The sequence below is a fragment of the Orcinus orca genome, chromosome 17 (genome assembly GCF_937001465.1).
Source record: "Orcinus orca chromosome 17, mOrcOrc1.1, whole genome shotgun sequence".
Classification (NCBI taxonomy): Eukaryota; Metazoa; Chordata; class Mammalia; order Artiodactyla; family Delphinidae; genus Orcinus; species Orcinus orca.
The window spans coordinates 28739982-28884160 of NC_064575.1; the positions used below are offsets into that span (position 1 = coordinate 28739982).

Sequence of the window (144179 nt, forward strand, 5' to 3'; positions counted from 1 at the left end):
TAAGGAAGAGCAAATACAACAGGGGGATACATCTGAGAGGCATTTTGGAGTTAGAGTTGACATGCTTCGGTGAATACTTAAACATAGGGGACAATGAAGAAAATATGCTGAGGATAGCTCTGAGGTTTCTAGCTTTAAAAACTGGGAGGACGGTGACGCCATTAAAAAAGCAGGAAGGGGCCTTCCCTGGTGGTGCAGTGGTTGAGAGTCCGCCTGCCAATGCAGGGGACACGGGTTCATGCCCCGGTCCGGGAAGATCCCACATGCTGCGGAGCGGCTAGGCACGTAAACCGTGGCCTCTGAGCCTGCGCGTCCGGAGCCTGTGCTCCGCAATGGGAGAGGCCACAACAGTGAGAGGCCCGCGTACCGAAAAAAATAAATAAATAAATACATAAATAAATAAATGTCCTTAGATGAAAGATATCTTCATTACAATGATTCCCTATTAGTAAATTCCCAAAGAATACAACTCTTTTTTTACTGAGGTATAATTAACATGCAAAAAAGCTGTCCATGTTTAATGTATACATCTTGATGAGTTTGAAGATAATATACACCTGTGAAACCATCACCATTAAACAATACCATAAAACATAACCATGACCTCTAAAAGTTTCCTCCCTCTCACTCACTTTTTCTTTCCCCCCAAAACAATTTCTGTCTTAGATTCATAACTTTTGGAGGTCAGGATGTGGGGAAGTGGGAAATGGGGACTGAGGCAGAGGAAAGGAGAGACTACTGAAAAGAGAGTGGGCGGCAGTAATGGAGAATGTGTTGGCACCATCTGGAGCACCTTCTGTATCAGCCTCTTACAAGCCTGGCAGCTGCAAGGGCCACATTCCAGGGCTCACAAAGTGGGTGTTGCCCAAACTGAGCAGTCATATCACCAGAGACGGGAGGCAGAATCATGGGAGGAGACTGCCTGAGAGAGGCACAAATCCTGCATTTTCTGCCAACATGAATCCACAGACAGGGTGAGAATTCCAGGGAGAGTTCCAGATTGCTTCACCTGGAAGAAAAGAAAAGAGCAAAGTAGCTGTCAGAGCCACCCCTCACAGCTGATAGCCTTCTGTTTGTGATGGGTCAGGCAGGGGAGGCCCTGGGAACCCAATTCACATCACCCGAGAACAACTATTACTTGCTTCCCCTCCTTCTAACTTATCTTTCTCAGGCAGGGTTCCTTTTCAAATGGTAAAAATGGACTTCCATTTCCTATGAGTAGGTATTACTATCATGCTTTATAAATGAGGAGACTGAGGTACAGAGAGGTTAAGTAACCTGCCTGAGATCACACAGCTCGGAACCAAAGATGTCAGAATGCAAAGCAGGCAGTCTGACTCCGGAACCTCCATCTTTATTTAACCTCTGCACTAAATTTCTTCCCCAATAAGCTCTCTACAGCAAGAGGTAATGAAAAAGAGCAAACAAATTTTTTAAAATAAGAAATATAATTACTGGAACAAAAGATTAAAGAGTAGATTGGACAGAATTGAAAGAACTAGAATTGGAAGTTAAATTGGGGAAAATTACCCAGAATATGATATGGAGTGATAAAGAGAAAAAATAAAATATTTGGAAGATAAATGAAGGAGTTCCAACGTTTATTCACTAGAAGTAGCAGAAATGGTGAATCTAGATGGTCAGGGAGATCAAAAGAAGAATTTTTCAGAATTAAATATTAAAATTCACATCAAAGTACACTTGGTCTTTGACAATCGGACACTATTTTGGCATTTATTTGGAGAGAACGTCATTGCTACTACACTCCTGCTTTTGTGGAGAATTTTTTTCTGCCTCAGAAGAGTTAGCAGTTGAGTGTTTAGCTCCTGACCTACCTGTAACTTATAGGCAACATTACTGCTATTTAAGTGATTATTTGCCTAACAAAGGGTGTTTTGGTTTTTTCTTTTCGGTAGATTATACAGTGCACAACTTTAGTGACTAGGTATGTGGATGATTTGGTGCAAGTGTACAAAACTTAGCGGAGTGGTATGGTATGTTTTATGGAAGAGAATTCATTGGAGGGAAAAGTAAAGTATATTGTGAAGTGGGATTAAAACAGCATGTACCCTCTGGTTTGCAATTTATATACGCTGTCTTACAAATTTTGTTCCTGTTACCTAAAGGAGAACTCCTAAATCTGTTAAGAAGGCCATGCCTGCCACAATGTTAAAACAGTGATTTTAACCCTGCCCCAAACCATCAGATTCCTCAGGATTTCAGAGAACCTGCCTAATGGTTAGAATTAGAAGCTGTGGTAGAGATGATTTGGGTTATACTGAGTTCCACATGCAAGTGGATGTGAAATCCTGATTAAAGCAAACCTACTACTTACCAGACAATAACCTCTAACCTCACCTCCAGCCCCCAAGTATGTGGCCTTGCTGGGTCACATGGTGACTAACATTTCCCAGATTTCCTCTAAATTCAAGGTAGTAGCCCAACTGAACTGGGGGAGGAGGGAGTCAAGGAGGAAAGGCTGTTGAAGATCTTTCTCCTACTCAAGAGAAATATATGCCCTAGAGCTGTGCCAGCACCCTTGATGTCTGATTTTTTTTAATTGAATATGGGTTAGAAGAATGAAATCAGATGACACTTGACTGCAAAAATGTTTATAAGCAAATAGCTTAGCCTTCTTACATTTTGGTATAAAGCTGAAAACTTCCTAACTTTGTAAAGCAAGATATAAAGTAAATATAAGGGGATAATAAAGTTCTTTCACAAAAAAAAAAAAAAAAAATGGCATACTGGCGTTTATTAACAACACTATCTATTACAAATTACTTAACATCTCTGAGACTTAGTTTTCCCTACCATAAAATGGAAGTCATGAAAACTATTTCAAAGTTTTTCTTTATTTATGTTTGGAAAACACTTAGCCCAGGTCCTAATACACAGGGGCACTCAATAATTATTTATTAAATCAAAATTTATTTAATCAAATATTTTTATACTGTAATTCTATTTTTCTGATCTATTTCCTTACCAGTGTTATCTCTTCTTTTGTCAAAGTTTTCTGAAAATGAAGAGATTCATGGAATGCATCTTCATTATTACAAGTACTATTAACTTGACTTTTATACTATCTTGATATAGAACACAGTGAGTGCTTTCAAAGACAAATACTGTATGAATTCACTCATGCGTGGAATCTAAAAAAACAAAACAAACAAAACAAAACAAAATGCATAGCACAGAGAACAGATTGGTGGTTTCCAGAGGAGAGGGGGGCAAAATGGGTGAAGGGGTCAAGAGGTAAAAGGTTCCAGATAAATAAATAAGCCATGGGGATGTAACATACAGCATAGTGACTATAGCCCATAATATTGTACTGAATATTTTAAAGTTGCTAAAAGAATAAATCTTAAAAATTCTCAGCACAAGAAAAATGCTTAATAAGCATTCCTAATTTAGCCTTGAGGAGAAAGTTTTAAAAATAGTGACAGATAGTAACTAGACATTATGATGATCATTTTGCTGTGTTTGTGTCTAATCATTGTGTTGTACACCTGAAACCAACATAATGTAGTATTTCAATTATACTTGAGTCTAAAATAAAAGACAGCAAGTGTTTAATAAAGGTTAGGACTGAAAATATGAAAAATGGAACATTTTGCCATTTGGTAATAATATCTACATATAATTTTTAAATGAAAAATCTATTTTGTAACCATATAAAATGTATGTCTATAATCCATTAGATTTTGAAGATTTTATAACGGTGAAAAAGTGTAGACTTTAGAAACTGTGCCTTTTCCTTAATAAATTTTTTCAACCTCAAACTTTAGTTTGAAGTAGTCTCACTCCAGACCGCCGAAATACCAACACATGAATGCCTTATGGGCGCCATCTAGTGTCAAAGAGTTATTAATACAATCTGCTCTTCTAGAACTAAAGAATCCCTACTATACAACGATTTCATGAGCCATTATTTGGAAGGGGCCAGTCCTTTGTCTCTGTTAGCATTATACTCTATACTTATTACCCGTTGAATCCATGTGTTTTTTGTGTTTTTTTTTTTTCCCCACACATGACCTTTTCCCGTGTCCTGGACAGGTAGGAACCCAGTCTCATTCCTCTCTGTGGCTACCATGCTGTTCGCAGTACCTGGAAAAATGGATGCGAATAGAAACATAAACAATGTGGTAGAATTACACTGTGTTTTAAAAGGAAAAAAATTATGGTCCAAATAATTTCCTTACAAAATAAAGGCGTATCTTTACAAAGAATAACAAAAATCTCTGGTGGTAATATTACATACAATCGTTTCTTCTGTAAGTTGCTTTTGTTGAGGCGTTTGGCATTTTGAGCTTTGATGGCCTGACTGTGTTGATAGCCCTACTCACAGAGCGCACCTCACATGTGTGTAGCAGTCTAGAGAGAGGCGCTGAGGCTAGGGGTTTGTGATGACAGCATCTGCCTGATCAGAAGCACAAGCAGCCTCAGCTCTCTCGATCTGTATCCTTGGGGATGGTACACAAAGCCTCAGTGAAGAATAGCCCATTCTGTTTGTTTGCTTGTGTTTTTGCTTGTGTGTTTTTCAAAAGTAGGAATTGGTTTCTTAATTGTAAATTGAATTGTCTCAGATATTTCAACAAAATAAAGTAAAAAATTGGTATTTTTATTGCTTGTGACAAGTTGTTAGCTATTGGTAAGAAGTGTTTCTACGTTTTGCCCTTATTGTATAAGGAAATAACTGTGCGACATGACTTCCCCAGTTTGAGCAAATCCACTTGACTGCAGCTTCCCTGAAAACATAGACAAAGAGCCGCAGAATTCAGCGAGAGCAGGCACTTAAAGTAACAATAAGGTCAGTGTCCTTTCTTTTATCAGTATTTCAGCTCACAGAAATGCAGGCGCAAATGAAGTCTATCCCTGCTCCTGCCTCAAACTGAAGGTCATGATCACACTACGATCATTCAGGTCGGGTTGACACAGGTCTCAACCCTGACGGGGAAGTCAGGCAGCCCTTTCTAGGCTCTGATGTTGGCAGCAAAAGGCAGGGCAATATGGTTACCAAGAATAGCTCATTAAAATAAGCTACTTTGTATAATGTGTCAATAAATTATAGAATAAGATATTTCTCCTCTGGATTTTGTTTGTTTTATTCCTGATAGGTAAAACAAAGGAGGGAGGAGGTGTTTGAATGTTAAAAGCTTGCCAAAATGACATAACACACTATCCTTGCATACGTATGTTTAGCTCTGTTCTCTATCCTCTAATTCATCTTTGGAATCATTTACAACTGAAAGGTAAAAAATCCAAGTTAATCAAGATATCATTTTTTTACTTATTTGAGTAGGCCAGATTCTTTTTAAACTACCAGTACCCAGTATATTGGCAAGGATGTAGGAGGTATAAACTTATATAAACTTTCTAGAGAATAAAAAGTGCATGCCCTTTGACACATCAATTCCATTCTGAAGATTTATCCCAAGAACAAATGTGGAAAGAAGGATATTACATGGATTTTCATTATACCTTTTACTTATAATAACAAAGTTTTAGAAACAACCTAAACACTCAAAAATAGGATAAAGGCTAAATAAGTTATGATCTATCTACATGATGAAGCACCGTGTAATCATTTTTAAAAGTGTATGAAAGAATAAAGAGAAACTATTCACAATATAAAAATAGAGAAAAAACATACTATGAAATAGTGTGTGCATACTTATAAAGTATGGCAATGTGAGCAGTAGCTATCTTTGGGTGTTGTTATTATGGGTAATTTGATTTTCTCTTTGCAGTTTATGGATTTGTACAATGAGCATGTATGCCCATTGTAATCTGAAAAATAAACAATAAAAGTTGTCTATAAAAAATTAAGAAGAAGAAGCATCATGTGTTGGATAGAGTCATGAGCCTGAATGAAGAAACAGAAACATCCCTTGTTCTTCCAAAATAATCATGACTCTGTAACTGCAACTCAGCAAATATAACAGGGGCCAGCCAAGTGTCACCTAGGTGATGGGATTACATGAAATTCCTCCAGCTTTTATTTTCATAATAACTTATCTTAATGTCCTGCAGCACGACTAGGCTAGGCAATGTGCCTGTGTAAGGTTCATGCTGAGTCAGATGGTGAGAATGGGGCTCACACAGTGCGCCAAGACACAGTCGTGGTTGGGAGGAGCTGCAGTGTGCACGGTGTTTCGGTAACCGGGAGACTACAGCGTGACCACAGCTCATGGTGCAATTAGGGAACAGGGAGAAAACTGGAAAGATGACTTTAAATGCCTTGGAAAGATGGTGTGAAAGAATTCTACTTGGAGTTTGGACATATTCAGTAGGTCGCTGGCAGGACATTTTTTCAAGCATTTTCAGCACACTTATGCCACAATTAACATCTGTGTTTTAGAAACGTGTGTGTGTATGTGTGTGTCATGTGGAAGATGAATTGAGAGAAAAGAAACCAGAGGCAGATTTGCCAGTCAGGAAGCTACTACAGTAGGGCAAATTTTAGGGCAAATAAATGGCCATTATCAAAAAGTCTACAAATGTTGGAGAGGGTATGGAGAAAAGGGAACCCTCCCACACTGCTGTAAATGTGATAATCCAAACTCGTAAATTGTAAATTGGTGCAGCCACTATGGAGAGCAGTATGGAGGGTCTCAAAAAATTAAAAATAGAGTTGCCAAGAGACTTCCCTGGTGGTGCAGTAGTTAAGAATCCGCCTGCCAATGCAGAGGACACATGTTCGTTCCCTGGTCTGGGAAGATCCCACATGCCGCAGAGCAACTAAGCCCATGCACCACAACTACTGAAGCCCACGTGCCTAGGGCCCATGCTCCGCAACAAGAGAAACCACCATAATGAGAAGCCTGCACACCACAACGAAGAGTAGCCACCGCTCGCCGCAACTAGAGAAAGCCTGCGTGCAGAAACGAAGACCCAACATAGCCAAAAAATTAATTAATTATTTTTTTTAAAAAAATAGAGTTGCCAAATGATCCAGCAATCCCTCTTCTGGGCATATATCTGGAGAAAACTCTAATTTGAAAAGATATATACACTCCAATGTTCATAGCAGCACTATTTACAATAGCCAAGACATGGAAACAACTAAATGTCCATCAACAGATGAATGGATAAAGCAGATGTGGTGTATATATATAATGGAATATTACTCAGTCATATAAAAAGAATAAATACCATTTGCAGCAACATGGATGGACCTAGAGAATATCATACTAAGTAAGTTAGACAGAGAAAGACAAATATCATATGATATCACTTATATGTGGAATCTTAAGAACTGATATAAAAGAACTTATTTACAAAACAGAAACAGACTCACAGACATAGAAAACAAACTTTATAGTTACCAAAGGGGAAAGGGGTGGGGAGGGATAAATTTGGAATTTGGTAGATACAGACTACAATATATAAAACAGATAAACAACAAGGACCTACTTATAGCACAGGGAACTATAAACAAAAAGTAAAAATAAGAGGCCTGAAATAGGACTAGAACAACAGAAATGGTGGTGAGAAGGAAACAGATTAAAGAGGCATCGTGGAGGTGGAGAGAACAGGGCGTGGTGATCCAGGGGAATCAGAAAGTGACTGAGAAAACATTTAGGTGACTGACTGCTCAACCGTGATGGTGGAACCAGCACACACTTTGGAAGTTTTGATTATCACAATTTATGTGAGTGGAAAACATCCTACAACTACAAATCTGGTCCCATTTAGCATGTGACAGTGTGCCACTCTACTCTTAGCTTCTTATAGCCACAAAGAGCCCCTACGAACCTTGGAGCAATAAATGGAATTTATTACTTATGTCCAGCTACCTCTGCATCAAGCACAAGGTCAGAAGAGCAATGATATGTATAACTTAAAACTGGATATTTTTTAAATATTAGTTTTAGAATATAGGTTTATTTTTTTTTTAACTTTTAATTTTATTTTGGAGTATAGTTGATTAACAGTGTTGTGATAGTTTCAGGTGTATGGCAAAGTGATTCAGTTATGCATATACATGTATCTATCCATTTTTAAATTCTTTTCCCATTTAAGTTGTTACATAATATTGAGCAGAGTTCCCTGTAGGTATATTTATTAAAGAAGCACATTTTGACCTAACCCTCCCACCAAAAAAAAAAAAGAATTCATTACAGGTATAGGGGTTTTTTTTGTTGTTGCTCCTACTGATACAATTTTACTATTAAGTGACGTGTGAAGCAACATCCTCAGCTTTTATCTGAGCCTCGTGTCACCTCTCAGGGTCGGGGCTCAAGTTGGGCCAGACAGAAGGGGGCTGGTGGGTGAGGGTGATGGTTTTCCTCATCCAACAGGGAAGCCACATTTGAGTCATATGTCTGTCTCACTGGCTCCCCGTGGAAACTGCAACAAATCCTTCAGGCAAAGCTTATGTGTATTTTCTGGTCATTGACCCCTATAGGCTGCATCTCACTTATCATATTCCTCTCATCTACTTACATTGGTAATGTTCATTGGCTGAACAAATTTCAAAATCGGCATTATACTTTTGAAAGTATATTTACCATTAACTTGGAAAGGCTACTACAGTCCATTGAAGACTTAAAATAGGACCTGGTAGATATATGGTTATATTATTCTTTTGTTGTTGTTGTTGTTGTTATTGTTGTTGTTGCGGTACGCGGGCCTCTCACTGTTGTGGCCTCTCCCGTTGCAGAGCACAGGCTCCGACGCGCAGGCTCTGCGGCCATGGCTCACGGGCCCAGCCGCTCCGCGGCATGTGGGATCCTCCCGGACCGGGGCACGAACCCGTGTCCCCTGCATCGGCAGGCGGACAACCTGTGCTCTGCAACGGGAGAAGCCACACAACAGTGAGAGGCCCACACACCGCAAAAAAAAAAAAAAGAAATACTCTTTTGATAGCTTAGATAAATGATCCCCAAACTTATCTAGTTTTTATCAGTAAATGTATTTATATATTTATATTTAAAATTATTTGCAAATACTATTATATTAATAGAGACTTTAGGGAAAATACACAAACTAGTGATTTCAAAATGGCAAACTAAAGGTAAAATAATATTTTTTTAATTTAAATTTTATTTATTAATGATAAAATGTCATTTGTTAATAAAATATATTCACTTTTATTAAAATATATATTTTATAAGATCATATAATTAATTATGCTTCATTATTGTTGGAAACCTTGTCTAAGCTTTGCAACATTGTAATTAGATGTTTGTTTCTAAATGAGCTGTATTTCTCTGCTTGTTTTGAATGGCTGTCACAGTTGTGAAATGTCCTCACATAGACGTGTACATTCCAATGGAAGCAATGTATCAAAAGTTGCATTTTCTAAGTTACAACACATATTTCAACCTATCTACCAGTTATATACAGGCTTTTGATAAAGTTGTGTTCATAGGTTTCCTTCCTTCTTGAAGGCTTGAATGGGTAGGAATTTTGAGGATCCAATTCTGGACTGATTTTTCCCTCCTTTTTTTTTCTCTCTTTTTCCATCCAGCAGCTACAAGGGTTTTGTTTGTTTGTTTTGGTGTTTTTTCTTTCAAGACTTTAAAGAAAGCCCTATTTTCAGAAACACCCATATCTGAACATGGAAAACAGTTGCTTCTGTAATACTGGTCTTTCATGGAGAATAATTTCCACTGGGAGAAATGCACTGTCCACTAAGAAGACTTTTGTTCACGGGGCACTTCACAGTGGCTTCTGTGTACAGTCACATTTCCAAAGTGCCACCTTCCTCCCTGGCTTTCCTTCCAGACAGCGGTGAGCATGCCCCCCTCAGCTGTTGGTGTCTCCTGCTTTGTCAGGGATGCCAGTGGAGACCAGCCATCACTTGGAAAGTTGCCTGTCCAGGTCCTCTGTCTTGGCAGGAACCTGGATTAGTGAAAACCTCAACCCAAGCTGGGATTCACGACTCCTTCTGGGTCGCCTTCTCCACTCCAGAGGGCAGCTTTGCTTCAGATTCGCTCTGGCTGGGGAAGAAGAGTCCCTTGGTTTCCTCAACAACATTGGAGTGTGTGATAAGAAGCAACCTTGTCCTCGACTCCCTTCCCTTTTGTTTTCTGTTTCTCTTTGAGCACAAATCTCTTCTAAAAGGCCGTGAAATGCTCTCTCCCACACCATCCACCCCCTTCTCACTATTCTGCTTGTCCCTAACCCACACTGAGTAGTTGGCAGTTATCGTGGCATAAATGTTCTTAGCACTGAAGTGCTGCTAATGCATGGCATCTAGCACTGGGCTGCACTAATCACTTTCAACCTGAAGCCAGCCCTGGCACAGAGTGAGCAGGGCTCTTCTGAAGTTGCTCTAAACTGTAGCCAGAGCCGCCGCATCAAGTTAGTACCAGAAGAACTGCCTGGGGCATGAATCTAACTTTAGATGGTTTGTAAGAACAAGCAGAACTCTGCCTCTGTATCCAGAAGAAAACTATCCAACTGCACCCCGCAAGTTAATCCCCTGGATAGCCCCACAGACACGCAGCAGCATCTGCGCCCTCCTGCTCCAGGCTCTCTGCCGCATTTTTTGAATGCTGGAGGTACTGGTGTTTAAGGGGACAGGAGGTATGTGTGGTCAAGGACCCAGCCTAAAAGTGACAATCCGTTCAACCATCCCAAGCCTCTGCAGTGATGGCAAGCAAGTCAAATTGCCTTTTCTCCAGTCCTTGCCACTGAGAGGAGATTATCTTCTATCCGTAGTTAGATCACCTATTTTATTAAGAAAATGTGTTAATTAGTTGTAAGGAATCCTGTATAAAATAAAATCATAGGCAGTCACTTTTTAAAATGCAGGATAAGAGGCTCTGTTGCCACGAACTAGGTATGCTTTCAGTAGATGAGTGAGTCTATCTGATATCTGTTGGAAAGAAGGGCTAGTGATCTTCTAGAATCAAAGCCATCATTTTTGTCAGATGATTCCCAACTTTTAACTAGCATAAAGCTATTAAGTCTACACAACATGTTAATTTACTGTTACCCTAGAAATCTTTTTTTATGTTAGTTTATTTCAGAAGTTACACCAAGAAAAAGCACTATTTAACAGTAAAATTTCTGTGAAACTTTATTGAAATGTTTTTACATATGAAGAAAATATTTTGCCATAGACATTTAAGATTTTTCAAATAAAAAATATCTACACCATTTGCTGTGGCGTTTTGGTGGCCCTGGTTGCCCTCTCCTCAGGGCACTGCAGGAGGCCCCAATTCCTGGAGAAAATCCTGGTGGCCCCCAAGGCTGTGCCCTCATCCTCCCTCCACATGGGGAGGGTGGGCAGCTTCTCTTCAGCATGTGTGCAGCATAGGTTGTCAGCCTACCCCTCTGGCTGCCAGCTGGAGCACATGACAGCTGACATTGCAAGGAACCACCCTCCAGGGTATTTTCACTAGAACAGCCTGATGTAACTGCTGTGCAATACAAGCCAAAATCGTATTGAGAAACAGTATATCTGGAATATCACTTGGAAGACATGTTAGCTATCCCTTCTTTTTGATTTTCTAAAAATCCCTCTCTCCAGCAATCCAGACAAACACTGAGCTCTGTACCTGGACCAAATGCTTTTGAGCTCCCTGTAACTATTTTCACCAAATCACCCAGAAGTTTATATTGAGGGACACTACAAACAAGAAACCTGTTGAAACTTCTCACTGTGTTTAAAGATGCTGCTAATTGCATTGCACTTGCTAATTACATAGCACATCCTCACCTGGAGATCCCACAAGAAATTTTCTAAGAGTCAGGAATGAATGTACTTTCTCCAAGCAACTAATTAAAATTAATTTGTTTTAATTTTATGGACACTTGAAGCACATACCTACTTTCTTCTTTGAATGGACTGCTAGAAAACTGAGAGTCAAATTTGAAGTTTACCTTTAGCAAATCATCTTCTACCATTTATGGGTTTTAATATTTTTATTTATAAATTTTATGTAATAATTTTACCTTCTAGTTTCTTCCTATCCCTTCTACTCTCATTTTCATTTTTCCTGCTTTCCTCTTCTATTTAATTCAAATTGATTTTTACCTCATTTTTATCTATTTATGTAAGATACCTTAAAACCTTTGGAACAGGGAAATGAATAAATAAATAAAGACTGGAATATCTGGTACTTTATTTATCAGAGGCAAATAAAAGTGTTCTCTTTTCCTGATATACTAGGAAATAGAATAGAATTATAGAATTGGAACGATTCTATGGAATATAGTTTTTTAAAAATCCACTAGTTAATACTCTGAGTACCATTTCATGAAAGATTGGAAGTGGAGCCCCAAGGCCAGGGCCACAGGCAACAGACAATGGTTTAGGAAGCCAGGTCTAAAGGAGGACGCCAAGTGTGACCTCAGAGCTGCAAATATAGGTGATAATTCCCATCTGTAATGGGTTGAATGATGACCCTAAAACACATGTCCAAGCAGAACCTTAGAATGCAATTTTATTTGGAGTAAGGGTCTTTTAAAGTATAAGTAAGTAAGGATCTAGAGATGAGATCATCCTGAATTAAGGTGGAAAATCCAATGACAAGTGTCCTTATAAGAGTCAGAGAAGGAGACACAGACACAAGGGAAAAAGCCATATGAAGACTGATGCAGACACTGGAGGGCAGCTGCAAGCCAAGGAGTGCCAAGCATTGTCAGCAACCACAGGAAGCCAGGAGAGAGGCATGGAGCAGATTCTCCCTCGAGCCTCCACAAGGAATCAAACCCACAGGTACCTCGATTTCAGACTCTGGTCTCCAGAGCACATTTCTGTTGTTTTAAGCCACTCAGTTTGCAATCATTTGTTCCAGCAGCCCTGGGAAACTAAGGCACCATCTTAGGTCTCCAGATTCAAATTCACACCAATCCATGTTTTAGGTTTCAGAACCTTTCTTTACGAATTTGACTCTTGATTAAAGTGACTTTTTGAAAGTGAAGCTTCTTCACTTTGAAAACATATTTCAAACACAAATCAATAATTATTAAGATATATTAAGCTGAAGATGTTTATACTGTGGCCTAAATGTTTTGACTTTCCAGAAGTTTGTACACTTAAATACTATTCTCCATCACATTTTTATATTATGCATTTTAATAAACAATGGTATGATTTTCAATAGAATGAAAAACTACAGCTCTATGTGCATGATTTCTATTTCTTTTTAAATTTTAACATTTTGAATTTTATTTTATTTACTTTTTTATACACCAGGTTCTTATTAGTTTTCCATTTTATACACATCAGTGTATACATGTCAATCCCAATCGCTCAATTCAGCACACCACCACCCCTCCCCCAATACCATTTCCCCCCCCTGGTGTCCATACGTTTGTTCTCTACATCTGTGTCTCAATTTCTGCCCTGCAAACCGGTTCCTCTGTACCATTTTTCTAGGTTCCACATATACGCATTAATATACGATATTTGTTTCTCTCTTTCTGACTTACTTAATTCTGTATGACAGTCTCTAATACATCCACGTCTCTACAAATGATCCAATTTCGTTCCTTTTTATGGCTGAGTAATATTCCATTGTATATATGTGCCACATCTTCTTTATCCAGTCGCCAGTCAATGGACATTTAGGATGCTTCCATGACCTCTCTATTGTAAATAGTGCTGCAAGGAACTTTGGGGTGTATGTGTCTTTTGGAATTATGGTTTTCTCTGGGTATCTTCCCAGTAGTGGGATTGCTGGGTTGTATGGTAGTTCTATTTCTAGTTATTTAAGGAACCTCCATACTGCTCTCCATAGTGGTTGTATCAATTTACATTCCCACCAACAGTGCAAGAGGGTTCCCTTTTTTCACCCTCTCCAGCATTTGTTGTTTGTAGATTTTCTGATGATGCCCATTCTAACTGAGGTGATACCTCATTGTAGCTTTGATTTGCATTTCTCTAATAATTAGTGATGTTGAGCAGCTTTTCATGTGCTTCTGGGCCATCTATATGTCTTCTTTGGAGGAATGCCTATTTAGGTCTTCTGCCCATTTTTGGATTGGGTTGTTTGTTTTTTGATGTTGAGCTGCATGAGCTGTTTATATATTTTGGAGATTAATCCTTTGTCCATTGATTCGTCGGCAAATATTTTCTCTCATTCTGAAGGTTGTCTTTTCGTCTGGTTTATGGTTTCCTTTGCTGTGCAAAGGCTTTAAAGTTTCATTTGGTCCCATTTGTTTATTTTTGCTTTTATTTCCATTACTCTAGGAGGTAGATCAAAAAAGATCTTGCTGTGATTTATGTCAAAGAGTGTTCTTCCTATGTTTTCCTCTAAGAGTTTGATATTGTCCAGACTTACATTTAGGTCTATAATCCATTTTTAGTTTATTTTTGTGTATGGTGTTAGGGAGAGTTCTAATTTCATTCCTTTACATGTAGCTGTCCCGTTTTCCCAGCAACACCTATTGAAGAGACTGTCTTTTTTCCATTGTATATCCTTGCCTCCTTTGTCATAGACTAGTTGACCATATGTGTGTGGGTTTATCTCTGGGCTTTCTATCTTGTTCCATTGATCTATATTTCTGTTTTTGTGCAAGTACCATACTGTCTTGATGACTGTAGCTTTGCAGTATAGCCTGACGTCAGGAAATCTGATTCCTCCAGCTCCGCTTTTTTCCCCTCAAGACTGCTTTGGCTATTCGGGGACTTTTGTGTCTCCATACAAATTTTAAGATTTTTTGTTCTAGTTCTGTAAAAAACTGCCATTGGTAATTTGATAGGGATTGCATTGAATCTGTAGATTGCTTTGGGTAGTAGAGTCATTTTCACAATTTTGATTCTTCCAATCAAAGAACATGGTATATCTCTCCATATGTTGGTATCATCTTTAATTTCTTTCATCAGTGTCTTATAGTTTTCTGCATACAGGTCTTTGTCTCCCTATGTAGGTTTATTCCTAGGTATTTTATTCTTTTTGTTGCAATGTAAATGGGAGTATTTCCTTAATTTTGCTTTCAGATTTTTCATCATTAGTATATAGGAATGCAAGACATTTCTGTGCATTAATTTTGTATCCTGTAACTTTACCAAATTCATTGATTAGGTCTAGTAGATTTCTGGTGGCATCTTTAGGATTCTCTATGTATAGTATCATGTCATCTGCAAACAGTGACAGTTTTACTTCTTCTTTTCCAAATTGTATTCATTTTCTTTCCTTTCCTTCTCTGACTGCCGTGGCTAGGACTTCCAAAACTATGTTGAATAATAGTGGTGAGAGTGGACATCCTTGTCTTGTTCCTGATCTTAGAGGAAATGCCTTCAGTTTTTTACCACTGAGAATGATGTTTGCTGTGGATTTGTCATATATGGCCTTTACTATGTTGATGTAGTTCCCTCTATGCCCACTTTCTGGAGAGTTTTTATCATAAATGGGTGTTGAATTTTGTCAAAAGCTTTTTCTGCATCAAGATGATCATATGTTTTTTCTTCTTCAGTTTGTTAATATGGTGTATCACATTGATTAATTTGCATATATTGAAGAATCCTTGCATCCCTGGGATAAATCCCACTTGATCAAGGTGTATGATCCTTTTAATATGTTGTTGGATTCTGTTTGCTACTATTTTGTTGAGGAATTTTGCATCTATATTCTTCAGTGATATTGGCCTGTAATTTTCTTTTTTTGTAGTATCTTTGTCTGGTTTTGGTATCAGGGTGATGGTGTCCTCATAGGATGAGTTTTGGAGTGTTCCTTCCTCTGCAATTCTTTGGAGGAGCTTGAGAAGGATGGGTGTTAGCTCTTCTCTAAACGTTTGATAGAATTCACCTGTGAAGCCATCTGGTCCAGCACTTTTGTTTGTTGGAAGATTTTTAATCACAGTTTCAATTTCATTACTTGTGATTGGTCTGTTCATATTTTCTATTTCTTCCTGGTTCAGTCTTGGAAGGTTATACCTTTCTAAGAATTTGTCCATTTCTTCCAGGTTGTCCATTTTATTGGCATAGAGTTGCTTGTAGTAGTCTCTTAGGTTGCTTTGTATTTCTGCGGTGTCTGTTGTAACTTCTCCTTTTTCATTTTTAATTTTATTGATTTGAGTCCTCTCCCTCTTTTTCTTGATGAGTATGGCTAATGGGTTATCAATTTTGTTTATCTTCTCAAAGAACCAGCTTTTAGTTTTACTGATCTTTGTTATTGTTTTATTCATTTCTATTTCATTTATTTCTGCTCTGATCTTTATGATTTCTTTCCTTCTGCTAACTGTGGGTTTTGTTTGTTCTTCTTTCTCTAGTTCCTTCAGGTGTAAGGTTAGATTGTTTATTTGAGATTTTCCGTGTTTCTTGAGGTAGGCTTGTATAGCTGTAAACTTCCCTCTTAGAACTGCTTTTGCTGCATCCCATAGGTTTTGGATGATCGTGTTTTCATTGTCATTTGTCTCTAGGAATTTTTTGATTTCCTCTTTGATTTCTTCAGTGATCTGTTGGTTATTTAGTAACGTATTGTTTAGCCCCCATGTGTTTGTGTTTCTTACATTTTTTTCCCTGTAATTCATTTCAAATCTCATAACATTGTGGTCAGAAAAGATGCTTGATATGATTTCAGTTTTCTTAAATTTACTGAGGCTTGTTTTGTGACCTAAGATGTGATCTATCCTGGAGAATGTTCTGTGCACACTTGAGAAGAAAGTGTGATCTGCTGTTTTTGGTTGGAATGTCCTATAAATATCAATTAAATCTATCTGATCTATTGTGTCATTTAAAGCTTGTGTTTCCTTATTAATTTTCTGTTTGGATGATCTGTCCATTGGTGTGAGGTGTTAAAGTCCCCCACTATTATTGTGTTACTTCGATTTCCTCTTTTATGGCTGTTAACAGTTGCCTTATGTATTAAGGTGCTCCTATGTTGGGTGCATATATATTTATATTTGTTATATCTTCTTCTTGGATTGATCCCTTAATCATTATGTAATGTCCTTCCTTGTCTCTTGTAACATTCTTTATTTTAAAGTCTATTTTATCTGATATAAGTATTGCTACTCCAGCTTTCTTTTGATGTCCATTTGCATGGAATATATTTTTCCATCCCCTCACTTTCAGTCTGTATGTGTCCCTAGGTCTGAAGTTGGTCTCTTATAGACAGCATATAGATGGGTCTTGTTTTTGTATCCATTCAGCAAGCCTGTGTCTTTTGGTTGGAGCATTTAATCCATTCACATTTAAGGTAATTTTCAATATGTATGTTCCTATGACCATTTTCTTAATTGTTTTGGGTTTGTTTTTGTAGGTCCTTTTCTTCTCTTGTGTTTCCCACTTAGAGAAGTTCCTTTAGCATTTGTTGTTGAGCTGGTCTGGTGGTGCTTAATTCTCTTAGCTTTTGTTTGTCTGTAATTTTTTTGATATCTCCATCTAATCTGATGAGATCCTTGCTGAGTAGAGTAATCTTGGTTGTAGTTTCTTCCCTTTCATCACTTTAAGTATATTGTGCCATTCCCTTCTGGCTTGTAGAGTTTCTGCTGAGAAATCTGCTGTTAACCTTATGGGAGTTCCCTTGTATGTTGTCATTTTTCCCTTGCTGCTTTCAATAATTTTTCTTTGTCTTTAATTTTTGCCAATTTGATTACTATGTATCTCTGGGTGTTTCTCCTTGGGTTTATCCTGTATGGGACTCTCTGCACTTCCTGGACTTGGGTGGCTCTTTCCTTTCCCATGTTAGGGAAGTTTTCGACTATAATCTCTTCAAATACTTTCTCGTGTCCTTTCTCTCCCTCTTCTCCTTCTGGGGACCCTATAATGCGAATGTTTTTGTGTTTAATGTTGTCCCAGAGGTCTCTTAGGCTGTCTTCAATTCTTATCATTCTTTTTTCTTTATTCTGTTCTGCATCAGTGAATTCCACCATTCTGTCTTCCAGGTCACTTATCTGTTCTTCTGCCTCAGTTATTCTGCTATTGATTCCTTCTAGTGTAGTTTTCATTTCAGTTATTGTATTGTTCATCTCTGTTTGTTTGTTCTTTAATTCTTCCAGGTCTTTGTTAAACATTTCTTGCATCTTCTCGATCTTTGCCTCCATTCTTTTTCTGATGTCCTGGATCATCTTCACTATCATTATTCTGAATACTTTTTCTGGAAGGTTGCCTATCTCCACTTCATTTAGTTGTTTTTCTGGGGTTTTATCTCGTTTCTTCAGCTGGTATATAGCCCTCTGCCTCTTCATCTTGTCTTTCTGTGAATGTGGTTTTTGTTCCACAGGCTGCAGGATGGTAGTTCTTCTTGCTTCTGCTGTCCGCCCTCTGGTGGATGAGGCTTTCTAAGAGGCTTGTGCAAGTTTCCTGATTGGAGGGACTGGTGGTGGGTAGAGCTGGCTGTTGCTCTGGTGGGCAGAGCTCAGTAAAACTTTAATATACTTGACTGCTAATGGGTGGGGCTGGGTTCCCTCCCAGTTGATTGTTTGCCCTGAGGAAACCCAACACTGGAGCCTACCTGGGCTCTTTGTTGGGGCCAATGGCAGACTCTGGGAGGGTCACCCTAAGGAGTACTTCCCAGAATTTCTGCTGCCAGTGTCCTTGTCCTCACGGTGAGACAGAGCCACCCCCTGCCTTTGCAGGAGAGCTTCCAACACTAGCAGGTAGGTCTGGTTCAGTCTCCTATGGCGTCACTGCTCCTTCCCCTGGGTCCTGATGTGCACACTACTTTGTGTGTGCCCTCCAAGAGTGGAGTGTCTGTTTCCCCCAGTCCTGTTGAAGTCCTGCAATCAAATCCCGCTAGCCTTCAAAGTCTGATTCTCTAGGAATTCCAACTCCCGTTACCAGACCCCCAGGTTGGGAAGCCTGACATGGGGCTCAGAACCTTCACTCCAGTGGGTGGACTTCTGTGGTATATCTGTTCTCCAGTTTGTGAGTCCCCCACCCAGAAGTCATGGGATTTGATTTTATTGTGATTGCGTCCCTCCTACCATCTCATTGTGGCTTCTCCTTTGTCTTTGGATATGGGGTATCTTTTTTGGTCAGTTCCAGTGTCTTCCTGTCAATGTTTGTTCAGCATTTAATTGTGATTCCTATGTTCTCACAGGAGGGAGTGAGAGCACGTCCTTCTACTCTGCCATCTTGAACCATAACCCGCATGATTTCTGTTATTCAGATTTTGTCAATCAAACATAGAACTCCTCAAAATATAGTTATCAACCTTATATCACAGAACATAGATCTTTTTGAGAAACATTTTTAAAATATGCAAGCAAAGATAATAGTAAACAATCACATAACCACCAGGAGACAGGGAGAAAGGGTAAGACAGAATATACTAAGATAAGAAAATTCAGAACAAAAAATAATTCAAGACAAAATCTAAATGGATATTAGACGGTGATGAAAGAGGAAGTTGGTATTATTATTCAGGATAAACCTGTTTTCTCTATTAGAGAAAGAGAGAAGTGATTTCATAAAAGTAAAAAAATGAAATGTAAAAGGAAATGTGAGATTTAATTATCTTTTATAAAATAATCTGTTTCTTTTCACTTAGTTCATATTAGCAATGTTCAAGTGAAGAATATCCAAATATTTTAAAATTGGTTTGCAATACCTAATTTCACCAGAGGATGGTAGAAGAGGGTCGACACATATGGAAAAATTGCGAATTTATATTTTTCTCTCAGGAGTTGACTACAAAATTCTGTGATTTGTAGAACTGTCAAAATCATTTTATTCAAAAATAAAATTTCGGAAGATGATACAGCCGGTAATGTGGTTGATTTGCTCCTTAGACTGTTTCTTTGTGGTGGAGAGAAGAGGGTGGGACGAACTCCATCCTGGGGTGTTAAATATGACCTACAAGTTCCTTGTCACATCAAATCAACATAACAAGAAAGTGAGCCTGTGAAAGAACTATGAATTTTTCAGAGAGAAAACTAAAAACAAAGTGAGTTGATTTGTAAGAACTTTTCAAAAGTTGGAGCGAAGGGGACGTTACCTAACCCACAGCCCTCCATTCAAAATCCTTTAAAGGGTTCTGGACTGTTAGTGATGGTCCACAAATAGCTAGCAGGAAAAAGAAGGGTGTTTTTTCTGCTCATGAAAATTCATAGTGTACATCCCGCTGGACATCTTGAGCCTTTCCCATCTCATCCACCCAACTTCTACAAATGATTAAGAGATTTAGATCAATGGGAACTTTGGCTGCTAAGCAGGGAACCCTTGGGGCAAGGGCAGGGGGAGAACTGTCCACATTTCAGTTTCAAACAGTGAGTACCTGCTAAGTGCACATTACCAGGCTCTGGGGTTTCAAAAATAAATAAGGTCTGGTCCCTGCCCTTGAGAAGTTAAAAATGTAGGCGTCATGAGCAACTGTCTGCCTCTCGGTCCTTCCCTCTTATGGGTTTTCTCACTAATGGTACCTAGTTGCCATGTAAACAAGCGCTCTGACCCTGAGGAACACTGGACTCAGTGTCAGGCTCCTCTCCTGGGGCACTGAGTTCTTATTGTCTCCCTCTGCCTGGGTTCCTGATGCTTCTTGTCTCGTCCCTGCTGCCCTAGACTGCCTCCCTGGATTCCAAGCTCCCTGCCGTTGTTCATCTCTGAGGCTCGACCCATCTTCCTAGTCAGCCCTACCTCTCCTAAACCTTTCTCCGTGCCCTGCATTCAACACCCTTTGTTGGCCCCACAATAACCCAGTGCTGACTCTGGACTAGAGCAGCGGTCCCCAATCTTTTTGGCACCAGGGACCAGTTTCGTGGAAGACAATTTTTCCACAGACTTGGCAGGGGAGATGGTTCAGGCGGTAATGCGAGCGATGGGAAGCGGCAGGTGAAGCTTCGCTCGCTAGCCCACCTCTCACCTCCTGCTGTGCGGCCCGGTTCATAACAGGTCTCTGACCAATACCGGTCCGCAGCCAGGGGTTGGGGACCCCTGGATTAGAGGATGCCTGCAGGTGGGCGCTTTAAATCTGGGTAACCTGCATAAGCAAAGGACATGAAAGTAAATTATCCATGGATATTACAAATATTTATGCCATAACTTCAGGTAATACTGTACTCCACTATTTCTTTGTGTCAATATGGACAAAATCTAAGACCTCAGAGCCTTCCTCTTGCATTCTAATCTCCTAGAAGTAATCCAACATAGAGATTGTGGGCGGAGTTCTGAGTTTCTAATTCCAGAGATATTTACCTGCTGTGTGATCATGAATAAGTTACTGCACATCTCTGAGCTATGTGTAAAATCAAATTAGGAATAATACATGCATCGTAAATTTGTTGTGAAGAGTAAACAAGATAATATATATTAAAGGTGTTGGGCATAGTTCTTAGCACAGAGTAATACTGTGTTCAATAAATGTTAGAATAACATGACTGAATGTTAAAGCTATTTCTAATCGTTTAAGAAGTCTGAAAGTATTAGCATTAGAATTTTGTATTGGAGTATAGCTGATTCACAAAGTTGTGTTAGTTTCAGGTATATAGCAAAGTGATTCAGATATATATATATATATAATCTTTTTCAGATTCTTTTCCATCATAGGTTATTACAAGACATTGAATATAGTTCCCTGTGCTATATATGTGTATATATATATATATATATATATATATATATATATTTGTGTGTGTGTGTGTATGTTAATCCCAAACTCTTAATTTTTCCCTCCCCCACTTTCCCCTTTGGTAACCATAAGTTTGTTTTCTACATCTAGCATTAGAGTTTTTATTGCTTGTACTTTTATTGCTTGTACTTTTTCAACTGAAAAATTTCAATTGGAAAAGATATAAAACTTCCAATTTTATAAAGAACTAGTTTTCACAGCTTAGTCAGTCAGTCCCCAATTTTTTTAGGACTGCTTATTCAAGCTTCTCTCTTTTTGATTTTTTTCACTTCTGCCACTTGCATTTTCAACTGGATTTTCTTTCACTATAGACAAAGTAAATACATCGGTTTAAATTTAAGGTAGAAATAGGTATAAAATGAAAATAAACCTTTCCCTTCCACCCCAGACCTCCTACTTTTTTCCCCCCAGATATAATCACTATCTTCATCAAATTCTTACAACTTTCAAGCTTCTAAATGTATTTTTCACACAAATGAGACCATACTGTAATAGTTGTCTGCACCTTGCCTTTTCATTTTACACAATAACATATCACATAACATAACATACAGATCTACCACGTCATTTTTAATGTGGGGTTGCCCTATGCTTAGATGTACCATGCTTTATTTAAAGAGTTCCTGTACTGACGGGCATTCTCTTGGGATTCTTGTTTATATAAATAACAATGCTTTATACACTTTTGCACATATTATCTTTTCACACTTTGGCAAGAATATGGATAGGGCAAATTTCTAGAAATGCCACTATTAGGTCAATGGGCCATTGCATTTTTAATTTGAATAGATATTGCTGCCAAACTTTCCCCCAGTGAAGTGGAAACAGCTTGCACTCCTCTGTCTCAAGGGTGCGTGACAACGTCTGCTTTCCTGCAACCTCCACTAGACATATTATTCAAGTGTCAAACTGCATTCATCTGATAGGTGAAAAATTCCTATCTCTTTGTTGTTTTAATTTTCATTTTTAAATTATGAGTGGAATTGAGCATTTTCACATGCTTATTAGCCATTTGTATTTTTATGAACTACCTGTCAAGATATTTGCCCATTTTTTTCTATTTTTTAATGAATTTGTATTTTTTCTATAGTAAAGGAATTAACCACTGTTTTCCGTATATGATACAGCAGTACAATTTATACTGGAAATATTTCTATCACTAATTAACATTCATATTTATATATCACATACAATTGTTCCATATATATAACCTAAAAGAGAAAATAAAATAGAAAATTAAGACTGATTTTATGGTTATACTAAATGTCACTCTAGTATTTTATTATTGTACTTAACAAAATAAAGTGATGTCAGGGGCTTCCCTGGTGGCGCGGTGGTTGGGAGTCTGCCTGCCGATGCAGGGGACACGGGTTCGTGCCCCGGTCCGGGAAGATCCCACATGCCGCGGAGCGGCTAGGCCCGTGAGCCATGGCCGCTGAGCCTGCGCGTCCGGAGCCTGTGCTCCGCAGCGGGAGAGGCCACAGCAGTGAGAGGCCCCAGCAGTGAGAGGCCCGCGTACCGCAAAAAAAAAAAATAAATAAAAATAAAAATAAAAATAAAATAAAATAAAATAAAGTGATGTCAGCTGATGAATCACTATTTACTATATTTATCCATTCGAAGAGTGATATTAAGTGATATACTTAATAATATTTCAGTCTTTGTATCACTTTGCAAAAATTTACTGTACAAGGGATCAAACCATATGTGCCTTGCCTGGAGAACTGAGTTTTAGAGTTTACTTCTTTTAATACACCACTTAAAATTATTCCATGCTGGGTATTTAGAGCCATCAAGGTATTTGATTAAATGATTCTGGAAGAAACCCGGGCTAACCAAAAAAGAGTTGACAGTAGAGGAATGAAGCAAGATGATCACATACATATTCCTTTGTAAACTCTGGTGGGTGATGGATGCTAACAGTAGAAAAATATCACTATTGTCTGATTCTGTAAAATCCCATTTTCCAGTGAATAATGGTCCAATTAGATTGTAAGCTTCTGATGGATAGCTACAGAATCTTAAAATTCATTTTTGGTTTTTAATTTTATTGTGGTAAGATGAGATCTATCCTCTTAACAAATGTTAAGTGTACAGTATATTAGGTATTGCTGACTATAGATAAAAGGTTGTACAGCTGATCTCTAGAAACTTGCTTGACTAAAACTTTACACTGGTTAATTATTGACTCCCCATTTCCTCCTCCCCTCAGGCGCTGACAACTAACCATTCCACTCTTCGATTCTATGAATTAGAATATTTTAGATACCTCATATAAGTGGAATCATGCGGTATCTATTTTTCTGTGACAGGATTATTCAGTTAAGCATAATGCCCTCAAGGTTCATCCATGTTGTCACATACTGCAGAATTTCCTTCTTTTCTAAGGCTGAATAGTATTCCATTGTATGTATACACCACATTTTCTTATGCATTTATCTGCAGATGGGCATTTAGGTTGTTTCCACATCTTGGCTTTTGTAAACAATGCACAATGAACATAGGAGTGTTTATCTCTCTTTCAGATCCTGATTTCAGTTCTTTTGGATAAATACCTAGAAGTTAGATTGCTGGATCATACAGTAGTTCTATTTTTAATTTTTTGAGAAGCCGCCATACTGTTTTCCATAGTGGTTGTACCAATTTACATTCTCATCAACAGTGTACAAGGATTCCCTTTTCTCCACATCCTTGACAACACTTGTTGTCTTTTGTTTTGTTAATGACAGGTGTGAAGTGATATCTCACTGTGGTTTTGATTTGCATTTCCCTGATGATGTACCTGATGGCTATCTATATGTCTTCTTCAGAGAAATGTCTATTCAAGCCTTTAGTCCATTTTAAAAATTGGGTTTATTAGTTTGTTTTTTTGTTTGTTTGTTTGTTTTTTACTATTGAGCTATACACGTTCCTTATATATTGGAGATTAACCTCTTATCAGATATATGGTTTGCAAATATTCTTTCCCATTCTGTAGGTTGCCTTTCGGTTTTGTTGTTTCCTTTGCTATACAGAAACTTTTTAGTTTGAGGTAGTCCCACTGGTTTATTTTTATCTTGTTACCTGCTAAGCTTTTTTATATGCCCCATAATTAACAATTTCTATGAATACTTGCAGACTAAATATGAAATTAACAGACACCTGTAACTATCCTGAGTGTTATCCAGTGGTTATTAACACCATATACTGGTCTTAACTGCAAATCAGTAATTTCAGGATAAGTACATTTATTCCCCATATCTAACAATGCCTGCTATGTCTCTGATTCATCATTCCCTCACATATTCATCCCTTATTCCTATAATCTCATATTTTATTTAATCCATCAATTATTAAGAGATTTTCTTTATCTACTCTTTCCTATTACATAAATGCACTAAGTATTTACTATATTAGTCATCGTTTACAGCAGTAATTTTGGAGAATTTATTTCCTATATAAATATGGGACAAATTATAGATCAAAAAATGTTAAAAGTGAAAGTCACCATTATCCAACAATAACCACATACTCCCAGATCCCTGGAGCTTTAGGGTGCCTTAATCATGATGAAATGGTCCCTACTGACATAATGCTATTAATGAAGTTAACGTATCTGGCTTGAAATCGGATAACGTGATTTTAAAGTTCATCTGCTCACTAAAGTGCAGATAGTGGTGATTCTTCTACCTTTAAGTTTCTCTTGCTCCACATATGCCTTGATTTATGATAAGAACATCACTTAGAAGATTGTGCAGATCTGGGACTCTGTGGTTGGGGAGATGCCCTCCACATGAAGTTTTGGGAAATGACCCTCTAAATATTCTTCATGGAAGATCCTGCAGTCATGAGGACCCAGGGATGGTCCAGGGCCTGCCCAGCTGACACTTGATGTTTAGCCTCCAAAATCAGTAGTTTGTTAAGTCCTTCACCCAGTGGGAAATAGTTGGCCAAGGCTAAGAAGAAAAGTAAATAAATAAAATAGAATAAAATAAATAAAATAAAAACACACACAAACACACATACAGAATCATGTTCTTAATTACAAAGGTCAATGCTTATTAAATCCAAATGACTTCTTCAAATAAGCCATTGGGAGATTATGTCATTAAACATGTAGTGAACCTAAAATTCCACTTTTGAAAAGACAAAAAAAAAAAATCTCTCTTTAGCAAAAGAAAAAAACCAACACAGAAATTCTCTTCCAAACTCTCTGTCCAACGAATGAGAATTCTTTTCCAGAAATCTGTCCAGTGTGCTGCCAGCAGCGATGCAAGTTTCCACATCCTGTTCACGTAAGCAGGATAAGGCGAAGCAGCTCTTGTTGGTGAACTCCACCAGTATCAGGTGAGTATTTACCCCATTGTGGTCAAGTCAGAGAGCCCCTATGACTCCAGGAATGAGTTAGAATGGAAAATGGAATGGACTGGGAAATCATCAACTTTTCTCTCCCTTTGAAAACTTACTCTGGACTTACGATGCCTACCACTCCACAGCCTGGAGAAAAAAGAGGACTTTGGGGAAGAATCCCTCACAGCGCCTTTCCTTTGAGCACACAGGGCCCTCATGACTCCCAGTCAGTTGCCTACAAGCGGGATTCAGCCCGTAGCAGAGATATGGCATGTTCAACCAGCTATTTGATGTTTCGAGGACGTGTTCTGGCAAAATCTACAGCTTTTGCACATAATTTAAGTACGATGACAGAAATTCATAGTGACTTTTGTGAGGATGGGGACAAGAGGGCTGTTGTTTTTCCTCAGACTTGTTTTCTGTGTTACCTATCAACATGTAGCACGTATCTGGAAAATGCTATGGTTTTGTATCCCTCCTTATTTAGAAAGGAGAGAGATTGAGAAAACTGACCATATATTTGCTATATTGCAAACAGCAATTTCTGGTTGATATGTGTATCTCAAGAAAAATAAGGGAATCCTTACAAGCTATTGCTTTGTCCTTGTGGAAGGAAAAATCAAACTCCATACATAAACATCACAGCCTCCAATCTCTTAGCACTCTGAGAATCTGGATCAAAGAAATCAGTAAAGGAATTACTCTTCTTTTTTTCCTTCAGTTTATTTAGATAAATGAGATACGAGAAATGTTTATCCCAAAAATAAAATTCCTGAAATAAATGAACACACTTGCCAAACACAGGGAAAATAAAACATAAACCTTGCAAGTCTAGACAAAACATGTCAGTAGCTGAAACTCGTGATGGCATGTCCTCTGATTCTGGCTAGACATTTATTTGGCCCTGGATCCAGACATATTTATCTGGGCTCATGTCTAGTTAAATGAAGGTTAAATTAGATGTCTTCAGTGGAGCATTATAAGACAAGCAACTGAATCTTTCTGGAAAGAATATAAAATATGTCCAATGAGATTTATGGAGAGCTCATTAAGATGACCAAATGAATATACATTGAAAATGCAGTTGCAGAAAATAAGGTAACTAGTGTCCTGGAAAAGAACTCTTCAGGCAAAGCTCATTATTCAAACACAGGTTATAAATGACAGAATCCCTGAGCCACAAAGAACAACTAGAGAGTATGTAGAAGACAGTTTCATGTTACATATTAGAAGACAACAGGTACAAGGAAGAAAATGTTAAGACTTCTACTGTATTTTTATCTTCTTAATCCAAACTTTATTTTTGTCTATGTTTTACAAAGTATAAAACAGATTAATATGCATACATGTACATATTCTAGAAATGCATAAAAACTGAGTGTGCATGCTCAAAATTTTTGAGCTAATAGTGTTATATGACACAAAACAATCAGGTTGTGGCACCACAGGTTGAATCAAATCCCTACTCTGGACCAACTGTCACCTGATGACATCATTAAGTTCTGTCAGCAGCTTTCACATCCACGTTATGTCCAATGAGGCTTTCCTCACCATTTCTCTTCTTAGACATGGCCACTCCCACTCTTTGACTTTAAAATTCCCATTTGGCTTTTCTCCACAGTCTCAGGGAGACACTGCTGTCAGCCAGCCAGTTAACCCGTCTTAATGTGGAAAGAGCTGCAGATTGAGGTAAGGGGATCTGGACCAGATAGGTTGACTGGCCACACTCAGCTCAAGATCTTGGTTTCCTCATCAGAAAAATGGGGATCATCATATCTCCTATTAGGAACAAATTAATAAAGTATGTGAAAAATGGTTTTCAAAGTATAAAATATTAGGAAGATTGTTGTTGCTTTTGCCGTGGTTACTATTAAATCACAATGTAACTTCCTCCTCAGTACTTCTATAGACACCTCACTAACAATATTTAGAGGACAAGAAGATGCAAATTATCCAAAACTTCTCAAACTAATTCCACTTATTATTACCATGATAAATGTAGGTCCTTAAAAAAAATTATTCTGTGTGAAGTGGTAATGAACCATGTAAAAAGAAAGACAGCACTTTCTTTTATCCCAAGCTCATCCAATTAGTTACAAGTACATTGTAATATTTGTGGACAATATGGGGCTTTCTCCACTTTCTTCTCCCTTCCTTTGTTCATTTCTTCCTATTTCCCTGTCCTCTCTAATAGAAACTAGCTAAACTGTACAAAACAACAACAAAAAAGGGTATAAAAGTAAAATTCAATACTAGCAATTGCACTATTAGCTTTGGAGGAATTAAAAAATTTTAGAAGGATGGTATCATGTTCTATTGATGTCTTGACTCCTTTGCCTCTAAACAGAGAAGTAGGGGATGATAGTAGTTTATTGCTTTCCAATTTGTTGATGAATACTTTTCTCTTAATGTGACCCAAGTGCAGGGCCTTTGAAAGAGTCTGGCTCTCTGGATCCTGTCCCAGTGAGGCTCTTGCTGGCTTATTGTTCAGCATGGTCTTCCAGCTTCCCCTTCACCTGGTGCTCCCTGGACTTCTCTGCAGTATTCCATTCACTGGCTCTGTCCTCCACCCCATCCTTTCCTGCCCTTCTTCCTCATTCTGACAACCAGGCCTTACTTTCACCTCTAATTTTATGCATCATCTCCCAAATTAAATTATTTGTCCAGGATTCTCTTACCTATGGGTTGCCCACAACTTAGTCTCCTTCACTTTCCTCCCCAGGAGCCCCAGGAGTCCCCATAGAGATTCCCAGCTCCCCCTGCAAGAGACTACAGAGTCCTACATTCCAGATTCCCATGTTAATTCTTTCCTTTTAATGAACACTAATTAATAAAGGTAATGTAATAGCTTGTCAGAAGGTTACCAAATATACAAAAACTGACTATGTAACTAGTTTAAAAATGAATAATATTCATATGACTAGTCAAAGCTTTCATATTTCTTGGTTCCTTTGAGGCATTCCCACAGAGAATCATTATTAAAAATCATTATTAAAAGCTAGACACCACAAGCACAAGCACATGCAATATAGATGTAGTCCCTAAAATTTTGGATGCAATGTCTTAAATTTTAAACATTGTAATGGTGATCATTTTTTAATGTACAGAAATATTGGATCACTATGTTGTGCACTAGGAATTAACACAGTGCTGTAGGACAATTGTACTTCAAAAACAAACAAACCTCATAGAAAAAGAGATCAGATTTTTTGGCTACCAGAGGCAGGTGGGAAGGGGGAAGAGGAATTGAATGAAGGTGGTTAAAAGGTAGAAACTTCCAGTTACAAGATAAATAAGTATTGGGGTTGCAATATACAAGATTTAATAATTAGCACTGCTGTATGTTATACATGAAAGTTGTTAAGAGAGTAAATACTAAGAGTTCTCATCACAAGGAAAAATATTTTTTCTTTTTCTTTTATTTTGTATCTCTATTAGATGATGGATGTTCACTAAATTTATTGTGAAAATCATTTCATGATATCTATAAGTCAAATCATCATGCTGTATACCTTAAACTTATACAGTGTGGTATGTCAATGATACCTCAATAAAACTGGAAGAAAAAAATTTAAGGATTATAATTAATGTTGAAACTTGATAAATATAGAGCTTATAGAAGTAAAGTGCAATTACTGGTGGATTTAATCATAAGTTTTCATAAAACTACAAACATCTATTTTTCTCAAGGTAATATTAATCCCCTCAAAAATTGTAGTTTTTATTAAAATTTCTCCTGGTGATAAACCTCCGACAAGCATTTCCCTTCCTTCTTTGAACTTTAGCCTTATGGCCTTGGTAGGATTTCACTTAAGCTTTACAATTAAATTTTATGTAAATGTGTCCCAAAGTACTGACAACTCTCCATAACTTTGTTAACAGTAGACTGGGAAAAATCATTATTCCTCATTTCAAAAAGTAAGAGATTCTGTACATCATCTTTATGTCATAGATATTTAAGGTTTTTTTTTTTCTTCCCAATATTCAGACTCCCTAGACTTCAAATTAGGTCTTATATTTGCCAAAGCTGAAACTGCTCAAAGTCAAGATTTGACTAATTATGTCACAATGCTCTATCTGATTTGACTAATTATGTCACAATGCTCTATCTGTTGGGACGTTTGTAAACCCTGGAAAAAGTGAATAGACATTCACAAGTTATTATAGGTGACATCTAATAAAAAATGGAGAAAGCCAATTAATCCTACATGAGGCTCATAAAGAAGATATTTTTGTAAGTTAAGAGGATAATTTTGAGGCTCTTAACATGGGGGGAGGGATGGTTTAAGTTCTTCACTGATAAAGAAACTGCTGAAGCTTTAAAAGGATTCGGCAGAGATTATCCTCAAAGAAAGATGATAAGAAAAATAACAAAAAATTGAATTGGCCTTTGAATGCTAAATCATCGGCTGCCCCATTCTTCCATACATAAAATACATTTAGAACTAGTTCCTATATTATAAGCCTCATAAACCATAATATAAATAATATAAATATAATATTAAATCCAGATATTCCTAAGTTTATGAAAACTTTATGCAAATAATTCTTTTCCCCTCAACTCCGTGAATTCCATTGATAAGATCAACGTCAAGAAGTGCAACATAATCAAGGAAGCCAATAGCTATTTTCCACTCTAATCACTATCCCTTATGCCAAGGCTAACATCCACACAGTCAAAGTGAGATGAACCACTGTTCCAATTCTTTTTTTTTTTAACATATTTATTGGAGTATAATTGCTTTACAATGGTATGTTAGTTTCTGCTTTATAACAAAGTGAATCAGTTATACATATACATATGTCCCCATGTCTCTTCCCTCTTGCATCTCCCTCCCACCCTCCCTATCCCACCCCTCAAGGTGGTCACAAAGCACCGAGCTGATCTCCCAGTGCTATGCGGCTGCTTCCCACTAGCTATCTATTTTATGTTTGGCAGTGTATATATGCCCATGTCACTCTCTCACTTTGGCCCAGCTTACCCTTCCCCCTCCCCATATCCTCAAGTCCATTCTCTAGTAGGTCTGAATCTTTATTCCCGTCTTTCCCCTATGTTCTTCTGACCATTTTCCTTTCTTTCTTTCTTTTTTAATATTCCATATATACGTGTTAGCATACAGTGTTTGCTTTTCTCTTTCTGACTTACTGCACTCTGTATGAAAATCTCTAGGTCCATCCACTTCACTACAAATAACTCAGTTTCATTACTTTTTATGGCTGAGTAATATTCCATTGTATGTATGTGCCACATCTTCTTCATCCATTCATCTGTTGATGGAAACTTCGGTTGCTTCCATGTCCTGGCTATTGTAAATAGAGCTGCGGTGAACATTGTGGTACATGACTCTTTTTGAATTATGGTTTTCTCAGGGTATATGCCCAGTAGTGGGATTGCTGAGTCGTATGGTAGTTCTACTTTTAGTTCTTTAAGCAACCTCCATACAGTTCTCCATAGTGGCTGTATCAATTTACATTCCCACTAACAGTGCAAGAGGGTGCCGTTTTCTCCACACCCTCTTCAGCATTTATTGTTTGTACATTTTTTTATGATGGCCATTCTGACTGGTGTGAAATGATATCTCATTGTAGTTTTGAGTTGCATTTTCTAATGATTAATGATGTTGAGCATTCTTTCATGTGTTTGTTGGCAGTCTGTATATCTTCTTTGGAGAAATGTCTATTTAGGTCTTAACCCAATCCATTATTGGATTAGGTTGTTTGGTTTTTTGTTATTGAACTGCTTGTAAATTTTGGAGACTAATCCTTTGTCAGTTGCTTCATTTGCAAATATTTTCTCCCATTCTGAGGGTTGTCTTTTCGTCTTGTTTATGGTTTCCTTTGCTGTGCAAAAGCTTTGAAGTTTCATTAAGTCCCATTTGTTTATTTTTCTTTTTATTTCCATTTCTCTAAGAGGTGGGTCAAAAAGGATCTTGCTGTGATTTATGTCATAGAGTGTTCTGCCTATGTTTCCCTCTAAGAGTTTGATGGTGTCTGGCTTTACATTTAGGTCTTTAATCCATTTTGAGTTTATTTTTGTGTATGGTGTTAGGGAGTTTATTTTTGTGTAGGTTAGGGAGGTGTTTATTTTGTGTATGGTGTTTTGTGTATGTGTTCTAATTTCATTCTTCTACATGTGGCTGTCCAGTTTTCCCAGCACCACTTCTTGAAGTGGCTGTCATTTCTCCACTGTGTATTCTTGCCTCCTTTATCAAAGATAAGGTGACCATATGTGTGTGGGTTTATCTCTGGGCTTTCTATCCTGTTCCATTGATCTATATTTCTGTTATTGTGCCAGTACTATACTGTCTTGATTACTGTAGTTGTAGTATAATCTGAAGTCAAGGAGCCTGATTCCTCCAATTCCGTTTTTATTTCTCAAGAATGCTTTGGTTATTTAGGGTCTTTTGTGTTTCCATACAGATTGTGAAATATTTTGTTCTAGTTGTGTGAAAAATGCCAATGGTAGTTTGATAGGGATTCACTGAATCTGTAGGTTGCTTTGGGTAGTAGAGTCATTTTCACAATGTTGATTCTTCTAATCCAAGAATATGGTATGTCTCTCCATCTATTTGTATCATTTTTAATTTATTTCATTAGTGTCATAATTTTCTGCATACAGGTCTTTTGTCTCCTTAGGTAGGTTTATTCCTAGATATTTTATTCTTTTTGTTGCAATGGTAAATGGGAGTGTTTCCTTAATTTCACTTTCAGATATTTCATCATTACTGTATAGGAATGTAAGAGATTTCTGTGCATTAATTTTGTATCCTGCTACTTTACCAAATTCATTGATTAGCTCTAGTAGCTTTCTGGTAGCATCTTTAGGATTCTCTATGTATATTATCATGTCATCTGCAAGTAGTGACAGCTTTACTTCTTCTTTTCCGATTTGAATTCCTTTTCTTTCTTTTTCTTCTCTGATTGCTGTAGCTAAAACTTCCAAAACTATGTTGAACAATAGTGGTGAGAGTGGGCAAACATGTCTTGTTCCTGATCCTAGTGGAAATGCTTTCAGTTTTTCACCATTGAGGACGTGTTGGCTGTGGGTTTGTCGTGTATGGCCTTTATTATGTTGAGGAAAGTTCCCTCTATGCCTACTTTCTGGAGGGTTTTTATCAAATGGCTGTTGAATTTTGTCAAAAGCTTTCTCTGCATCTACTGAGATGATCATATGTTTTTTCTCCTTCAATTGGTTAATATGGTGTATTACATTGATTGATTTGTGTATATTAAAGAATCCTTGCATTCCTGTAATAAACCCCACTTGATCATGGTGTATGATGCTTTTAATGTGCTGTTGCATTCTGTTTGCTAGTATTTTGTTGAGGATTTTTGCATCTATGTTCATCAGTGATGTTGGCCTGTAGTTTTCTTTCTTTGTGACATCTTTGTCTGGTTTTGGTTTCAGGGTGATGGTGGCCTCATAGAATGAGTTTAGGAATGTTCCTCCCTCTGCTATATTTTGGAAGAGTTTGAGAAGGATAGGTGTTAGCTCTTCTCTAAATGTTTGATGGAATTCGCCTGTGAAGCCATCTGGTCCTGGGCTTTTGTTTGTTGGTAGATTTTTAATCACAGTTTCAATTTCAGTGCTTGTGATTGGTCTGTTCATATTTTCTATTTCTTCCTGGTTCAGGTCTCAGAAGGTTGTGCATTTCTAAGAATTTGTCCATTTCTTCCATTTTATTGGCATACAATTGCTTGTAGTAATCTCTCATGATCCTTTGTACTTCTGCAGTGTCAGATGTTACTTCTCCTTTTTCATTTCTAATTCTATTGATTTGAGTCTTTTCCCTTTTTTTTTCTTGGTAAGTCTGTCTAATGGTTTATCAATTTTATTTATCTTCTCAAAGAACCAGCTTTTAGTTTTATTGATCTTTGCTATCATTTCCTTCATTTCTTTTTCATTTACTTCTGATATGATCTTTATGATTTCTTTCCTTCTGCTAACTTTGGTATTTTTGTTCTTCTTTCTCTAATTGATTTAGTGTAAGGTTAGGTTGTTTATTTGAGATGTTTCTTGTTTCTTAAGGTAGGCTTGTATAGCTATAAACTTCCCTCTTAGTACTGCTTTTGCTGCATCCCATAGGTTTTGGGTCATCGTGTTTTCATTGTCATTTGTTTCTAGGTATTTTTTGATTTCCTCTTTGATTTCATCAGTGATCTCTTGGGTATTAAATAGTGTGCTGTTTAACCTCCATATGTTTGTATTTCTTACGGATTTTTTCCTGTAATTGATACCTAATCTCATAGTGTTGTGGTCGGAAAAGATAGTTGATACAATTTCAATTTTCTTAAATTTACCAAGGCTTGATTTGTGACCCAAGATATGATCTATCCTGGAGAATGTTCCATGAGCACTTGAGAAGAATGTGTATTCTGGTTTTTTTGGATGGAATGTCCTATAAATATCAATTAAGTCCACCTTGTTTAATGTATCATTTAAAGCTTGTGTTTCCCAAAATTGAGCTATTTGTAATGAAGTGGATATACCTAGAGTCTGTCATACAGAGTGAAGTAAGTCTGAAAGAGAAAGACAAGTACCATATGCTGACACATATATATGGAATTTAAGGGAAAAAAAATGTCATGAAGAACCTAGGGGTAAGACAAGAATAAAGACACAGACCTACTAGAGAATGGACTTGAGGATATGGGGAGGGGGAAGGGTAAGTTGTGACAAAGCGAGAGAGAGGCATGGACATATATACACTACCAAACTTAAGGTAGATAGCTAGTGGGAAGCAGCCTCATAGCACAGGGAGATCAGCTCAGTGCTTTGTGACCGCCTGGAGGGGTGGGATAGGGAGGATGGGAGGGAGGGAGATGCAAGAGGGAAGAGATATGGCAACATATGTATAACTGATTCACTTTGTTATAAAGCAGAAACTAACATACCATTTTAAAGCAATTATACTCCAATAAAGATGTAAAAAAAAAAAAATGCTTGTGTTTCCTTATTTCCATTTTGGATGATCTGTCCATTGGTGAAAGTGGGGTGTTAAAGTCTCCTACTATGATTGTGTTACTGTTGATTTCCCCTTTTATGGCTGTTAGTATTTGCCTTATGTATTGAGGTACTCCTATGTTGCATGCATAAATATTTACAATTGTTATATCTTCTTCTTGGATTGATCCCTTGATCATTATGTAGTGTCCTTCTTTGTCTCTTGTATTAGTCTTTGTTTTAAAGTCTATTTTGTCTGATATGAGAATTGCTACTCCAGCTTTCTTTGGGTTTCCATTTACATGGAATATCTTTTTCCATCCCCTCACTTTCAGTCTGTATGTGTCTCTAGGTCTGAAGTGGGTCTCTTGTAGACAGCATATACACGGGTCTTGTTTTTGTATCCATTCAGCCAGTCTATGTCTTTTGGTTGGAGCATTTAATCCATTTACTTTTAAGGTAATTATCGGTATGTATGTTCCTATTGCCATTTTCTTAGTTGTTTTGGGTTTATTATTGTAGGTCTTTTCCTTCTCTTGTGTTTCCTGCCTAGAGAAGTTTGTTTAGCATTTGTTGTAAAGCTGGTTTGGTGGTGCTGAATTCTCTTAGTTTTTGCTTGTTTGTAAATCTTCTAATTTCTCCATCAAATGTGAATGAGATCCTTGCTGGGTAGAGTAATTTTGGTTGTAGGTTTTTCTCTTTCATCACTTTAAATATATCCTGCCATGCCCTTCTGGCTTGCAGAGTTTCTGCTGAAAGATCAGCTGTTAACCTTATGGGGATTCCCTTGTGTGTTATTTGTTGTTTTTCCCTTGCTGCTTTTAATATGTTTTCTTTGTATTTAATTTTTGATAGTTTGATTATTATGTGTCTTGGCATGTTTCTCCCTGGATTTATTCTGTATGGGACTCTCTGTGCTTCCTGTACTTGATTAACTATTTCCTTTCCTATATTAGGGAGGTTTTCAACTATAATCTCTTCAAATATTTTCTCAGTCCCTTTCTTTTTCTCTTATTCTTCTGGGACCCTTATAATTTGAATGTTGGCACATTTAATGTTGTCCCAGAAGTCTCTGACACTGTACTCAATTCTTTTCATTCTTTTTGCTTTATTCTGCTCTACAGTAGTTATTTCCACTTTTTTATCTTCCATGTCACTTATCTGTTCTTCTGCCTCAGTCATTCTGCTATTGTTCCCTTGTAGAGAATTTTTAATTTCATTTATTGTGTTGTTCATCATTGTTTGTTTGCTCTTTAGTTCTTCTAGGTCCTTGTTAAACATTTCTTATATTATCTCCATTCTATTTCCAAGATTTTAGATCATCTTTACTATCATTATTCTGAATTCTTTATCAGGTAGACTGCCTATTTCCTCTTCATTTGTTAGGTCTGTTGGGTCTTTGCCTTGCTCCTTCATCTGCTGTGTGTTTCTCTGTCTTCTCATTTTTCTTAACTTACTGTGTTTGGCATCTCCATTTCGCAGGCTGCAGGTTTGTAGTTTCCGTTATTTTTGGTGTCTGTCCCCAGTGGCTAAGTTTGGGTCAGTGGGTTGTGCAGGCTTCCTGGTGGAGGGGACTAGTGCCTGTGTTCTGGTGGATGAAGCTCGATATTGTCTTTCTGGTAGGCTGGTCTACGTCTGGTGGTGTGTTTTGGGTTGTCTGGGGCTTATTATGATTTTAGGCAACCTCTGTGCTAATGGATGGGGTTGTGTTCCTGTCTTGCTAGTTGTTTGGCATAGGGTGTCCTGCACTGTAGCTTGGTGGTCTTTGAGTGGACCTTGGTCTTGGTATTGAGATAGAGAACTCTGCAAGATTTTCACCGTTTGATATTACATGGAACTGGGAGGTCTCTTGTGGACCAGTGTCCTGAACTTGCCTCTCCCACCTCAGTGGCACAGCCCTGATGCCTGGGTGGAGCACCAAGAGCCTGTCCTCCACATGGCTCAGAATAAAAGTGAGAAAAAAGAGAAAGAAAGAAAGAAGGTAAAATAAAATAAAATAAAGTAAAATAAAGTTATTAAAATAAAAAATAATTATTAAGGAAAAAAAGATTTTTTTAAAGAATTAAAAAAAATGGACAGATAGAACCCTAGGACAAATGGTAAAAGCAAAGCTATTATGACAAAATCACACACAGAAGCATACGCATACACACTCACAAAAAGAGAAAAAGGGAAAAATATATATATATATCGTTGCTCCCAAAGTCCACCTCCTAAATTTGGGATGATTCGTTGTCTATTCAGGTGTTCCACAGATGCAGGGTACAAGTTGATTGTGGAGATTTCATCCGCTGCTCCTGAGGCTGCTGGGAGAAATTTCCCTTTCTCCTGTTTGTTCACATAGCTCCCGGGTTTCAGCTTTGGATTTAGCCCCGCCTCTGCGTGTAGGTCGCCTGAGGGTGTCTGTTCTTCTCTTAGACAGGACGGGGTTAAAGGAGCAGCTTATTTGGGGGCTCTGGCTCACTCAGGCCGGGGGAGGGAGGGGTACGGATGCAGGGCGAGCCTGTGGCAGCAGAGGCCGGCGTGACGTTGCACCAGCCTGAGGCGCGCCGTGTGTTCTCCCGGGGAAGTTGTCCCTGGATCCTGGGACCCTGGCAGTGGCAGGCTGCACAGGCTCCCAGGAGTGGTGGTGTGGATAGTGACCTGTGCTCGCACACAGGCTTCTTGGTGGCGGCAGCAGCAGCCTTAGCGTTCCATGCCCGTCTCTGGGGTCCGCGCTGGTAGCCGCGGCTCGCGCCCGTCGCTGGAGCTCCTTTAAGCGGTGCTCTTAATCCCCTCTCCTCGCGCACCCAGAAACAAAAGAGGGAAGAAAAAGTCTCTTGCCTCTTCGACTGGTCCAGACTTTTCCCCGAACTCCCTCCGGGCTAGCTGTGGCTTACTAGCCCCCTCAGGCTGTGTTCACGCCGCCAACCCCAGTCCTCTGCCTGGGATCTGACCGAAGCCAGAGCCTCAGCTCGCAGTCCCGCCTGCCCCGGCGGGTGAGCAGACAAGCCTCTCGGGCTGGTGAGTGCTGGTTGTCACAGCTCCTCTGTGTGGGAATCTCTCCGCTTTGCCCTCCGCACCCCTGTTGCTGCACTTTCCTCCATGGCTCTGGAGCTTCCCCCCTCCGCCACCAGCAGTGTCCGCCCGTGAAGGGGCTTCCTAGTGTGTGGAAACCTTTCCTCCTTCACGGCTCCCTCCCACTGGTGCAGGTCCTGTCCCTGTTCTTTTGTCTCTGGTTTTTCTTTTTTACTTTTGCCCTACCCAGGTACGTGGGGAGCTTCTTGCCTTTTGGGAGGTCTAAGTCTTCTGCCAGCGTTCAGTAGGTGTTCTGTAGGAGTTGTTCCACATGTAGATGTATTTCTGATATATTTGTGGGGAGGAAGGTGATCTCCGCGTCTTACTCTTCCGCCATCTTGAAGCTTCTCTATGTTTTAATTCTTACAAACACTATTGGTGATTGAGTTTAAAAGAAGATATACATACATTCAATTTAAGGTGAGTCAAAGAAGAGATGAAGAAAGTGACAAGCAGAAAATGAAATCCAATTTGAAAGATTTATAATCTTTAAATTATTTTCTGTAAAATAACTTTTAAAGTAAAAATATCATTAAAGAAATATTAAGCACCACTTTTTTGTGAGCAGAAGTACTTAGGAGCTAAAACACAGGAATAGGAACCAAATTACAAGAATTATGGCCTGAGATACAGTGTAATGTTCATTATTGGCATTCTAGTCAGGATGGAAAGAGAATGAATCGGAGTTAAAGGACCAAATCTTCTGCTCTCCTCTCCTTTTTTTCCTACTTAATAACCTGAGTAGAGGAGAAATATAGTAAAGAAAAAAATGTGAGAAACTAGTGGAGATAAGGAAATAGAAAGAAACTGGGGTCATGGCTGGTGAGCATAATCCATCAGATCTTTTCCTTCCAAGGGAACATATCAGTAAATTTCTTCCTGACAGTACATCAATCATAGGTGAATCTAAGCAGATGGGCACCACTTTCTATTAATGTCCATGTGGGTTATTTTTAAAATATCTTTTTAGGGCTTCCCTGGTGGTGCAGTGGTTAAGAATCTGCCTGCCAATTCACAGAACACAGCTTTGAGCCCTGGTCCGGGAAGATCCCACATGCCGCGGAGTAGCTAAGCCCATGCACCACAACTACTGAGCCTGTGCTCTAGAGCCTGCGAGCCACAACTACTGAAGCCCATGTGCCTGGAGCCCGTACTCCACAACAAGAGAAGCCACGGCAATGAGAAACCCACACACCACAATGAAGAGTAGCCCCCACTCGCCACAACTAGAGAAAGCCCGCGCACAGCAACGAAGATCCAACGCAGCCAAAAACAAATAAATAAATAAAATAATTTTATTAAAAATATATATATATATTTTTAATACCAGTGTTTATCCTTGTCAACTAGCTAATGTGGTTATGACTCACTTTATTATCAATTTACTTCACACCAAAAAAAGATTACTGCGATATAGTGGAGATAATTAGGCAAAATATGTGTTTCTCAACTAATTGGCAAGAATGTGTAATTGATTTATCATTAATATTAAAAATCTAACACCACACGTTTCTCACTATTCCATTTAAAAAGTGAGACAGGTACACTTGATAACTATATATTCTCTCTCTCTCTCTCTCTCTCTCTCTCTCTATATATATATATATATATATATATATATTTATATATATAGTTAAGCAAAATTCAAACTTTCATTCCCAATATTTCCCTTATTAATACTAATAATAACAGAAACAGCCAATACATATATAGCACTGACTACATATGTACTAACATATAAATCTATTCTAAGCACTTTACATCTATTAGCTCATTTGATCTTCACAACAACCCTGTTAGGCAGATACTGTCATTATTTCTGTTTTACAAATGAAGAAACTGAGATACAGAGAAATTAAGAAGCAAGCCCAGAGTTACACAGTTAGTAAATGGCACAGCTGGGAGTGAAGGGCAGCCAGTATCGCTCCAGACTGTGCTCTTAACATTTACACTACACTACTTTACAAAAGACTCATATAAATATGCATTCACATGCACACAAATGCTCTAAAAGTCTTAATTTTTACTAGTCAACTTATTCTGTTTCCTGTGCTTTTGCATATGTTGTTCTGTCTACTTAGAATGTGCTCATCTCCCTTTCAGAAACTCCTACTCTTCCACCAAGTCACAGCACAAATGTCCCCTTCTCCAGGAAATCTGACCCAGCTTTCCTACACAGTGAGAGGCTCTCGTCCCTTGCTCCCTGAACTTTGAGCCATTTTTCCTATGTGTATCACAGCCTTCATATTTGAAGAGATACATAGTAATACGTGGACTGTCAGACAAGAGCACTAGATCCCTAAAAGCAGGGACACCGAGCATTTTTCATGTGGGTATTCCCCAAGCTGAGCTTGATTCCTGACATGAAGAAAGCCTAACCAGGAAGAGGGAAGGGGTGGAGACACATAAGCATGTGTCAAATGGTCTCCAGGAGAATTATGGATGAGACTCCAGCACGAGCCCTGCCACCACGCTGAAAGCCATTGTGATGGCATTGGTGACTAAGTAGATAAGCAAAGGTCTCCCTCACACAGTGGGGAGGAACTCCGTGCTCTCTTCCACCTCTTTTCCACCATGTGCTGTGTCTTGTTACCCTGGTTGCTCCTCAGGCATTGCCGGGAGCACTTGGAATGGGGAACTGCCACCTCTATCTTGCAAAACCCAGTAAAATAAATGCAGCCTTTAAACCACCCGAATATTCCAGAATGTACCTAATCAATTCAGCAACTAAAAATATGAGTTATCTAATAGTCTACCATACCATAAATTAAAATTTGTATTCTATGCTCAATGCAGTGATGGTTGAGATCCATTTACTCGTGTAGGTATAAATCAGAATCTCAATTTTTATAAGCAATTCAGTTTTAAGAAATGCGATGTCTATGCTTACCTCTTTGTGATATCATATTGGAGATGGGTAGAAAAATATGACAGAATCCCAGCCTTCAAGGAGCCTACAATATCTTAGAAAGATGACACATAGATTAAGTGCCAAAACAAAAGAAATTTATGGTAATCCTAAACAGTATTCAGAAAAGGAAAGAACAACAGTGGAATGGTCATAAAAGCTTCATGAAAAGGAATGTACTTCACACCAAAATCAAGAAAAATTAAACATTAACATTATAGCTAATTTTTTGCCTAGACATGGGTGAGACTAGAGTACAGATCTGCCAGGTGTCTAGTAAAGTATCAGCTATTTATATTAAACATGTCTCTCTTCTTCACCATAAGAGATCTCTGGATGTTCTGATGCTATTTATTTCACTCTTCCATCTGACTTCCAGAGAAAAGAAGTGATTCACACAATGTGTCACACCTGGAATTTCAGTTATAGACAACAGGACTTTTTAAAAAGACAGTGCAAATCTATCATCTTACAGTTTTGCAGGTCAAAATTCTGAAATGGATCTTAGGGACTAAAATCAAGGTGTCAGCAGAGCCGTGTTCCTCTTAGAGATGGACTAAAAGCAAGGTGTTAGCAAAGCTGTGTTCCTTTCAGAGGTTCTAGGGGAGAATCTGTTCCCTGCCTTTTCCTGCTTCTAGAAACCACCCACATTTCTTGGCTCATTGTGACCCCTTCCTCCATCCTCAAAACACATTAATCCAACCTATCTTTCTGTCTTCACATGTCCTCTAACTTTGACCCTTCTTCCTCCGTTACATATAAAGACACTTGTGATCACATTGGGCCCATCCAGATAATCCAAGATAATCTCCTCATCTCAAAACCCTTAATTTAATCATGTCTGCAAATTTCCTTTTGTAAACTAGTATAAAGACCTGTAAACTAATATAGCCACAGATTCTGAGTATTAAGATGTGGACATCTTTGCCGGGTGTGTGGGAGGGGGGTGGCGGCATTATTCTGTCTATCACACCTATGCTTCCAGACTTGATGGTCACCCTGCTTTTTAAATAAAATTGGTGCATTTAGAAATGACTAGACTTCTTGATAGGTATAGACAACAATATTATGACAGAGAAAACATGATGATACCCTTATCTGAGTCTATCGACATATGTTTCCTTGGTGTCATGGAATGAATGTTTGTGTCCCTCCAAAATTCATATATAGAAGCCCTAACCCCTAGTGTGGCTGTATTTGGAGATGAAATTTCTAAGGAAGTAATTATGGTTAAATGAGGTCATTATGGTGGGGCCCTGATCTGATAGGATTAGTGTCCTCATAAGAAAAAAACACCAGAGAGTTCATTCTCTCTTTCTCTGTATGCACACAAAGAAGAGGTCAAATGAGCACACAGTGAGATGGCAGCTGTCTGTGAGCCAAGAGAAGAGGCCTCAGAATGAAACCTACCTTGCTGGCATCTTGATCTTGGACTTCCTAGACTCTAGACCTGTGAGAAACAAATTTCTGTTGTTTAAGCCACCCAGTCTGTAGCAATTTTGTTATGGCAGCTCAAGATGACTAAGACACTTGGTAATATTAAAAGAAAATGTTAATATGTAGACATATGTGGCTGACAAGCATGGGGAAGAAGGCCAAGGGAATATAAATCCAATAAGTTATTAAAAGCAGTTGCACTTCTGCTCTGTGGTATGTGCTTTCAGTACTCTGGGGCTACAGACAGGCATTTCCTCAAGAGACAGAGCATGACACCATGGAGATATCAGTGCTCCATCCTGCCGCTGAGCCCCTCTTTTCAGTATGTGCGTATACTCTTCTCTTTTGGAGTGTTTTGCTTCTGAAACGCAGCACCTCGATCTTTTTCATCATCACCCTTGGGCTTCAGGGGTCATTCTGTCTTGATCCCAGAGAGCAGTGAGTATTTGCCACAGCATTCTTATCACCACCACCCCACGGGTCAGCAGAGAGGGGTGGGAGTGAAGACCCAGCTCACCTGTCTCAGGCTGGAACAACGCTGTGGGATGGGGCTCACCTCCATGGCCTTGGCCTCCTCCCCTATCCATCCTGGTTCCCTCACTCCCTTACCTGTGTCCATGGGAGTCTATCCTTAATAAATTACTTGTACATGAGCCCTCTTCTCAGGGCTGCCTTCTGAGGAACCTGATGTTAGAAACCCTCTGAATTAAACCTGACAAAAGGACCTCTTAATAGAATAATTGTTTATTATTTTTGCACATTAAAAAAGGCATTGTGATATCTAGTCCAAATGTGGCCCCAATGGACCAGGCCTCCTGGAGCCACACTTTATGTGGTCTCCTTGCACGTGGAATCTGGGTTGATCTAGCACTCACAGTAGCCAATAGAATGAGGCAAAAGTGATGTTGTGCCATTTCCAAGCCCAGCCTCGAAGAGGACTGGCGACTTCTTGTCTCCCTCTTGGAATACTGCCTTTTGGAAAGCTTAAACCGCCATGTAAAACATCTGACTGCCCTGCTGAAGAGACCACGTGGAGAAACCCCATGAAGAGAAAAGGGCCCTGAGATGTACAGAGAGAGGAGAGAGAAAAAGGCAGAGTGGTCCCAGTGATCTAGTTAATCCAGCTTTCCCACCAAGAGGTCAGAAATTTGAGGGGTCATCATGGCTATTCCATCCCAGGCAAGAACCAGATGACTGCAACATCATGTGAAGCAGAAGTGTCACCAAGCTGAGCCCTGTCAACCCACAGAATCATGAGTCATGATAAAATGGTTGTTATTTTAAGGCGTTAGGTTCAGGGAAGGTTTGTTATTCAGCAATAGATAACCAAAACAGAAATATATGTTCTTTGTAAACAAAACCAAAACAGAAATACAGATATACTCAAACTATAAAGAGGAAAACCAAAATGGTACATAATCCGTAAACCGGAAGATAAGCTCTGTTAACATTATACTGCATTGCACTGTATTTCCTCAAAGACTATTTCCTATGCATACATTTTCCCACATGATTTGTGTTAATACCGTATACACAATTTGTATTCTGGTTTTTTTGTTTAACTTGGCAGTATATCGGAAATATTTTCCAATACCCTTATAATGTTTAAGCATGAATAATTTAGGGACTACCGTATGAATGTTCAATAATTTATTCAAACATTCTCTTAGCGTTCTTTTCAATTGTCCACTTTTGTAGTATAGCCCAGATGAGCCTCTTGACACTGAAATCTTTGCTGCATCTGAGATTATTTCCTTAGATTCTTAAAAGTGGAATTAGTAGATCAAAATACATAAATTTTTAAAAGTTCTAGATGTATCTTTTCAAACTACTTTCCAAGAAATCTACAACAATTCATCCTCTACCAGTAGTGAATAACAGGGCTAATCTCTTAGTACTATTAGCAGCAATGAGTAGAATTAAGTTGAGTGTTGTTGTTTTTTTTTTATCTTTATCAGTTTGAAAGACAAAGAAAAGATATTGTTGTCTTCATTTGCATTTCTTTGGTCATTAGTGAAGCTGGACATTTTTTTCAAGCTTTTAATAATCAGTGGTTTACATTGTTTGTGAATTCTTCCCATCATTTCCTATCTCCCTATGTAAGTCTCAGTTCTCAATTGTCAATTTGTATCAGTTTTTTAAAAAAACATATACATGTACTATAAGATATTAAATCTTGGGGCTTCCCTGGTGGCGCAGTGGTTGAGAGTCCGCCTGCCAATGTGGGGGACGTGGGTTCCTGCCCCGGTCCGGGAGGATCCCATATGCCGCGGAGCGGCTGGGTCCGTGAGCCATGGCCGCTGAGACTGCGCGTCCGGAGCCTGTGCTCTGCAACGGGAGAGGCCACAGCAGTGAGAGGCCCGCATACCGAAAACAAAAGAAAAAGATATTAAATCTGTCAGAGTATAGACAATATTATTTTTCAATTTGTTATTTAGCTTTCAATTTTGCTTAAGTGTTATACATATAGATGTTACACTTTAAGTAGGTAAAATCAAACTATCCATACTTTTCTTTATGCGGGAAAAATAAAGCCCTTTTATAGTTAAACACAAAATAAATTTGCTCAACAGGAAGTGAATTTCCTATTTTGTCCGGCTTCCCACAGAGAAGTATTGGTAACTTTCCTTCCTTAAACAAAACAAAAAAGTTAACACTTCCATAAACACTGGGAGTTCCAAGTTTAAACAATGGATAAATATTTTACACAAACTGTGAAGTTAAACATTTCACTGAGGAAACACTACATCTCAAAAAGGGTGTGGATCATCTAGAATCAAGGCAGAAAATCTCTCATCAAACACCCAAGCAGCATGCTGAGCCTCTGAGTACACATTAATCTACTCAGCTGGCTCAGGCTCTGCATGATGATTGGAGAAACAACAGCAAACTCACTCATCTACTTGATGGTCAATGTCATTTGCTAACCACAGACAACTCAGTAATCGAGGCTCTTGCTACCTTGAGACCAGGGGCTCTCAGCCAGGGGTGATTTTGCCCCCTTGGGGACATTTAACAATGTCTGGAGACGGGGCTTCCCTGGTGGCACAGTGGTGAAGAATCCTCCTGTCAACACAGTTCGAGCCCTGGTCCAGGATGATCCCAGCAAATAAGCCTGTGCACCACAACTACTGACCCTGCGCTCTAGAGCCCACAACTACTGAAGCCCGCGTGCCTAGAGCCCATGCTCGGCAACAAGAGAAGCTACTGCGATGAGAAACCCGTGCACCACAACGAAGAGTAGCCACCGCTCGCTGCAACCAGAGAAAACTCCACGCGCAGCAACAAACACCCAATGCAGCCAAAAAAAAAAAATTAAAATAAAAATAGTTATTTAAAAAAAAACAGTGTCTGGAGACAATTTTGATTGTCACAGCTGGGGGAAGGTGTGTATCTAGTGTAGCTACTAGAAATCAGTTTCTACCAGTATCTGCTAGTAGTGTACCTACTGGTACCTAGCTGGTAGAGGCCAGGGATGCTGCTAAACATCCTACAATGCACAGGACAGTCCCACCCCATCACCTTTTCCCACCCCACACCCAATAAAGAATCATCTCGCCCTAAACAGCAATAGCGCTAAGGTTGAGAAGGTTGAGACCAAGTCAATAGAAAGAAAGTGAGAGCTTACATCTCCTCTGTAATTATATTTGCCTTTCAGAATCGTCCTGTAAATTCTCATATGGCTTTCACCATCAAAAGGCAGGAATCTACAAAGTAAAACATAAGTGATTAGGCCTTAAAAGCCCACATGTCAACTGCACTGGTGTAAGGTTTCCTTAGCAAAATCTGAGAGGCTATTTACTCTGGGGTCCCACAGAGCATCTTCACTGTCCAGTCACCACTTTTGTTCCCAGAGTTGCCAACCCAAAATCTGTGATAAAAAATTTTGACTCTGCACCTGGGTGATAACATAAGAGATTTTCGGGCTTTAGGTCCCTGTGAGTTATTTTCAATGCGTTGCAAATACCTCATGCCATCACCAACCATGTGGAGGATTCTGACAGCATCCTGCTCTGTAAAGTATCCCTGAGAGATGAGTCCATCAAAGAATTCCCCTCCTGTAGCCAACTCCATCACCATGTAAACTTGATCTTGGGTCTCAAAGATCTCCAGGAGCTGGACGATGTAATGATAGCTAACCCACCACAGGATAGAGAACTCAGATTCACACGCCTCTCTGCCTTCTCTCATTCTGGTTTCCATCACTTTTATTGCAAAAGGTTTCTCGGTGGTCTTCTGCTCCATTCTGACAAACTTGCTGAAACTGCCTGTCCTGATAAGAGCCTTGATATCATATCTGTTGGAAGAAAAACCAAATAAATCTGTTACCCTCTGAAGTGATTTTCAAAATTATTTAATTAGATGCCTTTATATCATCCTTTCGAGCTTTATATTCCCCCCATCCAATTTCCTTGCATAACTGTGTTCATTATTTTTGAAAGTTACCCCAAATCCTCTTTTGAAATGGAGGCAAGTGATATAAAAGTAATTAGTTGGTAGAAAGACAAATAATCTTAATAACAATAGCTACCATTTATTACACATTTATTATGTGCCAGGAATTTTATTTTTTTAAAATCCTACCCTATAAAATTCCTGCTGGGTGATATTAAAAAGTTAAGTGATTTCCCAAGGCCACACAGATTGTATTAATAGTTGGAATAGATGGGATTTAAATCCAATTCCTTCAAATGCATTTCTCCAAAATTTTCTTGAAGAATTTTGGGACCTCCATCTACCATTTTCTTTCCTCCCTCCAACTCTTGTTTTTATCATTCTGCAACAGCAACCACCAAACCAGGTGAAGAGAATAAAAAAGAAGCTTAGTCCTATTTATAACTTCTCCAAAGATGGAGGAAACCATAACAGGAGACAGGGTACAAAGAGTAGGCTTCCTCATGTTGCTAGACTGTGAGCTCTCAGTCCCAGGCATAACTCATATCTCACCCAAGGTATCGCCCCAAATCGCTCCTCAGTAGGTGTACCATTGCGAAAGTCAGCATGGTTGCGCTATTATAAGTGCAGCTTTCAGAAGACGGGTAGCGGTGGTGTCAGGACCCCCTTGCAGCCAGCAGCTCTCATAGTTCCCCCTACCTGATGCCACTGCACTTGCAATTTTACACAGCCAACAAAATTTTAACCTGGGATGTATGTCAGTAATGTGTAAAGTAATCATCTCTCAGAAACGCCAGGAAGTCAGCTAGGATTTCAAAGGCTAGGGATCTTAAACTTTAGTTACCTGTGTTAATGTCTATGTAAATTTAAGAATCCTATCAAAATTTAACCTTCTATCTTTATTTAAGAAATGTTGAGAAAGTGCTTGACTTAGAATCACGATTTTAAGCTGGAAAGAATATTAGAGAATGATTTAATCCAACCCCTCATTTTACAAATGAAGACATTTGAAGATCAGGTTAGCTGATTGGTTGTTTAATTTGTGGAGTGAGGATTAGAACCCAGGTCTCCTTACTTGCATCATAATTTGGTGCTTTTCCCACTTTACTAAAACTTCTCCCAGGTAAGAATGCCAACGAATGGCATGCAGTCAAGGAGGACACAGGGAGAAGGTAATTCTTTAAGTCACATACTGAATACCAAAGATTCAAATGCAAATATCAATCTGTACTTTAAACAGCCTTACTTCTTTTTGCTGAGTTTATTCTTCCTGTAGTTTTTATCATTTGTCTACTTACTTATTCCTTATATTCCTGTGTTTACTGAATAAAAATGGCATTTGGCTGTACCAGCTTACAGAAAATAGCTTTGTTCTATACGGTGCATTTAATTTTCTGGCCAATTACCTTATCAAAACAGATAACAATTTAGTAATCTTAAATGGATTCTGTCCCCTCTTCTCTTTCCAACTCTGCTTTTTTTATTCACATGCACTCCCAGTGTGATTTTGAAGATAATCACAGGCATTTCAAATTCTGTTGCTTTGCAGACCAACACATTACCTCTAATGTGGATGAGAGCACTTTGCAAATACTAATTTATGACTATGCCCTCAAAGCTGCAGGAAAATTCATTTGCTCATGGGATTAATCATCAGCTATCAGACGAATTACCATTTCTGAGGAACTACACTCTCACTCAAATAAAAGGAGTGTTATTCAACACTGTTACAAGCCTTCATAAACCAAATGTTTAAAAAAATGTCAGTAATTTGGCATTGGAAGAAACAGTAAGCTTTAAGCCAAAATTTATAGTGCAAATAAATGCTTTCAGACAACAAACGTCCCACAACAAAAGCCTGAAGCTGTGGCCTGGCTTGTGAACCCTTGATGGCCATGGATGGTGACTATTTTTATGAGCATGGTGACAATTTTTATGACAATGGTGACTATTTTTATGACTTGGGTGACTATATCTTGTGTAGCGCCTGGCACAGAGGGGACAGCAATAAATGTTGAATGAGAGAATCATTCACTGAATGAATATCATTTCCAAATTATCGCCTTATTTTGAAAACATTAAGAATGGAATCAGGCATGGGAAGATGCATCTACAAGGCCAACCCACCTCCTCCATTTCCACCCTCCACTCCCACCCTCTCACAAAGCAGCCTCAAAGTCAGGTTTGTAGGTCATGCAATTTTACAACATCCCAGAGATTATAAGAAACAAAATTATTACTTTGACCTCAGCTGCCACAAACTGAATATGATAAAAAAAAATGAAACATGGAAACAATAATAATATTGTAACCGGTTTGACAGAAGCAATTGTAATGAACTCCCAAGAAGAAAGTGAATATAGTCAGACTTAAATTCTATCATCTATCATTTGGACTCACAATGGAGAGGAAAGACAACTGTGTTCTAGACCCATTTCTGTCACCAACTTGGATAAGTCACTTAATCTTTTGGGGCTCAATTCCTCATTGGTTAAGGAAGAGCCTTTAGTTAGTCTCTAAAGCTTTCCAATATTGAGATCCTCTACTTCTATGACTTTGTCATAATCTAAGGGCCTGGGACTAACCCGGAGGTGGAAGTTATGAGGGTGGATAAAGACTAGACCAGACTCCCTGGCCACAGATGACCAGAGATGCCACCCAATCAATTCAGTCTTGACAAGACCCCATATCCCCTCTGATTCAAGTTCAGTTGCATCAGCCAACTTTGTTCTTCTCTAAGCTTAGCAGATTCTAGACTAATCCTCGAGTCATCCTTGTACCAGAATTTCCCAAGGATGCCAGGAAATGGCTCTGCATAGACTCTGGTCAGAACACGGTGATGAGGTGAGCGTATAATCCTAGGACTAGAAGTGTCCCTGAGAATCCAGTCAAGCCACGTACCACTGTGTCCAACCAAACGCTGCAGAGTGGAGGGGATTCCATTGTGTCCTTCCTCCACCTGGCCAACGTGGGGCACCCTGAGGAAATTCTTTCTCAGGCCAACCAACCGGCCAGACTTTCTTGTTCATTTCCTACATGGTCATCTTATGAAGACAATAACAGTATCTACATGAGGACCTGCACCATGCAGCATCATTTACATATATTACTTAATCATCCTCACAGCATTCTTACGAGGCAGCTATTATTATTATTCCCATTTTACAGAGGTGAAAATTAAGGAAGGAAAAAGGCTAAGGAACATTCCCAATGACACACAATAGAAAAGACAGGAGTGGATCTCAAGTCTGGTTGATTCAAAGCCCTGTTTCTATTCCACTAATTATGATCTCCTTTTCTAGAACGTAACAGAAGATCCTTCACACACCCCAGCTCCAGTGTATGTATTGCAAGTCCCCCCAGGGCTCTGAGGTCAGGGATTCTCTCCCTCTCCTCCCTGCGGCTCCTTCTACTTCTTCAGTCTTTATTTATTTATTTATTTTTTGGCTGCATTTTTATCTTTGGCTGCATTGGGTCTTCATTGCTGTGTGCGGGCTTTCTCTAGTTTCAGCAAGTGGGGGCTACTCTTTGTTGTGGTGCGCGGGCTTCTCATTGCGGTGGCTTCTCTTGTTGCAGAGCATGGGCTCTGGGTGCGCGGGCTTCAGTAGCTGTGGCTCGCGAGCTCTAGAACGCAGGCTCAGTAGTTGTGGTGAACGGGCTTAGTCGCTCCGTGGCATGTGGGATCTTCCCGGACGAGGGCTCGAACCGGTGTCCCCTGCATTGGCAGGCGGATTCTTAACCGCTGCGTCACCAGGGAAGTCCCTACTTCTTCAGTCTTGAACTTTCCCTATCTTCTGCCCTTCCCCCCTCTTTCAAAGAGAAATTGCACTGGACACTTGCTAAAAACATCAAGGAAGACTTTATTCCAGACTATTGCAAGAGAGGTCAAAATTACTGTGATGGGAGAGACTGAACTCAACTGTTGAAACACAAGGCAAGAGAGTTGTAAGGCTGGAGTGAGCTTGTAGGAAATTACTCAAGGGCATTAGGGGAGGAAGGGGTGTCATGGAAGTGAGATTCCTACCCTCCCACAGACACTGGTAGATAGAGCCTCGATCTTTCTTTGATTACATTTCAAAAGGTTGGCGCCCAGGTCCTTGAGAAAGACATTCCTGGGTTGTAAAAGATTTACATCTCAAAGGGCAGAGACGATTTAGGGAGGTCTGAGGCCTTTGATCAGAAAGAAGCGTTAAGGTCGGGTCAAGTCGAGGGGAACTCTAAGGGCGCCTCGGTCAGCGGTTCACCTTGCTCAGCCCAGCCCCTCCGCCTGCGGTTCACGTCCCGCTTTACCTGGAGAGGACTCGGGGGTCGAACTTGGCGCGGAGGCGGGCCACCTGCATCCTTTGAGACTCCGGGAAGGCCTTGGCCTTGACTCTCCCGCTCGACCCGGGCCGGCGCGGGCGGCTGGCGCCACAACCCATGGCCACGGCGGGGAGCGGGGCCCGAGGCTCCCGGTGCGCGCGCCCATTTATCCCCGGCTAGCAGAGCGGGCAGAACTGAGCCCCCCGCCCAAGGGCCCTTGTTAGGAAGAAGGCCCGGCCTACAGTCCGGCCGCCTTGATCCGCACTGACCACTGATCCATAGTAGAGCTTGACGTGGTAAAAACAAAGTGGGCGAGAAGTCAGGAGCCTGGGCTTAATTCTCAAGGGCTCAGTTTTCTCATCTGTGAAATGAGGACGTGAACATATAAAGTTAAATAGTTTATAAAGGAGATCTTCCTTCTAAAGGACTTTTATGTCTCCAAGGCAGAGCGCACTCATATCCAGATGATATGAACATTAAATATAATATTTTTAAGCTCTAAGAGCTTATAATATTTAAAGTATAAAATATCACTGTCCTCTACTGCATTAATTGAGCACACTAGTCTGTGTCTGGCACTCCGCTAACTCCTACATCTGTAAGAGACATGAGCCTCACCCTCTGAGTGTTGCATCTGAGACAGAAAAACTCTGTCTAGAACCCATCCCAATACACTTTGCAAATACAAGGGTAAAATCTGTGGGGGGGAAAAATAGTATTAATTATGTATAATATTAATTATTAATTGAAATTATTATATGATATATCATCTATTTTATCTATTTCATCCTTGTGTTCATAATTATTTATACATGAGTATATGTTATACATATCGTTTTAGTAAATGATATTTTATGTATTGGTCAGATATCAATATATTGATTATGTATAATTTACATTAATAAATTTTATATAATTGATGTGTGGGGAGTGAAATTCAGTCAAAACCAGCCAGACACGTCAAGATCAGGTACCCCTCAGAGGTTGAAGAGCCAGAAGTGAGGGCCAAGTCTCCCAGTCTAGTGCTCTTTCAATGGTCGTATCCTTTCTAATTTTGTTTAATGTTTAGTTTGGCTTAACAGAGACCATCTGTGGTGAGTCAATTAGTCATGGATTTGCCCAGAAGAAGTGTATTTTGAAGGAAAATGTAAAACACGACTTGGATTTAGCTTAGAGAAAATGAGCCCATCCTGCAAAGGGAGCTTAAGTGCCAAATAGTAGACTTTTCATGAAAAAGAACCCTCAAGATTCGCCAGGTACTGGGAAACAAAGAGAGAAAGTTGGTTGTAAGCAGGTGAAGAATTCATGCTTTTGTGTCGCAAGTTTTTAACTAATTTTCAGAATAGGCAAAATAAGCAGAATGGAAAAGAGAAGAAAAGGGAGGAGATGGAGAGAAGTAAAACGTTCAGGTGCTGCTGAAAGAGCAAGCTCTCCTGTTCAGGGAGCACAGGGCTGTGAGGATGCATGCGGCCCAGCAGATAGGAAGCGTCTACCGTGAATCCTGGCCCTGGGCAGCGGTGACGGCCTGCCTCAGTCCCGCAAGGCAGTCCCTCTAGGCAGCTGGCCACCCAGCAGGGAGAGCTTTGTCAAGAGCCTCCTGCTAAGCCTGAATTTTCCTTGAAAATTGTCTAAAACAAACACTGGTTTTTAAGCTCTTTAGAAATGAAAACAGTAAATAGAAACCACTGATTAGTTCTCTTTTGGAAAGCACCAACAATTAAATGGAAGTGTTGTTGACAATATAAATTCCGTTCCAGGAGACAAAAGTTACTTACGCATTCGAAACTTTTAAGGGTTTTCACCAAGCTTTAAAATGTTAAAATGTTAACCACACATCTTCAGTGTGTTCTTTTAGCCCAACAAACCCCTCCAAAAGGATCAGTAACGTGTAGAATAGCATCCTACTGCAGGGTCTCCTGTGTGTATTTCTCTTTATTGTGCGTAATTGCCTCATTGTTTTGGAGACCACGCAAACACTGTTTGGGACCACATGCTATTTACACATTAATTATTTATAGTTATTTAAATTATATATTTTATCCTAATTGAAGTAATAAATTTGTTCAAGTAAGTTTTAGACTTAAGGCCCATTTTAAATGAACTTTTATTTTTATGTCCTTGTGTTTAGTGCCTATAAATGGCTTCCTGTAACACTCACACCAGTTGAAGAAATGAAAATGGTGTTAAACATCTGATTCTGCGCTAAACTTTACTCTAGTGGTGTTTTCTGAAGAGTATTAAATAAATTGAACCTCCAGTTTCTAAAGAAAAAAAACTTACCTCATCCTCAGCTCCCACTTATTACCCCAAAGTCATAAATTCTCATTAGTCAGCCATAATGTTCAAAACAATACGTAACGCATAGCTCCAATCACTCAGTGCTGGGTTCCCTCCTATACCCAGTTTTTAAATAGCAGAGTTAGAAGGGCACATTGAGTCCTAGGCAATAGAGATTCTGAACCCATAGGAACTTCCTAGAATAACACTCTGGCTTATATGTCATAAATTGAGTCAACTAAGTAACTTGGTGTGTGAAAGGTATACTCAACAAATTATAATCCAGTCCCTAAAGAATATTGCACTGAAAGGATTTACAGAATTATGCCAAATCTAAAACTCATTAAAGACTTAGACTATCATTTAGGGAAAACTCATTTCTCTCGTACATGAATAATATTGGTGGAAAATAGAAAAATATTATGAATTTTTGTATTCTATTCTATTGTAAGTAGTTAGTACATTTCAGTGAAAGAAAGAGCAACGCAAGAAATTAGGGAGGTCTCAAGGAGTGATACACTGGGAAGCCCTACAATTCTATACTCTCTTCTTTAGATTAAGAAGAAAAAAATATAACCAAATGGCATATTTAACAGATAAAAATGAAGAATTTGCTTCATTTGGAATGAGTTTTTCTTGGAATAGCTGCAATTTTGTTGTTGTTTTTCAAGTTTTCCTTTTCTTTAGATTCCACCTACTGGGATTAATTTTCTCTAGAGTGATCTCATGCCTGAAACATCAGTTTGAAGGTGTAGGTGTTCATCTTATTGACTTCCTTTTCCCCAAGGTGTAGGGTTTGTGTTTGTAAAGACAATTAGTATGGGGCTCTTTTAAGCCAATTTCACATACAAAGTGAAATGTGGAACCAACAGTGCAAAGCTCCTCTCTGAGCTTTCTTCTCATAAACCAATAATAAAGAACCTCTAAGTAGGATGCCTTCGTGTGAAACTCAGAGATGAGAGAAATGTTCCTGCTACCCTTGGCAGACTATTTTTCATTATCATAACACCAAAAAAACCATAATAATTCAGACAAGTCAGTAAGAAATTTTCAATTACTGAAAATACTTTGTCTCCACTATAGTAGTGAATCACTCCTGTTAATTTGCATAGCTCTACATTTAGCACTGAAAAATAGAATATTTAGCTCTTGTAGAATTTCAAGTTTTATAAGTTATCTTATAATTGCAAAAAAAGAAGATAAATGTTAGTATATAATAATAAATTGCAGGTAAGATCTCTGCTGTCAAGTAAAAAACACAAATTTTGCTTTTTTTAATAGTAATGACTCAAAGACGTCGACAGCCAACTGACGAGTGAAGTTTCCCTGATATTGTGCGTAAATCAAAGAAGATACAGCGAGAGTATTTCCATGATATTTTAGCCGATTTGCCTGAAAGCATCTGCCTTTTCAAGTTGACAATTTGCATCCGAACCTTAAAAAAAAATGATGATTAGAAATAGATTTAGTTACATGGAAAAATATTTACAATATATTTCGGGGTGGGGTAAAAAAACCAAACTCTATATAGTATGATCTCATTTGTAATCTCACTAATGAGATAAGTTCCCATGGTGCGGAAGGAAGCCTCCTGCCAAAAATCAAACAGCAAGAACAGAGACTTGCTGACAACTATGTGACTGAACTTGGGAACAGATTCTCTACCACTAGCTGAGCCTCGAGATGACTACAGCCCCAGGTGACAGCTTGACTGTCACCTCAGGAGAGCTTGGCTCTGAAAGTAGACTTCCAAGTTCAAGTCCCGTTAACACCACTTACCAGTGCTGTGACCTTAGGAAAGTTACCTAGCCTCTCCATCACTCCAGCTTTCTTATCTATGAATTTGAAATAATAATAACACAAATGTCATAGGGTTGCTGTGAATAACTCCATTCATGTAAAGCAATTAGAACAGTACTTGGAACATTATAAATGCCCAATAAATATCATTATTGTAATATATTATATATAATAACTACATAGTACACTAAAAACTAACATAAGTAAATGGCTTTAAGGGGTTGTATTAGTTATCTCCTGTTTTATAACAAATCTCCCCTGAATTTAATAGCTTTCAAACTTTAACAAAGTGAGCTGAGAAGCATCCCCTGTCTCTCAATAATAGGTCTGAGTATGCCCACCACACTTGGGCATCAGAGAGGTTACCTCTGCGAAAATGCACAGTTGGCTGTCCCTCAGTAAGTCAGCTTCCTCTAGTAGGAGGTTCTCAAGGTGCAATTCTCATGACTGCCACAGATAATCAAGTATCAAGACAATTGTTATGGAAAGAAAACCATATTTGAATACTTAGATGAACTCTTTTTAAATGAGCATTTTAACAAACAAAAATCAAAACTTTTATTCCCAAAATATTTGCACAGTTTTCATAAACATTTCAAAACCAGTTGCTTAGAGACTGATTTCTAACCTAAATAAATCAACATTTTTTACAATTTACTGAAACATGCCCTGGATTTCCATGGTGCCATGTTTAATTCAAGCAAGACTCTATAAAAAAAGTTAACAGAGAAAAGAACCTTGGTTTTTGATTGACTTGTAGTTTCGGGGCATTTCCACAACCTGATACTTCTCTTATATCTGTTGTTCCCATACAAGCCTTTCTCTCCAGGGAAATAGCTTTCTCTTCCTAGGACACCATCAACTGCACCCTTGCAATGCTTTTCTCTCTGACTGTTAGTCTGTGACCAATTTTCTCTCTCCAACATTTTGGAGAAACCCGCTATGGATTGAAATTGGAGGTCACAGTTTCCTTCCACATGTTAGTCTCAGAATGTGGGACACAGCCCTGTGCCCAAGAGGAGCCCATGGTCAAGCTGAAAAGCCAGCTGTGAAAGCTTTCAAGACTTAATCTCTTCACCCTGTCATCAACTCCTCTGGTGTCCAAATTTGTCAGGTGCCATTTGGCGTCAGGAATAGCAGAGAATGTTTAAATCCAGATTTATTCCTCCATTATGTGAAGCTTTATTTCTGAAATGCTGTTTTGTTTCATTTTATTTTTTAAGACATTGCTTCTTGGTTTATTCAATTCAATTGCCACATACATACTGGGTGCTTTCATGAAGTAGTAAATTTTTGGTGGGTGGTGGGGGAGTGCTTAGATTATTAAAATTATTATTATTAGTTTGTCCCTATATGTTTGTGCCTTTAAAAATATTGAATATATAAGCATCTGCTGGAAAAATAGCTCAGATGAGGAGTTTGATAAATATTCAGACTTTATTTTTTTTTTATATTCAGACTTTAAGTGCGTTCACTAGTTTGATATTTTTATCTCATTTTTCTCATGCTTGATCTCAGCCATTACCAAAGGTTCTCAAACTATAATGTGCATAAAAATAACTCACGGGACTTCCCTGGTGGTGCAGTGGTTAAGAACCCGCCTGCCAATGCAGGGGACACGGGTTCGAGCCCTCATCCGGGAAGATCCCGCATGCCATGCCGCGGAGCAACTGGGCCCGCGTGCCATAACTACTGAGCCTGAGATCTAGAGCCCGCGAGCCACAACTACTGAAGCCCGTGTGCCTAGAGCCCATGCTCCGCAGTTAAAGAAGCCACCGCAATGAGAAGCCCGCGCACCGCAATGAGGGGTAGACGCTGCTCGCCGCAACTAGAGAAAGCCCGCGCGCAGCAACAAAGACCCAACTCAGCCAAAATTAAATAAATAAATAAACGTTAATTAAAAACACAAAAAGGCAAACTCAGGGAGCTAGTTAAAAATGTAAATTCCAGAACACTATTCCCAAAATTTTAGATTCATTGAGCCTGGGAAAAAGACCAAGAAGTGCATTTTTAACAAACCAGTGTAAAGTGGTCTGTAAACCACAATTTGAAAATACTGTTTTAGACATTCAAATGTAAAAGTCATTAAAATTTAAATCAAAGAATCATAACCATATTCAGTGCTATTGCTCATAAATGGCAAAACTGGGCACCTAAACAGTAAATTCATAGACCCACCCAAGTGTCATCATCTCCAGGGAAAACAGATATGAGGTAGCCAGCACCAGGAGAAGGGGAGAGAGAGAGAGAGAGAGGGAGCGAGAGCGCTGGGCAAGCTCTGAATGGCTTGGACAGTGGACAGCAGGGGAGCATCAGGTACTGATTATGGCAAAGGAGGTGCTTTACCAACCCTTCTGTTAATGTTTAGTTTTGTTGTTTTCCAATTTCAGAGGTAATACGTGATTAGCACAACCTTTTTGAAAACACAAAAAGAAAGTTGACTGTTAATAATAACTTTAATTTATGGACGTATATAAAATACCTTTATTTTCATATTTGTATATTGTTATTTCCTAAAAATATCATGGTATATATAATTCAATGTAATTTTTTTCCACCAATCAGTATCCTTATTTCCCGTGTCAAAAAAAAAATCTAAAAGATGATTTTAAGTGGCTAACCAGCATTCCATCGTGTAGATATTCCACAATTTAATTAAATATTCTTTTGTTATTGAATATTCAGTCCCACTGTGTGGTGGACATGGGATGAGCCACCACCATCCCCTTCAACACAGATATTTTAAATATTTGAGAGAAGTCTTTTAATTTTTCCCTTTATTGTTTCTGCCTTTTGCATCGAACTCACACAGGACTCCTACTTTGGATACACTGTGATGTTGAAATGCACTGTGTAATCAGCCTCTGTTTTTTTTTTGTTTTTTTTGTTTTTTTTGTTTTTTTGTGGTACGCGGGCCTCTCACTGTTGTGGCCTCTCCCGTTGCGGAGCACAGGCTCCGGATGCTCAGGCTCAGCGGCCATGGCTCATGGCTCCACGGCATGTGGGATCTTCCCGGAAGGGGGCACGAACCCTATACCCTGCATCGGCAGGCGGACTCTCAACCACTGCACCACCAGGGAAGCCCAGCCTTTGTATTTTTGATTGAACAGTTTCTCATTTTCTACCCATTTGAGATCATCAAAGCAAATTATATCTCAGGGTTCAAGAGTCATTAGACCTGGCTCTCACTGCGTTAGAAGTAGGGGAAAGTTTCGGCCTCATTCTCCTCAAGTAAATACCAACTCATCCAAATCTTTATAACTTCCTGTCTTTTGTGACTTTGCAATTTCCCATTCTTCTCATTGACCCTATTTACCACTCTAGACCTATGAAATCCCATATTGTGTTTTATTCAGTAGCCTGCTATCTAGTGGTTGAAATGGAGAAGTACAGGTATTTCCCCCCTAAAGAATAATCCCATTTCAGAATACAGCTCTAAGGTCACTCCAGTAATAACCTCATATTTGTATAAAACTATGAATAGTTTATAAATCACTTTTTAAATAGTAGAATTAATCATAAACCTAGAGTCAGAATATCTTTGTTTTATCTCCAGATCTGCAATTACTGATTTGTAACTTCTGTTTTTAAAAAAAATTACTTAACTTTTTGAAGTTGGGTCTCCCTTTCTTTGAGGTAAGAAGGCTGTTTTTGATGTTCCTAAGTTCTTTATAATTTTCAGTATGTTTTACAATTCTATTATATGTAGCATTTGGAGAACTCTTAAATCAAGAAATTTCTTTTTCAGATTCTTTAATGATTAGACACAAAAAGCCATGAATTCCTCCTTATTTCTTCAGTTGGTATGACATTCTATCAAATTATCTCTGATAATATCCCTTCCTATTCTAAGACTATAAGGTTTGTTTGTATAAAACTCTCTCTGATTACAAATCTTTCTTCTGTGACATCTTTAATAATGTAAATATAATGTATAATAATGACCTCTATAATAATGTAAAATCACCTTTCTACCTAACAATTCATTTTTCTTAGTTCATATTTTCTAATAGAAACAGTATTCTCAGCATAACAATGCCATTTATTATTCCCACTGGTGAATTTTCCATCATTAGTTCATGTAATTACCATACAAGCTTACTGCTGTAGCAAGACAGGTCCTGGGATCTCTGCCATCAAGATAGAAAAAAATAGGGCTTCCCTGGTGGTGCAGTGGTTAAGAATCCGCCTGCCAATGTAGGGGACACGGGTTCGAGCCCAGGTCCAGGAAGACCCCACATGCCGCCGAGGAACTAAGCCCGTGCACTACAACTACTGAGCCTGTTCTCTAGAGCCCATGAGCCACAACTACTGAGCCCGGGTGCCACAGCTACTGAAGCCTGCACGCTTAAAGCCCGTGCTCCAAGAGAAACCACCGCAGTGAGAAGCCCACGCACTGCAATGAAGAGTAGCCCCCACTTGCCACAACTAGAGAAAGCCTGGTGAAGCAACGAAGACCCAATGCAGCCGAAAATGAATAAATAAATAGACAGAAAAAAATAAAAATGAGAAACATTTGGAGGGCAGAAGAAAACATTGTAAGGTTATTACATTATAAAATACATGTGAATTCAAAAATATATAATTTCTTCAAGTGAAACGTGAATATTTATACAATAGTATGATATACGAGTTTTATAGCTTTTTAAAATTAATGTTATAAATCAGAATTTCTCAAATACTATTCCAAAGAATACTACTTCTTCAGGTTGTTAAAGACATTAATTGCCCAAACGAAGGGAGTCTTTGTCCAATCAATTGTTTGGAAAATGCTGTTTTAAAGTTAAGTGGCTCTGATCACCAAAGGACTGCCCAGCGACTTCAGTATGTTAACATGCACTTTGTCCAGGATGGGATGTACTATCTAACCTGTTTTTTCACAGAGCTTTTCTTTACCCCCACAGAACATCTCTTATGAAACTGTCGACTGAAAAGAAAACACACACACACACACACACACACACACACACACACACACACAGCTTAAGAGCACTAAGTTTCAGGTTTATTTTATTTTATTTTTTAGTTTTTCATGTTTGAGAGACAAAGCTCTCTTCGTTTATTTGCCATGAGGATGGGGAAGAGAACTGACAGGTCACAGGCATGTCTGCACATGGGGGTGCCAGAAGCTGGTATCCACCAGGCCCTCACTCTGCCAGGAGGCCTCTCTGGAAGGGGCTGCCAGCTCACAGATGCCTTGGACACCCTCCATGCCAATCACAAAAAAGTCACAACTGTCCCATTCTTGCCAATCTGCCTGGGATCCAGGGGAAGAAAGCAGATAATGATCCTTCAGGGGACAGAGAAAAAGATGTCATCAGCTCCTGGGTTAATGCCTCACATTCCAAGACCCGGAGACATGCACACCCACCATGGGCTCCCAGGCCAGCCTGCCTTAGCCCCCAGGCATTTTGCAAGCCTGCCTCACCCCATTAATGCTCTCCCAACAACCCCCAACAGGGCAGTGGGCATGTCAGGGATGGGATGGTGACTGCACATCATCATCGCCCTCCCAGGACAGACTCTCAACACGGCAGCCTCCATGGTCACTGTATGCCGTCTGTGGGCTCACAGGGGAACCCTCTCTCTTCCAAACCGCAGGCCCCCTGGGGACATGTGCAGTGCTCCAGCCACCTGTTTTCGCAAAGCCTGGCTTAAGAAGGCCAAGCACAGGGTGACTCCCACCCCCTCCCCCACCCCCATAATATCTGTGGAGTGAGTGTGCCTCTCTCACAGAAGTGACAGGAAGTTCTTTGTGAAGAAACAGGATACTTGGGATAGCCTGGGGCCAAGGAGGTATATGTGACAACCTCAGTTTTCCCATCTGTAAATAGGCATAATGGAGATATCTACTTCATGGGGATGGCATGTCCGCATGAGGGGTGTGGACACGGGGACAAAACTTCTAAGGATCAAATGGAATCATGCATGTGAGTTACCTATCGAGTATCTGGCACGTGGTAAATTACGCATTACTTATCATTGTTAGAATTATTATCGCTCCCCAGCTTGAGGACCAGGTCTGAGCCCCCTCCCGCCCCGGAAGTGACCATTCTTCACCAGCCTTTCTGGGCCAATGAAGGCTCCATTCTGGAAGGTTCTTTCAAGCTTCTCATGCACTTAGTACTTCGTAGGCATGGACTTGGCTCAGGAATATTTTTCACCCGGGAAGAAATGTTAACCTTGCCACAGAATCCCAGGTTTGGGAGCCGTAGGGGCTTCTTGGGAATCATTTAATCCATGCCTCTCTATTCACAGAAGAGAAGGGTACAAACCAGAGATGGTTCATTTCCGGGTTTGTCTGGATCCCCCAGCTGCTCGGGACCCAGAACCCAGGTCTCCAGACATTCAGTCCAATGCTCTTTCCACTACTCCGTGGCCCTCCTGGGAACCTTACATGGGACCCAAAAGTCCCAGCCTCAGAACATACCCAAAATTCCTCCTGACCTGCTTGGAGAAGTTCTAGAAAATTACTCCTGTTTTCCTAAGATGTGGAGAAGTCTGAAGGCAGATGATAACTGGCTTTGGTTTTGTCAGGGTAACAACATCCCACCCTGCCAGGTGCCAGGGCAAGTACGGTATAGTGCCATCCCATGCAGTGCCCCCAGGGAGTGGTTAAAGACAGCCTTCCCACTTCACAGATGGAAACACTGAGGTCCAAGAGGCCACACCTTACCCAGGTGTCACAGGAACCACTGCAGAGCCAGGAATTCATTCAATTCCACCACCACTCTGAAAGTGGCTGCACCACGGAGGGTGGGGGGGCAAGGGGTCAATGGGCCCTGGGGCACCAGATCCTTCTTGCACAGGGTGAGAAATTTATTTTTTCCCCAAACTTAGGAGGGGCCTGAGGTGGGATCCCTGCTCCCGGCCGCGCAGCAGTCCCAAGAGGGTCCTCTCCCTGCCCCTAAGCATCAGTCCTGGGCCAGCTCCAGCTCCTTGGTAAGGAACTCGAAGAGGCGGTGTGCCCATCACACCGATGGAGGAGACCAGCAGCTGCGCGCCGGGATCCGCCAAGTCGTTCACCGCTGTGGCCAAGCCAGACCGCACCGTCAAGTTCACGCGCTGCAGGGACACGAAAGCTTAACCTGAAGCCGGCGTAGGCCGGGATCGAGCTGAGGACCGGGGCGCGTGGAGTGCGGGAGCGCGGGGTGGAGATGCGCGGGCCCCAAGGGATTAAAGCTGGGGGCACCGGCCGGGGTTACTGGAGGTCACGTCGGGGTCCTGACTGGGCAAGGCGACACGGAACGGATGCGGGGCCGCGGGGTCACAGAGAGCTGGAGGTCAGACTCGGCGGGCGGCGGGGCGGGCGGGCGCGGAAGGGTCGGGCTCACGGTTGGGGAGCCGGGGCGGGGACAGATTCCGACCCAGGTCAGTCAACCTCCTCCCACCCCGTGCTCCCCGGCCCATGCTCACGTCCTCAGGCTTGCCCAGGGTGGCAGCAGTGGCCGCGCACAGCCGCTTCTCCGGGCCCGCGGGCACGCGGCCGGCGGGCAAGTTCGTGTGCAGTTCAACGAACTGCCGAGTCCAGCGCTGTGCGAAGGGCAGCAGCGGAGAAAGCTCAGTTTTATTTTATTTGGGAACCTTATTGAGGACTATAGCCTGGAGACAGCCTCTCAGATAGCTCTGAGGTACTGCTCTGAAGAGGTAGGGGAAGAGCCAGTATAAATATGAATTTGGGGCTGGGGAATACATGTAGTCATGCGTACATGTTGGTAAGAAATTATTGCTAATCACAGAAGCAGACATCTCACGTCAATGAGTTTAGCGCTTTTCTATGTATGGGAAGGTGCAAGAATCTGGAGTCACTGAAATTCTTCCTTAGATATGCATCTTAACCGTCTAGGGACGGTAATCCTAAACACAGAATGCTTCATCCTGTTTTTGCCATCCTGAATTCCCTGAATTCAGGGCGTACAGTCAGTGGGTGACTGCAAATTCAGGGCGTAGAGTCGGTGGGTAACTGCAGTGCAACTTATCCCTTTGTGTAACTGGATGATAAACAACAGACACTCTGTTCTTTTTGTTTACAGACCCTTAAAACAAGAAAAGTTGCAGTGAACATGTAGGGTAAACGGAACCAGACTGTGAAATAACAGATGAAAACATTTTTAAAAAATTGCTCTTTAGGAGGAAGAAAAGAAGGGCTTGCATTATGGTGAAGACCAGTGATGGTTTGGTGAGCCTTCAAGAGAGAGGAAGTAGGAGAATACCTTGGCACTTAATGAGATGTCCAAAAACATCTAACATATACAACAGGAAGTCACTTGTGGAAGCTGCAGTGCGACTTTTTTAAATGAAAAATTTATAGGTAATGTATGTTAAAGAGAAAAACCACAGGCCCCAAACAGCACCACTTTTGCTAAAGCCCATGATACCACCTAGATTTCATAGCTAACCTAACTGCAGTTTCAACCTGCCTCAGAAATGTAATCTTAATCACGCAGTTGGAATTTTCTAGTCAGCATGTTGGCCTTCTCCCCACCCCACCCCCACCCCCCATCCCAAAGGAAGAAGACGCATGCTGCATGATAAAACCCTCTGGGTCTCTTCCCTCCAAAAATAAGTTGTCCTGGCCCAAAATAATCCTTTCTTTTCTTTTACTAATGACTTCCTCTCCCCACCCTTCTTTCTATAAAAACCTTCTGCCTGTACCACTCCTGGGAGTGCTCTTGTAGTTACCAGATGGGATGCTTCCTGGTTCATGAATTGTTGAATAAAGCCTTCAGATTTACTCTGTTGAATTGTTCTTTGACGGGTAAATTAAGTGAAAAGGTGCTTGCTGTAATGTTATGATGACCCCTTGTGGTTCAAAACCAAAATGACCCTTTGAAAAATTAATCCTGGCACCAGGAGCAGCAAATATCTTGGAGTTTAAATAACATTCTTTCAATGTTCCCCAAACTATTGTTAGTGGTTATCTCTTCAGAGTGGTTTTAGAGGGACTTTCATATCATGCATTGCTGTAATAGTTAAAATTTTTGCAAAAAGTATGCATTGCCCTGGTAAGCAGAGCAGAAAACGATAAAGACTAAACAAAATATGAGGGAAAATAATCATCTTTCTCAGGTAGATATTCGTTTCTCTGCAAGCCAGAATATAGAATTTGGATTAAAGTAAATTACTGCCCCTAATCTTTTTAAATAAACAGGATTTTGACCTTTTTTTTTTTTTTTTTTTTGATGTTGTGGGTAGAAGGGGTTTTTTGGTCTTTTTTTAATTGCGGCACGCGGGCCTCTCACTGTTGTGGCCTCTCCCGTTGCGGAGCACAGGCTCTGGACGCGCAGGCTCAGCGGCCATGGCTCACGGGCCCAGCCGCTCCGCGGCATGTGGGATCTTCCCGGACCGGGGCACGAACCCGTGTCCCCTGCATTGGCAGGCAGACTCTCAACCACTGCACCACCAGGGAAGCCCCAGGAGTTTATTAATTAATTTATTTTTTTGCTGTGTTGTGTCTTCGTTTCTGTGTGAGGACTTTCTCTAGTTGTGGCAAGCAGGGGCCACTCTTCATCGCGGTGCGCGGGCCTCTCACTATCGCGGCCTCTCTTGTTGCAGAGCACAGGCTCCAGATCCGTAGGCTCAGTAGTTGTGGCTCACGGGCCTAGTTGCTCGGCGGCCTGTGGGATCCTCCCAGACCAGGGCTCGAACCCGTGTCCCCTGCATTAGCAGGCAGATTCTCAACCACTGCACCACCAGGGAAGCCCAGGGTTTTGAACTTTTTACCTTTGCTTTAGAGTTATACTTACATAAATATTTTATCTAAGTATTATGAGTGATGATTGTTTTTTGTACTTTTCTAATCAGATTAAAATTTTTGCCCTAGAACAGATTTTGTGGTAAGAAATTAAATAGGGTCACTGAAGAACAATAAGCTATTATGAAGGAAGACACATACTGTATCAGGTCCAGCCTTAATTAACATATAAAAGCAAAAATATAATTTTGATAAAGTATAAAAACTGAATCATTAAGGCAAACAGCACATTACAAATCCCTGACAAAACAGATTTCATCACCAGCCAACATGTGAAGTACTTTTAGTATTCTCTTTAGCAAGAAGAAAATATTAAAACACCCTTAAAACTTTAAATTATCCAAAACCAACAAAGCATAAATGGTCCCACTTTTAACCTCAGACGAGAGATCCTTCATGCTGAAGTGGCCCAGAAAGTCAGTGATGCTGATGACAGTTGGCAAACACTCTGGCTTATAAGAAAGGAGTTAACCGGGAGTACACACACTCTGGCTGAGCAATGTGATAGCTGTTTCGAATCAATGTCAAGGGAGCAGTCTTGCTTTGCCTGCAGTGTTCTTGTCCTGAATTCAGTCACATGCTTTCTGGGTTTTCTCACTGTAGCCCACTTTAATCACTTGAAGAACGTACACGGAATTTAAGTTCATGTGGCTTTAAAACTCAATTTTTCAGCATGATGTGTTTTTTTGGACTGATATGGGAGGTTTGTTCTGTTTTGATATGTTCTAACCAGAAAACTTAAGTACTGGAGAAAACAGTTAAGGAGAGGCAACCACAAACCCATCTACAAAGGCACTGTTTCTACTGGGCACATGTGCTCTTAGAAATCAGCCACCTTCATGTACTGACCTTAGCTTCCAGTGAGCAGCGCGGGGCTATCAGACCACTAATTGAACTGCCCACTCCAGTGCGGAGACTTTGCCTTTCTGCGAAATCTCATTAAGAACTACAATGTTAAACCAGAGCTCCTTGGAGAAATAGCCAATTCCAGGTCAGGGTAAAAATTGAACAAAATGAGTAGGGAACAGCCTGTCTACAGAAAGCAAGGAATTTGTCAGACTACTGGGGTTATATCAGAAAACAGGATGACTATGCTTAAATCCATATGCTAATAATAATATTTTTTATTTTGAAAAACAACCCTTATTTGTCACTTTTGGAGGATGCTAAGAGCCAACTTGTTATTTGGAAAACTAGTAAGTAAATGGAACGAGTTGAGCCTTTATCCTGCTTTCTTATATGAAATGTAAACTAGGGTAACCAACAGTTGTTGAAAAGTCTCTTTTTATATAGTTCTCCAGCTAATAAATGAAGAAGGAATGATAAACTAAAATATAATCATTTTGTGACTGAATGAAACAGTGGACCTAAGTGGTAATCATAAATGGCATCTGACATAAAAAAAAAAAAAGAGATACGTTACATGCATCCTGATGGAAGCATTCAAGACTGCTGTTAAGTGTTCTTGCAAAAAATCTAACATGAAAGGGATCTAGTGGCCAGATTTAACTACCAACTTATAGGAATAACAGGAGATAGACCAACAAGTTCAGTGACACCTCAGAATGTAATCAGCAAATTCCAAACTGTGAAAAACTCTCCAGAACCTGAGACCAAGTGTCTTAAACAAAAAGCAGGGCTAGAGGGAGGGAAGGCGTACCTAAAAGAAAGTTAAGAGGCATGTAACCCAATTATAATGTCTCCTCATTCCAACAAGCCAAGTGTAAAAAAAATTATGCTGAGAAAATTTGAACATTAACTGGATATTTAATATTAAGGAATAGGGCTTCCCTGGTGGTGCAGTGATTGAGAGTCAGCCTGCTGATGCAGGGGACACGGGTTTGTGCCCCGGTCTGGGAAGATCCCACATGCCGCGGAGCGGCTGGGCCCATGAGCCATGGCCGCTGAGCCTGCGCCTCCAGAGCCTGTGCTCCGCAACGGGAGAGGCCACAACAGTGAGAGGCCCACGTACCGCAAAAAAAAAAATAATAATAAATAAAAATAAAAAAATAATATTAAGGAATAACTTCAAGTACAATGGAGTCATGATTATATTATAATGTATAATACAGTATATGTAACAATATTATATTATTGTTAAAGGATTTTTATCTTTTAGAGATAACTGAAATATTTATAGATAAAAAATGATATCTTGGATTTACTTGTAAATAATTAAGGATAGGGAGGAAGTAGGCAATGTTATAGAGCAGGGCCAAAAAAGATGGCCCAGACCAAATCTGGCCCACCACCTGTTTTGTTTGTTTGTTTAAATATTTATTTATTTATTTGGCTGATCGGGTCTTAGTTGCGGCACGTGGGCTTCTCTCTAGTTTTGGCGGGAGGGCTCCAGAGTGCGTGGTCTTAGTTGCCCCACAGCATGTGGGACCTTAGTTTCCCAACCAGGGATCGAACCCATGTCCCCTACATTGGAAGGCGGATTCTTAACCACTGGACTACCAGGGAAATCCAATGTTTTTGGTAAATAAAATTTTATTGGAATACAGTCAGGCTCATTTGTTTATGTGATCTATGACTGCTTTCTTGCTACAAAGGCAGAGTTGAGTAGTCGCAACAGAGACTGTATGGCCCACAAAGGCGAAAATATTTACTATTTGGCCCTATGGGGAAAAACCTTCGTGATCCCTGGTAAAGCTGAACTAAGACTGGCCGTGAGTGAATAATTATTGAAGCAGGGTGATGGATACATGGGGGTTAATTATAAAGTATTGTTTCCATTTATATATGCTTGAAATGTCCCATAATAAAAGGGTTTAAAGTTTATTTGTTTGAAGTGCTGATAGCTTTAGAAAAGGACTTTGACTTGGCCTTTGACTTTGTCACTGAGTATGGCATCCTGGGCCCACTCCAGGGGGCCTACACAACACTGTGTAGAGGGCCTACACAGCACTGTATCCTACACAACACTGCCTCTAAAGACACTCCGAGGGACTGTTTGGCTGGGAATGGCTACGAAGCTAATGACTCTTGGGAGCTCTTAAAATTGACAGAAATTTGTAATAAGTCCTATATATTCTACATAGATAAGCATACATACACATATACATATATTTGTATAGCATGCTACAAAACCACAATACCTTCATTCTTTGGATACAATTACCAAATATAGTGTTTCCTAGAGAAACGTGGAACTAAAGACTCTGTAAGAGCAATTTTATCCAGCAAACAGCTATTTGAGTCTCTGCCCGCCCTCAAGGCATGCTACTAGGCACTTGAGAGACAGAAAGATGATAAGATACTCTTCCTGGCTTTCAGGAACTCCGTGTAGTTAAAGAATTAGGATTACAGTTTGTAGTAACAGGAGGAAGAAGGGAAGCCATTGCAGTAGCTTCTTAGCACACAAGCCCACACCTGCTAAGCATATTAAGGATTGTATCTCATTTAATATTTACAACAAACTGAGGTGAGTGTTATTATCTTCATTTTACACATGAAAACACTGGCACTCAGAGAGAGGAAGTCATTTAAACTCATACTCTGTCGCACTCCAAAGCCCACTCTTCTAAACATCATTGGTAGTTTAAACACTGAAATGAACATTTTTATTACATTTTCACAAGAAGGACCCATTTACAAAGAAGCTCCAGATTATTGTCACTGTGCTGCGTTTCCTCTCATATCCCATGAGTTTGATCTCATTTTTGATAGGTACCTGCAGCAGGAATGAGACATTTTTGCTTTTGCTAGGTTAGAAGAGTAATGTGAAGAAAAGGAAATACTTTGCCTGCTTCATCCACTAATTTCATAATAGTGGAGAAAGTAGATGTCTATCATTTTAAAGAAACATTGGAACTTGTCTGCTTATAAATATAAAACATGGCAAACTGAAGTTTTTCGCACACACTCACACAAAATCCATTCTTTTTTGAGCATGTGGACATTCAGGGCTAGTTCTCAGCAAAACTATGAAGACTGTGTTGTGCTCTAAATATTTAACAACTGGCTCTCTCCCCAAAATATGTATATATGTTTATCATAAATTTTATGATATAAAGGATGCATATTACCCAATTTACAAATAACAATAAAATAATACTCTTTCTTACAAATCCCATATATTTCATTGATTTTCACAGTATGCTTTCATTTATCTTTGTTCAACTCTAGAATCTGTAGCCAACCTATGGTTGCAATTGACAAACAAGTATAGTTCCAGTGACTGTTGGTTGATATTTTTATTTACATTAATGAGTAGGACAAAAATGAAACAATGAAGTCATATGTAATGTGTGTGGCTTCTTTGCTGAATAAAACAGTTTTTTGAATACTGAAAGACTATTTCTTCAAATTTTTTGCAATTCACAATGTAACTGTAACAGGAAGGGGGACGGGCCCCTTCCAGGGCCAGAAAGTGAGCTCTTGTCTAATACTCGGAAATGGATTGTCCGAGGAGACACACGTACTGACAAAGCAAAAGATTTTATTGGGAAGAGGCACCTGGGCGGAGAGTAGCAGGGTAAGGGAACCCGGGAGAAGTGCTCTGCCACATGGCTCACAGTCTTGGAAATACTGAGAAGAGACTGGAGAATTTCTGGCACCTTAACTTCAATTAAGAATTTGACACAATATGTATGAAAGTGAAATACTACATATGTAAAATAGTGTTCAGGATATTTGATATAATTTTAGAGCTAAGTGTAAGGGAGAACAAGCATTCCTTTTGGGAGCATAAAACCACAATTACGTCCTGGCTTAATTAAGCTGTGCATTTTGAGCTGCCTCCCGACTTCTGAGAGCTGGTTCCTTATTTGTGATTTGAGTAATAATACTATCAGTCCAGATACTCGTCTGAGTATCCTGAGATCCAAATGGGAAAAAGAAAATGACGAGCGCCTTGTAAAGGGTCAGATTTTGCAAAGGTAGTGGCTTATTATTAAGAATCACAACACTGTGTATCAGCTCCCAGGATTGTTTTCTGGTCTCTGCCTCTAACGACTGGAGGCAGGGAGGGAAGCAGCTACGAACCTTTGACCAGGTTAAGGCATTACTAGTCACTGGTTTTACAAACACGGTGCTGATGAATTAGCTTCTCAGGGTTCTCCAAACTACCTGCTCACGTTTGCTCTATTTACATATAAGTTAATTTAAAAAAAAGAAGTCCTCTCTTTCTTCTTATTGATAGTCCTCAGGACACTTAGGACAAATGTAATTTACAATTGAAAGCTCAGAAGCTCATATGGGGAAGGAATGTTTACACAACATTCTGCTGTAGCAAGGGTTCCAATAGCAAAGCGGGGAAGGGGCCATTTGCTCTCGCAGGGAAAGAGCCCTGCCCCCCGCCTTCTCACGACCCTCCTCTCCCAGCAAGGGTTTGCTCCCGGGTGCACTCGGGTTATCTAGCTGATTCACTGTTGATGTAAAAACAGGGCTGGGCAGGCGATGTTGAAAGCCACTGAAAGCGGAGGAAACTAGTCACGAAACCCCGACTATCAGCTGAGAGATCGCTTCCCGGTAACTCCGGAGAACTGCTAGCACTCTTTCCAGACTGGTGCACGTCCTCGGGGTCTGCCAGGGACGCAGAGCTGTTTTCAGCCTCTCCCGGCCGCGACCGCTTCCCCCATGCTTGAGGGCGCCGAGCTGTACTTCAACGCGGACCATGGCTACCTGGAGGGCCTTGTGCGAGGATGCAAAGCCGGCCTCCTGACCCAGCGGGACTACATCAACCTGGTCCAGTGTGAGACCCTGGAAGGTAAGCGCCGCTCTTCTCGCCGTTTAAAAAGGAAAAAAGGGATTGATGCTGCCCACTGGAAGCATGGACCAGGGGCCTGGGAGTCCAGGGCGGGTTCTTAGGCCCAGGGTCCAGACTTCAGGGGTCAATGAACTTGGACGAGGAAAAAATATTACACCTCTATTTTCAGTATTCTCTAAGTAAAATGTAGCATTTCCTTTCATTATGAATGTAGGCAACAAATCACGGCGGTTAGTACTTTGTCACAAACAGAAATTCAGTGTTTTCATATCCTCATACAGTTCTTACAGATACATTGAGATATCATTTATGTTTTCACTATTTCAAAATTATACTAGATATTGCACTCATCCTTGATATTTAATGTCTTAATAAAGAATCATGTTATTGCACATTTTAAAATATCTTAATAGCTATATTTTAAAATATTTGGTTTCCTTTGTAATACTATGTATTTTCGTTCTACATATTTATTTATTTATTTATTTTTGGCTGCCTTGGGTCTTCGTTGTTGCATGTAGGCTTTCTCTAGCTGCGGCGAGCGGGGGTTACTCTTCGTTGCTGTGAGTGGGCTTCTTATTGCGGTGGCTTCTCTTGTTGCGGAGCCCTGGCTCTAGGCACGTGGGCTTCAGTAGTTGTGGCATGTGGGCTCAGTAGTTGTGGCTCACGGGCTTAGTTGCTCCACGGCATGTGGGATCTTCCCGGACCAGGGCTCAAACCCGTGTCACCTACATTGGCAGGCAGATTCCCAGCCACTGCGTCACCAGGGAAGTCCCTCGTTCTACATATTTATAAATATTATCTGGAGAAGGATATCACCAAACTGTCCAGGGATCCATGGCCAAAAAAAATAATAATAATACCCTAAACCTTGGTCTAGAGAATTTTATTCTATTCTACTTACCAGTATCTATTAACACGAGAGTATGCATATTTGAGGTTTGTCTTTAATGCAGCTTAAGAAAAAAATCAAGAGGCATGGTATGTGGTGAGGCCATCCTAGATTCAAAAGTCCTGACTTTGACCTCTGCCAAGAATAGGTAGGTGACTTGGGGCTGAAAGCCTCTGAGCCTGATTCCTTATTTGTAAAACTTGATGGTAACGCCTGCTTTGCTGAGTTGTTTGGAGAAATAAATAAGGCAGGACATGAGAGAATGTGTTAAGAACTGTGAAGCACTCTACAAATGGAAATGATCTCTTTCTTTTAACCACTTTATGAGGTATGATTGACATGCAAAAAGCTGTATATATTTAACGTATACAACCTGATGAGTTTAGAGATAGGAATACACCTGGGAAATCACCACAATCTATGCCATAAACCCATCCATCACCTCCAGAGGTTTCCTCCTGCCCTCTGTTATTACTGTGTGTGTGTGTGTGTGTGTGTGTGTGTGTGTGTGTGTGTGTGTGTGTGTGTATGTAAACTACAGGCTCTATGCTGTACAGTAGAGCGCTACAGTAGATTTCTAGGACTTATTCATCTTGTATAATCAACACTTCGTATCCGTCTCCTCATTCCCCCCCCCCAATTCTGGAAATTATCTTTTTCTTAAAAAAAATTATTTATTTTAAATATTTATTTATTTATTATTTTTTTGGCTGCGTGGGGTCTTAGTTGTGGTATGTGTGCTTCTCTCTAGTTGTGGCGCACAGACTCCAGAGCACATGGGCTCAGTAGTTGCGGCACAAAGGCTTAGTTGCCCCGCTGCGTGTGGGACCTTAGTTCCCCAACCAGGGATTGAACAAGTATCCCCTGCATTGCAAGATGGATTCTCAACCACTGGAATACCAGGGAAGTCCCTGGAAATTATCTTTAAGCTACAGTATTTTCAAAGGCTTACCAAAGATTTCACATTTAAATATATAGTATTTTTATTATTAAAAACACTACATTTGTTTACTTTGAAACATGCTTATAAAATTAATATAATAATGTCAATAATAGGGTGCTTTAAAACTTCTAGATTATTCTAGAAAAAACAAGAAAGCACTAAGGATCAAGACTGCCAGGAAGAGTATTAGAAGGCAAAATAAAACAAAAACTCAGAGGTGACTTTGCAAGCTTCTCAAGTAGGGCCGATGTTCCTGAGGTCACCTTATGGTTCTGACCAGTTAGAGCCAGAGTTAAGGCAGGACTGCCCAAGTTGAGGGAGACCCTCTCCTTTCATTAGCAATGGAAACAGCTAGACAAATCTTGTAGATGATAACTAATTCTGTTGGCTACAAATAATTGCAATATAATCTCAAATCCTAAATCACTTCAGCATATTTAATTAGGAGTTTGGTGTCCGGGGAATGTTAATCATATATATAAAATCAGCATAAATTAAGGTAGAAAAAATTAGTGAACACAGAGCATAATGAATGCTTCTGAGAGAAGCCATTTGAATGAATTCTCAATAGTTTTCAGTCAAGCTTTTAAATGGGCTGAGGAATGCAAATTTAAACATAAACAATATGTGAAATGTCTTCATGATACAAAGCAAGGTTTAGCCAGCTCACTAAAGAATTCAGAGAAAAACCACCCTCAGCTTCAGTTTGGGGGAGAAGGAAAGGTTTCAGACCCTTTTGAAGACCCGAAGAATGAACTTCTTAGAAAAATACACACAGGTGCATACATTTAGAATTTTCCATATAACATCAGGCGGTCATGGACCACCTGAAGTCATCCTGCACCCCGAGTAAGAAACTCTCTTATATACACCATTGCTTTATTGTCATTGTATCTCATGGTTTCTACCTTTCTTTCCTCCCATTAATATATATATTTTTTTCAACCATTCGTTTTACAACTGTGTTTGAATCTGTTGCCAATCTGTTCGGAGACTCTTAGGAATATTGAATAGGAGCCATCAAACTATAGGTTATAATGATGCATGAGAAAATCAATCTAAATAAAGTAAGGGTTTCATCTCCTCAGTTAACTGTTGAGGACTCTGAGGCTTAGAGTGGCTGTGACTAATCTAACCACCTTGTCAGGGGAGGGGTATGCAGACATCTGCATCTGCTTTTCCACTAAAATGTCTGCCTCCTGAGCATGAATGGAAGATACATGAATAGGTCCATGTTGCTCTCAGCTCCATTTTTTTTTTTTTTTTTGTGGTACGCGGACCTCTCACTGTTGTGGCCTCTCCCATTGCAGACCACAGGCTCTGGACACACAGGCTCAGTGGCCATGGCTCACGGGCCCAGCCGCTCCACGGCATGTGGGATCTTCCCAGACCAGGGCACGAACCCGTGTCCCCTGCATCGGCAGGCGAACTCTCAACCACTGCGCCACCAGGGAAGCCCTCAGCTCCATTTTGATATAGAAAATAATGTCTGTCCTGCCTGTTTATTTTATAAGATGTTGCGAAATAAATCACTTGTGAAAAGCAGTGCAACTGTTGCATGTGTGAATGTACCGAGAGAAACCCAGCCACCTTCCGAGCTGGCTTAAGACATGAAGAGAAGAACTCAACGACACTCATTGAGACAGAAGTTAAGGATTTTAGGATTTGTTTACTTTCTTACATAATATGCACCATACAAATTATGGGTAAAGAAGAGTAGGTAAAACAGTGTCAGGATAGTATTATGTGTTGAAGCATTTTCTGTAAAGGAAAGCTAACTTGGCAAAGCTTATATTTGCCTTTAGTCTTTTGAAGTCCTCTAGTCTTTAAAAGAAAAGTGTCCTGATACCAACAAGTTGTTTTAGAACCACTTACCAGGAACATATAAGGTTTCAGGTAAATTTGGAAGAGAGAAACATGAAAATTGTCCAGAAAAGCTTTGAAAAATCCTAGTATTTATGATTGTGTGAGTGTGGTCAGAAATACTCATCCACTCCAAGGCCTGACCCTGACTAACAATGACCTGAACCAGTCACTAGGACCTTCTGTGACTCAGTCCTTCCAGGGGACAGGAGAGGAAGCCAGTTCACAAGGCCTGTGTCGATGGTACTGCTTGGAGGCTATATTCACATAGAAAATTCTTAAAAGTAACTTTTAAAACAAGTTCTTTAAAATTAACTTGAACCAAAATAATAATGTTAAAGGGACATGAAATAGTCTTTAGAAGAATTAACACTGCTAATTTTTTTAATTAAAACTTTTTTTAGAGCTGTTGTAGGTTCACAACAAAATTAAGGAGGAAAGACAGAGATTTCCTATATAACCCCTACTCCAGCCTCCCCCTTATCAACATCCCGTACCAGAGTGGTGCATTTGTTATAATCAGTGAACCTACACTGATACATGGTAATCACCCAGAGTCCAGAGTTGACGATTCAGTCACTCTTGGTGTTGTACATTCTATGGGTTTGGACAAATGGATAACGTGTATCCACCACTATTGTATTATATGTAGTATTTTCACTGCCCTAAAATTCCTCTATACTCTGACTATTCTCCCCCTCCCTGACCCCCAGCCCGGCAACCACTGATCACTTTACTGCTTCCTTAGTTTGGCCTTTTCCAGAATGTCGCATAATTGGAATCATACAGTATGTATGTAGCCTTTCCACACTGGCTTCTTTCACTTAGTGACATACCTTTGAAGACCCTCCATGTCTTTTCATGGCAACATTGCTATTTTCATCAGATTTTTTTTTTTAATTACAAACAAGACTTTGTAAGTATTCTTTCTTCTTCAGAAAAAGGACAAAGTGGTAAAATGAATACTTCAGAGCTTTAGAATTTAGTAAGAAATAGCCTTTTCTAAAATTTATGGTGAAAGTGATCTCTGGCTCTCAGGGTGTGGTAAGAGCGCTCTGGACCCAGCATTTACCTCGTCCTCTTTGCCATCATTTTTGGGAAGGGGATGAGAGGAGGTGATTATAGCTCACGAACAATTATTTCCTTTTCAAGGGACATGACCTTCATTACTTTCCAACTGTGTCTTCATATGGGAATTAATTCATATATTAAGCACTTTCCCTTTAGAGCCAAGGAAGTAAAGATGGAAAAGAAATAGTCCCTGCCCTAAAAGGGCTCCAACTCTAGAGAATAAAAATATTGAAAAAATAAGAATCCCTTAATGATAGCAGTTGGGCCTCAAAGTTCCAAATGCATGTACATTTGACCTGGTACTTCATGTAGCATTGTTGGGAATAGCAGAAAATGAAAAACAAATAAAATGTCCATTGGCAGGGAACTGGTTAGATAAATTATGGAACAGTCACGTAATGGGATATTCTGCAGCTACAAAAAGAAAGAAAGAAAAGAAAAACAGAAAGAAAGAAAGAAAAGAAAAAAGCATGAGGACACACACACACACTCTAAGAGGACTGATATGGAAAGATAGGTGAGATGTATTAAGTGAGGAAAGCAAGGGGAAGAACTGTGTAGCATACGGATACTCTTTACTGAAAAAGGCAGATACATTTAAAATATATTTTCTATATGATTGTCTCGATACAAAGAAACTGTGAAAGGATTCAAATGAAACTAAAACTAGTAATTTACTGGGGCTAGTAATGAGTGGTGGGGGTGGTGGATAGGTAGGTGGCAAGTAGGAGACCTTTCATTGTTTACCTGTATTTATACCTGCTACCTATTTTTTTTTTAATTTTATTTATTTATGGCTGCGTTGGGTCTTCATTGCTGCGTGCAGGCTTTCTCTAGTTGTGGCGAGCAGGGGCTACTCTTCGTTGTGGTATGCAGGCTTCTCATTGCGGTGGCTTCTCTTGTTGCGGAGCACAGGCTCTAGGCACACAGGCTTCAGTAGTTGTGGCATGCAGGCTCAGTAGCTGTGGCGCACGGGCTTAGTTGCTCCGTGGCATGTGGGATCTTCCCCGACCAGGGCTCGGACCCGTGTCCCCTGCATTGGCAGGCGGATTCTTAACCACTGTGCCACCAGGGAAGTCCCCTTACTACCTATTTTTAAATTAAAAAATTCATATAGAAGGAAGACTCTTATTTCAAAGGACTTTCACCAAGCTCCTTTAGACATTATTTGTACCTCTAATTATAGTACTTATTTTCTCTGCCTTGTATTAAAAATGCATATACAATACCATCACTTTTCTGTTCAAAAATACTTTCGTCAGGCAGAATAAACTTCACTCAGTTTAAAGGCTGGAGCACTCTGTCCTATCTCTACCTGGTAAGCATTTCCTCAGAACCCTTCTGCCCTTCTACAGTTATTCCTTCAGCCACAAATTCCATTCACCATCCTGCTTTCCTGGAGAACACCCATTCCTCTTTAAAGTCTCCACTTCCGAGTCAATTTCTCTATAAACCCTTTTCTACTGTATCCCTATTGGGACAGAATTGACTACTCTCAATTTTGTGCTCTATTGTGCCTTGTAATGGACCTAATTCTGTGTAGCATCTGTGATATTTGCGTAAGTATGTCACCCTGGGGCAGGACATTTGTCTCGTTTATCTATCTAGTCCCCTGAATTATCAGTTAAGGGCTTACCTCCTGAATGAATAAATGAATCTATCCCCTCCTAAATTTAAGCCTTAAGGGCAGAAACTATAAATATGTCTGGTGACAGAGGTGTTAATTAACTAGGTGGGAGAATCCTTTCACAATGTAAATGTATATCAGATCACCACAATGTACACTTTAAATGTCTTACCATTTTATTTGTTGGTTATACTTCAATAAAACTGAATTTTTTTTAAAAAAAGACTTTTTTTTAAGGATTGAAACCACACTGTATACTTTTTTGTCTCCTAGCTTCTCTAGCCCAAGGCTATGTTTTGCACATAGTAAGAATCTGAAAATACACGTTAGAAATGTCTGCACGTTTGAGTTTAAGTCCTGGCTCTTCTACTTTCTGGCTCTGGGGTGTTAAGCCAGCTGCTTAACTTTTAGTCATGGTGCTTTCTTATCTGATGCTTAGATGGTATCTCCCTGGCCTAACTCCCAGTTACCAGGGGAGTTAGAAATTTCTGAAAATGTTTTGTAAACTGTAAACCATAAGAATTCCTGGGAAGTCATAAGAACACCCCCTGAACCGCAGTGTATATACAACAAGAATTAATTTACCCTCTTCTGCTGGACTTTGGAATTCCTAAAATAATCCTTCCATTTCTTGGTTATGGTTAATGGTGTTTGGTATATGATTCTAAGTAGCTGATTCTATTTGCCTTCAAAAGCACTGGTTTGTTTTGGAAATATTCATTCTATAAATAAAACAATTAAAAATATAAGAAGAGTTTAAACCTATAGATAGAAAATATATTTGAAAGTGAACCAAATCTTGAAAGACAGTAGGTTGGGAAAATGCCAGTGAGATAAGGCATAGGAGGTGGGTGGAGGGGAGTTGATATGGCAAGACATTCTAGGTTCTTGGGAAGAATTAATGAACTATAGATAGAAAACAATAAAAGCATATGGGTGAGGAGTAAAGCAGTTTGGCTGCAATACTAGCATACTTGGAGAATAAGGCAAGAATTTAGGTTGGGAAATTTTTTGAAGGCTCTTGAAAGTCTAATTATGGAGCTTCAAAATATTGGATGAGGAGGTACGTTTGAATCTTCAGTCAAATACTTGTAAGCATAGAAAACATGAACAAGTTATTTCTCTGAGCATCGGTTTCTTCATCCATGCTTTTGTCTTGTTTTGTTTTGTTTTGTTTTTTTCGCGGTACGCGGGCCTCTCACTGTTGTGGCCTCTCCCGTTGCGGAGCACAGGCTCCGGACGCGCAGGCCAGCCACTTCACGGCATGTGGGATCCTCCCAGCCCGGGGCACGAACCCGTGTCCCTTGTATCGGCAGGCAGATTCTCAACCACTGCGCCGTCAGGGAAGCCCGGTTTCTTCATCTATGAGATGGGGATTATTGTTAAGGTTGAGAGATAATATATATTAAAATCATTGTCAGTGGTAAAATACTCTGCAAATATTATGCAAGTTGCTTTTAATCTGATTAAAACTCAGTAGTTCCAAGCTACTTATAGGATCATTATAAGATCAAAATATTTCTTAGGAAATATTCTTTGAGACATGGAATACATGGAGAGAAACAAGTCTGGGAGAATCTATTAAGAGATTGCCACGGTGAGCTAGGTTTATGATATGGTCATTCTAAATGGGGGATATAAGGAGAGGAAATACAGGAAGACATTAAGGAACAATGCAGGGGATTTGGAGTTAATAAAGCATCAAAGAGGACTTGAAGTTTTATCACCATGAGAATGGCAGTACATGAGCAAAAATTGAGGAAGAAGCGTCTGGTTTTATAGATCCTGATATATTTATTAAAATCTGAGTAATTATATGATGGTAGATTCCAATATATTATTTAAGAAAATTCTGGTTTAGAGAATAAAAATCAAAGTCTTAGCCAACTGAATCGAATTACTTTGGAAGTAGATGGGTACAAGTGAGGAAAAAAAAGTCTCTTCACCTACATCATCTTTTAAAATCCCCACAACAACTCAAAAGCATAGTTTCTATACCTATTTTGTAGATGAGGAAACTGAGTTCAGAAAGGTCAAATAACTTTCATAAGTTCAGTGCCAGCAGAGTGTGGTGAAGAGGCAGGGGGCTGCTCAAAGACAGCACCCTTCACAGGTACCTCTGAAGGTGCTTCCTTGGCATAACCTACCTGGAGTGTGAAAGATCTGGACATTCATTTTTATAGAGTATCAACAGGAAGCTGCACAGAAAAAAAAAAAAAAAAAAAGACCTATCCAACAAATTAATAAAGAAGAGGTAACAACCAGATTGTTGTCCTGCCTCACTGGCCAAGAGATCTCAGATAATTCCCTGAACCCAGTGGACTGCAACCCACAGAAGATGCATTTTTACTTTATGACCCTGTGTACACACATGCGGGCACATTTCATATACACTACTTTGGATGATATACTCAGATATTTGTTATAATAGCTCAATCTGTTCTCTTTATGTTATTACATCTGGGACCTATAAAATTGATTTAGTTGGTAGTGATCTCACAGTTCTTCATTTGAATAAAAAAAGCCACTTGACACACTACTCTGGATAAGAAAAGGGTGTAATTTTCCAAAGTGTGCTCTGTGGGTGTCTCCGTTGATTTCTGGTGGCTTGGGAGGTTCTGTACCATACTCTTTCCAAAGAAATCATTCAAATTAATGTATTAAAGGCTTTCAGTTCCTGCAGTTAAGAAGTCTTTTTATTCCAAATGTATTTGACCACAAAGCTCTATTCATCACATACCTATTTAGATAAGCATTTAGGGAAATGTGAGGAAAAATATGTGATCCTATTTTAAAAACTATAAAACTATAAGCATTATTGTCATTACTGACAGATAATGATATTGTCTGAGCAAATATTTCAGGTCGTAAGCTTTTCTTAGGATCTGATTGCAAGTGTCCCTTGGATCATCTTGGGGCTGGTCAGACAGGGCTCCTTCTATCTCAACTGTCTCTCCACCAAGCACAGTATTACAAGATTGCTTACAGGGTCTGAAACACTTGAGACATTTTTTTTATATAAATTTATTTATTTTTCATATTTATTTCTGGCTGCATTGGGTCTTCATTGCTGCACTCGGGCTTTCTCTAGTTGCTGGGAGTGGGGGCTACTCTGTTGTGGAACACGGGCTCTAGGCACGCGGGCTTCAGTAGTTGTGGCACGCGGGCTTAGTAGTTGTGGCTCTTGGGCTCTAGAGCGCAGGCTCAGTAGTTGTGACACACGGGCTTAGCTGCTCCACCTCACGTGGGATCTTCCTGGACGAGGGATTGAACCTGTGTCCCCTGCATTGGCAGACGGATTCTTAACCACTGCACCACCAGAGAAGCCCTGAAACACTTGAGGCATTTAATTTCAGAATCTCACTGGCAGCTGAAAGGTTTGGAAGTTATTTTGCTTAAAAGAACCATATGTCACATGAGCAATATACCATGGTTTTGGAAGAAATACCATTTGTGTCACTTCTGTTGGCAAATATTCCTCAGTGCTGAGAAGGCAAACTGTCAAACTGTATAAAAGTCTGACTGTCAAAATAAAAGCCAAAGAAGACATAGCAAAAGAGTATGATTTTTTTAAATTAATTAAATAGGTAATTGAGCAATTAAATTCTGCAGTCAATCAGATGAAGAGCATTTCTGTTGCATGACCTACTCCAGACACTGAGGAAGAATGCCTGTCTGCTGAATCTCAGAGACTCAAGAACCACTTGAGTGCCTAACTGCAAATCCACCCTCCCATCAGCTTACAGAGCAATTAGTTCATAGCCCACAGGGGCTCCCTGTTATCCTCAGGATCAAGGAAGTCACACCAAGCCTTCCTGGGGACAGCCCCTGCTTATTTCTCTGTCTTCACTTCTTACCCCTCCTTCTCTCCTACTAAGTGCTTCAAACCACCAAACTGAACTGTTTTGAGTTTCTTGCACCCACCATACCCATACTAATTCATGGAATGCCTTCCTTGCGCTCTTACATAGCACCTTAAGGCTCACCTCTGGCTTAACCTTCTTCTGGAAACTCTCCTAGGTTTTTTTGCTCTCATCCCTATGCATCTTGCTCTTATTTTCTATGTTCCCATATATCAAGGTTCTTATCTTTATCACTGAATTTAGTTGTTTGCAACATCTGTTTGTCATGCCTCTACCTCCACCAGATTGTGAGTTTCCTTGAAGATGAGGAATATGTCTTGTCCATTTTGGGCCTCCTGTGGTAACAGCACATAACAGATGCTTAATAAATGTTTGAATGAAAAATACAGTAAGATCCAGGATGCTATATTGTCTCCAGTTGTGTGCTAGATGGTGCCAAAGACATTTTTTTTTTTTTTTTTTTGCGATACACAGGCCTCTCACTGTTGTGGCCTCTCCCGTTGCGGAGCGCAGGCTCCGGACGCGCAGGCTCAGTGGCCACGGCTCACAGGCCCAGCCGCTCCGCGGCATGTGGGATCTTCCCAGACAGGGGCACGAACCCGTGCCCCCTGAATCGGCAGGCGGACTCTCAACCACTGCGCCACCAGGGAAGCCCCTAAAGACATTTTTGATATTCAGATATTTAAGAACACTTATACGTTGGGTACTGCACAAGGAACCAAAAGATAAAAGATATAACTAAAAGATATAACGAAGAAAGCAGAACTGCATTTTTGGAGTTAACATATTAAGACTTTATAATATTCTGGGACAGGAGCTGTGCTAGAAATATTATCCAAGTACTTTGAAATTCAGCGTGAGATTGAATAATTCTGCCAGACAGAATTAAGGCTTTACAGAACAACTGATAATCTGATTTAACTGATTGGCAATAAATTACAGACTTTTAAGATATGAGGCTGGCTTTGAGTCCATTTATCAATGTGATTTTGAGCAAGCTATTAAGCTCTCTGAGCTTCAGGGTTCTTATCTGTAAAAGGGGCTAAAAATCATTCCTAACTCATAGGGTTGCCATGAATAGTAAATGAGATAATACACACTTGATACAATGCCTGATATGCAATAAGCGCTCAATCACTGGTAACTATTATTTTAATGCTGAAGGATACATTATAATGAGCAATCTGAAAAGGGGAGGGGGCCAACTCTATAGAGTTAGATGGGATCAGTATTAACAGAAGTGTAGGACTGGAAAACAAATGGTTTGTTCAGGATGAAGTGACAATAAATGAAATCAATTAAATTATCTGGCAACCAAAAACATTGCCATTTAAAGGACATCTAACATGGTCCCATGGAAATGATGTTGGAATTCAAGAGTAAGGAGACCCATCTCCTAGTTTAAGCTCCACTACTATATAACTCCCATTTAGACCTGCTGAAACTCAGCTTCTTCATCTGTAGTCAAAGGATATTGGTGGCTGCCCTCCCATACCCATGGTAAATATTAGTAATAAACTTTTCTTTTCCATCAAGCTGAGATGGAGGCCTAGTATCCTCAAACAGTTTTCCTAGCACTATTTTCAAATAACTAAGTTGGCTCAGGTAAAACCAATTTGCAATCTCTGGACTAGGTGGTCTTTTATGTTCTTTTGAGCTGTGCTAAATAATTCTAGAATTTTTCAGGTAATTAAAAATTGTTATATCGTACTAGACTGTGTTAACATGAATTTTTTATTGCTTTAGAGATTGATCCTCAAATCTAAATCATATGTAGACCTTATGTTAAGGTCTAATAAGATAATAATTAAATATGCATTTGTCATAAAGTTACCGTACTTTCAATTAATGTTGTAAAGGTTATTCATGCATGTTCAAAATTTAACCTGATTTGGGGTTTCATTTAATTTCAGATCTGAAAATTCATCTCCAGACCACTGATTATGGCAACTTCTTGGCTAACCAAACAAATCCTCTTACTGTTTCCATTATTGACACAGAGATGAGAAAAAAGCTATGCAGAGAATTTGAGTATTTCCGGAATCATTCCCTGGAGCCACTGAGCACCTTTTTCACATACATGACGTAAGTGATAACAGGAGGCCCTACTCCTCCCCAGTGTGATTGTGCAAAGAACCCCGAACAGTTAACAGGTGGGGTGTTAGGCTGACATGAGGCTTAAGACCTCTTCTACTGTTTGAAAGTTTGAATACATTCAAATTTGAGCAACTGATAAGTTCACAGAGCTGCATTTTCACTGTTAGAATATAGATTTCATTTATTTATAAACATGATTAGATAGGTGGCAATGGCCTCCGTGTAAAGCAGTGTTTTCAGTTTTCATTCTAAAAAATAAGTACTGCTGATGCGTGAAGGTAGATATGCGACATTTTCAGATCACTTGTCAGGGTGGGGTTGAAATATCACAAATCGTTCTTAAAGCCACACCTACTCTTTCCTGATTCCTCTTCAACAACATAAGGAGTTCCCATCACAGTTATATGTGTTTTATTTTTAATCCCTCTCCATCACCAGTGGTTCCAATCTTTCAGTGTGAAGGCCCTTCTTTTTAAAAAATGTTTGAACTTCTACACAATAGCAAATTGTATTTCTTAATCCAGTTAGTAGATTATATCCAGCGCTCAAAACTTTGGGCCTCTCTAGTTGTCTTAGCTGACAAACTGGGAACAAACGCCCGCAATGGATGAGCTGTTTATCATGTATATACAATTTAGATGTAATATACAAAGTTATGATTACTAGATCCAGGGCCTCGACTGGTTGAGAAAGGCATAAAATAAAAATATCCCTTTATTCCACATGTCCCCTCCTTCCCCACTCAGTTCCATTCCCTAAATGTAGGTACTTCTCAGTTTCTTATTATTTTTCTAAAAAAAATGTACATTGTGTATGTATATTGGTGCACACTCAACCCACCCTACCCCCACATTTTCAATTTATACAAACGGAATCAGTTTTTTCCCACTTAATATTTGTTAGAAATATCCTCATCAATGTCATACTTTATTAAATAACTGCGTAGAAGTCCGTGTTTGGTACATATCATGACTCCATTTATCAGGCATTTATTAACAACTAACTAACTTTTTTTAAATTACAAAATGTTTTGCAGCTAGCTTATTACTGTGTAGGTCTTGAATTTATTTCTAAGCTAAATTTCTAGCAGTGTGAGTAATGAATCAAAGGAATGCCCCGTTCTTTTTTGTTTTGTTTTGTTTTTTTAACAGGAATGACCCATTTTTATCTTAACAAAATTTGCTAAGTTGAACCATCCCAACAGCACATGAGAAGGCCTGCAGCCCTAACCATTACCAACATCACATACTACCTTCTTAAGTTTTGCCCTTCCAATAGGTTAAAAACTGTATCTCTGCCTTAATTTATATATTTTTATTAGCAAAAGGGAACATCTTTTCATACTTAACTAGTCATGTGTATTTGCTACCCGATCAAATACTTTTATTTGCTACGTGACCAAATACTTTGTCTATTTTTTTTTATTGAGGTATTCAGCATTTTTTGTTTATATATAAAAGCGCTTTTTAAATTAAGAAAGTTAACCTTTCATCATATGGGTTGAAAATTTATTTTCTCAGTTTGATATAATATATTTTTATTTTTATATTGTTTGTTTGCTGTAGGAACATTGAAAAATTTTAATTAGCTATTCGGCAGTCTTTTCATTGTACAATCTTTTGATTATTGTGTCCTGCTTAGAAAGGCCTTCTCTACTCCAATTCATCAATAAACTCACCTGTCTTTTCTTCCATTATTTTGCTGTTGTTGTTGATGTTTCATTTTTTACATTTAAAACTTTGATTCATCTAAAATTTATTTTGGTGTAAGGAATGAGACTAGAGATCCAGCTCAAATTGTTCTTCACACATAGTGATCCAGTTGTTCTGTACCATTTCCGTAAATAAGCAAGTAGAAGAAATGATCATAATTCCAAGCAGGAAGTAACCACTGATGTCCCTGAGACATGTTGTTAGTGCCTGTGTTCCTTGTTTGTGCAGTCAATCCTCCTATCACTAAATAATATAGAATTTTATTTATAGGCAAGACACAGATGCTGACATTTTTAAAGACTCCAACAGGATACAACTAGTCAGGGATGAAGATTAGATATGAACTCGGGTCTGACTCAGTCTAAAGCCCAAGCACTTTTTTTGAGAATTCTGGAAGGGCCGACATTGTTGCCAAGCCTGGAAATGGAGTAGAATTTGGAGATTCGGGAGAAGGCTGAACATCTGGGGTTGACTCATGAAGAGGGAAGGATTCTGCCTGCATGAGGAATAACCGGTCAGTTTGGGCTGGAGTAGGCTGTGCAAAAAAGGAAGGAGAGAAATGGGGAAGGGAGGCTAGAGAAGTAAATTCCAACCAGATAATGGAGTCTTCAGTGGCCAGGCTAATGAAGCTGGCCTTTATCACATCAGAGTATTTTTCGTGTGTGTGTGTGTCCCAAGATTTATTCCTCTCCATAACAGTTGGGGTGAAGTAGAATGCACTTGAGCTTTGGACTGAGTCAGGTCCGAGTTTATATCTAATCTTGAATGGCTGCCTGTGAGAGAGGATTTGCAAGCAGGGAAACCTCTTGCAAAAATGTCTGGCATGGGTAATTATGAAGACATTAAAGATTCCTGAGCTTTAAGACAACATGGCCATAGTTATGTAACAGTAAAAATGATAATCCAAATGCTAGACACCATTTATGAACTATTTCTATATGCCAAGGCTCTGCTAAGTACTTTACAAATATTGTCTCATTAAACCCTCATGACAAGTCTTATTCAGTTCTGATCATCACCATTTTAAGGACGAGGAAACGAAAACTTAAGTGCAATAACTTGCCTAAGTCACAGATCTAAAAAGTGGAGGAGTCATGATTTGAAATAAATGTTAGCAGTAGGCTTTGTAAAATTATTTTGCTCAGATTTTAGATGAGTTCGGAAAATCTGACCTGTGATGACAGGGGACAGTCCAATTTTAACTGAATGAGAAAGCTGCCAGGCTTTGTACTTTTTAGGTTGCAAGACGATCTCACATGATGAAAATTTTCCCCAGATCTGTGAAGAGATGCTCCAGCTCTAAGAATAACTCTGAGTCATTTGGTCAGTGGTTCCTCTTACGTGATGATTCCACGATTTATTGCTTCCTAATTATAGACTCTTAAACCTGGAAGGAGCCTTAGCATTAATCAGCCTTCTTATTTCACAACAAACTACCATGTCAATCTAGTTAAAATATACTCTGTTTCTAAAAACAATTACTTAAAATTCCAAATATTTCTAGTCATTAGTGATATTTAAAAACTGTATATAAGAATTCAGACAGTCACAAATACCTGGGTAGAATGTTAATAAAAAATAAGACGTGGAAATGTAGTTTTGGTAGAATCAGTATTGTTAGTAATGGGCATGTTTTAATTTATCTTCTGCCTCTCTCTGTCGCTCTGTCTCTCTCTCAGCTGTAAACTCTTTGAATTAGTTCTTTTAGTATCTCTATCTGGACTTACAAGTATATAATGGGCACTGAATATTTGCTGAATCAATATATAATCCTGTATTTAGCAGTATCTTACACATACATGTAGAAACATACTTTCAGACAGTTCAGGATTTTATATTTTATATAGTACTTGAGAATTGGTTATTTACTGGCCAGTATGTTAGGGGTAAAAACCAAATGTCATGCCTGCAGGTACATTTTGTGTGACCAGGTCAGTCTTTACAGTAATTTTTAAAAATATATTTAATTAAGGCTTTATCCAATTAGCCACAGTTGCCAGCACTCCCTTTTGTCTTATGATCTTCAGGTATTTAGTTTACTTATCAGACATCTGACCTAGATGTTTTACCTACATCTCTACACAAAGAAGTGTTTATATCTCCAGTTTTCAAACTAGAGAAACTGAGGCTCAACATATTAATGTATATTTCAAGATCACAACATTATTAAGAGATTTGGAAGAGATTTGATTTCAGGTCCATCATTCTAGAAAACTAATGATCTTGTACTGGCCCAATAGTTTATTAAAAGGCAAGTAAATCAGAAATATCTGTGGGCCTTTAAACAATAAGTATATTTCTGATCCCTATCCCAGGAGATTCTGATCCAGTTGGCCTTGGAGTGGGGCCCACCTGTATTTTGGAAGGCATGCAGGTTAATCTGATGTGCACCCCTAATTAAAAATGTCCCATTATGGTGCCTCAACTTTATGACTTGGAAGTCACTTTCACAATTATTCTTATGAGTTTTTCCACCACAGTTAATTACATGGATAGGATTATCTCCTTGTCAGAGACCAGAGAGCTCAACTGCACTGAAACCTAGGGCTTCTGAATCTCAATCCGTGGTTTGTTCCACCATGTCGTGTGACTTGCCAACACTGGCAGCATCCAGCTGTGCTCTGTAGAACCTAAAGATGTGTCACCATAACAAAAGGTAACAAAGGTATGTGTGCAGGACAGTTGTCCAATAGTTCTGAAACTATTTTTCTTATTTTTCTTTTAGAACATGTTGCAAAGTCAAGTGTCTGTCTAGCGCCTGTGAACTCCCATCAAATAGGATTACTTCCTGCCCTATTAGGAAATGCCCAGGGCATCATTATGAAAATGATTAAGTCAACCCTAATAGAGATGGTCTAAATTTAAGGTGGTATGATAAATATAATCTAAGCATTGCACATGCGTGTGATATAATTACTGTATATGTAAAACTTGTTTTGAAAATCTGGAATGGATATTTTTAAATGCCTAATAGCAGGAAGATCTGGAGGTTTTATGTACTATAATTATACACAGTGGTATGAAACAAAGGAATGAATCCAATAACATTTTAATGAAGAGACTATGTAATGTAGGCTTGGATTGTTTTATTTTTCTTCCCTCCTACTCAACACTTTCCAGCAGCATTTCAATTTCTCCTATCTTTTGAGATTAGCCATCTGACTAGAATAACATTTTAATATTCAAAATACTAATTTTATTTTAAGATTGTTTTAATCTCTTGAAATAATCAAATTTTCTCAATATAGGATGACCAAGGAAATATAATATTCAATACTTCACAGTAACATCGACCAAGAATCGTAGGTTAAGGACCACACAGTGAAGAAATCTTTAGAGATTCATTTATGAAAGCTAACCAAAGTTCTTGACTATTCCAGTGACACTTTATAACCCTGCTGTAGGCGTTGAACTGTGCTGTACATTAGGAGGCTGTATACCTTGGTTTGCCCTAAAGGGTTTCTCAGGATGAGGTCTTTTGATGCTCAAACCAGGAAAAACCTCAGCAAACTGGATGAGTTGGTTACCCCATCACTTGTTAGTCAAAACATAAATAACCTAATTCTGAGTCACTAAGAACTTCCATTCTGATGGAGCAAGCATATGTGTTCCCAAAGGGTGAAAAGATGACAGAATTAAGCAACAGCTATAATAGAGACTTGAACATTCAATTAGAGGAGTCTGGAGGATGAAATAACTAAATCTGGTTTTAAAAGATTTTGCAGAGAAAGTAGAATTTGAACCAGTATTTCAGTGGGCATCTGATTAAAGGAATACATGTACATCAGTGAGGCATGATAAGATTGTGTATCTTGAGATAAGTCATCTCAGGTGTGGCTGGAGCCCACACAAGAGCAGGAGCATGGACTGGGGAACGAGAGTCAAGAGCCTGGCCTGATTTAGGGCTCTGGCCTAAGTCTCTATAAGTAACAATCAAGGAAGGCTTTTCAGAAAGGGTGCTACCATTTCATGCTTCAAGTGCCCAAGTCCTTGTAGCCAGTAAGTAGTAGAAATGCTAAGATGCGACATCAGGGCTCTCCAAATAGCATTTCAAAGCTGCTACTTTTACTTTTTTGTTTGTTTTTACTTTTCAACTCTTATTGCCTTGAAAAGTGAGGGTTAATGATCTGATACATATTTTAGGAAAATGATTCTGTTGGTATTGTGAAAGATGTGTTGAAGAAATGAGGCTTGAAGCAGAGAAACCATAGAGGAAGCTATTTTTAAAGTTTAGAGTGGAAATATTGATAGTAGAGTTAAGAAGGAGGGGACAGTGGTTAGATGCATCTGAGAGGAAGACAACAGAATTTAGTGTCTTGATTTATGACGAATGAGAGAAAACAGTCAATGATTTCTGGGAATTCTAAGCTAAGGGAAGAAAGAATTTGCAAGTTGGAAGAAGGATTTTGTTATTTCTACTCAAAAAGAATAAGCCCATTTAAGTTAGATAAAATTATATGAATAAATTAATCATTCTTAATCTCACCATGATTTGACATATTTTTATACTCTTTCTATACATTTTAAAAGAAAATCATGTAAAAATAATTTAATTAATTTAAAATATCTATTAGCATTTTTTTCAAGTAAGTTTTTCTAATTTTTTTTTTACAGTATGATACCATTTATATTTTTAAATGGGGGGTTTTGCATGTATTTGCTTGTTTGTGTATATATATATATATATATATATATATATATATATATATATGGGAGATATCAAAGGCACTGATGGAGTTACGCTCCTGGAAGTTTCTTTGCACAATTTTGGTTCCAAACAATTTATTTTGATTTATTTTCCAAGTAAGACAATTTCAATATACAGAACACTTTTCTCCATTTGGGTTGAGAAATTGTTGTTGTTGTTCTGCTGAACTAGCTATCACAGTTAGTAGGGGGTTATCACATGATTGCCTAAAAGGAGATTCCGAAATGGATTTGAGTACTCAGGGGAGAGAAGGGTAATGATGGTAACAATGTTTTATTGTTTCCTTTTTTATCTTTTAAATTCTGAATCATAGGAGTGTACTACCTAATCAAACTAATAGTTGCTAGTCCAATATCCATAGCTTATACTTTTTTTTTTTTTTTTTTTTTTTTTTTTTGCGATACGCGGACCCCTCACTGTTGTGGCCTCTCCCGTTGCGGAGCACAGGCTCCGGACGCGCAGGCTCAGCGGCCATGGCTCACGGGCCCAGCCGCTCCGCGGCATGTGGGATCTTCCCGGACCGGGAACCCGTGTCCCCTGCATCGGCAGGCGGACTCTCAACCACTGCGCCACCAGGGAAGCCCATACATTACATTTTTTTATAACAATTTCCTATGTCCAAAGTATGCCATGCTATCTTAATCAGTTTCTGAACTCAGGGAGCAAGTTCAGAGTAAGATGGATACCTGAAAATCTCTCAAAGACCTAAACATAAGAGCCAGAACTATAGCCCTTAGAAGAAAACATAGGGGAAAACCTTCATGATGTTAGATTTCCCAGTGATATCTTGGCTATGACACCAAAGCACAGGCAATAGAAGAAAAAACAGACAAATTGGAGTTCATCAAAATTGAAAACGTTTGTGCATCAGAGGACACCACTGAAATGACAGTCTTCATTCTTTTCATCTGTCATCTTCCCATTTTTAAGCGCTTTTCTTGGGTGCTTGATAGTTGTTTTTATGGCAGGTCGACATACATAGTTCTCTAAGTTCCTTGGAGGTTTTTTAGTTCTCTTAGCCTGAAGGCCGATTTTCGATTTTCAGTTTCCCTCTGTAAAGTTTGTTTCTTTCACTGAAAACTGTTGCTGTGCATCAGTCAAAGCATCATCTTTCCCTGCTTCGATGTTTCTTTCCCGATTCCACTTGCGAAGGTCCTCTTCTTCCTTTGTGCTGTTCTCTAGCTCTACTTCTCTCTTGCTGACCAGTGTGCCAGTACTGATGGCAGAGGGACTCTTTCTTGAAAATCCTTCGGAATCAGAACCCAATCCTAACATAGCAGTATTTCTAGGGTCCATCACAAGTGTATGTTATTGCCAAGGAATCTTATGAAAATTTTACACAACTGTGTTCCATAAAAAACAGGGATCTCCAAAACTTTCAACCAGCATCTCTTTCTCGTGTCAGAGGCCAAGGCCGAGAGAGATGAGAGTGCAGGGAAGTGCAGAAGAGGGGGTGGCTGCCACCAGGTTCCTCCGCTTTCCTTGGTCCGCAGCGGATCCCCTCCACTTGTCAGGAGGTGACCAGCGAGTGAGTGGACTTCAGCAGCGTGAGGCCATGCCCCCTCCTTCACCTCCTCTCCTCCCCTCACCCCCTTCCCCCTCTAATATTTTTAAATGTTTATATAGCCTTCCATCTGGTCATGAACATTCTAGATGTTTTGTGTCTTCCTTACCTCCAAGTCTGTATAGTATTTAATTTGTTAAATTCTGATTTCAAGAATCAAATTCCCAATAATATTATGAGACTGACTATTTGACAGCACTATGCACTTGTGCTTCTGACTCTTTGGCCAGAAAAGTTCTGAAATATAAAGATTGCACCAACTTAAAGGCTTTCTATCCATGTGAATGTTCAATGGGGAACAAGTGCAGGACAAAAATGTCTCAACTCTAACTGCTGATAAAGCCTTCCTCGTATAAAACTCTCAAGCACTTGAATGGTAAAACACGGGTGCTCTTCTGCAAAAGTGATGCTTGGTCGATCTATAACTGAATGATACTTAATCAGCATAATGTTTATTAAGTTACTGCTATGAGTGAAGACCTATGCTAGGTTCTAAGATTAGAGATGAATTGAATACAGACTTTGTTCTCTAAGCCAGTAGAAGAGTTACTTAAGGTACAGATTCTAAGACCATTCCTCTAAAAAGTATGTTTTAGTAGGTTCTGGACTGTGATCTAGGAATCTGCACTTTCAATAAGCCTTTCAATCAGGTGACCCTGATGCACGTGAGAAATTCTTACAGCCAGTAGGTAGGTTCTCTGTCTACAATACACCAGTTGTGAGACCCTGAAAATAGTTCCTGAATCACTCAAAACCTTGGTTTCCTCATCTAAAATAATAATTATTATATTAAATTTAGAGTTGTGAGTTTAATTGAAAGTGGAACATTATTTTGTGAGGCCAGTGAAATGAAATACAGGGTCCTTGTTAAAAAATGTTTAGTAGGGCTTCCCTGGTGGCGCAGTGGTTGAGAGTCCGCCTGCCGACGCAGGGGACGCGGGTTCGTGCCCCGGTCCGGGAGGATCCCACATGCCGGGGAGCGGCTGGACCCGTGAGCCATGGCCGCTGAACCTAAGCGTCCGGATCCTGTGCTCCGCAACGGGAGAGGCCACAGCAGTGAGAGGCCCGCGTACCGCAAAAAAAAAAAAAAAAAAAAATTTTTTTAGTAATTTCAGGAGAACAACAGCAGAGAATTAAACCAAGCACAAGGCCCTTCTAAGTGTGGAATCCTGTGTGACTATACAAATCGTACATCCATGAAACTGGCTGATTGAAAATTATGCACATATATAATACACAAATCTACACATACAACATATCCACATATACACAAAAAATGTAGCTAACTTTATGCATTGGGGTCTAGTCACCTGTGAAAGTGAGAAAAGTTTGCATAAAGGAGGCCTGAAGAATGACCCCGTTTGTACGTGAACAGGAGGCACATCCAGCAGAGAGCAGAAACACAGGCTTAAGCAGTATGGCTGTTGGGTTGCCGATGCCGCCTGACATCGGCAAAAGTGGTGTCTGAGGGTTAACGATGTTAAGGTAATGGATGCCACAGAACGTATAATATTGATACATCAGGGCCAAGGTGGACGGGTTCTATCCTTTGCTTTGCCAACTTTCTGGCTAGGCAGCAATCAACCACCAGGGGGCATGACTGATCCCAGCAACCTGTTTTCCAAAGTATTGCTCCTTCCCCAGCAATTGTTTAGTAAAAGACTTAAGGCTGTCCCATAACCTGGAGAGATTGAAATCCATTGTGGTACTTATCCAGATAACCACTGCCTTAGTTGTATTTTATTTTGTCTCATTTATTTTGTTTTTTTAATTGAAAATGAGGCACGTGTGTATATTTTTTAAGAGTTTTTATTTAAAAATGTATTTAGTGCTTACTACAAGCCAGCAATTTTATAATCACTTTACATGTATTAAATTTATTTAATTCTCACAACAATCCTATGAGATGGCTTTTTAGAAATACAGAACAGAGGTTTTCTAAGTAAAGAGTATATTCCAGTACCCATTTCCCAAAGCCCAGAGGCAAACACTTATGTTTTATGCATGCCTTTCCAAATTTCTTTCTATTTGAAAAAAATTTTATGTGTATGCATACGTTTATATCTAAACCAATAAATATGAATACACATAGTTGTTTTTTTTTTACAACAGTGAGATTATACTATGTATTGCCTACAATTTGTCTTTTTTATGTAATCTATTAAGATTTTTCTACATAAGTGTATATAGATCTAACTTATTTTAAAGCATATATTGTATCGCATTGTGTTGGATGTACTAAGATTTATTTAATCATCCCCCTTTTGTCCATATAGTTTATTTCTTTGCTATTTCAAGTAATGCTACAACAGACTTCATTGTACATATATATTTGCTTCCTCATGCCAGAATTTCCTTACGTTGGATTCCCAGAAGTGAAACTGCTTTGTCAACAGCTGTGCAAGTTCTAGATTTTGATAGATATTAGCAGATTGCTCTCTCATGCTCCAACAATGTATGAAAATTTTGCTCCTCTACCCTGTCCTCTCAGCTGTTTCTTTTTTTCTTTCCTCATTGGAAGAAATAAGATTCTCCAAAATTTATTGTGACTGGTGTTTTGAATATAATAAAGATGAGATTTACCAGTCACTGTTCTTGACTAGGTGGAGAACAAGCTATTATAGACACAGCATGTTTAACTGCCTAATGAGCAAGAAGTATCACTCCATTGGTGTTTTCCTATGAATTTCTGTAATATTTACATACAGTGCTAGAGAAGGGGCGACACTGGAGCAATCTCACTAATGTTATTCTCCTCAGTAGAAAAGTATAGAAAAAGCAAGGAATAAGCAGCTATGACCTCTAGAAAAAAATGCCAGTTATCTTCTTGATTCTGGTTACTCAGGGAATATCAGAATTAACATATTTGTCTGAACATAGAGAAAAATGTATTCATCAATTGAAAAAAATCATCAGTGTGTGTCCCTGTTCTGTGCAAGTATGGTTCAGGCCTCAGTACAAAAATTGTACTGAACAAAGTCCTTATCTTTAAGGATACTATAAGTAGTAAAGATAGGTAGGAATTATCTGTAAATAATTACACTTGAACATGTAACATTACTTACCCAAGAACAATTGATTAGTGGCAAAATTAGTGTAGGAATCCAGGTCTTAGATTTTTAGATATATAATAACTATTTGTGAGTGGATGAGCTAACTGTTGCTCATGTTCACCATTGCTACTGCCAATGTATATTAAAAATTAATTTCACACCAAGATAAATATAAATACAGAAATTTAGAGAGAAAAAGAAAGATATCACTTCTAGCTAGAGACAGTTTAAAAGCTTAAAATGAATATTTGAATATTGGCCTTAAAGGATGGGGAAGATCTCAGCTTTTAGCAATTGGTGGGGAAGGGATGCTTTATCCATATAGAGAAGAGTAGGAACAAAGACACTGACAGAGAAAAGGACAAATAAGCTTGAAGAATTTTTAATCCAAACAAATGCGTTAGACCAAGATTGTAGAGAATCTTAAGTACTGGAGAAAAGAGTTTTCTAAAGATTCCAGAGCTACCAAGGGTTTGGGAAATGCATAGTGATAAACATTTTTGTTCTAAATGTGCTGTTACAACAATGCTGACTTCTTAGTAGTTTCTCAGTATTTTATTTTCCTGGAAGGAAAAAAAAATGAGTGTGACAGCAAAATTAATTGCTTTTAAAAATGGTTTTAATTTTCACTTCCTCTATTTAAAAAATGGGAAACTTCAGGGAAGTAAGAAATGTTAACCAAAATGTCAGATTTCAAGAGGGAGCAGTGTGTTTATGGGGATATTCTAAACCTCAACAGTCTATTAGCAAATCAGACTAAATGTCAGGGCTGCCCCATCTGAGTACATGGGATTAGCATTGGATTGAATAAATCTGGGGTATATCAGAAATGTTTATCAATACAATCAAGGAAAACTTTCATTTGAAAATTAACACATGGGAAAATACTTTCCACATGGCCCTGTTGTCCATGTGACAGTAAATAACTGGTGGGCTTGTTAAGGGTGGATCAGTACCTTTCACTGAGGAGTTTCATTCAGAATGAAATAACTTAAGTACACCTAATGCATTTCACACACACCCCTATACTTTCCATGAACAATTACTCTTGATCGTGCATTTTGTAAAATTTTATTTATTTATTTTTTTGCGGTACGCGGGCCTCTCACTGCGTGGCCTCTCCCGCTGCGGAGCACAGGCTCTGGACGCGCAGGCTCAGCGGCCATGGCTCACAGGCCCAGCCGCTCCGCGGCATGTGGGATCTTCCCAGACCGGGGCACGAATGCATGTCCCCTGCATCGGCAGGCAGACTCTCAACCACTGCGCCACCAGGGAAGCCCTTGATCGTGCATTTTATGTCCCTGATCTTGTATTTTCTATATGTACAAGTGTGACCTAGAATCGTATCACAGTCCTGCTTGCCTAAAACAGCATCATTATCACTGAGAACACTATATTATATGTTGCATAGGAAAGGATGCTGATCCAGCCACTTAGGTAGAAGGAACCAGTCCTGACATCAGGGTGTGGTTCACATGATGAAGCCAAACCTTAGTCACAATGCTTTGAGATGATGAATCTCTTGTCATCTCCAAATTCGCCAAGTTGTTTCCTATCCAGTCGTGCCTGAAAGGAGAATTAAGACTGAGTCATGAAGAGCTTCCATCTTAACAAAGTGGTTCAGGCCTTTTCATACATAAAAGCAGCTATCATTTATGATGAGTTAACCAGCATTGTTTTGAGATTAATGATTACATTTCCAAAGAGAAAACATTAATTTTTTTTAAATTTATTTACTTTATTTATTTATTTTTTGGCTGCATTAGGTCTTTGTTGCTGCATGCAGGCTTTCTCTAGTTGCGGTGAGCGGGGGCTACTCTTCATTGCAGTGCACGGGCTTCTCATTGCGGTGGCTTCTCTTGTTGCAGAGCACAGGCCCTAGGTGCACAGGCTTCAGTAGTTGTGGCACGTGGGCTCAGTAGTTGTGGCTTACGGGCTTAGTTGCTCCGTGGCATTTGGGATCTTCCAGGACCAGGGCTTGAACCCATTGGCATTGGCAGGCGGATTCCCAACCACTGTGCCACCAGGGAAGCCAACATTAAATATTTTGAAGCTCAGATATCTTAAAGGAAACATCATATAAAATAATGACCACACAAGGATAATTCTAGGGTTATAAGATGTAGAACAGGATGGTAACAGATTTTATGAAAGGTATAAATCTAGACCTGAGGGTGAGTATCCCAACAGGTATTATGATTTATGGTCTTGTGGATGTTCTGTCTTCCAAATGACTGTACCACTCAGCTTCTTGTCTCCACGCCATACCAGGAGTTAAGCCCTTCTTTTTTTTTTTTTTTTAATTAGTTTATTTTATTTATCTTTGGCTGCATTGGGTCTTCATTGCTTCACGCAGTCTTTCTCTAGTTGCGGCGAGCGGGGGCTACTCTTCGTTGCGGTGCACAGGCTTCTCATTGCAGTAGCTTCTCTCGTTGGGGAGCATGGGTTCTAGGTGCACGGGCTTCAGTAGTTGTTGCACACGGGCTCAGTAATTGTGGCTCGCGGGCTCTAGAGTGCAGGCTCAGTAGTTGTGGCGCACGGGCTTAGTTGCTCTGTGGCATGTGGGCTCTTCCCAGACCAGGGATCGAACCCGTGTCCACTGCATTGGCAGGCGGACTCTTAACCACTGCGCCACCAGGGAAGTCCCTAAACCCTTATCTTCTAAGAGCAATAGGTAAATTTAGAAAGGATTCTGTTAACTAGAACTAAGTGTAAAAGTGCAGAGATGTAGAAATCTCAGACTTGATGAAAGAGTATGAACACTGCAATTTTTTAACTCTGAAGATTATGTATGTGGCTTATAATTTTCTCCTCCTCTTCCTCCAAGGTCTGGTTTATAGAGAATTAACTTCCTCTAAGGATGTATGACCCTCCTTCTTTGCAGGAGGCACTGCAGTAATGCTTTCATATGTATGACTAATCCTGGTGCCAACCATTCAAGTTGAATAAATATTTCCATTTAAGATGAGGAAATGAAGCTCTTGCTAAACTGGTTTTTAAGTAACAGAGCTGGGCTTAGAATTAGGCTTATCTGTTTCAAAGCTTGGGCTCCTTTTACTGTGACAATTTATGATTCCAAACTGTTTTCATATGTGTGATTTGATTTAATTTACACAGCAACCACGTGAAGATAATGGTATTCTACCCTTTCCCACCCCCTTGATGCCAAGCTTCTTAAAAAGGATAGTCTCTACTGCTATATTCTCACTTATTTACTCAACCCACTCCAGTCTTATTTTCTACCCCACCAGGCTCTCGAAACCACTCTAGTTGCTAAGTCTAATGGATATATTTTCAGCTTTTTCATAACTCACCACAGTAGATGTCCTCATCCTGTGCATTCTGTGATGACACTTTCTCTTTGGGCTCCTTTAACCATCCTGGCTTTTCCTCATTCCTCTTACAAAGTCTTCTTCTCACCCTTTAAAAGTTTTTGGGGTCTGTTCTATTCTCTCTTCTAAAATATATACTTTCTTTTTAATGCTATCATTCACATCAATAGCCAGAGAAGTAATCAGAAACCAACGAATGAAGGGCCTTGAATACAATTATGAGAAACTTATGTTTCATTCTAAAGGCAGAAGGAAGCCATTGAGAGATTTTTAGGAATAAGAGTAGTGAGGTTGCTGATAAAGATAGAGATTCCAGAAGAAGGAGAAATATTAGGGGCAATAAGATTTTTGAGATAGTGTGACTGAGGTGCCTATGAGAAAATCAGTAGTCATATTCACAGAAAGGAAGTGAAAGAATATGGATCTGAGGCTGGAGAAAGAGGTTTTGCCTGGAGCTGAAGATTTGCAAATAGTATACTTCTATGTGGTAGAAGGAAGTGTGGCCATGGATAAGGTTTTTGAAGTGGGACCTACTGAGTGAGAATAATACTCTGATGGAATCCTTGCTTATTAGGTATGTGTATATTTCTTTGCTCTTAGCTGAGAATGCCTACAATAAAAACCACACTGGTAAATACCCCACCTAATGCCCAGATCTTGGTTTCTAATACCATTCTCCCATAAAGGGAATCAGCGTTCCTTGGAGAAAAAGCTAATTTTAGGACTGGGGCAAGAAATATATAAGATGAACTTAAACTGTCTTGGAACGCCAGAATATGAGGACATGAAAAACGAAACAAACAAAACAAAAAACCTGCAATGGTTGGGTATGTTAAAGGAGCACACAGGAGCCAACTGCAAGAGCCCTTAGTGGCTAAAGCTGGAACAATTTGAGCAACAAAATAAAGGAAGTTGTACTGAATTATCACCCCAAATAAAAATAAATGTAAAATAAATATTTATGAGACCATCCTGGTCTAAATAAATGATAGGATAACTTAATAAATGAGGGAGAAGAGACGAATCTCCCTTGTAGAATAATTTGTGTAGATGCTCCATCCTCAAGGAGGGGAACCATATTCCCTACTTCTTAAGGATAGGCTGTACACAGTGACTTCTTCCAAAGAGTACAATGTGGAAAGAGGGGGCAGTACCTTTGCAGTGTGGAGACATCTGGCAAACACTGCCTCAGCCAGGTGATCAAGATCAGCACAGTCATAAACTATGCTAATAGTATGTACCTTTGATATGATGGGATGCAAATGGCTCCTTCTACTTAGCTTGTGGAAGTGCAGAAGTAGTCTGCAGGGGTGACTGGGGGGGTGGGGGGGGTGAGGTGGGAACAGAGCCCTTCTCCAAGCTTCTGGATTTCAAGCTTCCAGTTCTTCCCACTACATCCTTTAAGATTAAGACTCCTCCAACTCCATTCTCTCCCTCACTCCTGGGACTCAAAATACATAGCAGCAATGAATCCCAGGAGGAGAGGAGAAAAGGGGAAAGGCTGAAAATGTATTCAAAGAAACAGTAATTAAAAATTTTCCAAATTTGGCAAAACACAAACCTACTGATTCAAGAAGCTGAGTGAACCCCAAACAAGAACAACCCAATGAAATCCAAGCCACGACACATCATAGTCAAACTTCTGAAAGACAAAGACAAAAATGCCTGAAAGCTGTGACACTTGTGGGGGAAAAGCAACATGAACAATGGTGGATTTCTCATTAGATACCATGGCATTCAGAAGGAAGGGGTGTAACTTTTTTTTTTTTTTTTTTGAGGTACGCAGGCCTCTCACTGCTGTGGCCTCTCCCGTTGCGGAGCACAGGCTCCGGACGCACAGGCTCAGCGGCCATGGCTCACGGGCCCAGCCGCTCCGCGGCGTGTGGGATCTTCCCAGACCGGGGCACGAACCCATGTCCCCTGCATCTGCAGGCAGACTCTCAACCACTGCGCCACCAGGGAAGCCCGGTGTAACATTTTTTTAATGCTAAAAGGAAAGAGATGTCCACTCCAAATTCTATATACAATGAAGATATCTTTCAAGAATGAAGAGCAACTCAAAACAGTCTCAGATGAATGAAAACTAAGAATTTGTGCCCATAGACCTACCCTAAAATAATGGCTGAACAAAGTTCTTGAAACAGAAAAGAAATGATAAAAGAAGGAGTCTGAAACAACAGGAAAAGAACAATAAAAAAGGAGGAAAGTATGGGTAAATACAATAGACTTTCTCCTCTTGATTTTGTAAATTATATTTGACAGTTGAAGCAAAAATTAATACTTGTCTGATGTGGCCCTTTCTGTATGCAGAGGAAATATTTAAGACAATTCTATTATAGATAGAGAAGGTAAGGAGATTTTAAAAGAGGAAAGGTTTATACACTTCACTAAAAGTTGTATAGCCACTCTGGAAAACAGTTTGTCAGTTTCTTAAAAAACTAAACATACCCTTACCATGCAACTCAAATTGCACTTCTAGGCATTTATCTGAGATAAATTAAAATTTATTTCCATGTAAAAACTGACACAAGTTTCCATAACAGTTTTTATTTATAGTAGCCAAAAACTGGGGGAAAACCCCCCAAAACAAAATGCCTTAAATAGGTGAGTGGTTAAACAAACAAGTATACACATACAGTGGAATACTACTCACCAATAAAGGGACAAATTATTTACATGCAACAACTTGTATGTATTATATATGTCTCAAGGGAATTAAGCTGAATTAAAACAGCCTGTTTCAAAATGTCACATAATATACAATTCCTGTTAAATATTATTCACAAAATGGCAAAGTTACAGAAAGAACAGATTAGTATTTGCCAGAGGTTAAGAGATAGTGGGTGGGAAGAGAAGGATGTGACTGTGAAGGGGGTAGCACATTGGAGATCTTTGGATGATACAATGTTCTTTAACGTGACTGTGGTGGTGGTTACACAAATAGGCACATGGGATAAACTAACACAGAACTACACACACACGGAGTACCAGTGTCACTTGTCTAATTCTAATGTTTCACTACAGCTATATAGATGTAACCCCTGGTGGAAACTGGGTGAAGAGTACATAGGACCCCTCTGTATTATTTTTGCAACTTCCTGTCAACCTAATTATTTAAAGATAAAAAGCTTTAAAAATTTATGCCATGCTGGTGTGCCCACATAGTAGTAATCATAATAATAACTCATAAAATTTCTTCTAACATTTGAAGCCTGTGATCACAGGAAATGAAAAATTAATATTCAATTATATGTACATAGAGTTATAGAGAGCCATAAAGGACTTTCAATATAAAGATATAAATGCCATATTAGGGTAAAATTTCATCAGAGAATTGGAATAGAAATAACATTTCCAGAAAAAAAAAATAAGGAACAACATAATTTCCTTCTGTTTATGTATTTGTAATTGAATAGTGGTAGTGTCTTAGTGAGCTCGGGTTTCTGTAACAAAATGGTATAGACTGGGTGACTTGAACAACAGGAATTGATTTCTTACAATTTTGAAGGCATGGAAGTCCAAAATCAGGGTGCCATCCAATTTGGTTCCCCAGGGAAGGCTCTCTTCCTCACGTGTAGACAACTGCCTTCTCATTATGTCCTCACGTAGCAGAATGAGAGAGAACAAGCTCTCTGGTGTCTATTCCTATAAGGACACTAATCCCATCATGTAGGTCCCACGCTCATGGCCTCACTTAAACCTAATTAATAGCCCCAAAGGCCCCATCTCCATATACCATCACATTGGGGGTTAGGGCTTCAACATGAATTTTAGGGGGATGAAAATCTGTCTTTAGCAAGTGGGTATTCAGATTCTTCATTGGATAATTTAATTTGACTGATTTAACAGGTTCATTTTAAATACTGACATTCACAATACACCAGAAATATTTTTGCAGTATTTAAACTTATAATAAAAGTTTTTGTTTGTTTGTTTTTGTTTTTGTGGTATGTGGGCCTCTCACTGTTGTGGCCTCTCCCGTTGCAGAGCACAGGCTCCAGATGCGCAGGTTCAGCGGCCATGGCTCACGGGTCCAGCCGCTCCGTGGCATGTGGGATCTTCCCGGACCGGGGCACAAACCCACGTCCCCTGCATCGGCAGGCGGACTCTCAACCACTGCGCCACCAGGGAAGCCCGCCTCAGTTTCTTATGTGTAAAGTGGTGGTAATAATGGTCCTTAGAGCACTGACTTGTGGGGAGGCTTAAATGGGAACATGCATGTAATGCATATAAGGTACTGCATGTATGTAATGTAATGTAGTGTAATGCATGTAATGCCTGGCACATAGCAACAACCTCAAGAAGCATTGGCATTTTTAAAAATTATTATTTTTACAACCTAAAATTTTTGAAATAGAGTCATTTACTCTTACAATTTAAGGTGACTTCATGATTTTCACAGGTGCCAATATCAAAGTTACAGAAGAAAACATTTAGAAGGGGCTAGAAGTGAAGATGTTTGTCTAGACCATGAGTGGGAGAAAAATTAGCCCAATAGAGTGGGCACTAGTTTTGGCTCTGTTGCTATTAATAAACACAGTTATTTAAAACATTAGGAGTTTGAGCTAGGTGAGCACCCAGATGTCTTTAAACTCAAACATTACTCAAACAACGCCAGTAGAGATTTCCTTCCTAACCACTGGAGGCAGGGCCCTAGAGTTCTATCAAGATTATACTCTGGAAAGAGCAAGCTGTCTTTTGGGCACATTATCCCCCTGCCATCCCAAACAGCCAATAATAATTATATACCTGGTGCCTATGTGACAGAGATGAGGGAGGGACAGGAAAGATACCCCTCTCCCCTGCCATGGGCCGAATCCTGAGTCTCATTTCATTTTCTGAACAAAACTATGAGAACTGCTACTGTTGTCCCATCTTAGAAACAAGGCCACTTAAATGAGTTGAAATAAAACAATTCGATCTCCATAGCCCTTGCTCTTTGCAATAGAGGGCCTAGCCTGTCTATTAATTTTTTTAAAAAAAAGCACTCCAGACACACATGTGCACACATACACATGTACAGGCATAGGCTTGAGTGTTACGTGTGGGCTAAATTCTCACAGCATTGACTTTGGTTTCCCCTGTCAGCGTTGGTCTCATAGTCCTCTGCACATTGGGAATGTTGGCGGCTCATATGCTGTTACATTACAGGGGTGCTGTGGGGGAGCAATTAAACATCTGGAGTCTGCTAAGGATTATTAAGTGCTGGCAATTCCCCTCTCAGGTAATAGCTTTTGAGCCATAAGGGGACAGTTAAATAAGCCCTTCCATTTTAATATCATTTTCAAGAGATAAAAAGGGTTCTAAAATTCCATAATGTCCAAATTTGGTACTGCTGTTTGGGGGAGTGAAGAAACTTTATAGTCATGTGCTTTTTATAAAGGGATAATTGCCTTCTTCTAAACTTCTTTAGGTAAAAATTTTATTGGGGTACATTGCGGAAGCTCAATTGCGATGCAGGAGATTCTTATCCTGCTGGAAATGCATTCTTGCACAGGAAGTCAGTAACCCTTAACCCTTGCCGCCAGACTCCAGTGACAGGGCTTCTAAGTGGCCAGGTTCATTTTCATCCAGTGAAAGGTGTTCTTTTCAAGCCTTAATTGTGCAGTGGTTGAGTCCCATCACTGCCAAACGTGGAGGACCTTGTCTCATCGCTTGGCTGTCCCTTCCGTCTTCTGAGCCGCCACCTCAGCCTCTTGGCCGCCTCTTTCCCCTCAGCTCTTAAATGTGTTCTCTTCTCTTCCACCTTAAAAAAAAAAAAAAAAAAACACCCAAACTGAAAGTCCAAAGCTCCTCTGGCCCCCGGGTCTCCATACAGTTGCCTTCCCCTGCTTTGTAGTTTAAACTCTTTTAAAAAACAAAACAATTAAACAAACCAAAACCCTCTGTACTTCCCACTCATTTTAAACACACAGTGGTCAGGTTTCTGGCTTCTCCCCTTTCCCTTCCACAAGCAAACTCCACTGAACATGTTTTGTGGTGCCAGATGACCTCTTAGTGGCTGCATCCTGAGAACACCTTGCTTCAATGTTTACCCTGACTTTCCTGTGGCCTTTAACCTCTTCCTAGAATTCTCTTCCCTGGTTTTCTTCCTACCATCTGGTCATTCCTTCTCAGGTTCTATCAAGGTCCTTAAATGTTGGGGTTCCCCAGAGTTCTCAGGACAGAACTCTTGACATACACTCTAGAATGTGGTCTCAAGCATTCCCAAGACATCTGCTTCCACCTTTAAACTAGCACCCCCTGCCAAGCTCCCTAAATGTCTCTGGTCCACAGCTGTCTCTTCAGGACTTAGACGTCCGAGACCTATTGGGCATCTCCTCCTGGGCATCTAAACTCATTCGGTCCAAAACATCAGCTCCCACTACAAGCCGTTCTTCCTCCACTGCTCTCATCTCAATAAATGGCTCCAGCTTCTAAATGTTAAACCTGGAAACCTATGTGTCATCCTTGACAACTAAACACAGCATAATCTGAGCGTTAAGAGAAAAGTTTCAGAAGCAGGCTGTCTGAGTTTGATTCTCAGCCCTCTTCATTTGTTAGCTGTGTCGTTATGGGTGAGATTTTTACCTGTCTGGGCTGCCAGTTCCTCATCTATAAAACGGAGGTAATAATAGTACCTATCATCATCACAGTGTAATTATCGTGATTAAATAAAATAACTTTTGTAAAGCACTTTACTATATAAGTGTTGGCTTACTTCTTATCCTGTTTTAATGCATATTCTATCTACATAGATCATAATTCCCCCTGTCCTTGACGTATTCAGCATCTCCCATTGCCCTCAATCCAAATTCTTCATCTTGTCTTTCAGGACCCTGCATGTTCAGACTGGGTCCCACCTCCAGGGCTCAGCAGGCAAAAGAACATCCTTGTTCCTGGCCCTCTTGTCTCTGGGGCTTTTCACATGCTCTCCCTTCTGCCCGGAAGCACTCTTTCCCAGCCACCGCTTTTGCCTGGACAGCTCCTACTCATTCTGCAAGTTGCAGCCTGAATGTCACTCCCTAGGAATTCTGATCCCAGACTGGTTTAGTGCCCAGCTCTGAATCCCCACACCACCCTGTAATCTCCTTTATGCAGACTGTATGCTGCACTGCAATGTACCAGTGCCTCCCTTAAGCTGTATTTTCTGTGAAGGAAGCAACTATGTCTCTCTTACTTCTTGACCTCATTGCTTGGAATATCCTGGGTAGAGCTTATATTGAATAGAGAAATCACATAAAGTGTGAACCTATGGGCTCTTGGGGTTCTGGGAGGGGAAAAAGCTAGAAAGTTGACTATCTGCTCTCATAGGAGGAAAAAAAACCAGAATACTTTAATTTTTAATATATAAAACATTTTAATATTAAAATTACTAAATATTTTTATTTATTTTTAAATATTTAAAACCTCGAATACTCAACAATGAGCTTCATCAAAGATTTAAATAGTCAGTTTTTGAAGTATAATGAAACGCTTTAGGTCTGTGTTTCTCAACTTTTTAAGCCCATAGTCCATTATGAGAAACCAAACAATTTAACACCCTCACTACTGTCTGCCCCACCCACCACATTTGGCATTTACTGTGTAAGGGTCATCTGTGTGGTCCCACCAGTCAGGTGTTATAACTGTGAACATGGTTTTTCAAACTATGGTACCCTCTGAGAGTCAGATATTTTACCTCACCTACATCTCTCAAAACCCAGAGTTTAAAATAAAAGGAGATATATATTTCCTTAACGAAAGCGTGTGTGCCTGAAATGTGTGTGGGGGGTTTGTTTTGTTTTTTGTTTTTTACCTGAGGGATGCTTCTTATTCTCATGCAACTGTTTTCCTAACGATTGAGCCCTCTTCTACACCAGGTGCAGTTACATGATAGATAATGTGATTCTACTGATGAACGGTGCATTGCAAAAAAAATCTGTGAAAGAAATTCTGGTAAAGTGCCACCCGTTGGGCCGTTTCACAGAAATGGAAGCAGTCAACATTGCAGAGACACCTTCTGATCTCTTTAATGCCATTCTGGTTGAAACACCATTAGGTATGAATGCATAAATCATTGCACAGCTGCTTGTGTATGTTATCACAGTATTAGAAAATGCACTTTCAATTCACAGTTTTCTCCATGAATATAGTGTCGTACTATACAGATTCCTAGAAGTGAAATGGACATTAAAGAATCATCTGGTCCAGCTCCCTCATTTTTCAGATCAAGACAATGAAGTATACCAGATCACATGCAAACCATTTGTAGCTGAGAAGGAGTTAGGGCTCATCTCCCAACCTCCAAACCCCTGTACTTTGTTCCTGACCATAGCAAATAAATAATAGAACTTATAATTTTTCAAAAAATTAATTTTCTAGCTGGGTTTTGTATGTTTAGTTCCTTATCTTTTCATTTTAAATTTCTGTCTTAATAAGGCTGCATATAGGAAACATTTTGTTTTAGGAAATTTAAGAATGCCATTTTTCTGAGATGCTCAGGAGTGTCTGTCTAATGACCTGAAGCAATGATGAAATAAATAATAATTTCATTATAATTTGGCACTGACAACAGCTGTAGCATTTAAAATACTAATGGGATAATTTTATACAGTTATTGTCAGGAAACCTGGATTATAGTTATTCACTGTTGATCATTCATCAAAATAGTTGCTGTTTAAAACAAATTTTAAAAAGAAAAAAATTACATCTTTATTAAGTGTCCAGTGCTAATGGAGCATAGCATGGCAGAAAGAGGGTGAGTCTGAAAGCAGATATCCCTAAGCATGAAAGGCTCTGCCCACCACCAGCCAGGTGACTTGGAACAATTCATTTCACTCCAGTTTCTTCATTTTAAAAACAATAATATCTTACTATAACAGAGTTTTGAAAACTAAGACGGTTTTAATACAACTCAATGATTGGCACATAGTAAGGTTGCAAATGGTAAATACTACTGTTATCTAAAGGCAGGTGTCGGGGGGGGCTTCAAAAAGTAAACCATAAAGTGAGTAGTTCCAGGTTGTGAGGATTAAATAAGTTCAGGTATATCCAGTGTTTAGTGACAGCTTGCACAGAGCAAATGCTTCCTAAGTAATCACCCTTCTTGTCACCATCACTGTTAGCCTCACCGAGTCTGTGGATTGCCACTCCACAGTGTCCTAGTTAGGGGTGGGCAGAGGGTGGTGCGTTCAGGAGACATTTTCTACAGTTTATAATCATGTTTTGATTAATTTATTTTGTACAATAATTTCTGCTTTCAGCTCCATTCTTTCAAGACTGTATGTCTGAAAATACTCTAGACGAACTGAATATTGAAATACTGCGCAATAAACTGTACAAGGTAACTGTTTCCCCCAATATTATGTTCTTCTTTATTACATAATGCATCATAACCAGAGTTCTTTATTAAATGTTACTTGCCTGTTAGCCAGCTGCTGAATTATGAAGCTAGGCATACTGGGGACAAAGATCTTTTAGTCCTGGCCTGTCTTCTAGTTAAATACATGTATGTCAACTTCTCCCAGCCAGCAAGATCCTTGAGAGGATCCCATGCATCTCTGTATCCTTAACTCTTTACATGGTGCCTGGAACATAAAAGGTGTCAGTTGGATGGATGGATGGATGGATGGATGATGGGTGGGTGGACAGATGAGTGTGGTGAACCATATGAATCCATTTCAAAAGAACCAGCATACATAGTGAACCTTGTGTTATGTATGTCCATCTCTGTCCTCAATCCTGTTACCAGAGTCCCTGAATTTCACAGTTAATCTGTCCACACAATTTTAATCTACTGACAGTGTGCAGCATACCAAGATGACCATCTGTGGACACAACATCATAGGCACCACTTTGTATAATCTGACCAGCTGTCTGTCTGGACTATGCTGCCGCCATTTGAGTCATTCTGTGTAATAAGGGCTGAGCAAAATATATCCATTTTCACTCACACCACTACAGCATCTTTGGACACTCTCATAGAGTACCTGAATGAATATATATATATATATATATATATATATATATATATATATATATATTCATATATGTATACATTGCCATGCTGTATATCTAGCTTCTTATGCTGAAACATGTGGGCCTCAAAAGCATTGCATTGCAGCAGTTTTCCTTTTTATATAAAGACTTATGGGCTTCGAGGAAGCATCCCTGAGATATAGCTAACAGAAGGTGCTGTTTTAAGCATTTATAGGCATTAGATCATTTAATCCACCCAGCAAAACGATGTGCCATCCTCATTCCTCAGGTGAGAAAACTGAAGCACGGAGAGGTAAATTTACTTGGCAGAAGTCAGTTAGCTAGTAAGTAACAGATTTGGGACTCAAACACAGGGCTGCCTCTACAGCCTAGACTCTGCCTTTCCAGTGTATCTTCCATGCTCAATGCCATCCCAAATGTGTCTCCTGAGCACATTAAATATCAGCATAGGACCAAATCTAGACTTATTTGCAGAGCTCATAAGAGAGTTTGGCACTCTTGTTAGAATAGCAAGAATTAACAGTGAGAAATAATCCAAGAGGCATGCAAAAAAGTGCTTGTTGAGTAATTATAAGCTATGATAAGTACAATTTTGTTCTTTTGTGGAGTTCCTTTTTTAGGCTGTGCAATGTGCTTCAAGGTGAAACTTTACACCAAATTTATTATAAAATATCTCCCTAGGGGAGAAGTAATTCAATTTCCATTAAAGAGTTTAATAACCCATGGAAAGCTGATCTAGAAATTTCCAAAAGGAAAATATATTCATTTTCTTGCCTTATGATCTTTCTTCTTTTTAAGTCTTACATCGAGGCATTCTATAGATTCTGTAAGAATCATGGTGATGTCACAGCAGAAATTATGTGCCCCATTCTTGAGGTAAGAAAGAGTCCTTGAATTTTTTTATGTCAAATAATGTGCTTATACACTTTTTATTTATATAATCCTACCAATTTTTAAAATCTTAGAAGTTCTTTTATTTAGAAATAAAATAGCAGTATATTTTATTGTACATATATCATTTGATGTCTTCAGTTAAAAGAGGTATTTTCTTAGTTTTCTACATAGAAGAGTTACTTTGGAATTAGAAAAGAATGTTTTTGATAGAAGTTTGATCATGATTCACTTTGATGTAGTATGAAGAAAGCAGATTATAATTAGTTAAAAATTTAGTATGCTTTGGACAATTGGTACACTATAGGTACTCTTATAATAATCACCAACTTCCCTCCCAAAATTGGGCAGCTGGGGTCCCCCACAACTTGGCAACAAAGTCTACTGTGGGCATGGTTCCTTATATAAATCCTAAAATAAAGGTTGCCCCAAACAACCATTGAGCATCCCCACTCTTGGCAAGAAGATTCTATGGGTAGTGATTCACAGTTGGCATGCCCACTTAAACCTCACAATGTGTCAGATGCCACCATTGGTTCCAACCTCTCTAAAAGAGAATAATTATATTCTCTTTAATTCCTCTTTATCATCACAGATTTCATCTGTGCCCACAGGACCTCTTGCTTGCAATGTCAATCTGCACATGCATGAGGGACCCAGGCCAGAGATCAGAATGGTCTGAGGGGAATTCTGGGCGTAGTTTGCACTGAGTATTTGACATAGATCACTCTTGCTGGCTTCCTATTTCGCTTGGATCTTAAAAAAAAAAAACCATTCTGGGCTTAAAAAGCTCTTGCTTTGCCCTGTGAAACAAAGTTTTATCTAAAGAATATCTTTAACCATTAGATTATCTGTTACAGTGGCTTCTACACTGGTGGGTAGATATTTAAGCTGTTCAGTGACTTCTGATTTCAAGAAAAGCCTGGTAAGAACTACCCTTTGGATATGAAGAGAAAAAAACCTGAAATAACCTCATCTGCATATATTTCAACCAAATGTTCTGAAACTGCATTTGATAAAATTAGCTCCCCTCAAATACCTAATTATTAACATCTTACAGTTAAAGATACTGTTAAAACTTTAAGGTCAAAGCAGTCCTTGAAGTCAGAACTCCTTGGAGAACTCCAAAAAATATTTTTTGTCTTTATCTATATTATACAGACAGTGCACATCGATAAATAACATTTTTTTTCATGGCATGCTAATTGTCAGAAAGTGAGTTAGTCTCTTCCAGACATGCTGATAACATAACACAAGCAGCCTAGTGACTCTATGAAGCTCCCCCATTTCTTTTCATAAATTTAACTACTAGCCACACTATAAGAAGCCACATTATCTCTGGCTCAAAAATGTAGTTTGGGGCTTCCCTGGTGGCGCAGTGGTTGAGAGCCCGCCTGCCGATGCAGGGGACACGGGTTCGTGCCCCGGTCCAGGAAGATCCCACATGCCACGGAGTGGCTAGGCCCGTGAGCCATGGCCATTGAGCCTGCGCGTCCGGAGCCTGTGCACCGCAATGCGAGAGGCCACAACAGTGAGAGGCCCACGTACGCAAAAAAAAAAAAAAAAAAAATGTAGTTTGTACATGGCATAATTCCTGTGGTTTAGAAATGGTTCATGTACTTTATACCTACAAAATATGTAGGAAAAGATTAATGTTAAAATTAATAACCTTCACACCTGTCAGAATGGCTATCAGCAAAAGGAATACAAATAACAATTGTTGGCAAGGATGTGGAGAAAAGGGAACCCTGATACACTGTTGTTGGGAATGTAAATTGGTGCAGCCACTGTGGAAAATAGTATGGAGGTTTCTCAAAAAACGGAAAATAGAACTACCATATAACCCAGCAATTCCACTACTGGGTATATAGCCAAAAGAAACAAAAATACTAATTTGAAAAGATACATGCACCCTAATGTGCATAGCAGTATTACTTACAATTGCCAAGGTGTGGAAGCAACCTAAGTTTTCATCAACAGATGAATGGGTAAAGAAGATGTGTTACACATATACAATGGAATACTACTTGGCCATAAAAAAGGATGAAATTTTGCCATTTGCAGCAACATGGATTGAATTGGAGGGCATATGCTAAGTGAAATAAGACAGAGAAAGACAAATATTGTATGATGTCACTTACATGTGGAATCTAAAAAATAGAACAAACCAGTGAATAAAACAAATGAACAAACAAAAAGCAGACTCACAGATATAGAGAACAAACCAGTGGTTACCAGTGGGGAGAGGGAGGGGGGCAGGGGTAATATAGGGGTAAGGGGGACAAAAAGGTTATTCTGGGATTATATGAAATGTGAAACTTCAAAATTGTAAAGCACTTAGTATTTAAAGAAGCTTTCATTCAATAAAAAAAGAAAAAATAATAACCTTACAGAGGTATACAATGGCACTATTAATAGCTAACACTTATTATATACCAGATACTATCCTAAGTGCTTTATATACACAAATTCACTTGGACTTCAAAATAGCACAATGAGATGGGTAGTTTAGTACCTCATTTTCAGAAGGGACAACTGAGGTGCAGAGAAGGCTAGTAAGTTGCCGGATGTCAAACAGCTAGTAAGTGGTAGTGTCAGGATTTGAATACAGGTAGTCTGGCTCCAGTTCTTATATGTTTATCTACGTTAAATTATGTCTACATCAAATTCACCTGCACAGTTCTTTTGTATAAAAACTGCTCTTCTGTGCTAATTCTTAAGCAAGATCATACTGCACGTGCTACAAAAATCAGAAGTAAATGAGAATTATGTCTTTGTAAATGTAAAAAGGATAGCACAGTATTAGCAGAAAGCTTATCACCAGGCGGATTTGGTCAAAATACTATATACCCTGTGTTCTCTTTGTCCCTTTCCTATACCCATGATACTACCTTATTAGATTAGATTTTTTCCAAGCTGTGTTAAAAATAAAAATCCATTTAACTATCTTTGTACATTTATATAAAATATCAGTTATGTATGTTATGCAGTTATAACATTTCTAATGATATGATTGGAAGAGGCTTGTCAGTTTTATATAAATATACCAGATCATGTAATTACTTCCCCTTTTATTTGTGCAACTATAGAGCACTTAGAGTTTCTGAAGTTCTTCCATATTCTCATTTGATCTCATTTGATAGGAGACTTTAAAAGACTGAATACAGTGGAAGAGGGCATTAACCTAGGTTTGCAGGTTAAAATGGGACCTAATCACAAGACTGTAGCTTCATATTTAAAAAAAGAAATTTTTTATGGTCCAGACAAATGTGCTGCAGTATACTGTTTGCCTCTTATTCCTGCTCTTCTGACAGTCTGTAAGGTTAATGCAGCAGTGAAAAATAAGCAGAGAATATGTTTGTTTCATCTCCCTCGGTCAGTACACATGCTAATAAGGCTCCCACCAGGGAGACCCTTCCTCCTGTAAGGAACTGGCCAGAATTTTTGACTCGATGAGCCCAACTCCATCATGAGCAACGGATAATGGTTTTGAATACATCAACACTGCATGGTTATCTTTTGCAACAACAACAACAAAAAATAAGTTATGGTTTCAAAATGCGTGAGTGTTTGAAGGGTAGAGTGAAAGGAAAGACATCCGACGTACACTGTACCACACAGGCTGGCTGCCCTCTGAAAATGATACAGGGCTTACAGGAAACTAGTACCACCCCATCTACTGTCCTCCATAATCAGATGTCATAGCAAACTGTCTGCTTAGGGATGGTCAAAGACAGCATAGCTCCTTTACAATTCAAAAATTACAGTTCTTTTCACTAAGAGAATACACATACACACACACACACACACACACACACACACACACACAGCCTCTAGGCTAGAAGTAGTAAAGTAGATAGACAGTTATAATAAAAGGGAAATTATAGTATAATAAGGAGTCAAAGGAAATCATATCTAATTAGAGAGGAAAGAGAAGGGCTTCTTAAGAAAAAGATTACATTTGATGGAACCCTCAAATGCAGGTAGGATTTCAACCTGGAGAGTCATGGGATGGAGTATGTGCTCTGTAGGCAAAGGGAACAAGTGTTAACCAGGACAAGAAGTTGGAAAGTGTGTGGCGTGTTCAGATAACCAGCCGCATCAGTCAAAGTCCTCTCTTCTTGGCATGGCTTGTGAAGCCTTTCCTATTCTCTTCCCAGCTACCTGTCCATCCTGCCCCTCCAGCTGCTTCCCCAGGGTTTGAGCTATGGCCATTCCTCCAAAATGTCATGCTCTACTCCATGCAGCTGCCTCCTCTGCCTTGCATACCTGCAGTGCTGCCTACCTGGCCCTATTTCTCTCCTTATTATTCTAACATTCTAGAACTAGAAAGGACGTTGAAGGTCATCTGGGACAATTAACTCCATTGTTGCTCCCCCTGCCCTATTATTTCAAGGTTTTTTTATTGCCATGAAATCTCCCTCTTGCATTTCTTCTTTTATTCCTGGACAGTCTGAAATTACCGACAGGACTGGATATATTCAGTAGCCAGAGGCAGCTGCCTTTGCTTCCGAATAAGCCCACTCCTCGCTTCTGGCGCACCCACAATTTCCATGAGAGCAATCAAAAGGATCAGAAGGAACCAACTCTCACTGTACTGATAGGAAACACCTGTTCTAACAAAAGAGTTCCAGTAAAATCTGGTGCAAGTCTGGATTTGTTATTAATTAGTCAAAAATAGTATTGTAGAGCAATTCATTTCAACTTTCGTGTGCGTATGAATAAGCTCGGAATCTTGTTAAAATGCAGATTCTGGTTTACTAGGTCTGGACTACCGTCAAAGATTCTGAACTTCTAACGAGCTTCCAGGTGATGTCAAAGCTACTAATCCTTGAAACACACCTTGGATAGCAACATTGTAGAGAATAATAGAGAATTTTTAAAATAGTAGAACCATAGTAGAACCGTGGACCATTCCATTGGATTTAGTAAACAGTTAAGATCTTCCTGTGTCAGGCACTGGATATTTAAAATTGAACAATCAACGAGAGAGACATGATCTCTCAAAGATTTTAGAGTGTGGTGGGGTGAAAGACACATGCACAGATTTTAAAATAATGTGGTAAGTGCAGGTTGCTTTGGGTGGATGGAGAAGGCTTTCTTAGCCCAAGGATATCATGGCAAACTCCCATGGTGGGCAGAGGAGATGCCCATGGAGGACAGACTGAGATGAAATAGTCAGAGTAGGTAAAAGGAAAACTAAGAGGAGTCCAAAGGAAGAGAAGGCAATTTCAAGAAGGACTCCGTGGTTAGATAAGACAGAGAGGCCTGACGGGCTGAGAGCTTGGGTGCCTAGTGGTGCTCAACACAGAAGACAGGCAGGGAGTACCTGTGACCCACTTGAGAGATCGTGTAGCCAAACCCCACCATTTACAAATAAGAAAACTGAGGCCCTGAGAGGAAGATCACTTGTCCCGAGCCCTGTAATCCTTAGCTACAGACTTAAATTTATTGATATCTAACCTAGAACTTTAAAGAAGAAAAACAAAACCAGGAAAGTACAAACGAATTGTAAGTAGCACAGTTTCATTACGTAAAAAATCCTACTGACATCAACAATCAGAAAGGGATGTTTAACATGCATGATATGCACATTTTGTGCTAAACACTCTGCTAAGCCCTTCTATTTACATTACCTTGTTCTATCTCTGAATCGACCCCAGCAAGTAGGTATTATTCCAATTATTATGGAAGACACATTTGAGACTCTAGTGGCCTACATGAGAGAGACACATGAGTAACTAGTAACAGAGAGCCTGGGAACTGAAGTTTAGTGGGAGGTCCTGGGCTCCTGGGCTGTTGTCACTGCTGTGTGATCCTTCTCTGGCAAGCAGAGTTACTCCGTTACAGGAAGAGACTACGGGAACATTAATAACACATGTCTGTATTATAATTAGACATAGATCAGGAAAGGAAAGCAAATCATTTTGGAAATGAATTTGTCTAGAGCGTCTAGTAGATGGTTCAATTTCACTGATTTTATGTCTTGCAAATTCAGTTTGAGGCAGACAGACGTGCTTTTATCATCACGCTTAACTCCTTTGGCACCGAGTTGAGCAAAGAGGACCGCGAGACCCTCTACCCGACCTGTGGCAAGCTCTATCCCGAGGGACTGCGCCTGCTGGCCCAAGCAGAGGACTTCGAGCAAATGAAGAGAGTAGCGGACCATGGAGTATGTGTTTATCCCGGGTTCCCGAAATGTCTTGTGTGGTTTCATCACCTGTACTTTAGAAGCCCGCATATCACATTTACACTTCCTATCTATCTAAAACATTTATAATGTTTGTGCAATAGAAAGCAGTATCTCTTGCTGTAATGTCTCTCCCAAAGAAATACGCTGAGTTTCTAACCCAAGCTATTGGTGTTTTTTAAGGTCCCTGACAAGCAAGTACTTGTTTAAATCTCCAAGGAACGGTCATTTGACCCCCTTTTTTTTTTGAAGTGCTTGATAAAGCAAGTTCCCCAAGAGACTGGTGCAGTGTTCTGGAAATGTGAGCTCATGCCAGAGTTATGTAAAAGAGCCTGACCCAGCCATTCTTTCAAGTGCCCATTGGGCAAACAGTGTTAGGTACAGACTGTCTACTTGAAGGACAGCGGAAAATATGGACATACTGTTTATACCACTCCCTTTGCTCAGTGTCCAGGATTCGGGAAAGAAAGGAGGGCTGCTATGTCCTCTCCCACTCCAGCACCCAATTGCTCTTAGAGAGCCTGAAGCTTCTTAGCTCAAGGTTATAACCTCATCCCCTGGTACCGTTCCTTCTGACCTGCAGACAGTAACATACAGACTCTCCAAGTAGCTTTTCTAGAACTGGGATGACACCCCTCTTATCTTTGCCTATGGATTTCCGAAACCCTCCAGGAAAGATAAGCCAGCAGACAATGCGTGAACCTTTGTGACATCTCTTGTGTCACTGCAAGAGGTTCTTTAGCATAATATTAAAATTTGAGTTTCTCCCCAATTTCCACCCGTTCCTCACTTGAAATTCCATAATGAATTTTAATCAGTTTTCATCTCAAAGAACCCATGAAGCCATACTGATTAAACCACAAGCACTCCTTTAGCCTCTATAATGTGTCTAACTAGCCCTAAGAATCAAATGTGGAAATCAGCTCAGTATACACTGAAAGTAGAACTGCTTTTGCCTCTTGCCTTGTAGGCCTGAACAAGCCAATAGAATGGAATGCCATCTGTACTCTCGTTGTTTGGATTTTTTGGTATTTCCTCAAGAAGCCAAAGATCCTACAAGAAAAATTGTGGCCTTCTGGATAGATTTTCTAAGATGGGTGCACAGTTTCTATATTGCTGGAAAAATATAGTTTTTATACTTATAAAAAATGAAAATTTGTTAAAAAAACAATTTCTTGTCTTTGTTTTTCAGGTATACAAGGCTTTGTTTGAGGCTGTAGGTGATGGCAGTGGGGGAAAGACATTGGAGGATGTGTTTTATGAGCGTGAGGTATGATGTAAATGGAAATGCTGCTAGCTTATGCACTCTTTTTCTCATACTCTGGGTCTTAGTATTTCTTTTTTTTTTTTACTTGGGTTTTCTTTTCACAGTTTTCTTTTTACAGTTGATCAGGCCAATTGATTATATACATTCATAGTTTGAATGGGTATTAGTTAGTATCTCTGCCTTGGAGAGTCAAGGCACTGTGGTTCACATATGATGGCTTCTTGTGGGATTGTCATATCCAGACAGATGTGCACATAGCAAAGCTCTGGAAGTAAGGCAGCCATTCTGTAATTATCTAGAGAAACAAAGCTAGGATGTTCTCATGATCACATATTGACTGTCCCCAGGGAGCACACCCTGTTAAGTGCATCCCACTCGAATCTATCCCTTTTTCAAGAAGGATTTATCACTCCTGCGCACAATTAGAACACTTAGGAATTATTTGCATGGAAATCCATCCCGTCTAGATTATTCTCTTTCCCTGAAAAGGCAGAAGAATACTTGATCCATTTATAGCCAATTCCTGAGCTACTGAAGTGTGCAACAAGAGGACTTCAGGGAAGTGTAGCCAGGTAAAGTCCCCCAAATCTGGAGACTTTTTTCTAGTGTACTTTATCCATTTCCCTAAAACCACTGGTCCTTCCATCTCAGTCTGATTGGAATTAACAGAGAACCCTGAAATTCACCCACACTTTAGGGTTAAACTGGCTTGAGAAAACAGTATGGGGGTCTTCCTGTAAGTCCTACTCTAGGCATTTTCCAACAATTCTCTAGAAAGAAGTAAAAGCAATGCAAGTATTCCCATATAGTAGGGGTATTTTAAAATTCCACACTATTGCCCTTCTGCTGCAAAGACAGCTGTTAAAGGAGCTGCCCTTGCCAGGAAAAATGTGTGACGGTTTCTAAGAGCAGGGGGCCTCCCCTACCTGACTGCTTTGCTTGAGGTTTTCAGAATTACGTGTGGGACTCAGTACCTCTTCTCCTTTTTTCTAAATGGAAAAGAATAAAGGAATTGTTCCATTTTAGACTGTACCCCAGTTAAAAAAATGTTTTTTGAAAATTTTCTTTTACTGATCTGCCTTCTGCAGAAAAACACTATTCAACTGCATGTTAAGTTGCTGCAGAGCATCCTAAGGAAACTCATAATATCACCTGGTCCAAATTCCAGAGGCCTGTGCCATTACCCTGAAAGGGAGTTCAATAGCCTAAAAACCACCTTAAAATTTAAAAAATTGTAGCCAGGGAAAAATACTTTATCTAAATGAGACCAGCCTACTAGCTAGAAGCCAAATAAATATCACTACAAAGTCACACACACACACACTCCAAAGTCCTCCTAGGAATCTTGGTGCTAGCAGTGCTGCTGAGATTTGGAGCTTGTCTTATGATTTTACAAACTTACTTTTTATACTACTGTTGTCTGCCTTTCTCTGCAGAGTGACGCTCTCCCTTTAGACTTGCTGAATTTCCTACTGCTTTCCTTTCTTTGACACAATTTAGAAATTGTCTATTTAAATACAGATAAGCACTGCACAAGCACAAACCAGTCTGTAGCTTAATATTATTTAATTAAAGTAGTATGTTCCAGAAGAGTTGATGGTCCATGTTTTTTCTTTCCTTCCCCAGGTACAGATGAATGTGCTGGCATTCAACAGGCAATTCCACTATGGTGTGTTTTATGCGTATACCAAGCTGAAGGAACAAGAAATAAGAAATGTTGTGTGGATAGCCGAATGCATTTCACAAAGACATCGAACTAAAATTAACAGTTACATTCCAATCTTATAACCCAGTGAGGGGCCTGAAATGCATAAAATCATAAATGTTAAAAGGAAGTTACTGAGGGAAATAGGAGTCATGTTATATTATCTAGATCACACAAAACTAAGCCACGCTTCACTTCATGAATTGCAGACCGACTGGAAACGCAGCAAGCCAACCCTGAAACAAAGCATTTCTTTTTCTTCCAGAAGCTTCCACATCTTGCTTCCACATTTATGTCTCATTCTTCACCTTGCCTTAGACATTAATTTTAATTAACACTATGGTACTTTTCCTATTCTTATTTTTGTTCTTTTAAAAATCAAATCTATTAAAAGTATTTTGCTTTCCCATGATTCTCCACAGGCCCAAATACTGAGTGTCTGCTTTATTTTTTAACCGTCCATCCCTTCCCTAGGTCCACAAAAATCCAGAGCTGTACATAGCCAACATGGACCACATATGGTGGAAAATACCATATTTTTTTCTAATACACTTTGATCTGGTAGGCTTGGGAAAGCTACATAATTCAAATCATATTCCATAGATGCAGGTAGTGTTACATTTGTTATTAAGGCTACCACTTATAACTAATTTTCTTACAACTTTCTTTAAATAAAAGGTATACCTCTCTTTCTTGCAGTTTCTTCATACTTTGCCTGAGAAGAAAGTAACTCCATTAGTTGTATTTTATTCATTCAGAAGCATAAATCACAGGTTCGGTTTACAAGATATGGATTCTCTATAAAACTTCAGTAGAACTGGTGCAGAGAGCTACCCAGAAAAAGAAAAAGTGACAAACACTGCTCTAGTGCTTTCTTCAAAAATAAAAAATTCCTAAATAGAAAAATCTGTGTTTGCTATAGTTTAAAAATTAAACATATATCCATATTTGAAAGTTCTTCAAGTGAGAATATTTACAGAGAATATACATATACTGGTAACTAGAATTAGGCACAAAGACCAAGAAGTAAATCAATTTTTCTGCAAAATTTCAGAAATTTTTTGTAGAACATTTTCATAATTTTAGTGATAGGAATGTTTAAGCATAAGGAAAAACAGCAGCTCATACCGCCAGAAAGAAAGCCAAGTGCCTAGCCTCTCAGCTGTGCGAGAAGCCTAGGCCACACCCCAGTTCTGATGGCGGGGGGAGCAGCTGGTGCACGGCTCCGGTGCAGATCCATCAGCTGGACCCAGGGATCCCGCTTCCCATGTATGGCCTCCGGTCTGGAAAGCATCCTCCCTGACTTGTTCCTGCCCCTGCATGCAACTGCTGTCTTCCACTCTGAGGCCTGGATGCCAGGAGACATCTACATTTTACATTTTCACCCATGGTGTCTACAGTGGGGGTGCGTGAGGATGGGGGTCAAATTCTGGGCTTCTTTAAGGGTTGAGAGCAAAGATGCTGATAGGAAAGAGGCAGCTTAGAGAAAGTTGATTCTCAGACTAAGCCCTTCCCACCCACCTCTGCATGACATGCGTGGGGGCCCTTCATGCGCCACAAGGCCACAGGCTGATGATACTTCTCTTGTTCCCTCCGTATAAGCAATGAAGCCGCCAATCCCCCAAACCCTTTCCCTAGCCACCAAGTGTAACCATTGTGTGAATAGAGACGAATTTCCTATAACCTCATGAGGCAAGTACTGTAAAATGTGCCCCTATTAGAGAAGGGGATACACGCTCTGCGATTTGAAGAACTTGCCTTGAACTTACAGCTTTTAAGTGTTGCTGGGATCTGACTTCTCTGTCTTACCTCAGGCAACTGGTCCACACTGGAGAATATGGACATTTGAAAAACATTACGTATGCTAGAAAACGAGGCCAACAAATCAGGTACATAAAGCAACGTAGAAAACAATGAGACAAAAATGTATTTCTTTTTCTAAGTGATCGAAGCTGAGGCTCCCTACCATCCCTTTCCCACCCTCCTCCCAGCAGTATTTCATCAATCTGTCATATTTCCACCTGTATAATTTGCTGCAGTTGGTCTTGGAACATTGTGTTCCAGTGAATTCTATACCCAGAATTGCTCTCAGTCTGCAGCCAATCCTGCCTGTGCGCTGGTGCCGACTTCCAGCCATGCCCCCACCCCTCTTCATCCAGCTCCCTTTAGCGTCATTCTCAAAGGTTCGAAAGTGCTTTATCAGTCTCTCCGTGGGCAGGAACCCATTAAATCTCTAAGAAAGTTTTGCAGTCAGGAGAATTTGCAGTGCTAGGGGATTCAAAATTAGCAATTGCAGTTCTCAGGATATTTGGCGAATATCTGAGGAAAAAAAAATGTCCTTTTATTTGTTGCAATGCTTTAGGAATGCTGAGAGTAAATGGAAATGACCATTTTGAATCTGGGTGAGTTTGGACTAAGGCTAACTTGCTGGATAGTGGAGGAGTTGAGTTAACCACTGGCATGGCAGCAATGTAATAAGACATTGAGAAAGGGAAATAAATATTTGCAGAGTGAAGAAAGACTTGGTGATGATCAGATTTGAGGGGTTTCATTAGTAGTAACTTTTAGCCTACCACTTGAAAAATGCTGTCAATGTCAGATCTCACAGGTAAGACGTAGCTATATGAGAAGGATACGATTGCAGTTCCACCCTGTTTTGTCTTAGTTTCAGCAGCAGACAAAATTCTCCTTATTGTTTGATGCATTTCAGTCACTGTGAGTCATTTTCTCTTCCCTTTCACAAATGGAGGCATTACTAATATGTGGGGGAATAGAATTGCTGAGGAATATATGTGACTTTATCAGACCATATCATTCTTAGTGATTTCATCCCGTATGTCTCACAAGAGCTAATGTTAGGAGTTTTGATGACATTTTGGATTGCTGCATAGTCACAAAATCTATAAGCTTTATAAATATGAAAATAGGATGTAGAAACTATCATAAAGGCCAAACCACCTGCCCTGAGCAATTTCCCATCCTGATTTTCCTCTTTTACATCTTCATTATTCTATCTGGCCTCCCATCAATTACTTTTCCACCCTCCTCCCGCTTTCTCCTCAGTCACTTTGTGCTGCAATTTTCTGCTTCCACCACCAGCTTGATCACTAATGGAAATCCCTCTGGTCAAGGGAATTCTCTTTGGAAAGAAAGAGATACGTTAAGAAGACGCACATTGAAACTAGTGTCAATCAATATATTAGAAAGGAATTGTCCCCAGAGAATTATCACTCTGATCAGATCCACAAAATGTCATTTAAAGACTAAGACCTGGGCTTCCCTGGTGGCGCAGTGGTTGGGAGTCCGCCTGCCGATGCAGGGGACACGGGTTCGTGCCCCGGTCCAAGAGGATCCCACATGCTGCGGAGCAGCTGGGCCCGTGGGCCATGGCCGCTGAGCCTGCGCGTCCGGAGCCTGTGCTCCGCGGCGGGAGAGGTCACGGCGGTGAGAGGCCCGCATACCGCAAAAAAAAAAAAAGACTAGGATCATTGACAAGTTGTAAAACTATATCAGTAGCTCTGTGAAGACTTCTGATATCCCTGGGAATGTTGTTAACATTCCAGCCAGTGTGGCTCTCTTATTGACAAATTTGGAAACAAGTTTTTAAAATAAATAACTAAATAAAGAAATAAGAAAATATTAGGTCTCCGTTTCAGGGAGCAAGAACTAGGCTTCCAATCAATAGAGAGGGCTATCATTGAGACTGGTTGCAGCAGCTTTACATGTCTACACACTCTTTAAAACTCCCCCACCAAGAGATGGGGTCTTTGTCCTTCCTCCCTGAATGTGAACTGGCCTTAGTGACTTAACTCATAATCAACAAAATCCAGAAAAGCAGTGCTGTATGACTTCCAAGGCAATACAGTTTCCTTTGCTTACAGGATTTTGGAGTCCTGAGCTAGAGCCTAAGTAGTCCAGCTTCCCTGAGCCTCCCATTCTGTGAGGAAGCCAAGCCACATAGAAAGGCCAAGTTTAGACACTCAAACCACATGGAGAGGCCAGGTATAGACAAATATGACAGTCCCAGGAGAGCACCAACCAATAGCATCAACTAGCAGCCACGTCTGGCCCAGTCAATCCTTCAGATACTAAAGCCCAAGCCCAATACTTGACCACAACTGCATGAGAAATCCCAGGGGAGAACTATCTAGACAAGTCCTTCCTAAATTACTGACCCATGGAATCCTTGAGCTTGAAAAAAGAGTTGTTTTGAACCACTGAGTTTGGGATACTTTCATGCAGTAGTACAAATGGAACAATGGTACTCAGCAGTCATCCACTGAATGTGTCCTACAGGGTTTTGTGGCCTCTCTGAAGTCCTTTCTAAGGCCTGCCTAAGTCATCTACTCTCCAGCCATCTTTGCAGGTGGTCGGGGCAGGTGTGGTTTTCTGCACATATCACCTACAAATGAGTCTTGACTCTGGCCCGGAGGGACTACCTCTATGCCATTCGGAGACAGAAATGACATCCTCAGGGCCAGATATGAACAAGCAACTCCAGGTGACAATGTGGCATCTTGTTTTCCAATAAGATTTGGCAGAAACAGGTTCACTGACACTGAATCTAGCTCTTCAGAGGTGACAATCATTATAACATTTGTCGTTTTTTGAACAAACAGCAGTTTTAGATTTAAATCATTTATACATTTTTCTTTTGTAGGATTTTTTTAAATTAAAGCAGTTCATTCTCTATTTAACTGTTAATGCTGAGATGCATATTTCATTATGTTAAGATGTTCACCATTTTAAAATTTTTGCTTTGTTTCAGTTTGGGTTTTATTTTTAATTTTCTGGGTTTTATTTAAATATGAGTGAAATAGTAATATATTACAGTTTATTTCTGCAACATCAGGAATTTTTATTTTTTCAGCTTCCTTTAGGTGTAAATGACAAATAAAATTGTAAGATATTTAAAGTGTACAATATGATGATTTGACATACATAGACATAGATATTGTGAAAGGATTCTCCCCCATCAGGTTAACACCATTTTTCTTGTGTGTGCAAGAACATTTAAGTTTTACTCTCTTAGCAAACTTCAGTTATACAATACAGTGTTATCAACCATATCCACCATGTAATGCATTAGATTCTAAGACCTTATTCATCTTACAGCTGAAGGTTTGTATCTTTTTACCAAACTCTCCCTATTTGTACCACTCCCTGCACTTGGTAATCACTTTCTACTCTCTGCTTCTAATGAGATTGACTTTTTTTTTTATATTCCAAATGTAAGTGAAAATTAAAAGGAAATGTATGGCTAATATTTTAGTGATCTTCATGATTAGATATTTTAAAAAATGGTACTGATGAACCTAGTTGCAGGGCAGGAATAAAGACATAGACATAGAGAATGGACTTGAAGAAAATGGGTGGCAGGGAGAAGCTAGGACGAAATGAGTAGCATCGACATATACACTACTGAATGTAAAATAGATAGCTAGTGGGAAGCAGCAGCATAGCACAGGGAGATCAGCTTAGTGCTTTGCAATGACCTAGAGGGGTAGGATGGGGAGGATGGGAGGGAGGCTCAAGAGGGAGGGGATATGGGGACATATGTATGCATATGGCTGATTCACTTTGGTGTACAACAGAAACTAACACAGTATTGTGAAGCAATTATACTCCAATAAAGGTCTATTAAAAAATAATATATTTCTTAAGATGTGTGGAGGCATGGAAGGGTGGGTGACCATCAATCCCAGCTCCCAGGGTCCAGATCACATGGTTGTGTACAAGGATTCACCCTGGTGGTGTGATAGTGGTTTATATTGAATAAATCTTTCAGAGCCTGAAAGGCTTTTCAGTAGAAAGATCAGCGGAAAGTCATGCAAGATCCACACATACAAATAAATAAAGATAAATCATATCATAAGGAATTAGCAGTTCACAGTTCAACTGTTTCCTGTGCTGGAGGTAATTCTGTGAAATACCAGGATTATCTGAGCCACTGAATTAAACATGAGTTGTTAACAGTGGCTTTAATCATTTGGGTTCAAATAACCCTATAAGAATCTGATGAACACTGTGGATACCTTCCATTAGAATAATAGACATTACACATTCACCTAAAAATTTGCATAGTATATGAAAAGACTATGGATCCTGTAAAATTCACTCATGAGCAACCTAGAAGTCTATGGACATAGATTAGAAACCTCCATTGCATAGGCTGAGGAATGAAAGAAAATGACAGGTTAGAAAGTAATAGATGGGAAAGGATTTTAATTTGATGAATAAAATATAGATACTCATGTACACTGCTCATCTCTTAGAAGGGCATCTTGTTCAGCTGAGCAAATAACTTTGGGATGGAAACTGGTGCTGTGGTGGAAAGGGCTCCCCTCATGGCCAGCAAGTTCAGTCATGGCAATCATGGAGATGATGGAGGGACAGGGGTCACAGTCAGTTTGCTCTCATTATAGGCTAAAGCATCTAACTCTGCTTAAAACTATTGATGTTCATATCCATCAAATACATTAAATAATGCTACTGGGGTTTTTGCAAGTAAAGTAGGTGAAAACTTTGCAGATTGGTTGAAAATAATTGCTGACCTATAAGTATAATCAACTGAACTAGAATGGACACTAGTTTTCCAGATAAGGAAACTGTGGTCAGAAGAGCTATGGGAGCCAAAACTAGGTCTCAAGTGTCCTGTCTCTTCCATTTTATATATATTTCTTCATGGTGGTTTCATTTTTTATTTTCTCTTTAAGTTACAGCCTCCAGTTTAAGACTGACGTTCTTGTTTGCTCCAAATATATTCTGTGAAAAATGACAGAAATCCTGTCAAACTAGCTTAAAATACAAAAGGGAAACTTACCATCTCATGCCTTTGGGAATTTGAAGAGCTCATGGACCTGGACCCAGGGCTTCAAAGACTTCATTAAAAATTGTTTCTCTCTCTTCCCCATGTTGGGTCAGAGGTGACCAGCAGCAGGCCTGGGTCACATTGCACCAGCTACCCAGCCTAGTGGAAACTGTTCCTCTAGTCCAATAGAAACAAATGTTCTGGATTTGATAACAACTGACTTGCCAAGGCATTTCACATAAACATTTGAAATTTTAATTATTCTACTAATATTTGAGAAAAGAGGAAGCATTTTTTTTAAATTTGTTAATTTACTTTTATAAATTACTGGAATAGTAGAAACACTACCTATTTTACCTAATCATTTAATCGTTTAAGCACTGAGCCTTTACTGAGTACCAGGACATATCATGCCCAGGGTAATTTGGGAAATAATTTTGCCATCGTTCAACACTAAGTGCCAAATATGTAAAATTATTTGGAATGCTAGTTATGAAAGCTTTGGTTTATTAAGGTTTTAAATTTAAAATGTTAATAATTGGGACTCCTCTGGTGGTCCAGCAGTAAAGAATCTGCCTTCCAATGCAGGGGACACGGGCTCGATCCCTGGTCAGGGAACTAAGATCCCACATGTCACGGGGCAACTAAGCCCAAATGCCACAAATACTGAGCTCATACGCCTCAAAGAGAGAGCCTGCGTACTGCAAACTACAGAGCCCACGCACTTGGGAGCCCACGCGCCACAACTAGAGAGAAGCCCACATGCTGCAATGAAGAGCCCGTGCCACAACGAAAGATCCTGCATGCCTCAACTAAGACCCAACACAGCCAAAACATTAAAGAAAATAAATAAATTTTAAAAATGTTAATAAGTTATATCATGACATCTTAATCTCCCTCGCCCATCATATACAGCCCGTAAGTAAATTCTCCCAATTCTACTAAGAAAAATATTTCTTTAATCCACCACCTAAATCTAATCCCTCATCATCTTTTGTGTAGATTAGGTCCATAAACCTCTAATTGTCTCTAGTCTGTCATTATCCCCACTACAACTGAGAGACCTAAGACCTTATCACTCTTTAAAAAACAAAAAAACACCTCTTCCATTGTTTCTCATTGCACTTGAAATAAAATCAAAACTTTACTACGACCTACAAGGCCCAGAATGGTCAGGCCTTTGCTGCCTTATCAATCTCTTCTCCCATTGGCTTCCTTCTGTCCACTATCCCATGCTCAGTGACCTTCTTTCGGATTTCCAGTACCCTGAACTTGTCCTCATGTGGGGGTTACCATGTTCTTCTCTCTACATAGAATCTTTTTCCACTGGATTCTCACATGGCTTGCTCCTTTCCTTCAGGTTTTAGCATCATATTTTTCCATATTGCCCAGCTCCAGTGGGCACCTTTCCTATCTTTGGAATTGTGAAAACCACCAGTACACAACCATCATGCATATTCAGCTTCTCAAAGACTTCTTTCAATCTTAAGGAGGCACCTTTTATTGTCTCTCTGAAATCACCCTGTTCATTACCTTGTAAATCTTACCACAATTTATAACCATAAATGTATTTGTTTGTTTTGTAATGTTGGTACCCACCCCCCACCCAACTGTGCTCCGTGAGAGCAGGATATTTATTTTTTTGATCACTGCTGTATACTCAGTATTTGGCACAGAGGCTGGCATATGGCAGCCCTTAATAGATATTTGTTTTATGAATGAATGAACAAATTCTTCCACCTGCAAAATTCATATATTCGAAGTAAGAACTGCTAAAAGACGAACTGAGGCATATTAAAAATTTTAAGAGTTTATTTAAGCAAAATCGATTTCACTTGGGCAGGTCCCAACTGGAAGGAATTAGGCATGCTCCACTGACAGCAGCTAAGGAGAAAGACTTGAGGGAAAAGGCTGAAGCAAAGGAAGGAAATTATTCGAATGGCTATAGCTTATGTGTCTGCCTTGTTTGGGAAAGCTTATTTGGCTGTTTCTGATGCGTTGTCCTCAGGTTTTTATTTCTTAACCATGAGGCATTTACACATCTAAATTTTGGTTTGCTTACAAAGGCTGCTAAGGTATTAGGACCATCTCAGTCTAATGTCCTCCTTGTGTACTTAATTTAATAGTAGGAAAAGCCACAGTATAACTCGGCCAGGGATCCATAAATTTCCTTTGAGGCACAGATATTTTCAGTGCCCAGGAAGATAGAAAAGCCAAAACAACTGAGTCTGAAAGATTGTCACCTCCTCAATCAGTGAAAACAGAAACACACTCGAAGGTGGTGACCCTGCTGGCTCCTCTGGACCAAAGTGAGATCTTCAGCACATAGGCATCTAACACATATTTGTTGAATGAATAAGCCCATATGCGGGGCAGGTATTGCATCACTATTCACCCCTGACCCTTGCAACAAAAGGGGAAAAACTGACCCAGGATCCACCCCAAGCACAGCATGCACTGGGAGTCACAGCAGCCAGATTGCCATTTTTGCCTGCAGTCACATTTGGCACAACCACAGCAGAAGCCAATCCAGTTCAATCACAGAAATACACTTCAGCCAAGAACTGCTTAACTAAATGGAGCCTACCTCCTGTGGCTTACAAACACAGGTGTCCACAAAGGACAAACCAGAGGAACAGGGAAATTAACCAGAATTGCTCCCTGGTGTTCCCTGAACCCTGAGGTAAATGTGGGTAATTACTCTCAATCCAATTTGCCTGCCTGCTCAAACCCTTAACATCTAACTTGAAACTCACAGGGGTTTACAATACATAAAGAACTGGTTATTTCCCTCATTTATGCAGCATATTAAAAGAGAAAACAATTAGACTGAATTATCAAACGAGGTTTACTCTGCCATGCACTGTGTGTTTATTCAACTAATTATGTTATCTCTCTCCTTCAAAGGGTTCAAGGCATGTAGATAACAGCAAAAGCATAGAATATTCCACTTTAGTGATGAAAATTAATGGGTATATTAAGGGGGAAAAAGATGAATGATATTTAGAAAAAGGAGAGGAATGGAAATTATCTCAAACAACTGCAGGTGGAATTTAAGGTTAATTGCAAAGTCCCGACATGACTGAAACGTTACTGAGTGTCTCTCTGTCCACCAGGCACCAAGCCACACCCCATTCATCCCATCAAGAACAGAAAGGCACTCAGATAAGGCTACTTTCAACTAAAGGAGTAGCTGAGATTTTAGAAATAATTGTTTTGGGGGGGTTCACATTTATTACATACTCTTAGTATAGTTTCCTGATATTAGTTGGTATTTAGGCATCTGTTCCAAACAAACAATTATTACAAAATACTGAGTATAGTTTCCTGTGCTATACAGTAGGTCCTTGTTGGTTATCTATTTTATATGTAGTAGTATGTTTATGTTAACCTCAAACTCTTAATTTATCCCTCCTCCCGCCTTCCTCTTTTGTAACCGTAAGCTTGTTTTCTATGTCTGTGAGTCTATTTCTGTTTTGTAAATAAGTTCATATGTAACATTGTTTTTTTTTTAGATTCCATATATAAGTGATATCATATGATATTTCTCTTTCTCTGTTGACTTACTTCACTTAGTATGATCATCTCTAGGTCCATCCATGTTGCTGCAAATGACATCATTTCATTCTTTCTTATGGCTAATATTCCATTGTGTATATGTACCACATCTTCTTTATCCATTCCTCTGTTGATGGACATTTAGGTTGCTTCCATGTCTTGGCTACTGTAAATAGTGCTGCATTGAACATTGTGGTGCATGTATTTTTTTGAATTATGGTTTTCTCCAGATGCATGCCCAGGAATGGGATTGCTGGATCATATGGTAGCTCTATTTTTAGTTTTTTAAGGAATTTCCATACTGTTCTCCATAGTGGTTGTACCAATTTACATTCCCACCAACAGTGTAGGATTCCCTTTTCTCCATACCCTTGCCAGCATTTGTTATTTGTAGACTCTTTAATGATGGCCATTCTGACCTGTGTGATGTGATACCTCATTGTAGTTTTGATTTGCATTTTTCTAATAATTAGTGATGTTGAGCATATTTTCATGTGCTTTTTGGCCAACTGTATGTCTTTTTTGGAGAAATGTCTCTTTAGATCTTCTGCCCATTTTTTGATTGTATTGTTTGCCTTTTTTGATATTGAGCTGTATGAGCTATTTGTATATTTTGGAGATCAATCCCTTGTCTGTAGCATCATTGCAAATATTTTCTACCAGTCTGTAGCTTGTCTTTTTGTTTTGTTGATGGTTTCCTTTGCTATGCAAAAGCTTTTAAGTTTAATTAGGTCAATTGTTTATTTTTGTTTTTATTTCCATTACTCTAGGAGACAGATCCAAGAAAATATTGCTGCAATTTATGTCAGACTGTTCTACCTATGTTTTCCTTTGGGGGTTTTATAGTATTTGGTCTTACAAGTAGATCTTTAATCCATTTTGAGGTTTTTTTTTTTGTACATGGTGTTAAAGAGTATTTTAATTTCATTCTTTTATATGTAGCTGTCCAGTTTTCCCAGCTCCATTTGTTGAAGAAGCTGTCTTTTCTCCATTATACAATCTTGCCTCCTTTGTCATATATTAATTGACCATAAGTGTGTGGGTTTATTTCTGAGCTCTCTATTCTGTTCCATTGATCTATGTGTCTGTTTTTGTGTCAGTACCATACTGTTTTGATTACTGTAGCCTTGTAGTATAGCCTGAAGTCAGGGAGCATGATTTCTCCAGTTCCGTTCTTCTTTCTCAAGGTTGCTTTTGTTATTCAGGGTCTTTTGTGTTCCCATACAAATTTTAAAATTATTTTTTCTAGTTCTGTGAAACATCCATTGGCATTTTGATAGGGGTTGCATTGAATCTGCAGACTGCCTTGGGCAGTATTTTCATTTTTAAAATATTGATTCTTCTAATCCAAGAACATGGTATATCTTTCCATCTCTTTGTGTTATCTTCAATTTCTTTCATCAGTGTCTTATAGTTTTCAGAGTAAAGGTCTTTTGCCTCCTTAGGGAGGTTTATTCCTAGGCATTTTATTCTTTTTTGATGCAATGGTAAATGGGATTGTTTCCTTAGATTCTTTTTCTGATAGTTCATTGTCAGTGTATAGAAATACAACAGGTTTCTGTGTATTAATTTTGTATCCTACAACTTTACTGAATTCAGTGATGAGCTCTAGTAGTTTTCTGGCAGCAAGCAGTGGGGGTTTAAAAACCAAGTTTTTATACCAAAGTTTTAAATGATTTCAGAGGTGACCTTCATCCTCTATAGTCACCCTTCAGGATAACAGAGAGGGGCCTGTCATCCATGGAGGTCCTTCCCTCTTAATATCATTGCGTCATCCTCCAAAACAGAGGTCTTTACTCTGCTAGACAGAGCACAGCAGTCAAGAGCCTCATAAATACATGTCTCAATCTTGTTAGGCATCAAACAAACACACTTATACTCTAAGAAATTAATTGGTTAGAGCAGAAAAGCCTTTGAGTAAACGAGTATGAGATTCATGAATTTGAATATATCTTCCCTAGCTTCCATAACTTTGTGGCCTTAGGGATGTTACTGAACTTTTAAGATTGAGTTTCCTCATCTGTGAAAGTGACAGAATCATAACTACTTCTTAAGATTGCTATGGAATTTAGATTAAATAATATGTTTAAATGTTCAGTACACAACCTGGCAAAAAATAGGAGCTCAGTAAATGTCCTATTCATACCTCCTTTGGACAGACCTGCATTTGAATGACTTGTGCATGTGACTGTCCCAGTCACCAGGTTGAAAGCACCATCTCTTAATTGCTTTTGTGTCTCCATTAGTTCACTACACAATGTTTGCTTAAAATCAATCATACATGCTTTTAAATAAAATCAAACTTTGCTACTGGATATTGACATATACAGATATATGACCAAAATAATTTTACTTAATTCCCAGGTTGACTGGGGATTAATTAATTCTAATAAGTGGGGACCGTTACCTTCCATATCAACCTGCACAACACTATATGGTCTCTTGTGTACAGTAATTTCTTCTGGTTCCAGTCCATGGACTCCCTTCCACGAACTCCTAGAGCAGCTCATGTTCTGGTCTTGCAATTCCAGTTACTGCTTCCAGCTCTCCTTGCCCTTCGCTCTCCAAGTCCTTCACTGCATGTCTGCTGCAATACCACTCAGCCCATAATCATGTCACCTATTATGTTTCCTGGGACTCATCACTCTTCTTTTTTTAGTCTCCTCCCCTCCCCAGGTCTCAACTCAGTCTTACAATAAATTCTAATAGAAAGTTACATAAATATGTCCCTACGTTCTTAAATAGAAGCCTCCACACTGGATGGAAACTCTTCTCCGTGACTTGAGATCCTACCTTCCACCACCTGCTTCTCCATTTTTTTTGTTGTTTTGTCTTCACAATTTATATTTTAATGATTTACCTTTTTTAGAAAGTATCTGTGGGGTCACAAAGTCTGAGATGAAGAGAGGTCCCAGGGCATCTGGAAATCTGGAGTCCTGCCCTTGCTTAATTTCCAAGGACATAGAACACCTCCTTGTACCAAGAAGTGTGAGGGCATCCACAGAGCAGCCAGCATTTGGAATGTGCTCTGTTGTGTCCCATCCCTCTCGCCTGATACTTATAGGCACATCCTCACACCAGAGCCCACCCAAGTGCAATTATTCTCTCCATAGCCCTCTCTTTGGGTGCTGTTGCTTTTTTTTTTTTTTCAGTGCACAGTATGTACTTATGTCCAGGAGTTAAATTTACAGCTGCCATTCTAAAATTATTATTGTTAGAAAGTAGCTTTCTTTATAATTTCAGAATATAAAAAGGGGTAAAAAAAAGGCCCAAAACAATAATAATACAGAGTTGCCTCGGGGGCTACTAAACTGAGTAAGCCCATTTGCCTTTCTTTGAAATGACTCCAGACAAGTCCATGTTTTGTAGTCTTATGATTGCTTTTTCTATAATTTTCTTGCCCCTTCTCTCACTGTCAGTGTAATAGAAATTATTTTTTATTACTTTTCTCTAGCTTCCTTCTATCATATCTGATTTGCTGCTCACCTAAGTCGAGCAATAAAACTATACTTTTATACCAATTAGAATTGGGTCCAAAAGATACGTAAATAGGGCTCAGGGTAAGCTTAAGTACCTGGGTGTTATGTTGCAGCTTTGAATTCTCACTAAGCCCTTTGGCTTGATGGATTATTTTCTATTTCCTGAGAGCTGAGCTTACTTTGTTAAATAACCACTGGGTACATGAAGAGTTTTATAATATTAGTGTTCTTGTTGACAGGAAGTGGTGTCACTGAACCAGCAGACGGATATGTCGTCTAAATCAGTGTTAAATCATGTCTTGTGACAAAATTTAAAGACCTCGGGTATTGGAGATGCCAACTGCCAAACTGCATTACAAAAACAAGCCTTTAATTCCTTCTGATTATTAAGTATTCCACTGAGTATGTGTGTGATAACAAATCAGGAGAGGATATTTTCTTCCCAGTGTTCTGCCAACTCTCTGCTTGAATTTAACACTTTGGCTGAGCACATTTCCCCTTTCTGTTTTGTCCGGGTAAATTTTGTTTTTTTGGTTTCCTGTCATATAAAGTTATGTTTACAAAAAGGCTGTATCTTCTAACCTCTGGTCTTTGGGTAGAGGGTATTTCAGACTGTACTGTGAGGCTAATTAGTAAGCAAAGCTGCTTAGTGCCAGCTACTATGGAAACATCAGATACTACATTCTGTCAGACTGTCATTTTAACTGGCATTGAGGGAAAGTAGACCTAATCTCTAGGAACAATTTAAGCCAAAATTCTTTACTAACTTGATGCGACGTTTTAAATTTGAAGTGACAAGTCAGCTTCTTGAAAGGGAAAATATATATTCTTTTTATGAAAATCTTGAGAATACACCTGAAAAGGAAAAAATGATTTAAATTGAGTTGATTATGGTTTGTGGAAAAGATTATTGTGTATTTGTACCCTTTTGTTTCTGCTAAATCTAATCTCTTAGAGGGCTATAAAATCTGTCTGCTCAAAGAACGTCACTGTGTGGGTTTGTAAGAACCTAATCATTAACCCACGGAACAGAGGACCTGCCAATCATGTTTGCCGTCCTTCAGTACTTTTATAATTGGCACTTCGGTTAAGATTCTTTCATTTTCAAGCAAAAGAAACCTACTCTAGCTAATCCAAATGAATTAGGAGAGTGTGTTAAAGGGGTGCTCACAAAATCAAAGGAAGGACAGTACAGACCTTGCAGAGGACAGAAATCAGAGCAGATCCAGGGAAATCACTGAGGTTGGTTGCTCACAAAATTCCTCTCTTAGGATTCACATCAGGTGACTCAACTCTGAGAAGCTTCGGTTTCTGCAGATCTCCATTCACTGTCGAATATCTGGGGAAGGAACATCCTACTGGCCTAGGCACAGTTAGCGTCTCTATCCTTATTAACAGCCACTGCCAAGGATAAAGGGTAGAGAGTGAAAGGGAAGGGAATATGGTCAAGGTCACTCAGAGAATCACTGTGCACTGAGCAGCAACCCCATTCCATCTACTGTTATTGGTGATGTCATAATCAGGCTCTATATTCATGGAGCTATAAACAGACAATTGGTTTTCCTATATTTTTATCTTTTTAAATTAATGAATAATTTCAACACTTTATTAAATACCTACAGTGTGCCAGGGAGAAGACAAAACTCCAGGTATAAAAAGATAAGTTCTGGGACTTCCCTGGTGGTGCAGTGGTTAAGAATCTGCCTGCCAATTCAGGGGACATGGGTTTGAGCCCTGGTCCAGGAAGATACCGCATGCTGCAGAGCAATTAAGCCCGTGCACCACAACTACTGAGCCTGCATACCGCAATTACTGAAGCCCATGTGCCTAGAGCCCGGGCTCCACAACAAAGAGAAACCACTGAAATGAGAAGCCCGCACACAGCAACAAAGACCCAACACAGCCAAAAATAAATAAATAAATAAATTTATTTAAAAATAAATAGAAAAAGTTCTCACTCCAGTAAGAGCTGCAGATGTGTAAGTAATGATTAGCATCATAACAGATATAATTCAGGCTTGTGCATATTTAAGAAATTATTAGAAGCTTTGAAGAAAAGTATCAATCTACATATACCTGAAGATGTCAGGGAAAGATTTTCAGAGGAAAGAATCTTTGAGTTATCATTTTTTTAAAGTTGAAGTATAGTTGATTTACTTGTGTTAGTTTCAAATTTATAGTAAAGGATTTAGTTATATGTATAAATTTTTTTCAGATTATTTTCCATTATAGGTGATGAGTTGAGTCTCAAAGGATAAGTGGGAATTCATTAGGAAATGGAGATGAGAGGCATGCCCTACAGAAAAAGTGCATTTTCGAAGCATACAATACCTACAAAGGGTAGAAGTAAGAGACAGTGTGGCTCACTGGGGAGATGTGAATAATTCAGTACTGTTGGAGTTTGAGAATCTGAAGGGGAAGTTGCTGAAAATGAATCTGGAGGAAAAGGCACGTCCCTGAAGTTTCTATTATATAATATTAAGGTCTATGGACCAGATGCTTTAGGCAATAGAGGGTCAGTAAAGGAGTTGTGATTTGGGGTAGTGACATGTCAATGTTGTTTTCAGAATGATCATTTTGGTCTTTTCCAGTAGGTGGAAAAGAGTATGAACAAGAGAAGAAGATCTGCTACATGGAAGCTGCAACAGAGCAGAAAAGGGAGGTCCAGGGAAATTCAATCTTCTTTCTCAGGCAGCAGACTAAATGGTTGGGTCACTAACTGGGAGGAGGAATTGAAGAGAATGTGGAAGCCATTCAGAGGCCAAGTGCATACATGAGTCTGGAGTCAGAAGAGAGACATTGATATTTCTGAGTCAACAGCATAAGATAGCCATTCAAAGCGTGGGTATTGATGAGGTTTCATACATAGAATATTTCGAATAAGCACAGACCTCAGAATGGAACCCTGGAGACTATAATTAAGGGATGGACCAAGGAAAAGAAGACTGAATTGGAAAATCAAGAATAATGGGAGGAATGTATAAAATGGATAACTAATAAGAACTTGCTGTATAAAAAAGTAAATAAAATAAAATTCAAAAAAAAAAAGAATAGGAGGAAGACCAGTAAAGAGCAGATATAACAGAAAGTAAACAGAGGAAAGGGAAGAGAGTTTCAAGGAAGAGTACATATTGGTTAGGAAGAGACTTAGCTGCAGGTGACAGTTCTCTCTTACATAAACTAGGTGTGGAGCTAAGCAGCTGGTACCAGTATGGGGGCTCCATTATAATCCAGCTCTTTCTGCATTCTGCCCAGCATCTTGATAGTCCAACTTAGTTCCTCAAGATTCATCTCAGGGGAAGGAGGACACGTTGAAGAACGGAGCACTGCTCCCTTGAAAGACATCACTCTTCACTTTACACTTCTTCCATCTGTTGACAGAATTTTGCCATATGGCCACATCTGCCTTTAAAGGAGGCTGGGAAATGTACATCAAATTCTGGGCAACCATGAGTCCAGCTGAAAATAGAGCCCTATTTTACCAAGAAGGGGAAAACAGATCCTGAAAGCAAACTGGAAATTTCTGCCACGCAGGAGTTGGTGAACAATGACATGAACTGAAGAGAGTTCTTATGAGATACGGACTGAAAAGTATTCATTGAATTAGTCAGTGACAACCTTGGCAAACGTAGTTTCTTGGAGTGATGAAAATGTAAGTCCAATTACAGTAGATAGAAAACTGATTTTTAGATAAGGGAAATGAATATGAATATAGATTTTGCTTTCAACAAGCTGGGCTGTGAAAAGGAAGGTGAGAGGTGAAATCAGTCAGCTCAGCACTGTCATGGGAATGGAGCTCATGAAGGGTCAGGGCTCAGACTTCGATGGGCCATGTGCAAGCTGCAGCAGAGGGAGGCACCCATCAGAAACATGACAATGGAGAAAACTTCTGAAAACTGTTCCCTCTTCCCATCTCCTCCTAAAGCTGTTTGGTTTTTATGGGATTTTTCTGAGATGTCATGTTCTTATATAACCCATTTCATGGTCAGAGTTAATTAGTCCAGGGTAAATCTAATCCAAATTGATCCAGAGAACTCAACCCCACAAATCATTTGTATGAATGAAGAGTGGCTAATTTACTAAAGTGAGCCAGAGTATCTCTACCATGGAAGTTTTAGGTTTCCTACCAGAGAAATAGCAAGTCAGTTTCATTCCAACGGTTGAAACTATAAACTGTAAAATAAGTTGGCAGCCACGTTTTTCATCATGTGTTGAAAAGCAACCTGCAATGAGAAAGACAAATGAAGTTAGGATTAAGAAGAATATAGAGATTAAAGACTGACAGAAAGAAAGAAAAGAAGGTCAGTGTACTAGCAACATTTAGATTCTTGCTTCTGGTTGTTCCTGAGACCCAGCAACATTCTTTCCCTCGAGATCTGTGAGATCATCAAGATCCTTATAATAGAAGTCCCCTTCCTGCTTAATTAAATTCTAGCTGGACTTCTGTCATTTACCATCAAAAGTGTTCAATTAATACTGAGAGCATCATGCTTATATGTTTCAGGAAGAAAGCCAAAAGAAAGGTTGAAGATACCAAAAGACTGAGAACTTGAGAATGTATCTCCGATGACAATCTTGTTTCTATATGCCCATGGCTCTCTTCTGAAGGAAGAGTCCCTGCCTAAAATCCCTACTGTTCTGTGATCTCAATCCCTGGCCACACTGTTTGGTTCATGAGAGGGCACCTGGCTTCCTTCTATACCCTAGATGAGCTGGTCTGATCTTATTCTTTTGTGGGGTTTGTAATTTAGTTGTGCAGAGACTGAGTTCATGAAGAGTCAGGGCTGAGACTATGATGGGTGATGTGCTAGCTAAAGCTGAGGAAGCCAGCCATCAAAAAGAAGAGATTGGAGGACTCCTACAGAGAGAAGCAGAAGTGACTGTGGACCCCTGAAAGAGAGGGCAATGGAGTGAGTAGCTACCTTGATTCATGACAACCTGTATACCCTTCAAGAGTATGAGCTTCAGGGCTTCCCTGGTGGCGCAGTGGTTGAGAGTCCACCTGCCGATGCGGGGGACGCGGGTTCGTGCCCTGGTCCGGGAGGATCCCACATGCCGCGGAGCGGCTGGGCCCGTGAGTCATGGCCGCTGAGCCTGCGCGTCCAGAGCCTGTGCTCCGCAACGGGAGAGGCCACAACAGTGAGAGGCCCGCGTACCGCAAAAAAAAAAAAAAAGAGTATGAGCTTCAGAATCACTTAAACCTAAGCTTGAGCCTTAGCTCTTTATCAACTAGCGTGAACTTGCACAAGTTACTTTACCTCTTTAAAACTCAACTTTCTCATCTGTAAAATGGAGCAGTGTCTGACCCATAGTAAACTAACAATTAATGTTAATATAATTATATGTAATATATTAATTATAACATTTCTAATAAAATAAAATGACATATAATAAAAGTTAAGAGCTTCCAGTTTCATTTCCCAACAATCCTCCAGATTCTGTCTTTATTTCTTAATGAAATCTATGTATCTTTGTAATAATCTTTCTTTCTATTTGGCCTAACTATACTGAGATTTTGTTCCTGGCTAACACAGAGTGAGAATGCTTGCCTCCCAGTGCCCAGGGTGAGTTTGGACAAGTTTTTCCCTCAATCAACATTCAGCAATATTGCTCCCTCCGTTCATCCTGAAGCCTTATCTGTATCTCAGCTTCTGTGACACCGCACTCTCCTGCCTTTCTCCTACTCTACTGGCCATGGGGGTCCTTCATGCTGGCTCAGTCTCTTCTGCCTGACCTTCAAATGCTGTAAGTCCTCAAGGTTTATTCCTAGATGCCCTCGTTTTTCTCACTCTATATTTTCTTCCTAGGCAATAATACAAGCGTGTGGTGTCAATTATCATCTAACTGAACCCTTGACTCCCAAAAGGTTATCTTTAGCCCAGACCTCTCCTTAATCTCCAAATATGCATATCTTACTGCCCACTCAACATTTTACTTGGAGATCTGAAAGGCAACTCAAAACCTACAGATCCAAAATTGATTTCATGATCTTTTCCCCCAGGGTTTTCTGTCTTGATTTCACCACCAAAACACCCATCCAATTTTGCAAGTCAGAAGCCTATATATTACACTAGACACCATCCTCTTCTTTAATACCCTAATCTATCACTAAGTCCTGTTGATTTTACCTTCAAAACATTTTTGAGTTTTTCTATTTCTCTTTCTCCATTTCCATCACCTGATCACCCGTGTCCAAGCCATCATCCTCTGTCACTTGGGCCCCTGTAACAACAGCCTCAGAACTTATTTCATTACATCTTATCCTATTTCTCTCCAATCTTTTCTTCATACTATTGCCAAAGTTACATTTAAAAAATACAATTCCTTCTATGGCTTTATGTGTTTTTTAAGATAATAAACTCCTTGTCATGGCATACAAGGACCTCAGTGATCTGCCCCTGAATGAGAGAAGGGGTGTGTTGGAGATGGCTGGCACTAGCATGCAGATGGTTACATTTTCTGGAATTTTGCAAACCGATTGTTGAACCACTGGTAGTTTAAAGTTGCATGTGGTAGGAACAAGTAACATATGGAAATGGGCTAATGTTACAAAGCAGAGCTTTTTATTTTTTTCTGGGAGGACAAGTTTACCAGCAAACCACTGCCTATTCCTCTCTCCAGCCTCAGACTCCCTCCTGCACTCTGTGCTTCAACCACACTGACCAACTTTAAGCTCCTCTAATAACTCATACTTCCTCCTATTTAAGAACTAGCAAATATATTGGCTCTTCTTCCTTCCTACAAACTCCAAGATATCAGTAACTGTTGACCGAACGTCATATTTTCAATGCCTAGCAGTGCCTGGCACAGAGTAGGTGCTCCATAAGAACCCACTGAATAAACACCTGCTTTCACGTGGATTTTATGTCTCAAAACAGTGTGATGCCTACAAAGGATGCCTCGAAAATGATAAAATAATATGTCAATATGACTGAGTGTATAAAAATATGTTTTGCTTCTTGAACAAATGTATTTCTTTCTATTTTTATTAGTTTTTTCTATTTTCCACTTGAGATAGTATCGTAATTCATTTCCAAAATGATGAATTTTTATTTCTATGAAATAGTCATAACTGAACTGTGATATTAATGTTACTTAACTTGAATTAGATATGACTTTTGCTATCATAATAAAATTATGTCAGAACAGATGAGGGTGATATTTACAATGAATTCTTTGAAATTTCTTCTTTCCTATTTTAAAAGTTAGCTTTCCAGAAACACATATTCTTCCTCCTTTTACGATGGAGTAGTTAAAACTTATGTTAGTTAACATTACTGTTAAACTATTTCCTCTCAAAAGAAATTTGTTTAAGTGACCAGAACTCTATTGGAAAACACTTCCAGTAACTTCTAATGAAGTGAAAATTGCATCATCATCATAATTATTAAGATTATATTCACTGGTAGAATTTTCCATTTATATAGAAAATAAATATGTTCATGGCTATTTCACCATCAATACTTTTAACTATTCATATATTTTTCATGCTTCTCTCTTCCTCCCAATGAATATTTTCTTTTGTCCCAGGAGCATTAAAAGAAAATAATATTTAATTTAGCATGTGAACTAATTAGCCAAGACAATAATTTTACAAAAGTCAGTTTTACTTGACATATCTATTTCTTCTACACAATTACCTCTTAATCTGGTGAAACGAAGATGCTCCATCATGAAGTAAAAGTTTTCTCCATCATGAAGAAAACAGTTTAATATGTAAAAGTAATATGGGGTAAATAGCTACTCTTTACCATAATGACTAGTTGTTTTTTTTAAATTTTGGGACCAAACGTGATTAAGCAGATATGTTCTAGATTAATATTGAGGATCTAGTGAATTCCCTCTGGTTCCAAGTCCAAATTATCCACATGTTAGATATAACAGAAACAAAAATCTGTACAGAATAATCATCTCAAGCTCACATGGAACATTTACCAAGATAGAACACATTCTGAGCCATAAAACACATCTTAACAAATTTAAAAGAACAGAAATCATACAGTGTCTGCTCTCAGACCACAATGGAATTAAACTAGAATATTCAGATATGCTCAACTCTTAATCAATGAGTTGGTCGCTGGTTTTCTTATTTTTGTGTCTGTTGTCATCCAGCAATACAATATCCCTTGGTTGTAAAACTGCATAATTGTGCATTACCTTACTAAAGTCGTTTGTGTGTCTGTCATTCAAAAAGTGTTTCCTGTTCTCCCGTGAAGCAGTGTTCTAATTTGATGCCAGCTTCCCTGTCTGTACACACTATGAGTTGCAATTAGCCTCTGGCTCTAAGTCTGCACAAAGGGAACAGAAAGTTGCACAGTTTTTTAGTGCATTTGATCATTGTAGACAACAAGCCAAAAACTTAGACCAAAAATAACCTCATTCTCTTCTTTAATATGAGAAATATTTGTAGTATTTTTTATTGGATTTTCTGTGTACTTCAGGCATCCTCATATGTTTGCCCATGTAGATTTACCTTATAGAAACATTTTACTCTGCTTTTTCTTTTTAAGAGGAGCATTGTAATTTAAATACTAATAATGATTTTCTGTTCAGAATTCAGAATTTTTTCCTTTTCATAAGACATAGCTTATACAACTTACCTATACACTGTTGTTTGATAATTCATCTTAATTTAGTATCTTAGAAGACGCTAAATATTTTTCATTTTATTGCATTACTTTACTTAATTATTCTATATACATTTGTAATTTCTCCCTCAAATCCAAAGACCACTTCAAGCTGAAAAATTCATGCAGAAAATTATTTAGGTTATGACCTTCAAAAGCTGGTTTAATGTAAAATCACTATTTTTAAAATATTCAGAGACTGTGTTCACTCCCTTCTTGATCTTTCTCGCATCTTCCCTGACCCCCTCAGACCGTCAAATCTCCTCATTATGTGCTCTTATATACCATTTTCTTTTCTTTGGTAATTTTTATCTCAGTTTGTAAGTATATGTTTATTTTGTGATTACTTGATTAACATCTAAGTTCCGTTGTAGTTTGTAAACTCCATGAAGGCAGAGATGGTGTTAATTAAGGAAAAGACTAAAATGCTTTAACAAAGAGAACCACAAATAATGCAGCTTATACACGTTGCAAGTCTATTTCTCTTTTGTATAACATTCCAGATGAAGGCAATCCAGAGTTGGTGGGATAGCTCTGCTTTCCTCAACATAAGACCTCCTTCTCTGACTCAAGGGCTGCCAATTTCTTACTATCTCTCTGTCAATTAGAAGAGGAAAAGAACCAGAGCAGCACACGTTCAAGAGTTCTTTAATGGGTGAGATTCCCTAAGAAGAAAACTTTGCTTCTGCTCACAACCTATCAACCACAACTTAGTCACATGGTCACTACTAATTGCAAAAGAATCTGAGAAATGTAGGCTTTAGCTAGCAACCACCTAAACTAGGAAAGAAGGGGAGACTAAATCTAGGGGGACAACTAGCAGTGTGCCACATTATCTGTGTTTGTTATTACTGAACATTATATCTTCAGAGCCTACAACATATGCCCACTCCATAGCAAGTACTTAACAAATATTCAAAGGATAAATGGATGAAAGGATTTTACATTCACACCATCACTGACCTTTCCCCATATTTGATCCTTCCCTCTCTCCCAACCTGAGAAAGCTGTGGATCCAGAAGAAAAGCAGGAGGCCTAGGAGAGTTACAGTAATCAGAGCGTGGTCGTATGTGCACCGCAGGAAGCAGCTTTTTTGCAAGCATGAAGTTGATGAAATTAACTGATACTTATGATGTAAGAATCATTAATCCTTAAGATGAAATGAAAAAGTTTCAGAATATACCCAGATGATTGGGGTCTTTCGAGTCTAGTCATCCTTTGCAGCATCACCCATCACTCTAAGTTGAAGGCATGGCAATTTCTTCTTCCAATTGAACACAGAGGATTGTTGAAGGGAACACACATACCTCTCCAAAATCCAGATATGAACTCAGAGATAGTGCAGTATGAATATATAATAATGAAAAAAGAAATGCTTCTCTCACAACTGAATTACTACTTCCCATTATTAAATGAAAATAAATGGGAAATAGGCCATGACTCTCCAAGGAAAATTTAATTGGAACTTTCTCCATGCCCACTTAGCACCTGCTATGGCACTTTCCACATGGTATTATAGTTAATTACATTGTGAACTATTTGTGGACTGAAAGTATATCTTGTTTATGTTCATATTTCCCCCAAGTACCAAGTAGCTCATAGTGGCACTCAACAAATGTCTGTTGAATGAATCAATGAATAAGTGAGGAATTAATGAATCTCCTAAGTTATTGTTCTAAAAATGTAACTGGAAAAATAAAAGGTAACTTGAAGAGTAAAACCTCCTCTCTACCCCCAGGAAAACCTGAAGAAATCTCTGAGTTTTGGTAGGGTCTTTGTGAAGAAAAGGCATTAGTCATTAAAACAATGGAAGAAGGGAAATAACATTTTTTGCTTAGCCTAAAAAAATGTGAACTATGGTCATGAATGAGAAAAATATTTCTCTATTTTATTGTAGAATTGAAATTCACTATCTATCAGAATTGAGATGTGCTTTGGGAGGTAGTGTGTGTGTGTGTGTGTGTGTGTGTGTGTGTGTGTGTGTGAGTATTTTAAATATTCCTCACTGCACAGTTGGGAAAAGAAACTGCCATTCTGTGGACCCACAGTGCTCTCTCAGGTTGACTGGTCCTGGAGGACTCATGTCCATCCTGGCTGTTGCCAAGCTACTTAGTAAATGTCAGCACAGACCACTGACTCTCTCTCCCAACTCAACAAGAATGTTACTTTGAAATGAATGTCTCAGATTTGAAGAAAATGTACTTCTGTGGAAGAGAAGAATGGATTGCGGGAGGAGATCGACCTCTGTGGTTAAGAGACACGGTTCCTAAAATGAGGGTATATATTTGCAAAGCAGAAGTCAGAAAAATGAAACATGGAATGGAAGGAGCCAGATGAGGAATATGAATGTGTCCAAGAGGGGTTATTTTAGGAATGCTTTAGCTTCTTATGTGCTATCTCTCTGGACCTTGGGAAAAGTCATATTTGGTGTATATTTGGCAACATTCTTACATACATCTTACATTCTCAATTACACTGAGCTGTGTAACAAGGTTTGAGAAAACTATTCTGTATATTGAATGGTGGGTGGCAGTAAAGAAGAGTGAGACTGCACTTAGTTAAACTTGCCTACCTTGGTGACCATGGGCAGAGGCCCATGGCCTTTAACCAGGCCTAGGATAGAGCCAGAGGAGGGCAGGGGTGTTACAAGGGGACAACTCCCAGACAGAGGGGAGGCAAGATTTCAAATTAAAGAAAGCAGCTCCTCTTCCCCAAAAGACATATAATTTTTCTCTGACCTCCTCCTTGTTTGAATCTTATTTGAGTTAACTTGCCAAGAAGTTTAGAGAACCAGAATTCTGAGGGGACCGTAAGTATAGTTCACTTTGCCCTTAATATTTCCATTTCCAAAGAGTTTGCCTGTAAGTAAGAGGCCAGAGAGCCTACAGATATTAACCAACAGTGTTTGTCACTGTTATTGGAGTGGTCTCAGGGATTCATGGGACCACTGGTGGGAAGAAAGTATTGTAATAATGCTCTGGACTTAAAGAACATAGCACTCTGAGGACCTAAAATAGAGTCACAACTCATCTTTATTAAATAGCATTTATTTCTTAAGCTTAATGTAACAGTAATTAGTTCAGTAACTATTGAAAAAGATTACTAAATTTTAAAAAAATGTTGTATTGCTTTAACTATAAACTGATGATTACTTGTCCTCAACTTGAACATGTCATTTCAAATCTGGACACTAATTCAAAGCCAAAATAGGGCTACCCTGGTAGCGCAGTGGTTGAGAGTCCGCCTGCCGATGCAGGGGACATGGGTTCGTGCCCCAGTCCGGGAAGATCCCACATGCCGTGGAGCGGCTGGGCCCGTGAGCCATGGCCGCTGAGCCTGCGCGTCTGGAGCCTGTGCTCCGCAACGGGAGAGGCCACAACGGTGAGAGGCCCGCGTACCGCAAAAAAAAAAAAAAAAAAAAAAAGCCAAAATAGCCATTTGGCTATCGATATTCATTCATTTTACAGCGATGTGTGTATTTACATATAATATTTATGCTTAATATGTGACTACTCATTTCTCTGTTAAATCTCCTAAAAATTCTCCATCATTTTTCCATGGTTTATAAGAGCTGCATATCCCCTAGTTAAAGGGCATGTACCCAGTAGGCACTCAATGATTACACATTGATGAGAAACAGGCTAATGGTAATGTAGGATTTAAGATGAGTTAAATTCAATATTTTCTTTCATCCAGCAGGGATGTATTTTCCCCCCATGGCAGAATTCCAGGGGCAATGATGAGATCTCAAGGCTTCCAAAGTCGAATTTGCCCCTCATCAGCCTGCACATTTCTTCCTTTTGCTCCAAACTTTCTCCCACAGCTTCCTCCAATCAGCATAAGGGCCTGTAAGGAGGGCCCTGCCTGCAGCTCCTCAGCTGCTGTTTGGAAGTGGATTTCTAGCAAGGCTGGAGCACCTCTGCAACCCCACCATCAACATCAGTTAGAAACAGTTCCCAAGACTCTTGCTTGTGAAGGTGACATGTGGCCCCAACCCTTGAAAAGCTCTCTGGCCCACAAAATGTTTAGTTAGATAGATGAATCAGTGCAGTGTCATCATTGGTAACATTCAGGGAAATGCAAACCAAGTTGCACAGCAGAATCACTACTTTTGTATCTGATCATGTCTGCATATTCATTAACAATTTGGCAGGAAGTCAGTTGTGAAAAGTTTCTTGAACCTAAAACCAGTTAATCTGAGTTTTCCTCTTAAGCTTAAAGTCAATAACCTAGGATTCTCTTTTTATAAATATATTAAGTAAATTCATTGATTAAGTGATTTTTAACTGGGCCAGTTATAGAGATAAGTTTGGTCCTACATGAGGTACAATGCCGACCTGGTCTCTTTGGTAGTTCTGTCTTTAATCTCAACTGAAACTGTATCATGTAAAGTTTACACTGATTCATGGTATTTCCTCCAGGTACAAGGAAAGCAACACTGTGTAGACAGGATTTATCATGTTGAATGGGCTCTGATGCTGTAGCTTCGTGTTTATCAGATTATTTCCCATTTCCATCCTTAGATTACATTTGAAGTCCTGAAAAGCTTTTGCCTGGCAAATAGTGGGCATATAAAC

The 144179-nt window shown here is 39.4% G+C and overlaps 2 protein-coding genes and 1 pseudogene across 3 annotated transcripts; 1 reads left to right on the forward strand and 2 right to left on the reverse strand.

The window, feature by feature from the left end:
* Window positions 1–25190: 25190 nt before the first annotated feature.
* Window positions 25191–50964, reverse strand: PSKH2 (protein serine kinase H2). Its single transcript, XM_004276193.1, is given in 7 exon segments — window positions 25191–25375; window positions 25378–25408; window positions 45777–45884; window positions 45887–45999; window positions 46002–46107; window positions 46109–46445; window positions 50834–50964. Coding segments are annotated over 7 exon segments (1011 nt in total).
* Window positions 50965–59880: 8916 nt separating this feature from the next.
* LOC101278252 (D-dopachrome decarboxylase-like) lies at window positions 59881–62476 on the reverse strand (annotated as a pseudogene).
* A 7634-nt stretch (window positions 62477–70110) lies between these two features.
* On the forward strand, window positions 70111–117818 carry ATP6V0D2 (ATPase H+ transporting V0 subunit d2). 2 transcript variants are annotated; one of them, XM_004276150.4, is made up of 8 exons: window positions 70119–70389; window positions 82562–82733; window positions 104956–105134; window positions 106339–106418; window positions 107873–107950; window positions 113964–114137; window positions 115348–115425; window positions 117049–117818. In XM_004276150.4, the coding sequence occupies exons 1-8, from the start codon at window positions 70260–70262 to the stop codon at window positions 117208–117210; spliced, it is 1053 nt and encodes a 350-aa protein (XP_004276198.1). In that variant the 5' UTR covers window positions 70119–70259; the 3' UTR covers window positions 117211–117818. The 2 variants fall into 2 exon arrangements, with proteins under 2 accessions (XP_033295701.1, XP_004276198.1); XM_033439810.2 differs by lacking the exon at window positions 107873–107950 and having other exon boundaries at window positions 70111–70389.
* The last annotated feature ends 26361 nt before the right edge of the window (window positions 117819–144179 follow it).

What these genes read in the sequence shown, in the direction of transcription:
- ATP6V0D2 (XM_004276150.4), top strand. Translation starts at nt 70,260, where the DNA reads ATGCTTGAGGGCGCCGAGCTGTACTTCAACGCGGACCATGGCTACCTG. An exon ending in TGCGCAATAAACTGTACAAG is followed by an intron (nt 106,419 to 107,872) that starts GTAACTGTTTCC and finishes CTTCTTTTTAAG; the next exon opens with TCTTACATCGAGGCATTCTA. An exon ending in ATGTGTTTTATGAGCGTGAG is followed by an intron (nt 115,426 to 117,048) that starts GTATGATGTAAA and finishes TTCCTTCCCCAG; the next exon opens with GTACAGATGAATGTGCTGGC.